Source organism: Fringilla coelebs, assembly GCF_963513975.1.
Source record: "Fringilla coelebs genome assembly, chromosome: 1".
NCBI lineage: Eukaryota > Metazoa > Chordata > Aves > Passeriformes > Fringillidae > Fringilla > Fringilla coelebs.
This window is the reverse complement of record NC_140028.1, coordinates 13,148,197-13,292,375: the sequence shown is the minus strand read 5'-3', so window position 1 is coordinate 13,292,375 and position 144,179 is coordinate 13,148,197. Positions and strand designations below refer to the sequence as shown.

Genomic DNA, 144,179 nt, shown 5'->3' with positions numbered 1-144,179 from the left:
AGTTAATCCTATGCTTTTTCCATTATGAGACCAAAAAACATCAGATACTGTCTTTTCCCCTTCAGCTTTTTTTTTTCCCTTTGCCTTTATTTCCAAAGGTCTGGGATAGAATATCCACATCCCCATCCCTCTGAGCATTTTTCTAATAGGTTGTAAACATTCAGTGAAGAGCAGTGATTTTTCATTCCCATCCCCTCAGTCAGCTGAATCAGAAACCATGTCCTGCTGTCATCTGGCAGAAAGGAGCAGTGTCAGGGAGCCACAGCAGAGGTCACTGATAGAATGCACCTGGAAAATGAAATATGCACTGCCCAGAAAAGGACATGCTCTGAGCAATGGCCAAGGTTTTTCTTTGGCTTGCAGCTACTTTAGCTATTATTTGTGAGATGTTCAAGCCTAAGAAACCGGTTCTGGAAGAGGATCCCAGGTGTTAGATGGAATTCTCTGGGCATTTCCAGCTTGCACACAAGGAATTGTTACTCAAGTCCTTAATACAAATACTAGCAAGGGGAAAATACTGCCTTTCATTCAACGCTGGTATCCTTGACTCCAGACACTTTTCCCCAGCTGATAAATTAGAGCTTTTATTTGCATTTGGGTCCCTCTAGTGGAAAAAGGAAGAAGCCCAAGGACAGCTGCAAAACTTGGACGGGGCGCGCTGCATTACAGAACCTCACGATCCACGACCAGCAGCGATTCTGCACCTTCGCTCCAGCCTTTAACACAAGGTCACACCGAGGTTTGGTCACATTAAACTGTTGTGGTGGCAGAAGCCAAATATCAGCCCTCCCTGCTCGGGCGGAGCGTTTCTCCTGCCAGCCTCCAGGATATTGATTCCATTCTCCTACAGCGTCCAGGTGTGCTGGCTTGGAGCAGCCGCACCCAGCTGTGCAGACTGGGGCACAGCTGGATGGGGAGCAGCTCTGCAGAAAGGGACCCAGGAGCTGTGAACCCCGAGTGACCCTGAGTCAGCAGCGCCCCTTCCCGGCTTCACTCAGAGCTGCTGCGAGGCTGGAGCCCGCAGGTTGAGGGAGATCCTTCCCCTCTCTTCAGCACCGCTGCAGCCACAGCTGGAAAACAGCGGCCAGCTTTGGGCTTCCAAAGACAATGCAGATGGTGACAGACCAGGTGAAGTCCCACAGTGGGTCACCGGGCCGGCTGGGGACTGTGGCACACTGCCCCTCCTCACAGGAGGAGAAACTGAGTGAGACAGCCCTGTTCAGGCAGAAGCAGCAGCTCAGGGAAGATGTTACTGCTGTCCACAGCTGCCTAATGAACAGAAGGTGAAGTCCATCTCTCCACAGAGGTGCACAGTGAAAAGACACAAGGCAAGAGACACGAGGCTTGAGCCAGAACAAGGGAAATTCTAAAGAGACACAAGGGAAAAATATTTCACTGTGAGCACAGTTCAGCAGAGGAGAAAGTACCTGGAGAGGGTGGGGAATCTCCAGCACAGGGGATATTCAGGACTTGGCTGGACAAGGCCCTGAGCAACATGCTCTAATTTCAAATTCAACTGCTTGGAAGAAGAGATTGGGCCAGGTGAAGTCTACAGGTTTCTCTCAGTCCAAATTATTCTGGTTTGTATTTCTCACCCATTGTATAACCCATCTTGACCCTGCCTCTGGTGGAGATGATTTTGAAAAGGAGTGGTGACTATAAGAGAAAATAGCCAAAAAGAGTAACCCAACACATGAGACTGTGGAACAGAAAGGGTATTGAAAAACATGTGTCAGTCTGCATCTGTCCTGCCTAGCTTCAGATACCTGCATCAGGACTATGGTCACCCTCTCTCAACCCACTCTGGATCAACCTTCTATCTCTCCATCACTGAAGAAAGGAGCTGAAGCACAGAAGAATTCAGTGCCACATTTCCATCAGCAATTCAGCAGCTCTGGAGAACAATTCTTACGTGCTTCAAATCAAAGCACACCACTCTTCAGATCCATAGAATGGATTTGGTATGAAGAAACTTTAAAGATCATCTAATTTGTGTTTTAAGCTAATTCTGCTCACTGAAAACTTGTCATGCATCTCTGATTCCTTCAGCTTCATGGTAAGGGGTGAAAGGCAGCATATGGACCTTGCTGATTTTTGGTTCCAATTTGGTTATTGGCTTCAAACATTGTTGTGAGCCTCAGTTAAGGAGAGAAGCACAATTAGATGATGTCCACCCCTGATTTCTCAGCAGCTGTTTGCCCTTGTGATAGTTCCCCACAGCTGGGTCCTCTCGGGTTTGTTGTTGTTGGAATGGCTCCCGAGGTATTAAAAGTCTTTTTTCCCAGCCCTGGGCTTGAAGAAGTCGGGATTCCTCAGCTCTGGTTTTCAAGGCTGTTTATTTTCTCTTATCTAATACATCGTTTTTCAGACCTGCTGAGATCTGTCTGGCAGGTTGGGTTGAGGCACCCTGACCACCCTCAGGGTAGTGATATCTTTTTACACTAAAAACTACATGTACTTTATTTACAATAATTTTCCAGTACCTATCACCTATGTTAGACAGTTTGTCTCGACTCTAAACCAATCCAAAAGTGCCAGCATCACAGCAGAAGATGGAGGACAAGAAAAAGAATGAGAAAGATAGGACATGACCAGATTCCTCCATCTTGCCTCCTGAACCCCCATTCTAAAAACCCCAAAATTGTACTTTTTCACCCTGTGATAAATTCACTATCATTCTACTCAAACCCTTGTGGCTCGTACCTCTTTGCACAAAGTTGGTAAATTGTTTCCATGGTTAAAGTCAAGGGCACAGGAGTTTTTGACTCCGTGCCAAGGTCTCTGAGCCCCCTGCCAGGGTCTCGAGTCCTCCAGGGCAGCCAGAGGAATGTCCTGGGTGCTGGCAGGGTCCCAGCACAGCTGCCCCACCGTGGCTGTCTTCTTGCTTACCCCCTGCCCACAGCTGGCATGCATCAGGTTCACAGTGCTCAGGACAACTTTGCATTCTCATCCTGGGTGCCTTCCTTGGCAGGATTCCCCAACCCAAGGCTTTGCTGTCTGGCAGATCCAGCCCATCCCTCACCTCTGCCACTGCCCATCCCTGTGGGATCTCCATGGTGGCACTGCTTTTTCCTGTGGTGGTGAGTGATCCAGAAAAGCTCAGCAGTCTCTGCTCCTTCGAGGCAATTACTAACCCACTCTTGCCTGTGTACAAGAGTCTGGCTGGGAGTGTCCCTGGCAGAAAACTCCTGGGCAAAGGAGACAACTGCCATGCTGGAGCTGTGCAATGAGTCCTTGTGGCCCAGGGATGGTATCTGACATGATATGGGAATAAAGTATATTCATATTTAACAGTGCCAAATTCTGCCAGAGGAACTCTCAGGCCAGGGTGCTGATGCTGTGCTAAGCACCTTGACCTGCTCTCAGCTACCCCTGACTGACCAAAACAGCCCTTCCCAGCCAGCAAAACCCAAAATGCCACACTGGGCAGCTGCAGAAATGCCTTAGCTTGGCTGGACTTCAGCCACATTAGCAGGAAACTGTTCCATGCAGAGCTGTCTGCTACAGTGGATTTTGGAAATAATTACCAACAGTAAGGGGTTCAGGACTGTCTTACACCAGGTTCTACAAAGGGTGTCCACAAGGTTATAAAATATAAATCACTCATTACTACAGGTCTGCTTTCAGTAAAAGCTGAAAGGCTGGGCTACATAACAACCTCAGAGGGCTGGTAAAGCAATAAATAATTAAATTAAGAAAAAAATTACCATTTCACCAAATTTGGCTATAATTTCTGAGAACAAATTAGGAAACTAATTATCCTAAAATTGCTTAATTGTGCTTTTGGGTGCTTGTTCCCAATGTTAGGAGTAGACAAGTTTGATGTGAATAAAGCAGTATTTAACCCCCAAATTTAGACTGCCACTGAATGAAATTTCCTTCCAAAAATCACATTCCACAGGAACAGGAGAATTGATGAATTTCAGCCAAAGGGTTTTAAGTTTCAAGGAGTTTCAATAAGAAAAACAGGCCCTAGGGTGGAAAACTGTTTGGCAATACAGGCATACAACTGCTACCAGCTCCACCTCTAACATGCTCAAATTAGTGTGTACTGTAGAGTCCCTAGTAAAAAGTAGATTAGTTAGCCCAAGAGTTTCCACTATTATTTGCATTGATACTTACCATGAGAATAGCAATGTTTCATCTGTGAATAAAAACATCAAGTCTAAGCCTTTCTGGCACTACATACAACACTTGCATTTTCTCCCACATGTTAACATGGAGATCCACAGGCAACGTGCCAAGAAGACTGAAGAAGCTAAATTCACTGTATAAATAATTCAGGATCAAAACCACTGGTAGTAAATCTGGAGAGTCACCATCTGACCTGCCATATGTGGTTACTATGGAAATCACTTTCTCCTTTAACTTAATATACTCAGCAGTGGGAACCATTTCCTCACGATTCACATGAATCTCGGGCATGTGCTCTGCTGCTAAGCACCAGTGAGAAGCTGTTCCTTGCACTGGTGTTGTAATACCTTGACAGGACCACAGGACTGGAAACTGCCACAAACTGGGCCTGAGCTAACCAGGGTGAAGCTGAATACGTGCTGGCACCCAGTATTGCTGTGTGGTCATGTCAAATGCCAGCAATATCAGTCCCAAGTCAATGATAAAACTGTGGCTCACAATAGGCACAGCTTGTTTCCAACACAGAGATGAGGTTCATGGCCACCTGTTTATAAAATTTGTTCTTGTTTGGATTAAAAAGAATGGGTTTGTCATATGAAGGATTAAGCACAGTGTAAAAATTCAAGAACTCAGGACTTCTTACTTGCCCCTGTTAGTTCTGCATTGTCTGCAGAAGTAATTGCACTTGTCTGTGCCTGAAAATTTGAAATACTTAATTTTGTCCCCTTGAATCCATCAAGGTGTTTTAACAGATGGGATATCCTGGTCATTCCAGCATCAGTCAGGAAGAAAAGCAGTTCCCAGGCTCCAGAAGAGAGGCCTTACCTCACCCAGATGTGGGGGCACATTTCTGCTCCTTCCAGCAGCTGGCTGTAGAAATCTGTGTTTTACACATTGCAAAGGGCTGGGAGGATTCACCCTGATATGAGCTGTGAATCTCCAGATGAGGTGGTGGGGGGGAACTGTAACTTTCAAGAACCACACTGCTCTTGAATGACAGCAGCTGTGATTCTTTTTACCTTTTAAAATAGTTAATTAGTTATTCTCTTTTAATAACTACTGTTTCTTATTATTTTATTTATTCAGATACCTCAGCTATAGCCAACATGGGGAGCAGTAGTGCCTTTTACATGGGAGGTTACTGGGAGGTTTCAGCGCTGTTCAAGATCCTTCATGTCTAGATATTATGAAGTGTAACACACTTTCTTCTACAATTCAAAATATTTTACCCCAACAGCCAGCCAGTTGTGTGTTGATAGAGATTAAGAAGCTATAAAATGGGTCACTTTCTTTAAAAGTTCTTTCCAGAGCCTGACCCAGCTCTGCAATACAGGGACCATCACCATCCATGATTTAGACCCACTACCTGCAGGGCCAGTGTGCACTCTTCAAACCCAGGCAAATGGGGGTGGATCACACCTGTTAAACCATTGTCAGCAACATGCATCAAGAACCAGCAAAAACCCCTCCACTGTGGATAGCAATGACAAAAAAAGGTTCTGATTTGGTTTCATCTTAGCACTGCCCTTTCCCAAAGTGCAACACTCAGCACACTGTGTTTTGGACTCAGTGTGCAGATTCCTGCACCTATCCTCAAAACACATTTATGAAGTGACAGAAAGCACACTGATTGCCACCAAAATGTAATGGGTACGAGCCTGATTGTAAGGGGCAATGCAGAGCTCAGCTGTCAAGCAGGAGAGCTCAGAACAGAGGACCCTGGGAAGGCACTTTGACCAAAACCTCCACTCCTGGAGTAGGCTGGCTGCTCTGCATGCCCAGAGCACACGGGTGAAGTCTGGTCCCAAAGTGCTGGAAGTCCCCTAAGAGGAAATGTGGCCCTTGCACCTTCAAACACGGGACAGCTGTACTGGGGACACAGCTGAGAGCTGCACCTCAGCAAGTGTCTCAGTCTGGCCAGATGTGTCACATGGCTCTTTTGCTAAATCAGTCATTATGAGGCTGTATGATTAATCAAGAGAAGAACAAACATCTGAAACAGACACTTCAACCTTTCAGCTATGTGTGTGTTGAGGTATAATAGTCATAGAAATTATTTTTTTTTCCTTTCAGGGCAGCCAAGTCACAGGCTCTGCCCCAAGGGCGTGGGGTGAGCTCAGCCTTGGACTGACCCCTCAGTCTGAGCAGAGGAGTACTCAATAAGTGAGCTGAACCTCTGCAAGCTGGGGCAGCCTGGCTGTCCCTGCACCTCAGCCCCACAATGGTGCTGGTGAGCCTGACCTGGTCCTGCCCCCTCCTCTGGCTGCACTGGGATGTGTGCAGAGCTACAGCCACGCTCCCAGGGCTCAGGAGCTCCATCTCTTCCAGGGGCACACAGCTGAAGCACTGCCCCGGCTGGCTCACACCTGCCAACCCCACCTCAGAGCCCTGCTCTTTGCATCAGTGAGCTCCCCCAGCCCAGCATTCCCGTGGGAATGGCACTGCACTCCCAGCAGACTGCTGGGCCATCTGTCTCAGCCCTTTGCATGGCAGATATCTCCTTCCAGGCAGGCAGATAAACCTCTGGTAATTAAGTAAGCCCCAGCACCTTTCATTATCTTGCAATCACATACTATTAAATCTGAGTCTCCTTCCCTTGCTTCACTTTCATGTGAGAACTGCTGGAATGCTTAATTCTGAAAATGATGGATGATCTCTAAATGGGCAAAGAATCTCAATTTCCTCCCATACAATTAATATTGCCTGGCTTAGGCAGACCAGAGATACCCAAGAATAAAATTCTCCTTTTCTTCAGCCCACTGAAACTCAAAAGCCATCTCAACCTGTCCAAAATGAAAAAGAGAGCTGAGAGGTTTTGCACCATGTTTTATGGTCTTTATGGCATCCAAGTCACATCCTGCAGTAAAGTAAAGGAATTTTTCTGATTAGCAATTAATGATGTCAGGCAAACTCTGAACTAACAGCTGTTGCTAGGTTATCTGTTTGCATGACCATGTCTACCCATTTCTGTAGAGAATGCATAAGAATTTACATTATCAAGAAATCCAAATAAGTGAACTCTCAAAAATAGTCCAGAGAAAGTTTTTTTTGTTGTTGTTTTACACAATATGATCCAGGTTTCATCCACTGAAGCAAGAGGAATCTTTGGCTCTCAACCCAATTTACAGACAAAAGCATTCAGGCCCACAGTTATCATAAACCAAAGATAAATAATTATTTGGCCTTTACATGGTTTTGTTTGTTTGTTTGACTAAAACCAGGAATTTTTCTCCTCAGTTTCTATTTTGAAAACGAGGTGATTTCTTTTCAAGCAGTATTTCCAAAGGAATATTCCAACTGGCTTCAGCAACTCACATATTTGTCCAATAAAGAAAAGGAGAAATATCACAGCAAGACACAAAAGCTCCAGAGTCAGACAAAGAGGACTGATCATGAAGAGTGCATTTTGCTTCACTTTTTCCAAAAATCTTTTCCTCAGTAAATAATTCTGATTCTTGTTCATCTACAGATCTCAAATACCATTTCTGAGAGAAGCCTTTACACTTAAAATAAAAATTCACTCTTTTCACATGCTTTTCAGAAAAGGGTTGTACATACACTTCACATGCAAAATTATTTCTAGCCACCCACACTAACTGCAGTAACCACATATTCCAATTTCCATAACCCATTTTCTTCCCCTCTCTTCTCTCTGAACTGTCAAATCTTTCATTGCACTGTAATCTCCTTTTCCATACAATTTCTTTTCAAGAACCTAATTTATTTTCAGGTGCTACAAAATAAATAATCATTTTCAAAATTGATTAGCAAAGCTAAGATCTGGGCTTGCTGCTGCTGACATTCTGCTTGTAGTTCACATATACACACATGCACAAACATTAAGAAAATAAGGAAAAGTTTGACACTAAAGTACAAAACTCATGGGATTTCAGAATTAAATGCTGTTGAATTTTACATACTCCTAAGGCTATGTTCATACTTGCAGTAGAGATCCAGTCTGTTCACAAAAAGAAGCAGTCAAGTTGCAGTTTCCATCCCACAACTTCAACCTACCCAAAGCACCAGATATGACAGTCCTGGCCATGTTTATCCAGCTGACTTAAACCCCATTTTCCAATCTCTCAGACTCACACTGGCTTCTGACAGGCAGACTGAGGCACCTGTACCAAAATCCCTGTAAGTTACACAGGGGACACAGAGGACATGTATCACATGCAACACCACAGTAACAGACACAGCACACTCCACTAGAAGTGGAATTATTCATTCTCTTACTTAAATTTTCCATCTCTGTTCTTCAATAAAAATGAAATTGTTATAGAATCCCTACTCTACTGCTGCCATGTAAGTTGGTTCAGGAAGTTAAAAGAGGGAACTGGAGAATAGCAGTCCCAAAAAAAAATTGAAAAGGAGGATCCAGCCTTCATACCAGCAGAAAACAGCTTTAAATTCTCCTTTAAAACAGTAAACAATTTTTTTTTCCAAAGTATCCCAGTCTGATATAACTCTGCTACTGTTTTCTTGCTTTGACTTCAGGATTAGGCTCTACAGGTGCATTTGGCCACCACATTCCAGAAGGTCTGCCAGGGTATTCAGCCCAGGGTACACTGACAGTACTAGCTGTAATTAAAAATTAAAGAACTTTGGGGGCCAAAAAAATCAGGGTTTGTCATAATTTATGCATTTTCAAAAATCTGTTTATTCTGATAGCTTTTGCCCTAGAAATTGAACACATTGTGAAGTTCATTATTCTATTTGGTCCTTTTGGAATGGCAGTTTTTATTTTCTTTCTCCTGAAATGGATTTTTGAACAGAATTCTGTTACAAAAGTTACAAAATACTTAAATTCAGACCAAACACTTTTGTCATTTATCTGCTTTCTTGGAATTTCACTTGGGAAGGGTAACTTTTCCTTTCCAGTTCAGAAAGGAGAATCAGATTTTCCTTGCAACAGAAGACCTAATACCCACCCATACTACTTGCCATCAAATGTGCTTATAAAAGCTGGGAAAGGACTTTCAAACTATAAAAACCAGCTTTAACTGCTCAGAAGTTGACTTGTGTTAGGCAGAGGAAGCAGTGTTGTGGTCACTGTGATGGCAGAGTCCCACAGAGGAGCTCATGGATGGATCCCTGTGCCAGGTCTCTCCTGGTGTCCTGGCCCATCAGAAGACTCCAAGGTAACCAACATGTCAGAAATGAACACCCAGCTTCCACAGAGGGAGGCATGCAAAGATTGATCACACCCAGCACTGGCAGAAGGGGGGAGCAGCTTCTGCAAACAGGGAGCTTTTATGTGATGAAACTTTAACTTCTCTCAGAAGGACACACTTCTGAAAGCCACTTTTACCATAGTCCTGGAAGTATATTCACTAGTGATATCACTTATAAAGGTAAATAGGATAGAAGGTTGAATTTGTTGCACAAACAAGCCAGTGAACTCACTGATACTGATAGCCTTCAGGTCACACAGTGCTAAAACTTGTGGTCTCAGTCTTCCCTAAGAGCTGCCCTACTAAATGACATAACTGGAATTTTTATTTTCCATCCCCAAATAATTACAAAGAAGATGGAAATTCTCCACTGGGAGAAAGTTAATGTGTGTAGCATACTGTGAGAGATGCAATCACATCCAAAACAAATGAATCACGGAACAACATTTTGAAGAATGTCACTTTTTATGACATGAGATTCCACATCATCCTGGAGCTTTTTTAGGACAACAAAAAGGTACCTGTTATGTCAGCAAACTTGTTGGGTATTTCCAATCTGGGCTTGGGCTGCCAAGTATTCCTGGAGTGGTGATTTAATTTTGGCTGTGTCACTACTGCTATGTCAGCTGTACTGCTGCAAATGCAGCTCTCATGTGTTCCCAGCTGGGCTGTTGCTGTCCTTCAAAATCCTTGTCATGTGTGACACTACAAATGGACAAGTCAGCAAGGTAACAGTTGCAATAATAAACTCTAACTGCATGTAGGGGGAAGATCAACAACGCATTACTGCAGACAGCCAAGTCTGGGACTAACAAAACTAAACAGCAGCCTGAATAAAAGGAGCTTTTTGCAGACTTATGCTAACCAGGTGAGGAAATGTTTGCCTGACCCTGGGAGAGTGGCTCAGTGAGGAAAGGCCTTTGGTGGGTCCTTTGCCTGGGAGAATGGGGCTTCTATCCAGCTGGGGATCCTCCTGGACCAGAGGGAAGCTTATTTCTACTCCAGCAATTAAAAATACAGACCAAACAGTACCACTTGTGACTTGATGTACACAGAAATACTGAAGTGTGCCAGCTTTTCACTGAAGCAGGAGCACAGTAATTCTCCCTTGGTAGTTCCAGTGAGATGGAAAAGTTTCTATTCCACAAGGACTTGAGGGGTCTCTGCAGCAACCATTTCCTTGGCTTGGGACTGTTTCTCCTCCAGAGCTTTACAAGCACACTGTGACTGTCCCTCAGGCCTCCAACTGCATTTTTGAAAGAAAAATGAGGAATAAAAAGATAGTGTTAATTCTGAAAGAACAATATATATTGAGGCAAGCATAAAATTATAAATGGAGAAGTAGAACTAGCACTGAAGAGAAAGCAGTTTGCCAACAAAACCAGAGAGAAGCAATGTAGATGGATACACAGACATCCCTTGAAAGAGTCTCCTTTCATTTACTTAATAGCTCTTTCCCTGCAGGGACGTGTGAAAACTTAACCACTGGCCATGCAGTAAGCTGACACTCATTTTTTAGCTCACACAAATCATCTGACATCCTGCAGCTCCCTGGTGGGTGAAATGGAGCTGGGCTGGGAATCCCTTGGAGACAAGACCTCAAGACCCCGTCCCAGCATCTCCTGTTGCACCTGTCATGGACAGACCATTGATCAGGGTCTAGCTGCCCAGACCATGCAGGCCAGCACTGCCCCAGGCCCTGCTGTCCCCCTGCCATGCCTTGATGCAGACACAACCTCCTGAGGTCCCTGGGGACAGATCTCCACCTTCCCCAGGCTCCAGAACCTGTCCCACCTGATGGCAGACTGTGTGTTGCCATGCCCAGCTGAGCTGTTCTGTTTCCACCTGCACAGCCCAGCTAGTGCTGCACACAGTTCAAATCTGCTTTGCCTTCGTTAATCTTTTCCAGCACAGATGAACTACCCAGCAGCAGAAAACTGCCATATCAAAGTTCTCTTCCAGTTTCTCTGGACACTGTCACTCAAAAAGGTGTCCAGAAAGAAGGAACCAGAAGCAGCAGCCTACAGCTCTCTCCTTTCCTGCAGTTCATGGGGACAGGAGGTGACACAAGACAGAAACCACCACAGGATAAGTCCAGAACAAGAAAATCAGTCATGCTACCCTGACGAGGGAAAGGTGAAAGATCTCTCCAGGATCTATCTATGCTATCACTGACTGCTGGATCCTCCCTCTGCAGTTGGTGATTTCTCTTATTAGACTGGAGGGACAGTGACTTTCTCTCAGGATAATTTCAAGCATAATTTCTCTATCCCAGAATTTTAATAGATTAAAATTAATGTACCTGGGAAGACCTGCAAAAGGTCTCTGGAACTACATGATGACCAATCCCCTCACTACTGCAGTCTGCTTTGGAACTAATCCTGGATGGTGGAACTTTCCTTTTGCTCACTGCAAGGGCTCAAGGAAGCCCTTTCACCAGCATAAATTAGGACAACTCACTGATTTCAGTTCCTGAGGAAAATTAGCTAGATCACCATTTTTAATCTGTCTAAGATTTCAGGGCAAAGAAAATTGTTTCAAATGAGTCAGAGCAAAACCATCATCCCTTCAGCACTATGAATATTTCTCTCTACTCTGTAATTTGGACTTTGGAAATTCTAGCAATATCAATCATAGCAAACTGAGAGTCCCAAGCAATAATGAAATAAAACAAAATATTCAGTTTTACATCCAGCACAAATTAGGAATTATGTAAAAAAATGAAGTGGAACCTCTAAAAAACCCCGAGAAACTTTTGTATTTTGTATTATCAGCAAAGCAGGAATAACCATCCTTCCCTCCACAGAAATTCACAAAGAGCTATGAACACCTACAATAAATCTAAGAATTGTGAGTCCTTTTTAAACTGAATGTGTTGAAGGGGTTTTGTTGCAAATTCCAAGATATTATCAGTATTATTATATTTTATTATACTACTTATATAAGCTTTAGAATGTATATGCTGTAATAGGTCTATTAGGTATATTAACTTCCATAAGAGCTGTAATCTGTAAAGAATTTACAAAAGGAAAAACTTGATAAATTTTTATATTGTTCTATATTTCAATAAAACAGCCAATATTGATTATTTTAACCTTGGTATTATGTGTTAGATGAAAAGTCTGTGAAAACAATTTCGTGATCTTCTAGGAGTTGTAAGAAAAAAAGATAGACTCCTCTATATGACAAGATAGCTGAAATGATAGCCACTGCCAGCCCAGCAAAAGCACATGATATCACCCAAAAGAGAAGCACATACAAAAGGCAAAAGAGTTTTACTTACTATTCTTCTGTAAACATGCATATTTAAGCAACAAAAAGAGAGATCAAAGAAAACAGAAATGCAATGGATGCAACTTGAAAAAACACCACCAGCATGACAAGGTAAAAGAGAAAGCAGAAGTGCCAGGGAAAGGGTACACAGCTTGCAGAAAAGCCACAGTGTCTTGTCATCGAATCACAGAATCATAAAATGGATCAGAATGAACCACAGAACGGCTTGGAAGGGACCTTAAAGATCATCTAGCTGCAACCCCCTTGCCACAAGCACACCAAGCTCAGACAAAAAGGATTTTGTATGTTACTTAGAAGCAGCCCTGTCTGAGAAGAGAATTACACTCCTTCCTCAGTTTCTCCTCTTCATGAGTGCCCACTGCCACTGCCCAGCCCTTGCCTGGAGATCCCCATGACCAGGCAGGTCCCCTGAACCCAGTGTGACCCTGAGGCTGTAGAACACTTAGGAAAAGCTCAGACCATGGGGTGAAAGTGTTTTCAGGCTCAGCATTAGATCCTGACAGCTTCCAGAGTACTTTATGTGAAAGAGCCCTGCTGCATTCCATTGCACTGCTCACATTTGTACTCTTGCTCACAGCTCCCCTGGATGTTGCACGCTTATATCCTAATTTGACTAATCAAAACCAATATCATCAGTGTGGTACTATGGTTACAGAAGTATAACATGGAGAAAGTGGTGTAAGAAAGGAGAACTGAAGTATACTGAAAGTATACAGGCATAAGAACTAAAGTATACTGAAGTATACAAGCAACTACTGGGAAAAAATGATGAAAACAGCATGCTACTGTAAATCTTCAAGTCTAATGGCAGCAAAATGAAAGAAAATTTAATGTTTAACTCAATTATTATTCATTAAATATCAAGACTGTGACAGGGCTTGGAAACCAACTGTGTTTGCCTTCACTGAGTTATCAGTCTGGGGGCTCCAGCACCACCAAATATCTCAATTCAAAGAAATACCACAACTCAAAAACTCTTGCAGATTGCAGAGAGAGACTTTCCCAGAGAGGCTTCAGGAACCCAGGAGACTCAACACTGAAGTAGAAGCAATCTTGCATAAGAAACCTCCCAGCTCATCTTTCTCTGACCTATTTGTGAAATTCCCTAATGAAGGAAGCTCCCCAGGCAGACAATTTCACTGCTCATGCAGGGGTGTTTCATCCAAACCAACTGATACTGCAGCTTTGCAGCACCCCACATCAGCTGCAGCGTGTCATGACTTGGTTAAACATGAATTTTGGCTAGAGATTTTATTATTAAGGTTATAAAAGTTAACATGAAAAACTTATCAGGTGAAACTGTGTCAATATTCCAATTGCATTAGTTTTGTTTTCCACGCCCTTTTACTGTAAATCAAAGACGACTCCGACAAAGGGGAGAGAGAATGATGCATCTGCCTCCATCAGCAGAAGGCTAATGAATTACTTTATTATACTACACTATGTACATTTCATCTAAACCGAATCTGCCATGCACTCACTCTTGCTCACAACTGCACAGAGCCGCACTCATCCCTGATTCTCCCGTGACTGTCCCGTGACAGTCCCACACACTCACACTCACTGGCCCTGACAGGCCAAGGGAACAGAACATCCTCACTGGGGGTAAACAATCTCCATATTGCATTCTACTTTAGCACCACACAGGCACAGCAAGTGAGATAAGAACTGTGTTTTCCTTCTTCTCTGCTTGTCTCACAGCTTCTCTCTGTTCAGAGGGCGTGTGAATACCACACCCTTTTATTTAAGAAGTCATTGTTTATCTGTGTATTAGTACTGGTACCTGTTAATTTGGAAGGTTTGTCTGGAGAGCATTAATTTATCAATTTATCAGAATTAATCTATTAACTTGCTTTGTTACTTCTATGTCAGCAGTGTCTGCTTCATTGGAGTCTCTCCACTAAACTACACCTTACTTCCAGGGTTCCAGACTGTGTTAGATCCCAGGCAATCTGCTGTGGATCAAGTGCAGGTTATATTGGTCTTTTCTGTCTGCTGTGTGCAAGCCAAAGTGACAAACAGACTACAGGGCCACATACAAATCCCATTTCTATATTAAGCTATAATTGTATATACAAAGGATCTCAGTAATCTGGTCAAAAATTGTCCTAGGGCTGCTATCCTGGCTCAGAGCAGTGGTCCATTAGCTTACTGCGACATCCCACTTTTAAGGGGAAGGGAGCATGCAAGATTCAGAGATGCCTGTGGTCAAAAGGAGCAACAAAACTCAGAGGATCCACATAATTTTACAAAATTCCATTAGTAGATTACACACTTGGCATGGATATGTTAGTCTGTGATCTCCTATCTAAGCACACAGCAGTAGGTTTTGGGAAATGAGATAGGGTGAAAGGGAAGAGAGAGAGAGAGAAAGGGGGATTAAAAAGGGGGAGAGACAAAGAAAAGAAAGAGGGAGAAGGAGATCACCAGTTGTGGCTCCAGCTCAATCCAGCTGGGCATCCAGGGTCCTGGGGCACACACAATGAGCAAGTGCTCTGGGCTTTCTGGGAGTACCCTTGTAGAGACAAGTTTTCCCCACCCTGGAAATAAGTTTTTCCCTTTCTATGCAAAACAGTTACCATGTGCAGTCTGTTTTTCCAGACCTCTCTGGAAATGGGTTGGCAGGCTTTGGTGGTCTCCATCTCCCCTACAGTCCATGTCCTCTTCTCAACCTCATTCCTGCATTTGTGCTGTCCCACGTTGTGCTTATCTCCAGGAGCCAGATCAAGGACTTTTGTCCCAGAAAAGTGCTGCCCTATCTCCATCCACATCCTGCTCTTTCTCACAGTGTGGTATTACCTACACCCCCTGTTTGTTAATACCAACAGCCCTTGGTTGGGCCCACAGCCATCCAGCTATGAGTGTTTGAGACATGCACATTAGCTCCCTTATCTCCTAGGCTTCTACAGTCACTGTCCTGGCTTTTTTAGCACAGCAAGTCCCATGCACTTCAGAAGAAACCTTTTTAAATATCACACAATAGTCAGACATGGATTGCACTAAGCTCTGTGCTAAATCTCAGTTTTAAACCTAATTTTAATGACTGGATTATCCCAAAAGAGCAAGATTTAGTAATAAACCGCTAAAATCTGAGAGAGAAAAAAATGTAAAAACAGCTTTAATGTAGAAACTAATTTAGTACTGATGGATAAAAACAGTATTAGCAAAAGATAGGTAGGCTCCAGCTGTCATTTTTTCTGATCTCAGATCCAGATCCAAACAAGCATTTGCATTACTAACTGCTCTGTAGAGATGGAAGACTCAGTGAAATCAGCAGGATCTCAGTCCCCAGGTGGAAGCCAGCACAGTCTTGTTCCTTCTATACCAGTTCAGGGAAGCCTTATGTTCCACTTGGGCTTTTATGAATCCTGATTCAGAAACTATTCATGTGGGTATCCAATTTTAAACCTCAGCTGTACTGATCCCACTGCAGGCTGGCAGAGTCCAGTTCTGTATAACAACTGGATCCCAGAATCACAGGACAGCTGAGGTTGGAAGGGTCATCAGTCCAATACTCCTGCTCAACCAGGGCTACAAACAGTCCTTCTGTCTTCACTGAGAGCCCTTCCCAGGTATGAAGCTGACGAGTCATACATACCTTTCCATGTAAGAGCCTCCAGCAGATCCTAAGGGAGGATTTCTGTTCTTACTGTAAGATGTTTAATTTAGAACGGACAAATAGTCTCGACTGTGGGAGTTTTTCAGTGAGTCACCACCCAAGAATGACTGCAGGCATCTCTCCAGTGGAATGGATATGTCAGCACTGCTGCATTGCACTGAGCTCTACTAGCAGACACCTTCTGAAGCAAGACCAGCGTGAGGATGTCAATCCTACCTGACCCTAAATAAAAACCATCAGTGATAAAGATTGGAAATTAGAGGTAGCTGACTTTTGGAGTGGAATTCACCTCCAGATTCATTGGCAGAAGTTTAGCTGTCCACATGTGCACTAGTACTGCACTCACCTAGCAGGGGGCTCCAGGACTTGATTTTGTTGAGCAAATGCAACTGTGCCATGTTTGATGTGCTCCAGGGCACCCAGGAGATCTACACAGGGCTGGATGACCTGGCACTGCGCCCATGAGATGTCCGGTTCCTCCAGGAGCAGGGTCAGAGATCAAGCATGATCTCCAAAGCTGATATCCCAGAGCACCGTGCACCACACTGATGGATGCAGGCTGTGCTGATCCAATCCCCTAACACTGGTGCCTGTCTCCAGCTGCTGTTCCAAAAGTCTGCAGGTTTCCTTTGGGTCTTACACCACATCTGCCAGCCCCCTGCAGGTGCTGTGAAATGCAGCACAGCATATCAAATGGCACTTGGTGACTGTATGGGGACAAATGGATCCCTTTATGTCACTGGAGAGACAACAACAGTTCACACCAGCTACTTCAGACAGGTTCTTTGTGATGGCAAGAATTGCATCACGGACATGTCTGTTGCTATTTGTTGGGTATAAAGAGGGTCTGATGAGCTCAGATACAGATATTACTGCAATGCACATCTTCACCTGATCAGATGAGAAACACTTCAAGGAGCACAGTTCCTCATATTGCAGGGGTTTCCTGGGAGATTTTGTTCTTACTCTATAAAACAAAAAATGGCTATTTTTGCATGGCTGGTTCAAACTTTAATATTCTTAATCATAAAAAAGTTGTGAATACCTTTCAATCTGCAGAATGTTTTCTTACCAGTAAAAATAGAGCAGCTCATTTCAGGAGTGAAGGTCTTCAATTTTTTCAAAAAATACAGCATAAGAATTTACTAAATTAAGCTAGAATCATGGGTGAAAGAGAACTGAAATTATTAGATCCCTTAAAAGGCAAAAATAGTTTAAGGGATGAACATAAATAGAATTATGGGCCTCCTCTTAGCGTCTGCCAATGAGCATTCTATCCAATCAAAGTGAATACAAGCTTGATAGGATCAAGTAAAAATGTTATGAGTGGGGGGGCTAATTATTGAATGGAATGTTGGCAGTGGCTCAACTAATGACATCTCATTACTGAGTCATTAAAATGGGCATCTCAATGTTTAACTGAAATCTGTAAAGAAAAATTTTAAGACACTTTAACAAATTCTACATTCCAGGAAGTGAATTCAACATAAATACCTAACACCTATCGCAAAACCCACTTTGAATGTTTTTGCAAGTGAGAGGTGTTTTAAGAGGAAAAGTCTTGTGGTCATTAAGGAGATCACAAAAGCAGTTCATACTATGCTTCTCTTACTTACCTTGTAAATTTGGCAAGGGCCTTTATACATTGCAAATGTGTATTTTTCTGTACTATTAGGGTCATGACCAAAATTACCAACAAGAATGACAAGTTAACCTGTGTTTAAATTTAATTAATAACATTTACATTAATGAGCAGAAGAGCAACAAAAAAGAGAGGGATTCTTTATAAACTTCTAAACCAGAAAGATGAAGACTTATCATGGTAGAGAAAGCTCCAGGAAGAGATGAGCTTGTTCAGTTTGATAAAAGGAGTCTAAGGGACAATCTAACAGAGGTCAGCAGTACGTGACTGGGGAGTTACAAGAGGGACAGGCATGGGAGCCTCAGGCTGGACTGTGTGGGCAGAGTGGAGAATGATGCCCAGAAAGGTTTTGTACTTTGATTGTTTTCAACACTCAGGCAAAATCACAGCAGACCTGGACTAAATTGTCCTGCTTTGAGCAGGAGCTTGGGCTTCAGACTTCCAGAACTTCATGCCATCAGATTTGCTGGGACACCCTGCTTCAGTGGCTGCACAGCCAGGCCATTCTTCCAGTCTGATCCTCTGCCCAGCTCACAGGCTGACTGGGGCCCACAGGGATGGGAGCAGGGCTAGTAGGTATCTGAAAGAAAAATCTCCACGGATAGATCCAGGTTTCCCTCATTATTGGAAAAGATGGGAGCAACTTTTTGCATCAACAGCCTCCCTAAACTAGCATAAAGACATAAAAGCAATACCACTCCTCTTAAGGCATTTGTCTGAACAGTTGCAAGTAATATGAGCTTGTAATATTTGTGTTTCTCTGGAAGAAAAGGCAGGGGAATGACTGGCAATCAGAGGAACAGCTGCTCTGGCATTGGTGGGAATGCACCACATAGCTTCACTCTTTTCACCAAATTAGCCTTTCTAGGAAAGAGTACCTAGTGGCAGCTTGAAATTATGTCTTTGAAAAGGGAAAGTAACTGCAAGTATGTGGCATGAGAACAATTAAACACTGTTCTTGCCTCATTCACACCTGCAAAGTGCCCAGTGAAATACACTTCACTATTTCTCCTTCCTCATGTGAAATGTCTCCAGATGCACATTAAAGCACAACATTCTCATGTGCCTGCTGCAAGATGTGGAACAGAGAGCAAAGACAGTTTCCAGTATTCAGAAAATCTTACATTTTGGTACTTGGCCCTTTTGAGTCAGTGCTCCCTTCGCTGATGCTCACAAGTCATTGGGAAGGGAGATACTGTATATGCAGAGTACCATTCAAAACTGTTCACAGTCTGCCCTGGTTATTTTGCAGATGCACAGATTTGACACTTGAGATGATGATAAAAATCATCTGATCTGACTTGCAGCACTGCAGAAAATCAGGAATGTCCTTGCCATTCTTGTAGCCTACTGGCTAATCCATAGTGGGGCTTTGAGGGGGCCCCTGCTTCTTCTGTGGTGTAGAAAGGGAAGGCATCAGCCATGCACAAATGCTGGAGAGTAGTGAGTGCTCTGTTCTTAATCTCCCCCACACGTAGGAGAAAGTAAATGAAAGCCAAGTAAAGAAAATGGGACACAGAGGACCATATTTTCATAGTGCAGCTCTTAAGCTGTCACCCATTACAAGCCCCATGCTCATTAGACCCATTTATGTCACATTTGCACTTGCAGATTGAAGGCCTCTGGTGCAATAACCATTCATTTTATACCAGCAGAGCCTTGACACCTGAGGCCAGCATTGCCCTGCAAGGAGCAGAGACAGCTCTGGGAAAGCCAGGATTGCTCTCACAAGAATTAAACCAGAGCCCTCTGTTTATCAGACAGGATCCCTTTGTTGTATATGAGATGTTTGCCCACTCCTCAGGAAAATGATTCCTGCAGTTCTGGTGGGTCAGGGCTCTCTGTGCCAGTCAGCTTTTTCCCTCCTGCAGCTATGGCACGTGCAGGCAGCTGCACTGGGGAGGTGGGGAAGAAGCAGGACCACCTCTCCTGCTGGCAAACCACAGCCCAAATGTCAAACTCCAGCAGCTGCTTCACAAGCTGTTGAGCACGAATTACCATCATTTGCAACACAGGGTACTCGAGTAAAATGGCTTCAGTTTCAGGAATCTTTAGTATATCTGGCTATAATTCATGGCAGTTCAGCTGCTGCTGCATGGATGGCTGAGCCATCTCTGCAAAAAGTGTTGGGAGCCTTTCCAACTGTTTGAAAATAAGCTGGACACCAAAAGAGTCAATACTGCCCTATTCCAAAAAGCCAAGAGGGTACATCTTCCTGCACAAATTCAAACTTCAGACACAGAAGGTGATTGGGGGAAAAAAAAATCAGAGGTTTTTATTGGGAAACAAAGGAAAATAGGCAACAACCATAATCAGAGTTACCAGGTCTGTACATGTCCCAGATGGCAGAAGCCAAAGACTATCTGCGTTAAAGGAAAAAGAGCTTGGATTACAGATATTTTTAGTTGAAACTTAGACTATGGAAAGAATAATCTTGGCCACATTTTGCCCATTAAGCTCAGTGAAGTGCTCTGGGATAAGGAAGTGAGTGAGAGAATCCCTGGCCAGATTCCACCTTGGCTTCTATTTACTGCAACCAACTTTGCAGCTAATTCTTGTGCACCTCTTGCTCCATCAGAGCGTTTACTAAATAACTTTACATCCCACTCCCATTTAGGCATTAAACTAACACTCAAGTTATGCTGGCTCAGAGCCCATAGTGAGTAAGAATACTCGTGGATACAGCAGTAGTTGAAAGAACAACACCTTGTTCTTTGCAGCAGGGCCTCCAGCATGAAGGGCTCTTCTTCAGTGTGAGACGAGGCGCAGAATTTGCTCAGATCCCACCAGGTACAATGCTGGGATTCAGTTCACCCAATGGCAGATAGTTCCAAACAGGTGTTGACATCACCTCATCACCTTCAACTCCTTTTATAGGAAGTGGAGAGAAATAATAAGTTCTTGTTCTTCATCTGATCACTGTAGGATCTCTCCAGGGGATTCATCATTCCCATGTTGAGTAGCATATATAGAAGGGCCAGCTTCAGACAGATAAGCTCTCTTCAGAGAATGAATCCTTCCACCTATCTGCAAAAAGGCAGGGACTGTCCACCCCACCAGGTCCTTCAGAGGAGCCCAGTTGTGAGGGTCAAAAGGAAACCTGGCCCGGCCCAGTGAAGCTGGAGCTGCCACACCATTTTCTGGGGAGCAACCTTAGTGAAAAATCTCTGTCTCTCAAAAAAAGCCACTCTGAAACTCCTAAGAAGCCCGTGAGCCCTGTTCCAAATAGGAGCTAATCCTGACCCTGGCTGAGCGAGGCAGCTGCTCCACAAGAGGGCCCCAGGCACCAGCAGAGCCTGGGAAGCATCTCTGCCCCTGTACTGCCCCTGTACTGCCTGCCCAGGTCCGAGCTGGGGAACCCCCTCCTGCTTCCTTTCCCAGCCCCGGCCCCATGGCCATCCCAGAAACTGTCTCCACTAGTCCCATCTGACAGACACTTACTATTCAATGATGTCACCATGTGGCACAGAGCTGCATTTTGAGGTTCACATCCTGAGAAGGTGTTTGGCTAGCTTTGTATAACCAACTTCACAGTCAGAAGACAGAGAACGGACATCACGAGAGCACTGAGCGCAGTTTTATTGATGAAATTAGTGATTACTCCCAAGGACTCCCACACCTAAAACCAACTCCTGAGAGAGGTCAATGAACCCCCCTTCCTGCCAGCCCCATTCATTAGTGGAATGCAGTGCTGAATGCAATGAATGCCCTCAGAGAGGATGCAAAAAGCAGCCAGGAAATGAAGAGTTTAGCCATGGTCTTCCTACATCACAATGATTGCTTCTGTGATTGCCAGGGCTCCAGGCTGGAGACAAGTGAGCCACATGAGCCTCTTCACAGCTTGGGCAGCAGCTTGACCAACGGAGACACCCCAACAGGAATTGTTTGACAGCCCTAAACAGACATATCTTGAATGTTGGCAATGCTGTTGGGTTAGTCCCTCCAACCTCTAGGTGAGTTCCTGCTTTCAGGTGAATTTATTCTATTGTAATTCTTGTGTATTACCTTTCTGCATTGAAATTAGTTTTTTCTAGGATGACTTAACTTGCTAGCAGCTTCTGTTCCCAGAGTAAGTTTTGAATCTCCTCAGGTACAGTAACATGCCCATTGCAAAAGTCAAAGTGCAAGCAGCTAAGGCAGAGGACACTATTCCTCTCTCCTCTTACAGCTGGAGACCCAAGGCCCAAAGAGACTGGTTAGCCAGTGCCACGTGTGAAGTCTGTAACAGCAGGCACAACATATCCCCCCTGACCTGGCTCCTCTAGTATCCTAACCAGAGCAAGTACTGCCCCCCACTTGGTTTCTGCTTGGCTTGCAAGGTTTTGTGCTTCCTGGGGGAAAGAATGGAATCTCCTGGTTGGATCTGTGTTGCCTGCTTGGACTACATTGGAGTCATGATGGTGTTTTAACCAGATGTGCATGTGCCCATGCTGTGCCCACTAGAATCTGGTTGCTAGAGGGTCCACGCCTGGTTATAAGGTCCTTTGTCAAGTCATGCTGCACACCCTCAGTGCAGATTATTTAACAGCTGCTGGGGTTGGATGCAATCTAACTCAGAGGCTATGGAGATGTGAGAAGTTCATGAAGCTTGTGAAGGGAAGCAGATACTGTGTTTTACTCAGGTCAGCACAGAATTCACTGCTCATCCAAAGCAGCTGCAAACAGAGTTGGTGAAAGGCTTCTGGAGAGCAAGTGCTCCAGTGACAACTTCCAGATATCTTCCCAGTGAGCAGGGAGGCCCATATCAAGCATCAGTGGCACATGTGAAAGGCTGTAATGGGAGGAAAATGCTCAAGTTATGACGTTTGTTTTCAATTCCTTCCTCAAACTCAGCTCCATATGTTGTTACATTTTTCCAGCCTCTGCAAAGTGATTCATGTGGCATGTTGCCTAACACTGCACTGTGTGCCCGTATGACGTCTCACAAGTGCACAGGGAGAGCTCTGCACAAGGCAGATCCCACCTCACCCAGGGCCAGACCCACAGCACTGCCTGTACTGCTCCTGCCCTTCTCCAGCTGAATACTGGATAGGAGCTCCTGCATCTCCCAGCCTGCAGTGCCTCAGGGAAAACTGTGTTTGAAGTTCCTGTCCCTCCCACAGCTACGGTCCTGCTGTTCTCCTCCAGTTGAGAGGAGATGATGTAACTGGCAGCAAACTCTGTCCTCTTGGCCACAGGAGCTCTCTGGTGCCTCTGACCCAGCACCATGCCTGATGCTCCCACATAGATCTCTCTGTCCAATATTTACACAGCAACATGTAAACAGCATCTTCTCTCTGCAAGCGTAATTGGAAACTCCCAATTGATTTTGTGCCAAAAAGATATACCATAAAACTCAAAAGGGCTAATAATGAGAAGGATATTAGCAATAAAAACCCATATAAGCCTGCACATAAACATGAGTGAGCATTATGAGAGCGGGAGACCGACATGCAAACCCTGCATGCTGTTTTCCTGAGGTGGTTTTGCTAACATTTGGAGCTCTGGTGTAATAACCTTTCACATAAATATTGCAAGACTCCACTACGTAATTATTCCATCTTGAATGTCATCATCTGTATTTCTCCCAGAATACAAGTGGTTTGGATAATTGTAGGGAATGTCTCAGAATCAGTTGCTCAGTACCAGGTTCAATTACTTTTACAGCAGCATGAGGAGATGTTGGAGGGATGTCAGCTCCAGGGGAGGCAAGGAGATGGAACCACATCCTGGAAGGTGGAGGGAGTGTAGTGCAAAGCTGACTGAATTCAGGTATAAGCCAAACCATGCCTAAGCTAGTAGAGATCTGCTTTCTGTGATGAGGCAACCAGCAGTCTGGAGAAGAAGGAGAGGGCAGTGTTGTTGTACCCTTGAACTTTTGACACAGTCTCCCATTGTGTCTTCATCATCAGAGTGGTGGAATGTGGGTTGGATAAGAGAACAATAAGGTGGGTGGGAAATGGGCTGTGCCACCAGGCTGAGGGAGGTGTAAGCAGCACTGCAAAGTCCAGCTGTCAGCCAGGAACTGGACACATCCCTCAGACCAGTGCTGGGACCAGTATTGCTTCTTGTCTCCCTTAATGGGCTGACTGATGGGACTGGGGCATCCTCTGTAAGGATGCAGTCATCAAACCAGCACAGTGATACACTGGAGGGCAGGCTGCTGTTCAGAAGGGCCTGGAGAGGCTGGAAATTGGACTGAAATTTGGGCTTTGCAGGTTAGGGGCCTTTCCCCAATTTGCAAGTTTGCATGGGATCCCAAAGATCCTGCCCAAGTGTTTAAACACCTCTCACCCAAAGTTTTAACTGTCTTAAGTTAAAGTGCCAAAGCCCTTCCCTCCTAAGCACTGATAGGAAGGTGTCACTGATGGGGAGCTATCCTTCCTCTTGGGCATTGGGAACCCAAACAACTTTGAGGGTCTCAAGCTGAGATGCTTGGCCTGAGGCCCTTTGGTTTTAACTGAACCACAGGAGGCATGAGTGTTAGACCTGGGATAGCCCTCTCTGGGGAGGCTGGAAGGATTTGGCCCTGACTGAATAGTGACAGAAAGAAAGGAGAGAAAAAAAACACCACGGAGAAGGAAATCAAGAGACTGTTCTGCACCTACAAGAAACTGAAACTGGCTAGTTTTTCCCTCACCTTGGAAAGTCATTTTAGATACAGATTTGCAGGGAATGAGAGCTTCTAACCTACTTTTTTCTAACAGCAGTATTAGTAGCTAACATTCAGGTATTCCTGGCACTTATATTTTGCCTCAACTGTAACACTCAGCCCTTTAATAGTCCCAAAGCTCCATAGGGGATTTTCAGACCAGAAGTTGTCCACACTTTTTGTAATTTCAAGGTGTGTTTCAGCAAGAGACAAAACACCATATGCAAGCAGATGGAGGGCTTGGGGACATCCAGCTTCAGCAGGGAAACCAAGGCTGCCCTTGGACCCAAGGATCTGTGTCTGCCTTGGACATGTGCTTGGGCAGACAAGAATAAACAGGGAGCAGAGTCTTTGTGCCTTCAAAGAGCACCTTATGCATGCCAGAAAAAAGAGCTGAGCCTTTCCCCACTCACAACTTGGAACTACTAGAAGAAAGAGGCTTCACACAAGAACATGACTTGACACCTGGGCATTTCCCTCTGCCTCTCCCTCTACCTGCAAATCCCAGCCTGAGGCTCCCACTCCCATGTGAATTCCTGAGTGGGAGATCTGAGTTCACAGGACAGCAGGTCACCTAAACACAAGGCTCACAGGTACACAGTGATGCAGCACTAGAGTCATGGCATTGAAGCTTAAGGTTTCTGTCCTGATGCATACATCTGCAAAGTGAGGCTAAGGTATTCACACACCGCCATAAAGCTCCTGAGAGAACATGGGCTTGAGTGCAGGGAAAGCTGCCCACACCATCCCCCCACATGAGGCAGCAGGTCCTGCTAGGGGGAGTTTTAGGTGCTGAATCAAGATTAGGAGGAAGAAAAGCACAGTCTTAGCCTTTGCCCTTTCCATATCACACCATTTGGGTTTTTTAAATTTTTTTTTCAGTGATGAATTCTCAAAGAAACTACTTGTTTAAGGCAAGAAGCTGAGGCATTTAATTACAGTGATGCCATTCACAACATGACAGCTAAGCATCTGTTGGATTTTTTATAGTATAATCTTTATTCTAGACCTAAAAAAAATAACCTCTCTGGGCTAATCTGGATGAAGAGTCCCGGCCCCAGGCCCCAGGAACAGCTAATCTCTTTCTCCAGTAACTCAGATTTCTCTTCTCTGCAACACACACAGTTTGCATGACCATCCCCAGCTTTGAAAGTCTGTGAGGCAATTCAAACACCGAGGAAGCATTCATTCCACATCACTTGGTATTCCTCACATCCAGTGATTTAGGCCATATCCTTGTGATGGCCTAATCCAAAGTTTCTCAAACTTTCTGTACTACTGGACATCCAAGTGGGCTTCACTCAACCACACCCACTGCCTGCATCACCATGGGCTTTCTCACCTCTGCTCGTCTCAGCCTTTCAATGAGAAATGGCTAAAAGTGATGTGGTTCTGCAGATTAGCTGGATCCCTTACTGTGGGATTCACATTCTCTGAACCTGAAAGAAGCAGTGAGAGAAGCAGAGAAAAGAAGGATCAAAACAATTCTTATCTCATTTGCTGCTCCTGTGCTGTGCCAAAGTAGAATGCAGGATGGAGATTGTTTACCCAAAGTGATGGTGCTTTGTTTCCTTGGCCTACCAGGGCCAAGTGTGTGTCCAAACTGTCAGTCAGCAGACAGTCATGAGATTCTGGGCAGCTGAGTTGATTTGGGTGCTTGTGCAGATTCAGTTTAGATGTAATGTAATATAGTGTAATATAATACAGAATAATATAGTATAATAAAGTCATTAATTAGCCTGTGATATCCATGGGGTCCGATGCATCATTCCTCCCGGACGTCGGGCAAGGACATCACCGACACTTACAATGGTCATACAGAGCCATCCAGGCACGGGTTAGGGACATCAAATGGGTGCCAAGACCAAATCCTACAGACAACCACAGCTCTCACATGGCACTGCTTTTCCTCCATGCTCTTCTGTCCTTGTTGAATGCTTTCAGAGAAAAGTTCTGAGGGAATAATCATTACAATTGTGATCCAACATATTGCACTGTGACACTGCACTGTTAATGCTTTAATGAAGCATCAAAACCTGCTGAAATCAGCTGCTTCACTGTGCAGGTAAGATAAGTTGCAAAACAAGAGAGTTAGCAGAGACCTTGTCAGATACAGGACATAGCCCTGCCCACCAGACAAGGAGCTCAGCCTTAGAAACTGCCCGGGAGATGTTCAGAACCTGTCCCTCCTCCTGACAGGGAGCACCCAGGGCAGGGCGGCACAGCAGGTCCAGAAGCAGCAGTGGCAGTCAGGAGGGCACAGACCTCTCCCACTTCTGCCTGCAGTCCTCACTTTACAGACAAGGTTTTCATGTAGCAAGAGATTATGAGTGACTTACAAAACCAGTATGGAGCAGGGTTATTATTTTCAGAGTCCAATTCTCTGAGGTCCTGTCCCAACACTTTATCTTAAGTGTTAGACTGCAAATTGAGCAAAAAAGCCACTAACCTTTACCACATCCAAGCCTATCCCCACCACTGTGATACACCTGTAAAAAGAGTATTGTCCTTTAATAAGCAGTTTTTCCTTGACCAGCTAAAAATATATATTTTTTAAATGCATCTTCATTTATTTGGAATATTTTCACATGCTTTTTGAAGAGATGTGCTCAAGCTACAGTGTGATCTGGAAGTGTATAGAGGTGCAAACAAAAAAACCCATCTGCTCCTCAAAATGTAGAAGCAAAAGCCAGCTTGGGTTGGGCACTGTTTCCTGGGACTGGGCAAGGCTCACAGGAGTCAGATTTTCAGTCTCAGCAGCAGAACAGCTTAGTGAACACAAACTCTGGGAAACACGGACTGAAAATTCCAAGTCAAAGTTCAGTTATTTTGGAATTGTTAATGTGAAAAATAATACTTTATTACAGGAAAAATCCTCAGAGACTTCCTCACACATTCATCACTCAGAGTAGCTACAGGGAGGTTATTCAAACTTTCCATGCTCACATTAATGGCAGCAGCACCTTGCAGTCACTTCCTGCAAGAAGGAAAGCCAGGCTGCAGTGGGCCCTTTGCATGGATACAGAAAAGGAGACAGTCTGATCTCTTGGACTTTACAATAAAGTAGGTAACAGAAATAAACAGATGAGCATTGAAAGAGCAAGCAGCAGAGAAAGCATCGGGTGAAATGATAACACTTTGAGTAAGCTGTGAATACATGGAAATTGCTTTCTAATTGCCATTTTTCTGAAGCCAGCCATACTGTTTGTCTTCAAGTGGACAGAGCAGTGTTGCAAAAACCTTCAGTACATTCAGCTCAAGCTTGACAGCTACCAATTAATCCATCCATTAACTGAACAGCTGAGGAAAGAATAAACGGGCCAGAGCATCGTGATCTTCAGCGTTATTGTGCTGATTAAAATGTCAGCAAATTAGAGCTATGTCACCTGTAACAGTCTTCTTGCCTAGTGTTTGAACTTTCTTTGTTGTTTTTAGGTTCTAAGAGAATGATCTTCTAATGATATAAGAGTTCTAAGAAAAAAATCTTCCTTCCTCCTGTAGGCACAGGAGGCTTTTCAGCTCACACATAACAGCAAAACAAAGCCACTTTTTGGGGAACAGATCCCTGCTTTTATGTAATTTTCTCTACTGTGACAAGGCTGAAGTTTACATTTGACATCTGAGGCCAGTGAGAGTTCTCTAGAGAGTCTCCTGACACACAGCTTTATAAAGCAATGGTGTCTTCAGTCTGAGTCTTGAAAAATCAGTGTGTGCTGAGCCCTGGATTCGCTTGGACACACTGATTTCTAGATTTACATGCACTGGATCCATGCAAAGCCTTGCATGCAAGTTCTCCAGCTCATGAGGAGCAGTTATAAAGACTGTGTTTGCCCTTTCAGTGGGAGAACATATCATAAGAAAGAAGGTAGAAAAGATGAAGGAGGAATTTACATTCCTCTATTTTATTCTGTAGAACTACTGAAAACAAAGGAAGAGAAGAAACTTGGAAGGACAAGGATCAGTTTCAGAAGGAAAGGATATTTCTCTGAGAAAGAGTAGAGGTACGCAGAATGGCAGAAGGGAGTGGGAAGCAAACATGCAGCACAGAGGACCAGGGTACATCTCCTTGGAGAAATAACCATCTCACAATAGGTCTGCAAGGTGGCCCAAAATGCACTGCAGTTCATGTCCTGGGTGTTACCCATGGGAACTGACAGCTCCAAGAGCTTTCCAAAAAACCTAGTATAGGATTTTAATTTGCTTTGCCTGATTCAGAGCATGTGAAAGTCTCTCATCATTTCATGCATGGAGAAGATAGTGCAACTTTTCCAATGTTTTGGCAGAAAACCAGAAAACTAGGTTAAAATATATGAATTAAGACTTTATTAGAAAGTCTTCAGTACAAAAACCCCCAGAACTGTATCATTTTAGAGATGTTGGTCTCAAAGAAAGGGCATTGTTTTCTTTCTTTTTTTAAGCACATTAAAAATGGATGAAAATAAGCACACAGCCCTCCAGCAGCTCTCAGCCTGCCCACCCTCTGGGGTTCAGCTGGAAAACTGTGCTTGGAAAACATCTACAAAAATGTTGGCAAATGTATATCAGCTTTTTCCCAAAAGACCTAACAGGCTTTTATTATCCAAACATATCAGATGGCTCGGAAAATCCACATCTGTACTGAGCTGCCGAATGGGAAATGAGATCAAAATGTGAAACTAAGAACTTCCGATACTTTCTTCGTAAATGTCATTAAAACCAGAGGAGAAGGAGGTTTAGCTTCTCCAGTCCTCCTCATTCCATCAGGTCCTGAAGCCCCAGCAGAAGGAGGCTGTCAGTGAGGAGCTCCCTGTGCAGCCAAGGAGCCCCTTTCCAGCTAAATACAGAGGAGAGAAATGAAGAGCTGTTATTTCAGGGGGCCAGCCCTGGTGATTGTCTCAGGACCAGCCTTTTACTTGAACAGATTAATCAATCCTTGCAACCCAGAGAAAAAAGAAAAAATGAGCAAAGAACTTTCTGCTAGTGTTTCTTAAACCAGAGCAAATAGTTTCAATATGACTTTAATACTTTTAATATAAGGCCCGTTTTTATCAATTAAGATTAACTTTTTTAATACAACATCAGTGCTTATTAGAAGGAATGTTAAGATTAAACTCAGCACACAAGTTTATGCTCATGGTTTTTCCCTCTCCAGACGTTACAAAAAAAAGTTGCACACTTCCCTTTTTGCTCTGGCAGTGACTGCTGTAGTTATTATTTTCCTCCCTCTCTGCTGCTGATGCCAGTTGAGCATGGAAAGACACACAAATGGAGAAAAGTCATAGGAGAAAACTGACAGGAGAAAAGGCTTTTGGACTGAAAGTTGCCTTACATCATTTGAAGTTGCTAGGATTAGCTCATTTGAACTCCTATGGAGTTGGGCGATGTGGTGTTTGGAGGCAAATCCAGCTTTTCTTCAGTGATACAGTTCATCCACTATAATAAAGTTTCCACCAGGATGAATTTGAGTTTAGCTTTAGGCTTCCTAGCTCCTGCTGTTGCATGCCAGCACAGAGTGCTGCTCTGTGCAAGCCTCTGTGTTTCCTGAGCACTCAAGAAGGCAGGTCAGCACTCAAGCTGAATCCTCACAAAATGCTGGAGAGAGCATTTCTGGGATACAGGAAAAATTAGACACACGCAGCCTAGGGCAATAAAAAATAATATGAAGAGGGAGTTTTTCTGTGCAAACTGACTATTGAGATGGAAAAGCCTCATTAAAGGAATATAAAACTTACAACCAATTGGATACACATAATTATCAAAATCTGAAAAAGTCAGACAGTCCTGAGTTAAGTTTTCTGTATAGTTCCCTTCTGATGTGGAGCTGTGATAAAGCACTTGGAGTGAATCATCACCTTATTCCCAGAGCCAGATAATGGGACATACACAAGTATCTATCTTCACCCAGCCATCAGCTGCCAAGCCAACAAATGCTTGATGCATTCCTCATCCCCTCTCCCTGAGTCTGGGTCTTTCAGGGATTGGGCAGGTTTGCAGGCTACAGAAACAGCACAAATGTCACACTTGTACCTCACCCAGTGCTGGCAGATGGGGGGGTGGCAAAGAGGAAACATCTTGTAGGTGTAAAACTTGTCCACTAAAACCTACACAGACACATCTGCTCTGTGTTGTAGAGACACAGGACAGCATTTAATCAGGCTGGACTTGAACTTGTTCTGGGCTGAGGCTCCCAAGCCTTACTCTTCCTGTCAGTGATCTAAAGATTAACTGAGTCAGCCTACAGATTGTTCTTTATATCAAAAATGAGGATTTCCTGTGAGCTCAGTGTGTCTTTATGTGACTTCTGGATGTGTAGGTTCCGAGTTTAGCCAGTGAAGAGGGCTAGTGTGTCACTGTAGCTGAGAAATAGCCCCTGTCCCAGTGGAGCCAGTGGGATATTTGCCATTTTGCCTCACTGGGTTCAGGATTTTAGGCAAAGTGCTTAAGAAAGCAGGCAGTAAGTTGGAAGAGAAGAAAAGTGTGATCTGGACAGCCCAGGCTTTACGTGTCTATTGGCAAAAAAGGAAAGCTGTAACTCCTGTTTTACAGCTGCAGCTAAAACTGTTAAGCTCTGTGGGCTCTGCTGTCCTTTATCTCATGAAACCCCAAGGTCTTCCCCTTTCTCCCAACATCTATGCAGGTCCTGCAGTTTTCATGTGGTGAAAGAAGTCCATGCTACACTTTGATGCTGTGGTCACCAGATGTACCACATTTGCAGTGGTCCTCAGATGAAAATATCACTGCAGATTCTAGTAAGACTCAGTCAGCTGTCACTACAGTGGTGACACTCCACACCCATCCATGAGTGCTTCCAGCACCCAGCACGCTCAGATCCACTTCCCCCAAATCCCCAGGGTGAAAACCTATCAGCAGTAAGCAAGTCAGAGCCTGGCAGGAGTAGTGCCAGGGACCTTCTCAAACATCTCCCACAGATCCACATCCAGAAAACATTTCTTCTAACCATGGCACACATCACCAGCTAAGCCAACAGGGAATTCCCTCCTGACCATCCTGTTGTTTCTTACTTCCAGCATCAACTCCATTATCTTCTCCTATTAACTTCTTTCAGCAATTAATTCAGAAAAATACATTTTGGCACCAGCTTTGATGTTTTAATTGTCCAAAGTTCAGATGAAATTCAGGAGCACCTTCTCAGCCTGCAAGATCCCCTGCGGTGCTCCTGGCATTTTCCCTGTCCATATTGTGTCAGGTGAAAGAAACCAAGAGTCTCACCACTGCCTGCACTTCTGATCAGTTTGTTCACTTTTTTTTTCCTGTAGGCTGAGCTTTTCATTGTGGTTTGCCACCTCCACTGCAGTCTTACACTCACATGGTCACTCAGTTTTCCAGTGATGGCGAAGCCAGGCATGGCCAGCTTGGTGCCCAGGCAGTGAAATCCTGTATCCATCCACACCCTGCTGAGTCAGCATTGCTGCATCCCAAAGAAGCCCCCCACCAAACTCAACTCTGATGTCAACTGGGGCCTCTGGGTCTTCTCATAAGACAAATATTTTCCCATGTAAGATCTGCTGGGACCACAGATGAAGGTGGACTGCATTAGGCATCTGTTTTCCATTGCAACCAAGCTGTTTTGAAATCACTTACATTTTTTGCAGAAGCATTAGCGTGTTACCACCAGCTTCAATGGGAATTTCTATGCCAGAGTAGCAGATGAGGCAGTCCACCACTCTGCCCCTCCCTTTTTTTTTTTTTAATTTTACAGAACACACAAATATTAACATATCATCCTGATAAAGCTTTGTTTACTGGCATGGGGCCAGCCCCTCTGCAGTGCCTCCTGCTTGGCAGCCTAATCTCCTGAAGTTCGAGGGATGCAGTCCAAATCTCTTAGCAACACTAAATCTCATTCAATTAACTTTGTTGGGGGACAAAATCATTTTGTTACCACTGCTTGCCAGTCTGCCATGTACAATATGCCATCCAGCAGCCAGGCCATGCAGCCTTTAGACATGGCAAGGAGGCACAGCACACTCCAGCACAGCAGCTCTGGCTACATTGGCCATCCTGATCTGCAAAGCAACCCATTAGCCAAAAACTCCAGGTCCTCAGGAAGGTCCACAGTGGCAACAGATCCAAGCCACAGCTTGGGTTTTAATGGCTCCTTTTGATGCCACTTTTGGTCTGCTTCCAGCAGAGTCTCCTACTCCAAGCACCACTGCTCCCTCTCAGGATTCACATGCCATCTCTGGCTGGAGAGATGCTGGGGCAGCAGCCACCAAAGAGGTGTCCCAACCCAGCATGGTCCTGCACTGGCTCCAGCAAGTGCCACACACTAAATGTATGAATATAAATCTCCTTCTGGCACTGTTCTGTGAATAACAGCCCAAGACTTGGCCTCCAAGTCCTGTAAAAAAGCAGGGAAATGTATGGGGATGTCTTGCAAGTCTGCAGAGAAGAAGAAAATGAAGCTACTACTAATAGCAGCTAGAAGATGCTGGGTGCTGCATCCTCTGGGGAATGGTGGGTTAACATCATAGCACTCTCCTGTGTGTGATTTTGCACACTATTTATGCTTAACTGCAACACGTGAATCTTTAATTACAAATCTAAGACATTAAAGGGAAATTAGCTTAGTTCAAATTAATTTTCTTTCCAGAACTAGTCAAAAACAACCAAAAAACAGTAATTTGATTCCACCACACAGCAGGTGGCATTATATCCTTCATTAAATCATACAGATATGACTAATATTAATCTTCATTTGTACCACTACGCATCAAATTTGGTATCCATCACGCCATCCTTAGCATGCTAATTATTTTTAAATGTATTTCATTAATGTGTTAAGACATAAGTAAAAGCAGTGAATAGGACCTGGACAGGAATTAATCCCTCTCCCACCTCTCTTCCCCCAGACAATAGACCCCAGCATTTCTCTGAAATGTCTGTACCAATACTAGAGCATTAAGGAAAACATATAGGAAAATCTACATTTATTTTTCCTTCTATTACTGAATTACAAAAACTCTTGCAAATAGATTCACTGTATTGGGACAAAGGGTTCTCTTGTCTTTGTCTCTAAATATTGGAAAGAGTCTTTCTGAAACCAGATGGAAATTTACAGTTCATAGAAAGAAAAATGCATGTCCATGCCTTCAGAAAGGTATAAACCTTTATCTCTTACTCTGTGAGTGTGTCCCCCCACTTTTTCCAAGCTTCCCCCTAAAATGCCACCCTTTTATTGAAAAGCTAAATCCTGTCCTGTCCGCTCAGTCCTGGATAAAACACAGTTGTTGGCAGCATCATGTTAAATTTAATTTATGTCTTTTAATGTAAATGCACCCAGAGACTGAAGCCATAGGCACATTGTTTTTATAAATCAGGTTTTACATACAGTATCTTTTTTCCTCCAGACACTCTCTAAGTGCAGAAAAATCAGTATTTTATAGGGAGCACATGACTTCACCATCTCTTTTGAAAAATGTCACCATAAATTTGTCACTGGTCTAGGGTGACATTTAAGGTGGCTACTGTGACAAAATATTCTTCACTGAGAAAGCTGTCTTTTTGGGATTTTCAAGATCAGAAAAAAATATTTCCCTTTAGTTGCAGTAAATACACATAGCCTAACCTGTAATTTACCATGTTATCCAGGAGCTAGCTTTGCAAATCCAGCTTTCCAAAACTTTGAGAAGCTTTTACTAGCATGGCCCTGCAGCAAAACAAAATCCTGGAGCTAACCCAGCATGCAGGGAAAATCTGTGTGCTGAGGACCTAAGGGCAGGTGTTTTACTAAGAAAATGATACAAACTCTTGGCTGAGCCCTAGTAGGATAAAGACTCCAAATTGTTTCTGTAGCACTGTGATACTGCTTTTCATTTCTGAGAGTGGTATAGACGCACTTTTCTGTGAAAGCAGGAAAATTCCTACTGTCACTGCTGGGATCCAGGTCAATCTCATAAATATTTACCTCAACCTGCAGCAAGCCCAGCTAAGCCTTCCTCCTGGTGTCAGCAGTGGGGTGAACAATGTGCAGCACAGCCAAGCCAGTGGGTTTAGACTCCAGGGATCTGGCTGTGCCATGAGTCCCTATCATGGGGTTGCCAAAAGTCCCAGGAGCCCCAAAGTTGGCGCTGATTTTTATGAATGCTTGACCATAGCCAAAGCTGCTGGAGACCTCGTCTCCAGTTTTCTCAAGCTCTGGTTTCCCACCAATAAATTGGGATAACCATAGGGGCTGATACTATGAGTGTGCTGTGAAGCTGATGAAGTTAAATATTTTAAGTACCTTAAGGCTCTGGTTTACACAGAGTTACAGAAGGATTGTTATTTTTGAGCCTGCAGAGCCCAACACCAGTAAACTGATGACATTCACCTTCAGAAAATACTTTTTTATCTTCTCACATTAAACCTGACCAGGGTAAAACTTGCTTCTGTCCTCCTGCTGTTGAAATATGTTGCCATAAGTGTTTAGTGTAACATCTGACCTGTTTCTCTTGAATCTTCCTAGATTACGGTCAAGTCATTTGCACTTCAATAGTTCAGGGGCTGTACCACAATTTCTGGGGCTGGAAAGTAGCTCAGCTGTAAAAACTTGCTGGAGGCTGTAAAATGGCATAAAGAGGCTAAAACAGGGAGTATTTTTAAAGACAGTTTTGGACAGAGACAATTATTACACTTGAGTACTTCCCCCTCTGTTCCCCTTTTGGTTGTGAGCCTAAAAATTATGGAGATCTTCAAGGCTGTCTTTCCAAAATGGCTTAAAGACAAAACTACAGCAACCATTTGTCAGCTCTCTGACTCAACAGGTAAAGCAGAGTCATCAGTAAAAAGTTAAAAGGCCTGATCAATAATGCACTGGGGATATATTGATTGCATATGTTCAGAAAGGGACAGGGGAGGAACAGATGTGAGGACTGTAAGCCTTATGCACCAGCTCTGCTATAAGGGACAGGGGAACCTACAGCAACCAAGGGCTCTGTGCTCTTCCATCACCACACAGACCTTGGCATGGCAGACCCACTGAGGTCCCCTAGCTAATACCATCATATAAATTGCCCACAAAATCTTAACACTTGGAAGTCTAATACTGTGAAATGCTTCTCTGCAGAGTGTGCCACTTGGAGCTACATCGTTTTCCCCAGACTCCCTCCCCCCCTTCCCTCAGCTAATACATGTAATTTAATAGCCATGTATTGCTTAAATCCGCATAAACAGCATGAAATAAAATAGAGAAACTAGGCTGCCTGCAAAGCATCCAGGTCTCCAGAGGTGGCAAATTGTATCACCAGTCCCTCTACAACTGCCAAAGGACTCCATCAGTTCTGTTTGCACCATTGGTCTAAAGATGCAGTATTCTATATAACGGACAGATAAAGACACATTCTGAAACACATTCTACAGTAGAGATAAATATACAAGCTGTCTTGGTGAATTAGTTACATGTGTAAATAGCTTCCTGAAGAGCAGGCTCAGTTTGACAGTTAAAATCTGATCCAAAATCAGCAGGAGTCACACAAGAAAAAAAAAAATTTAAAATAATCCCCTACTTTGAACCAGGGGCTCTGAACCAGGTCTTTGGTTAATTGGAAATGGATAACACTGGATATGACACCTGCTGGGCAGTCTTTGGTCACTAATCCACTCCAGTTGTCCACAAAGGCTTGCAGCCTTGTCACCCTTCACGCCAGGCTCAGCAGGGAGGTGAGACGTGAATGCCTCAGAAAGTCAAACTATTCACCCCAGCCCTGTTATCTTCTGGATGGGGTCAGGACAAAGCCACGGGGGAGCACAGGTGAAGTATGCATTGCCACTGGCCATGGCAACACCTGCCTCCAAACAGGAAAAAGAGAGCTTCGTCTCCAGCACTGTGGATAAACAGGGAGGCAAAAAAGATATTAAAAAGTCTTAAAAATTCAAAGAATTTCTACTGAAATAGTGCCATAAACTGGTGGGGAAGACTTCTCAAAGAAAGTAACTTTCTCTATGGAAACAAACAGATGATTTCTCAAGTGGATGCCCCTGCCAAGCCCTAGCACTGAAGTCCTGTAAAAAGCTCCAGAAAGGAATTTAGCCTGGCTTTTAGTCCAGGACAAATCCCACCAGTCTGCAGCTGAGATACCACTTTTGTTAATACAGAAGTTGGTTTTTATTCCTTCTGCCAAAGCAACCTGGCCTGCCTGGTCCCGCAGTGAGGTCATAACTCAGGGCTGATCACATCACAGCACGTTGCCATGGCAATGCTTGAACTGTCACAAAGGATGTGCGCTGTGATTTCACAGCAGATGGGCTGTGAGGGAGGAAGCCCTCATTTAAATTTTAAAAATTGCTTTAGTAATTAGCAAGAGCAATAGAAAAAAAATTAAAAACATTGAAAAGAGAAGAAAAATCCCCAAACCGTCACTCTCAGCAAAGGTTATAGCATTCACGTGAGATCTGCAGGCCATCCACAAGAAAGGCCAAGCTGCTGCTCCAAGTTCACTGAGCTTGTCAGGTCACTGATAAGTCCAAAAAAGTCTGGAGCCTGCTTGGCTACAGGAGGCCCAGAGCAGCAGTAGGTGAGCAAAGCCCCCCTGGTGCATCAGTGCATATCAAAGCCAGCCACCCTTCACAGGGACCTGACAGGAATGGCAGAGGGCAGGCAGAGGCTGCCAAAGGCTCTGTTAAAACACTAACTGCTCGACACAAGTCAGTGCAGTGACAGCCTGACTTCAGAAGTTTTCAGCAAGGAGCTGCCTCTGTTATTTCTATGGTCCTTCTTAATGAAGCACGAAGAGCACACAGATGTGCTTGCATCCTTTCAGGGACAAGGTAAGAGTGAAACACCTTGGCTTCCTAAGTTTCACAGCCCAGCAGCACTGACCCACAGCAGCCTGGTCCTGCACCCTCAGCAACTGTCCCAGAGCAATAACCCATTCCCACTCTTGCCTTGGCACTTGGGAACTGAGATCAACAGTGAACACTGGAGGCAGAGCAGACGGTGTCAAGCTTTCCAGACAGCCATGGTGCAGCCCTGCTCCCTCCCTCCAGGGTTTCTCCATCCCTGGCAGAGGTGACCTTGAGGCAGCAAAGCCTCAGGTCCCCATCCCCAGGGCTACCCCAGCTCACTGCAGAGATGCCGACGTCCCCAGCTCGCCACAGAAGCTCTCTTCCACATGACAGCAGCTCAGCAACCTCAAGGCAAAATTAAATCTCTCTCCCTTCTGCCTGCAGCAGGCAAAGCACGTGGTGCTTCAGAGACCTTGGGCTGAGTCCTCATATTTAATGGGGAGAGCAGACTTCAATGCAGCTTGTTCCTTCTTCATTCAGTGACTAACTGTTGATCTCTGTAAGAATAAGCCAGATGGTTCCCGTGATAAGTGATCAGCTCTCCTGGAGTTTTTGAAACAGAAAAAGACAGATGCCTGCGTGCCTCTTGCCAGGACCCATCTTAAGCTCAGGCGATGAGTGCAAATGCTTAGGGAGGTTGTGTTCAGGGGATTCTCTCCATCCAGGCTTAGCAACTAATCTTCCCCATCAGCCCTTCTTCCAGGAGGGGAGGCATCTTGCCTTCTGACAGCTTCCCCCAGCTTAAGGGCACTACAAATCATAAGATCAGCCCTTATAGTTGGATCAGACCTTGATATTGTTTTCCTTTTCTGTGCATTCATATTAACATCTCATTTTGCAGACAGCACATCTGATCGGTGCTTACTACTTCAGCTTGCATTTGCACACGCCGGTGATTGAGAACACTGATAGGAGCACAAAGCACTTTAGCAAAGGAGAGAGCTTGCTTTGGGAAGCTGTTTTGCTGGGATGGGAGAAAAACCCCACCAGGCTAAAGAGCTTTGTTTCTCAGCCATTGATGTGCACACCACCAGTCAAGCGCCACTTCCTGCCCTCAGCGCAGAGATCAAGGTCTCCACAAGAGAGGGAAAAACAGCAGCAGTGCTTGTCTGCTGACTCCTTTTTTATTTGTTTTTACCTTAATTTCTCCTTCTGATTGTATAAGCAGTCTGATTCCACTACTGAGCTAGCATTAAAAACAGAGAGACAGCAAATGGCTATGCCCATGCAAGGTTAGAAGAACGGGGTGGAAGAGGAGAGGGGAGCAAGGTGTAAAATTAGCAACAGAAGCTGAGCTTGGTTCTTCTCAAAACCAGTTCCAAGGCAGCAGCTTGGCCCACCAGCCAAGGGCTGGTTCACCTGCCCTGGGAGAAGCAAACACATCCATTCCAAAGCTCACAGCCTACCTGTTTGCTGCTATGTCTTGTAGGCAAAACTCCACTTGATCTCACAGAGTTAGGCCAGCATAAAAATGAGAAACATGTAGCCATGCACTCAAGAGAAAAGACTTCTTTTATTTGCATGCCTCTGTTGTGACTCTTAGAGGATGTACATTCCCTTTTAGGATATTTATGCAGTACCTTCAGAGCAAAAGTCAGAGCTGCACCTCCAAGACAGGGAATTAGATCTGTAATGCTGACTCAGCCTGCAATTTCACAGGATTAAACAGTCAGAAAAAAACATTAAACTGAAAAAGACTGAAATGTATGTGACAATACATACATCAGACACTCATATCCACACTAAGAAAACTACATCAGAACACGGATCATTTTGTCTGACCAAGGCATTATTTCACAGACGAGACTGCAACTTCATCTGAGGGCTTTGTGGAGCAGATGTGACTTTAAACCCAGAGACGGTGAACAGAAGGAACAGAGAGGGCACTAGATTTAAAGCAAGCAAGTACTCTGCCCTCACTTTTCTGGGAAATTGTGCATGCATCTTCACTGTGCTTTGTAATCAGTGTGGCTTTCATTGTGCTATTAATTAAAAAGAGAGGCCTTATGCAAAAGAAATTTAAAATTGCAAATTTCCTTTTGCATATTCTGCAAAAGCAATTTCCATTTTGCTATGTTACCCCACGTGATGTTAATGTTAGGTTTTTATAAATGTACACTGAGACTTTGTAAGAGTATTCCAATTGCATTCATCACTTATACTTTTTTAATTGCATGACTTCCCAAGGAATCAAGGCTTTTGTAATTATAAACTCTCATCTTAAACACCATTCTGCCATCTCTCAGTAAATCTTCGATCATTTCACTTAACTTCAAATAAATGTGACAGAATCAGAGCTAACCAACCAACTACAAGTCTGCTAAACGACAGCATCCAGGCAGAGATGCCACACAGCCTGTCTGTCCCACTGCTCAAGATTCAGAGGAGGAATGTGATGACCAAGTCAAAAAACGTTCACAAAACCAATCTCTGTGCACCATATTTTGTGCCTCCGTGTGGGAAATGCCAAGTCAGACACAAGCAGGTATTCTGAGTTAGATGACACAGTGTGAGCAGCTTCTCTAGCAGGAACATTGAACACACACCTGCTCAAACAGTTGTCCTTATTCATACAGGATAGTAATAACAACTGCTCCAATTTTAAACCCACATCCTCCTCATCTTAAATACAGTAAATTATGCCTCATTTTAATGACCTTCCAGATCCTAATTTGTGTGGTACCATCCACGATTTTGGGGAAAGTGGCTAAGCCTCACCGCGGGCCTTACTTGGTGCAGGGATCTCTTTGGCCACAGGTTAAAATTGCCTTTGTTACAACCCGGGCTTAAGGTCTGAATTCCCACACCTGGCCCCCACCACAGCCCTTTTTTGCACTTGAAAGGCAGCGTTAGCTGCCATATCACCTAATCAGTCAAAGAGCCTTCTGCATTTGGAAATGCAGGAAAAGCTAAACAGGCCTTAAAGTAAGTGTCAATTAAGACCACAGCAAGCAGACGATTTTTCACCTGCTTTTCCATTGATCTACTCTTTCAAGAACATTTTATACTCAGAAGTATAGTAGTCTTACTAAAACACGTAGGTTTGTCTCTTTTCTAGATCGTAGAAAAGGAATTTAAGACAGTAAAAAAACTGTGTGCCCTGGAAGAAAATCTTTGTGCCCTAAAATAACTTTTTTTTTTGCATCCGAGTATTCAAAAATCAAAAACCATGACCACCGTTTTCAGGGGTGGACAGCTACTGAAGAGTTAAACACAATATATTCAGAAATATTTAAAAGAGAAAGAAATTTCCATTAAAAATATCGAAACCACCAACAGCTTTCAGGATGAACACCAGAGTTTGATGAACATCACCAAGCTTTAAGGGGCATCTTCCGTGCCCCCAACAAGTGCAGAGAGTATGCCCAAGCTTGTCCCTGCCTCACAGCCTCCATCTGGGAAGTGAAGTTAGCAGGAATCTCGGGGCTGGTGGCAGCAAGGAAGGAATCCATCCTGTTATCAAATACTTACAGAGAGTGACTATACTCAGTCAGGCAGTCAAAAACACGCCTACTCAGATAAGGGTATCCCTGCAAAGAAATCTCTTGACACTGCTTTGACATATTTACGTTCCTCTGCGATTATTCAGTTGCAATAACTTAGAGCTCCTCGTCTGACACTCGAACACGAGCCAGTCCCCAGTCCCAGCCCTACACGGGGAAGGGAAAGAAAACCATGCCCAGCGAAGTCACTCAGCTGGGCTAAGGGCTGCAGCCTGGCCAACCTGCTGGTGACATGGGGCAGGGTGAGAGCAAGGCGAGATTTAAAGCCTGTAGAGTACAAAGAATAGAATTAAAAGATTAATCTAATGCAATCTAATCAAAGATACCACGTCTAGATAGCAATCCCTGGAGTTACAGTGAGATTATGCTACTCTTAAGTCTTATTAGCCAGGACTTGTTGGAAGATCTGCTATCTAGTAGCAAGATACAATCGGTAAATTATTTCTTTTAATTAATTCATTGAAATAAACAGAAAATAGCCTGGGTCCTATCTGTCTGCATCTCTTTGGAAGAAAGGGAAAGAGTTCAACGGCAGTTTTATACTGGGGAAAGGATTCCTGCGTTGCAGCAGAGGAGCAGAGATTGCGGTAGCATCCCTTGGAAATACACACCACCTTCTTCAAAGCAACACAAAAAAAAACCACCGCCTGAAGCCCACCCAAAAGACTGTGGCTTGGAAAACCTGTATCGCAAGCCGAAGATGAAGAAGTGCCTCCCACCTCCCCAGGTAACCTGCCCCGCTTCCCAGGGGCAGTCCCACGGCAATGGCACAGCCTCATCCAGACCCTGGGGATGCCGTCGTCGTGCGCACAGCGCGGGGCAGCCCCCGCCGTCTTTACAGCAGGGATGCGATGCAGAGATGCTGGTCCCGTCCCCACGTCCTAGAACGAGGGTCCAGCCGCTGCCATCCCCACACGGGGAGGTCCAGCCCACGGGATACTGATCCGAGGCTCCTCATTCCCAGCCCCTCTACCAAGGGTCCATATCCCCCTCGGCGTCGCCACCGCTCGAACCGCCCGGGGCCGGGGCGGGGAGGGGGGTCCCCCGCTGCGACCCCGGCTCCACCTGGACGATCGGGAGGGTCCGCGTGGTTCCGTCCGTGGTGCGGGAAGGGGAGCGCGGCGGGGACCGGCGATGCCACCGGCCGGGCCGGGCACGGGCCGGCGGTGTCACCGCAGGGACAGCGGAGCGCCCGGCGGAGCCCACGCTCGGGGCAGGGGGTGCGTGGAGGGCTGGTGGGGCTGAGCCGCGGGAGGCGCGGCCGGGCCGGGCGGGCGATGGGGGGGGCGCGGCCCCGCGCGCAACTTTCCGCCGCGCCGAGGGACCCCGGCGGCCGCGCCGGCGGTGGTATCGTATGCAAATACGCAGGCTGACGTCAGAGATCATGTGGGGTTTGGCGTAGATCCCCGCCGATCGAGGGCTCTTTTTTTTTTTCTCCTTTTTTTTTTTCCCTTTTTTTTTTTCTCCCTTTTTTTTTTTTTTTTTTTTTCCGCGGCGGGGCAGGGCCGGTGCGTGCGCGCGTGGCGGGGCGCGCGTGTTCCCCGCGGGCCGGCGCGGCGGGGGCGGGGGGCGCGGGGTCCCGCGGCCGCGGGCGGCGCACGGAGCGGAGCGGCGCGGAGCGGAGCCCCGGTGCCGCTCCGCCCGGGACAGTCGGTGCCGCCGCCCTGGGCGCAGGTAGGAAACTTCCCAGGCGGGGCCCCCTCCCCCGGTGCGCGGCGCTCCCCAGCCGCCCCCTCCCTGCGCACGGACGCTCGCCGGCGCTCCCGCCCCGACCGCTCGCACCCAACTTTTCCTCCTGCAAGAAACTGTCCGGTTCCCTGGACTTCGGCGGGGGCCGGGAGGTGGGGGGGAGGGCGGGGGAGACCGCCGGGGGTGGGAGCCGGGAGGGTTGTTCGGGGTGGGCTCTTAATTATTTTAGCTACATTTTTCATTTTTGGCCGTTCTGCCTCCCTCCCCTCGCCCTTTTTCTGCTCCCCGTCGCCTCCCGATCGCAAGTTTGGGCGAAGGGGGAAAAGCAGGAGGGGGGGGGAAACATGTCTACGTTTGTCTATGTCGACATCAGCAACACAAAATATGGCGTCCGCTTTCGACAGGGCGTTACGTAGAGGCGAGCAGGGGATTTTGTCAGCGCGGTCCCTGACGAGGAGCCGCGGGCTCCCGGGCCGGGGGGGCAGAGCCGCCCCGGGGCGCGGTAGGGGCCCGGCGCCGCCGCCGCGCGTGGCTCCGCGCCCGCGGCCGCACTTGGCAGCGGTTTCTTCTGGTTTAATTTTTGATGTTTTTTTCTTCCTCCTGCCCTCCCTCCCCTCTTTGGCAGCCCCCCTCCCACCCGTGACGCCGTGGTCGTGGCGCGGGTCTCGCTGCGGGGAGCGGCGAGGCGGAGCGGCGGCACCGAGCCGGGACCGCGGCGGGGCAGAGCCGGGCGCCCCGCTCCATCCCTCCTCCACCCCCGGCGAAAGGCTCTGCCTTCCCGTGGCATTTTATTTTCTCCGGAATGGGGAGATTTGGGGAAATGCAGGCTTTGGCACGTTATATCCACTTTTTTTTTTCTTCTTTTTTTTTAAACGAGAGGTGACTTTCCCGTTTGTTTCAGCCGGTTTCCAAAGACATCACAGAACCGTCTTCTTTTTTTTTCCCCCCCTTCTCTGTCTCCCTCTGCGATGAAGGCGACAGGGAAGGATGCTGGTTCCCCCTCCCCCTCTTTACCAGGACTATAACTTGGAAATGATACAGGGAAGTACCTGTCTGACTTAGGGGGATCTGTATACCCAGTTCTTTCCTGAGCAGTTCGGTTAGTTCAGAGCCTGGGAATCCCTCTTGAGGGAGACGGCCGCGGAGGCGGGCTCTGATTTCCTCCCCCTTGGCTGCCCAAGCACCTCGCCGCTGGCGGCTCCCCATCCTTTCTTGGGGCAGGTGCTCCTTGGAAACCCTGTGAACTTGCGAGCGTCCTGCCGCGCAGAGGAACACAGCAAAAGTTTTGGATTGGAAGGTGGAGAGCGCAAGGGGAGAAAACATCCGCAGAAGTAGGAACGGGAGGGAAGAGTAGGACTCCTGGCTGGGTGGGAAGGGGACCTGGTGATCAGGATTGCTGGGCATCAGCCGCTCCTGCCTGCCGGGTCCCGCAGCAGCAGCGCGGGGAGCAGCGGCGACAGTGCCGGAGTGTACATTGCCTTGAGAAGCTGCACGTCTGACGGCACAGGGTCACGGCACAAGGCTGTCAGTGAGGTGCCTTTTATTTTTAAACTACAGATGAAACTTTGTGCGCGGCTTTTCCCTCCCGGCCGGGGCTGGGTCGTGGAGGCACAGATGTAACCAGAGGACGTCTGATGTCTCTAGCAGAAACCTCATTCATGCAGCCTTACTGGGAAATGGCATGTGTATTAGGAGTAGTGTGTGCTGCCGTGGTTTTATTAGACCAGTAGATGAGCAATAGTATTGTTTAAGAGGTATCTGTGACCAGAGTGCTTTGCCAGGGTAGTGTATTTCTGTAGCGGTGAACCCTTTCTAATGTAGATGTGCCTTTAGTATGTTGTATGAACTCAGCTGCTCTTTGAAACAGAATTCTAGATTGATTTCTGCATCAGGAAAAGCAAGGTACTGGCCAGCAATTGGGAAGAATATAAATGCTAAGAACTGGCTGGTCCTTATTTTACTTTGCCCCCATATACATGTTTATCTTATCCTCTCAGGTTTCTACAGAAAGCAATGGCCAAGAGCTCTCCCCTGTTTGTCCTCTCTTCTTGTACCTGTAATAAATTCAGTGCCAAAAAATGTGGATAGGTGTTTATAGCTCAGTCATCAGCCCAAAGACCTTGTGATTGCTCACCTTTGTAAAATGACATTTTTCCTGCCTGTCCAGCCCAAGAGTTCAGCTGTCAGAGTTTCGTCACACAGGACATTTCCTGTGTTTCGCCACACAGGACATTTCGGTGTTTGAAAGTAGCACACTCCTTCCAATCTCTTTCTCTCAAAATTCCACTCACTTTTTTCCTTTTTACTCTAGTTACAATCAGCAATTTCTAGTCAATATGAATAATCCATTATATGAAACAGCCCAAGTTTGTAGTGTTTTTTCTTGTAGGGAGGGGAAAGTTTTATATTGTGTTTTTATTAAAAGTCAAAAAAAGCCAACATTAAATACAGTAAAGTTACTGGCTTATTTTTGCATTCTCAAACCAGTTTCAGACTGCTCCAGGCTGGAATGAGAACACAGCAAGTTTTGCTGATCCTCGTAAAAGACAAAGATTTTAATGCCAGACGTGACATCACTGTATTTGCATGTGTGACATCTTCAGGTTTTATTTCTTTTTGTTTTTCCCTAACTTGCATGGTTCTCAGAAATGCTATTTGGAGTGTCTTCTGGTTGGGATGTTTTGATCCAAGTCTAAAATTATTTTTCTTTGTGTCCACTTTAGGAATGGAAACATCCACAGAAAATAAATAGAAAAAGTATTTTAATTAGAATTTGTTCAGAAACATGCTGTGTCACAGCTGAATCTCTGAGATTTCAGCATGCCTGTCAGGTAAAGCTGCATTTACATTTCACATGGAGTGTAATTGTAGTTTGACTTTCTTTCAGGTGTGAGGGTAATTCAGCAAGTGAGTTCTTTCCCTAAAGGTTACTGCACATCTACATGTTGCTATTTGTTCATACTGAAAGTAAGTAATAAACAAAAGTTGGCACTAAAATAATCTATAAAGGCTTTAACTTAAAGCCATTATGATTGTTGCTGGTCTTCTATCAGGGTGTGTTTACATGTGTCACATCAGCTAGAACTAATATTTGTGGTTAGTTTATTTTATCAATCCAACAAAAATAGATCTGAAGTTTACGGGATGTAATGATACAGTTCAGTCCCAGGGTAGCAGTAAGCTGGGTTTTTTTCTGAAAAGCTGAAAGAACTGTGGATTTCCAGAATTATTCAAATACTTTTCATATGGGGTAATATTTGAGAGTTTGGTTTGTGAAGGTGTAGCAAAATGGAAATGAAATGAGTTGGGGGCTTGGAAGAGGAAGGGAACAGTGTTCAATTGCAGCCTTGCTTTCCAGAGACAGGTCAGAAATCACCAAGCCAGCCCTCTCCCCAAAACCATCATGCCTTTGCAAGGCAGAGGGGTTGTTTGGTTGGTTGTTTTGATTTTAAAAATTGGCACTTGGGGTTGTTGTAAAAATGTTGGGAGTTTGAAAATAAGGCAGTGCATTTGGCGAGCTCTTTTCAGGACCGTGGAACCCCAAACCAGATCCTAGGGTGAAAACTGAATTTCCATAATCTGAGTTTATGTAGAATGACCAGTATTGTGAGTCTGCTGGTGAAACTGAAGGAGAGGTGTGAAATGATTTTATGTATTTAGCACTGCAGAAGGCTCAGATGGCTTGGTTTTGTTATTGAGCAGAGAGAGTGACACAGGCAAGGAGGGAAGGTTTAGGTGTTGGCAGCTAGGAGGGGACTTGAAAAAAGTAATCCTGGGAGATTCTGATAGCTGAGGAGGTGGATTGTGGTGCAGCATCTCCTTGAATCCATGGATGAGACTGCAGGTGGCCTGCAGTGGGCAGTGCCCCCAGTGGGGCTCTGGTGGGAAGGCTCATGTCAGTGTTGGACAGAGGGGAGCATTTGCCATCTGGAGGGGAGACAGGGGAGGAAGGGTTGGGAAGCAAATGGGGAAGAAGGTGATCTGGAACACCTGCACGGGTTAGAAATCACACATCAGGAGTGGGGGGGGTGAGCTTGCAGTGCATTTTGACAACCTTTTGCAAATTGGCTGGGGGCAAGGGCACATGCTGGGTGCTGAAAGCAGGACAGGGAATTCAGCTGTGCTCTGAGAACAAGCCTCCCCTGCACCATCTGCCCTTTGTGTCTTCTCCACACTGTTGTCCAGCAGGGACCTGATCTAGCAAACTGGAGCCTGCACACCCTTGCATGCCTCTCAAACTATTACAGGCTTATTGGGAAGAATTTGCAGATCTCCACAGCTCCCACCCACACAGACTACAGGGGAGACAGTACCATGGTCCAGGCTCAGCCTTGGATGCCATTCCCTTCTGCATGGTTCAAAAGCTCTGAAGTCCTGTAGGCCTCTGCCTCGTGCTGCCAGGCTGGGATTGCCCAGCCTGAGGGTTGACAAGGATCTTTAAATTGTTTCTTGCTGTCCAATCTAAGCCTACACTCCTTCAGTTTAAAACCATTGCTCCTTGTCCCATCTCTAGAGGCCTTGGTACAAAGTGAGGCTGTGTATGTTTAATATCTCATTAGGCAGGCTACCAGGTGCCTTGGTCTGGTCAGCGTCCCACAAGCACCGACACAAATCAAGAACTTTCTCCTTGGGTGAATGTGCTGACAGTGCATTTATCTTCCCAGCCCTGTCTCCGTAGGTGACATTGGCAGTAATGTCCCTTTGCTGGTGTAGCAGCCCTTTCACTCCAGGGTTTGCCAGCACAGCTGCTTCAGTGGCACATCCTGCCCTGGGCTGGTACAACACATGGCAAGTGTTGGTGGTACAGAGCTGATGTGAGATGTGCCCATGCAGACATGCCTGCTGTCATGGGCTCGTTCAGCTCGTGGTGTCTGCACATCCACCCTCTGCTCTGGGAAGCCCTTGTACTGCTGGAGCGAAGCCCCAGTTAGGTGCAGCCCCTCCTCCAGGCATGGGCAGTGGAGGCTCTGGATCACAGGGATGGGCACATCCTGGCAACTGCAAATAGCTCTGTGCAAGTCACAGAGTTTCCTCAAGAGCAGTATTACCTGCCCACCATGGCTTTCAGTTCACTTGGTAAGCTCTTCCACAGCCTGAAATTCAGATTTTTTTCCTGGAAAAGATGTTAAAATGTTCCAAGATGAAAAACAAAGCTACTTGCCTTGTGTTACTCTACTTAGAAAACTCATAGCTTTGGCTTTGCAGGGAAAGAGCCCTCTGCTTCTCTCCCTCCTTTATTAAGTGACATGTAGAGATACAAATCTTTAGTGTTAGCTTTTAATCTGTAGCATTTTGATGCTGTGATTTGCAGTGTGGTCTCAGTTGGCACTGGTGGAGGGGACGATTAATTTCATGTGAGCAGTGGGTTGGGTAGGATGGGAATGTCTTGCACTGCTTTTCATTTATTTATTGAGCCTATGAGAGGCCTGAAATCTTGGATTTCCCTTCTCTTTTTTCCCCCCCATTCTTCCTGTCCTGACCTTATTTCCCCTCTTAAATACTAAATATTTTTACTTGCAATCTCAAATTACGTGTTTATTTTGGCTTCTCTTTTTGTAGTTGATTGTATGTTGCTCCCACAATTTTTAATAAGTGTTAAAACTGCATATTTCATTCACTGGAGCTTAAAACAAACAAAAAACCCTCCACCAACAAACAAATAGAGATTTTCTTGCTTCTTCTGAGTCAGTGACCATAACTAAGGAAGGCTCAGATTCGGTGTTACTTAACCTCTTGTCCAGGTTGATGCAGGAAGTGGAGGAAGAAGTCCTGTGAGCAAAATTGTATAGGGAAGAATGTGGTTCCTTCTTTTTTTAAGCAGAATCTTATTATTTGTGGTTTGTTTGGTTGGGGTTTTTTTTACTACCATCCCAAAAAAAAAAAAAAAATCAGGTTCTGAGCTGCTGCTGAAGGCATTCTCAGAGAGATTTAATAAAATACCAGTATGTCTCAAGGTCTCTGTACCCCTCCTGCTGCCTTTCTTGTGTGTGTTCACTCTTCTCACTCTAAGTTTTGAACATTTATTTTTTACATTTCTCAACCTAATTTCATGTTTATTAGTTTCAGTTACTTTATGTTGCACTTCGCTTAGATAGCTGAAGTGGGAAAATACTTGTTCTTTTTCTTAAATCCTACCAGCAAGACAAAAATCCAAGAGGAGACCAGTTGGAAGCAGTTAAGTTTTGTAGGGTTTCAAAGTGTGCCGGGGGGTGGCCTGGGAATTGGTGCAGGGAGGTTTTAGCCTCCTCTCATGCCAGTGAAAGCCAGTATGAAGCAGACAGCAGCAGCATCTCCAGGCTTTGCTGCTGGGCTGGCAGAGCACTGCTGATTCACTTTCACACAAAATGAAGGAGAGTCCTGATGGTTTTGGCCTCAAGTGTTTCTGGGGATATTCCTTCCCCTCCCCTCCTCCTACCACCCACCTCAAAAGCAAATATGTCTTGTTGTGTGATTTTTTTTTCAGCATCCTCTTGAGCACAAACTGTCAGGCACCACAGGGAGTTTTTCCTTGTCTTTTGTCTCTCCAGAAACTGATTTATTTAAATGATATGCTGGGAGCACACTGCTGGTAAAGGCTTTGGTGCTTGTTGTCTTCCAGGCTTTGGTACAGCTTTCTTGAAAATTGTGGAAGATGGGGTTATCCCAAAGAATCCTGGTTTCCCCTGAAGCTGTTTTTTTTTGCATTTTTCCAAAGAGATTCCTCTTCCTGGCCTTCTGTGAAGAGTGTTGTTCATTTCCATGTAATTGAAAGGCGAGGAAGTTGTTTGAGTGCTCAGCTCCCTCCCAGGGAGAGCACTTGGCTGCCTGGCTGGGAGTCCACATGACTGTCACTGCTCCCACCCATGGGACCAGTACACCAGTGCCCTCCTTTTGCTCAGCCAAAGGTACTTACAGAGTCCTTTATCACTCATGCATTTACTATCTGGCATCCCCATGTCCTCTCTTGCAGCCTGTCACCATTATGATGCTGCTTTTCATTACCATCAAGTGATATTCAGTACCAGGAGTCATGACCGTGCAGTTGCAGATTTTTGGCATCTGTTTCTCATGTCTCAGGGCTTTGCATCCTTTTTTTTTTCCTTTTACCTGGGCTCAGTAAAGTATCTTGCCAGGAAGCTACCAGCTCCAGTATGGGACCTTTTTTTGAGGGCTAGGTTTAGTTTTCTCTGAGAAACCAGCTGAAAAAGCTGGCTGATGATGCTGAAAATCTTCACGTGGGGTTTTCAAACCAGATAAGGTGCCAGGGGTTGCTGCATGGAAGAGTTGGCAGATGCATTGTGCCCATGCCAGGCTGCCAAGAACAGGGGCTGCTGGCCACTGAGGACCTGCAGGATTTTGCCCAACTACAGCAGGTAGGAAGCTTCCAGGTGTAAATGGTGATTAATAAATTCAGAGTATAAATGGTGATGAGTAAAGTGCTTCCTAAAGAAGCCTCTACTTCTCTCTGCCTGTCTTGGATTCTTCAGCATGAGAGAGGAGTTGGCTCTACGTGTGTTTTAAAACAATTGGAGTGACAAAAAAGAATGATGTGTTTGGAGTGAACTGTTTCCTTTACTACTTTTAAATTGGCATCTCTTGAGAGCATCCTCATAATTTCACTATTGCTAAAATAGTTTTCACAGGATATCCATCCTCTGTGTATCTGTTGGCATCTTGTCTGTGTGTCTTGGTGATGTCAAGGGGGTGATGTGGTTTGGGAAGTACTGCTCAAGGCAAACACAAGTTTCAAGATCCACACTTAATCAGATAAAGGAAAAAAATCTTAGCTGTCTGAAGGATTTTGCTTTCAACCATAAATACACTTGAGTGCCTTAGATTCTGTTTGTTTGTCCTGTTATCCTGGACCTTAGCCTTATCAACCTTATTTTTGTGTGTTTACCCTCTGTGTGATGGTCCAGGAGAGCGTGCGAACACTCGGTACATGTCCAAGTCAGGAGAGGAGTGTCACAATATATTATTTATGCTGAAAAGAGCTTGTACATCAGAGTGATCTTAGCTCCAGCCCCATCTCTTCTCCAGCAGCAAATCAGAGCACTGAGGTGGTGGATTTAAAATTAATCTCCTGAAACCTGAACTGCTTTTTCCTTGCTCTGTTCTTGCCTCTTGGTGAGCAGTGAATGGTCTTGTTTTCACCACAAAGTGCTCAAGAGTGAGTGCTTTCAACTTCAGGGTCTACTGCCCTAGGGTGCAAGGGGTGAGCAGGCACCAGACACCCTTTGCCAGCTGGCTCCAATTCTGTGCTGAGCCCTCTGCCACTCTCCCACAAAAATTCTGAGGGGCTTAAATATAAGGTTGTTCTAAATTAAAAAAAAAATGTACACAAATCCCTGTCTGCACCCCATGCTCAGTTCAGGAGGAAGACCATTGTTGAGCACATGGTTTGCATTTTTAATTTCTTTGTGGTATCCTCTTCCTTCACCTCTTACCCTACTAGTCTGTTCCCACCCTGACATTTTTTTGGAGGGCTCCATTCGCATCCCAACAAGGAGCTTGCTGGGGCAAGGTGCTCACAGGACAAGGAGACCACCTTTCCATCGGTGGGCTGTTGTGGTGCTTGATGGAGACAGGGATCTGCTTTGAACTGTGCTCTTGAATGGGAAAAAGTGTGCGAGGTATTTTGCAAGGAGATTCTGGGTATTTAACACAAACTGCATCTTAAAATTGGTGGTGGTGTAAATGATATGCAGTACTGTGTGGCAAAGGATTTGTGGCTGTTTGCAGGCTGCTTTACTTGCAGATGGTAGTAGACAGCAAGAGGGATGGGAATTATCACCTGGGCTCTGCCACGCTTTTAGTTTTGAGATGTGTTGTGTGGAGTGGTGTGAGCTGTAGCTTGATGCATTTTGAATGGTGTATTTGCACAGGAAACCTGAATTCATACCCGAGTTTCCTCTCTGTATCGATTTCTGCAGCTGAGGTAGGAATTTGACTGTGTTTTTCAGTTATCTGCCTTGCACTCAAGCATCCTTTCCTATTTGCCTCTCACTGGCACAAGCAATAGGACCACTTACTCTGGTTCATGTTTTCATCTAACATGCTTTAGTTATTTTATTTTTTTTATCTCCCTGTATTTTGTTCGTCCCTGTGTAAGTAGGGGTTTTATTTGTTCCTTCTCTCTTGTCCTGATCTGAGTCTCAGGGTGGAGGGTACTACTGTGTGTTGTGAGGTCACTGCCTGGCTTGTGTACCTAGGGTACCTAGGCCCTGCTGCAGCATCTCCCAGATGTGTTCCATGCTGAGCTTCTGGCAGGGATTGGCTGAGACACCCTTCTCCTGCTCAAATTCATGGTTCCTGCTCTGTACAGCAGTGGGAAAGGACTGTGATTTGCAACCCTTTAGGATTGGCCTTTGCAGCTGACAGATACTCATTTTGGAACATTCTTCAGCTTCTGCTGTGGCCATTTGGCTTGTTTGGGGTTGCAGCTTGATAAATTTTTGGCTAGTGCATGAATGGCCCGTGTTCCTTTGTTGTCTTGTAAAATCAATAAAAAAATAAGTTCTCAGAGGGTTGGAAACAAAAAATGTAACACACACTTTGCATCAGAGTTTTGCTGGAGGAGAAGGTAAAATGTCAACTTTTTTTTTCCTTCTTTTTTGAATGAAACAGGCAGCTAATAGGAAGTTGATTAAGAAACGTGTGAGGTTGGGTAGGATTTTCTGGTCATTAAAGATTCTTTTTACCTTGTCTGCCTTTTTTACTTGTCTTGTTTTTAAATTATGGAAAATAGATGGTGTGAGTGACGAACAGCCCAACACACATCTGAATCTGGCATGGTTCTTCCAATGTAACGTTTCATCCTGAACGTGATTTAAATTAGTTTAAGGTATTAAAGTCTTTAAATCAATGTTTATGATCACTTTAAGACACTCCCCACTCAAAGTATGAAGGAGCACTACATGCTATGGATTTTAAAAAGAGGCAGTATACATTCATTGCTAATTATGTACTTTGTTATTAAGTCTGAGTAGTAATTATTTTCAGAGCATGTTTGGCAAATGATAGTTTTTAATAAAATTACAGAATAACATAATTACTTGAAATTTAACTTAATAAATTCGTGTCTTAGCACAGTAAGGATCTACTAAGGTCGCCTTTGATCTGCATTGAGAGCAGCAGGCAGAATCATGTTTGAAGGTGAGAAAAGTCAAGGACCAGTTTTGTTAAAAACTAGAGGATTATCCCAGGAGGTGCTGTAGGAAGCTCATTGCTTAGGTGAGAGTGGGGTGTTGATGGGGATGTTTTTGTCTCTTCAGTGAGAACCTGGGATGGATGGATTAGGCAAATTGTAGTTAATTATTTAACAAAAGGCCCAGTGCTGCAGTTGCCTTTGACTCCTGCACTACTAAAACATCTCTGGTTTGGAGGGTGGAATTAAGACTGTAACTTTGAGATTAAGCTTTTCTTTTCCTTTTTCTCTTCCCTTTGAATGCAAAGCTCTTGACTGCCAGTCCTGAACGGCTGGAACAGATGAACTTTTGCACTCTGTGCTAAGGACACTTACATAAAAGGGAGATACTCAGATTGCATCCAAACCCAGCTCAGTTTGCTGTTGAAGGAGGTGGATCTGGCTGTCCCTGTCCATCTGGGGGTCTTCAGGGAGCCTCTCTGTTACCAATCCTTGCTTTTTGTGCAGACCCCTATTAGAAAACCACAGAAAAGGCTTAATCTGTGACGAGCCAGATGTGATGTGAGCTGAAATCCAGGAGACTGATTATTCCTGAGGCCAGCACGACTGACGCAAACCGCTTTTAGTGTGTTTGATTTGCAGTGCTGAATTTCTGTGTGCACTGGGTCACACTGGCCACTCTCTAGAGCACAAGTGATGGGGGGGGGGGTCCTCTCCACAACTTCCCTATTTTCATTAGATCAGTAGGAAGTTACTGTGCTGGGATTGACATACACATGAATGTGGAGGAAGACAAAAACAAACCTCAAAAATCCTTTAAAAATCAGTGATACTGGCAGGGATAAAACAAAGGAAATTTGAGTTTAGCAGTGTCCAAACTTTTACCCAATTCTGCTCAAAACAAAGGGGCTGCGGGACTGCTGTTGCACCAACAGCCTGGCCAGCCTGGTGCTTCCTTGGTAAAGCCTTACTTCCTTGGTAAAGCTCCTGGCAAGTAGAGTTGCCAAAAGGTGACTTCTTGCCTGCAAGGAGTTTCCTGTCTGCAGAGATACAGCCAGGGGATGTCAGTTCAGATATACAACCGTAAGTACAGCAAGAATACCTTTTCACCAAAGTCCTCGCTGCATCTGAGGCTGAAATTACAGAAATTGATCTTTGAAACTGGCTGCCCAGTTGTATTGTGAATTTGGTTTTCAAAGTGCAGCTTTGAACAAACAGCTGAGACTTTTAAAAGGCCTCAACACCCACTCTTTTTGTTGGCATTTTTACATATGTGTGGCTATGGGGTGCGCACACACACCTGCAGGTAGGCATTGCATGGTCCTACCTGATTGTTTGGAACATTAGTCTTGTATTTAAGACACAGCACTGAAGCCTTTGCAATCCCTCAGATGTGCACAGAGCATCAGGACACTTGGTTCAGACCACTTCCAGCAGCCTCCATCCGTGCTGGGTGACAGCAGTGGGGCAAGGGGTTGTGTGTGGTTCTGCTGGAAGTCCTGTGATCAGCTTCTGGGTCTTGCTGTGATGGGGAGAATTTGATAGAAGGATCAAGCCATTCCTTCACATTATCACATTGTAGTGAATGGGCAAACGCTCCTGTTCTCTTCTTGCCTTTACCTCTGAGATCACCAGCAGCTGCTTCATTAACTATTAATGGTCTGCTCATTAATGCTGTAAAAGGCTAGGACCAGTCTTGCAAATTTTCTGGACTCTTCCCCTGAAATATTTATGACTTGCTCGCTGTGCAAAAGGGCAAGAGCAACAGCAGAGAACATGCCTCCAAGTTTTGTTGAGCTTTATTAAAAAAGCTCATGAATATGAAGAACCTGGCAGCTTCTTCCTGTTTTTTGCTTTCTGAGCTAGTGCTGCACATCTGGCTCTAGGGGTCGAATGGACTGGTGGTTTGCTGAAGCATCAGTGGCAGTCTTGGATGCTTTATTGATGATCTCTGGTTCTTGTAGTGCTTTCCTTTGCATCCTCCTATACAAGCATCAATTGATACCTTCACGGGAGGTTTTATTACTCTTGTTTAAGTGGTGGGGAAACTGAGGCACAAAAGTTGAACATTTTGCCTGGAACCAAGCAATAGAAAGCCAGCAGAGGATGGGAATGTTTTGCCCAAAACTGTAATGATACTTCTAATTGAAGTCTGGTTAGTGTGAAAGAGGGGGACACTCACTCAGCCTCATCTGAAGCCATTGCTACAAGTCATTCCTGTCCCTTCCAAACAGCTCCTGCATGATCACAGAGATGAGCAGTGAGTAGTGAATTCCCTGGGAAGGAGCCAGTTGTTTTAGTTCTCTCTGGTACCATGAAACAGCAGGGAAGCTATTTTACCCCTCCATCCAGATTTTGGAGATAAAACTGTGTTCATCTCATCATGTAAGTCTACCAGCAATAAAGAGTCTGTCCACTGAATCCCAACTGCAGCTCAGCTGGTGGTACACCAGACAGATTAAAATCTCTATTTCTTTCCACAGCCATCTGCAGAGTGAACACTGGTGTAAATACATGTGGGAGGCATTTTTTGGTAAAGTATGGTTTAAAGAGAACAGGTATGACTCCAGGAATGTGGACCAGTTTGTACAGTGTTTAAGATCTTTCCCACATGCAGCTGGCCTTCAGAGTAAAAAAGGTCCTTTGTGTCTGGAAGATGGAAGGTGTGTCAGGAATGACCAGCCTTTAATACTCTTTGAGCTTCTGGGGTTGCAGGTAGTGCTGAAGTGGAACCAGGTGGCAAAATAAATCCATATGAGAAGCATTCTCTGGTACAACTTTCTTGTTATTTCTTACAGAGTGTGAATATTTCATCCCACATCATATCAAGTTGCAACAGATGCTTGGTTTCTCTCCTGGAGCCATTCCTTTCAATTGCTGGAGCAAAGTTAGGGCAGACCCAGGGCAGAAATTCAAAGCTCTTCACTGAAACAATGTTTATTTGTTTAAGTTAATGTTTATTTCACCCTGCTATGGCAAGGTGAATGTGGTGGACACAATTTGGTGTCCAATGCTGTGCCCTGTATGATTTCAGTAGATGATGGCAGGACTCCCTCGTCACACTGATCTCCAGGAATATTCCAGCAGCATACTGAATGCCATCTGCTTTTGCCCTCAAAAGTAGCCTAAGTGTCTTTGGGGAAGACTTCTGGGATTGTACTGCTGCAATAAAAACACCCAGATCTTAAGCTTCTTTTGTGACTCTTCATTGAGGCAATTCCTCCAAAAGCTGGAAAATGGGTAGATGCAAGATTTGGCTTTTCTAGAGAAAGCTGCAGTGGAGACTGCAGAGCAGATCATTGTTGGTTTTTAGTTACCAGTGGGTGCCATTACCTCTCCTTTTGTAGAGCTGCTCCCTTCCTCAACAAAGAAATGCCTCTCAGCCTAGGCACAAAGCTCCACCTGAGTTTTGGGAGCCTTTTCCTCACCTTAATAGTTAGGAGGAGTCTGCCATCCCTAACAGACATGATTCCTCCCACTCTTGAGTTTGAGGCTGAATCACAGGTGAGAGATGTAAAATCTCTTTTCCTGAGGAGAGGAAAGATCAGTGTAATTCAAAGTGTTGGGGGCAATGTCTTACCACTGCCACAGGCATCAGTTATCAAGTGTCAATTATGTGGGAAAACATAGTGATAATTAACACTTCCATTAACGTAGAAACTCACTCTATCCTATGAAACAACTGGAAGAAGGGGGGGTTCTCAGTAGAAACAACTTGCAGTTCTTGGTATCATAACATGAACTAAAACAGTGACTGGTAGCAGAGGAATTCCAGATGCATCTTCTGCCTGTGAGCTACGTTTCCAAGGAGAAAGCATGTATTTGCAGTCTTGTGCAAATTCCTGATTTCAGCACTTTTAGACTGAGAACTGGACTCTGCTTTAGAAGATGCTACAAATCATAATTTTTTTCTGTTTCTGGCAATGTAGTCATGTCAAGATAAAAATGATTTTACAGATTTATGAAAACTAGTTTCCAAAGTCTAGCCTTTGAAGTGATATCTTGGCATCTAAGTGGTCCATGGGGTACTGGGAGTTCATTGGGACCTGCAGGTCTAGCATTTTTAGCAGAAACCAGCTGTTGATTAGCTATAACTGTGTTTGCCTGTGTCCTCAGGGGTGATACACAGGGTTGAAGTTTTCATGTGTGTTTATATTGGTGGCTTCTCCAGCCAGTAGCTGCTTTGGCTCATAGTAAATTCTGACACAGGAAAAGGTTATATAGGCCTAAAATAAAGAGTTGAAATGGCAAAACCAGTTCATGGGCAGAAACAGGGGAACAGGTCAGCCAGCCAAATAAAATGGCTGCTGGTTGAGTCTGTGATAAGGCTGTCCTAGGACACCTGTTAAACCTGGCCTTTTCAGAAGAGTTTAATCTCCTTTGACATGTGTTAGTTCTACATTTTTTTCCAGTGATGCGGTTTATGCATCGTGCTTGCCTGGGCTTAAGGACTGCAAATTGGCCTTTTGACTGCCTTGCTTGTACAGGTGGGTCCTTCTGCCTGACCTGATGTGATGGGGCCCAAAACAGTGCTCATCTAGAGTTTGTGTGTCAGTGAAAACTGTCCTGTTGGGGGATTTATAAAACCATTTCATGGCATCAGCATCTTGGCTCTTACTTGACAGCATCTGATGGTCCCCACCTGCAGTGCTCTGAGCAGCTCCGTGTGGCAAGGCACAGAGGCTGGATTTGGTATTACGACTCAGGCTGTACTGTATGCTGGGAAGTTAGCTCGCATCCCATCCCGCTTTCTGCTGAAAATAGCTCGGGGTTAAGCCATGCCTACACTACAGACTCCTGCCAGCAGAGCTGTCCTGGCCAAGCGAGGAGAGGTGTGATTCCCGAGCGAGGCACGGCGTGCCTGTGCTGGGGAAGCCGCCCTTTCTGCAGCCCGCCAGGGACTCGCTGGGCTCCTGCACAGCCGGGCTCTGCACCATAGCCCTGCCCACTGCACAGCCTTTGGGGTCACACAGGAGCTCCTCTGCTGCTGGAGCACTTCTGGGAAATCGGTTCCTGTAAATTCCTAAAGGTGTGTTTTCAAATCCTCCTAAGTATAACAGAGGTGAGAGATGCATTTCAACCTTCCGTGTTCTCCCTTACCTTCCTTCTTTGCAGGGAGGTTCCAGGGTTGCTGCTGTGCCCCGGAGCAGAGCACGGTGGCTGTTATTCTAGCTATGTGCCATCTAGTGCTGGATAATGTTGCGAGATCCAAAAATAAAAGGTGGAAAAATATGCAGACAGAGGAAACAAGGCACAACTTTACCTCTTGGGCAGAGCAACTCCCTTCCCTCTTCCTAGCACCCTCTTTCAAGACCCCTTGAGTTTTGAAAGATGGATACTGTTGTATTTTTACAACAACCAACTTTTCCACACCAACTTTTAATCTTTGGCTCCCTTCAAGAGATTATGTTGTTAGACTGCTACTGTTAGTACAGGTCCTTGGATGAAATACTGCTCTTCTCTTCCTCCCCAGCATTTTAGAGCTACACATTTCTTTGCTCAAGAAGAACAGGGTTATTCAGGCCTTTAGGGTTATTCCAAGCTTCACTGGAGAAGCAGATGAGAGAGTGGTTTATTGGTGCTTATTTGATCTCATATTTTTAAAATATAAGCACCTTGTATCCTCTTGGGTATTTACCATACCAGTATTTGTGATACGGAAAAGTTTTGTTGCAAGAATTAAGTGAAGAAACTCTGGAGAGTAAAAATGGTTTGCACAAGGTCAGGCAGGGAATTAAAATCTCTCCCACAGCCTGGCTGGAGCCATACCCTGCTGCCCTCTCCTTTTCCTCTGGTGCACCCATGTCCCTGGGTAATGAGGTGCTGCCTGAGAGACTCAGCTTCTCAGTACAGTATAGGATCACTGATTTCCAAACAATTCCCTAATGATGTGCCAGCTGGGGCAGACCTGTAGGGATCAGACCTACAAGTCTTTTATTTATCTGTTTGCCTGTATGTTGCAAGTCACTTACTGCTTTTGGCAAAACTTTTTGGCAATCATTCAATCTGTTGAAATTGCCTGATTAAGTCATCAGATGAGAAAAAAAGTCTACTGAGATGAATTCAACAAGAATTCATCAAGATGTCAAACTTGGCCTCTTTTAGGTATTTAGGCTCTGACTTGGAACCAGTACATGCTAAGGCTGTGAGTTTGGCTTGGTTTTCTCCCAGAATAAGTATGAGTTGTTTCATCCTTTGTAACAGTCTTGACCCCTCTTCCCCCTTCAGTTAAACATGCCACTTCTTGAAAAGGGGACCCAGAAAATGATTTTGCTGGAGCAGGTACTCCATTTAAGAATCAGATGTGCTATAGGGAAGCAGAGCTTGCAATGTTAACTGCTCTCCAGCAAATTTCATGCACACACACACATATATATATATATGCACCAGTTCTCTTAATAGCCATGGAAAGCAGGGATGTCCAATTTCCAGGAGCATAAAGCTCTCACATTTAGCCTGTTCCAGCAGATAACAGGAGGTGTGACCTCAGTATCATTTCCTTAATTACATCAGCATTTCTTGTTCCCCTCTTCCACACGCTCCCTGCAGCCACGAAATCACAGTTACTGTAGGAATTCACACTGGTGTCCCTATGTTCAAAACCAACACTTGCTATTTCTGTATGTTTCTTGGAGGTTTTTTGGGTTTTTTGGAAGCAAGATACTAAAGGCAAATAAACACGTCTATAAACAAAGCATTTGAATGACTTTGCAGTCATTATAACTGATATCATGGCAAAGGAATGCAAACTGGCCAGTCTGTGGCTTCATACCTTTAGCTCCTGTCCCTCTGTTTTGTTTTTCATTTTGAGCACAGGAAGGGGCCAGTATATGACCATATGCTTACAAAATGCTGGTTACACATCTTCCAAACACTGTTGTCATAGTAATGATATGACATATATATGTCACATTTGGTCACGCTGTGAATGTACCTGTGTAACTCCAAACCTTACTGTGTTTCCTTCTCCTTCTTCATCACCAGTAATAACAATTGTTTCCAAGGAACTTAATGCATCTGTTCGGAATAAATTGGAAATGTGATTTCATTTCTGTCAGTGCCAGTGGGAATTTCATACCCTGGGAAATGTGTGAGGGTATTGCGGGCAAAATGTTAAGCATGTACTTAAACATCATTGATGTTGATCAAGTTAAGTCTGCTTTAAAACCTTAGGAGCTATTGCCTCTTTGCAAGCATTGTCTTACTTGGTGGTTCTGAATGAAGGAGGATTGCTCTTCCCTTGCAAGGCCCTAAAGATGAAATTGAACATGGAGGGAAGAAATAGCAGAAGTTGCTGCTGATACTGCTGGGAAGATTACCTTGGTCATACCTTTTCATTTTCCAAAGATAAGATTCTTTCAGTATGATCTAAAGATCCCTTCAATTTTCAGATGTTGGGAATGGGTGTTTTTTCCTCTTGTGATTTGTTTTCCTTTCTTTTTCTTGTCTTGTAATCATCTTTGCAAGTTAAACAAGGTTTTGAAGTTGACAGTACTTTGAGGCAGTGATATCTAGGCCAAAGAGGTTCACACCTCTGTGGTGTGAGTGAGTTCTTGTGATTTTTGTGAAGGGGAAGTCTTGTGATGAGAACGTGGAGAAGCATAGCCAAGGTCCAGATTTGATCTCTGTGGCTTTTCCCCTGCGAGCCTTTGGCAAGTGAGAGGTGAATATAACTCCATATAACCATCTTTAAAATAGATATCCCTTGGGGAGAGTATGGATTAATTAACATTTCAGAGATGCTTTGCGTTTCTTTGGTAGGTGTTGTAGAAATGCAAAAAGGGTTTTTTTTCTTGCTAGACACAGGCTGTCTAAAGGATAAATTATAAGGATGTTGGTTTACCTACTCAGTGCTCTTTTTTCAAATTGAAGACTATTTAACTTCTTTCATATGCATCAGTATGGTGTTTTACTACCAATTTAAGCCAAATAAAATATACAGTATCTGGACCAAGATTGGATTCATATCATGAGAGCTCATGCTGATAATTTGCCAATAGCCTCAGGTCTTTGATAGTAATTTGTCAGATGCTATACTGAACCTGATTCGCATCTGTATTTACATAAATGCTTTAATTAAAGCTATATGCACCAACCTGAGATAGATGAACAGCACTGCCTGTTACTTATTTACATTCTCTGACAATAAAACCCTGCCCTGGCTGCTTCTTGCTGATTGTATGGCTTGACAAGGCTATTTGAGGTGGGGACTAGAACCTTGACAGGTCTCTAGTTAAACTCCGCTGCAAACTGAGGAGCCACAGGAATCTTTCAGGACAAAATTCTGCCTTTATTTTAGCAGCAGAGAAGATCTGAGCAATTTGATTCAAGGGGGCAAATTCAGTCCCTATCCAGTCCTGAAGTTCTAGCTTTAGGGCAGTTTTGTGCAGTCAGAATTTATATTTCCTTGCACATGATGTCTGCTTTGTCACACGTCCAAAATGTGAAACTCCAATGAGGACACTAGAAGATCTTTTTACATACACCCTCCACTAAGAATAAAATTGTTGAGCACTGTTCATCTTTCAACAGAGCACTACAGAGCTTCCTGAGGGGCAGAGTGCTGTAAGGGATTTTGGGGTACCAGGTGGAGCCTTGGTTGTTGAAGTGGGACATGTGAGAGCATGTGGCTGAGTTTGGATGAAGGCAGTGAAGACTCTGCAAGTTTTTTTTGCTTAGACCACACATTTCATCTGGAAAACACAGCCATATAAATAGAAATTAAATCCAAATGGTGCAGTTTGCCTTGGGACAGTGGAGGATGTTCCAGTTGAGGAAGCTCTGCTGCTTCACAGTTATTCAGAAGTTGTCATAATGTTGCAAAGGACAAATGGGAAAGTTATGACTGATTCCACAGACTGCTGTGAAGATCCATGAAGTCCAGGCTAAAGAGAGCTGTAACTACCCTGCCTGGATTTGGAGGGTTGCTGAGCTTTGTTTAAAGGTGTTTACTTAATTTGCTTTATAGGAGATCCTTTACGCCAATGTTTCCTTCACTTAGAGGTTGTGTATATGCAGAGGATTGGACTAAAATCCATTTTAATTGTAATTAATACATAATTAAAGGTCCTTTTCAACCCAAACTATTCTATGATTATGTATAAATTTGAGCATTACCAGTAGGTTTCTCTGGTGACCTCTGATTGTATTTTCTGTAGTTATTTCTGAGTCTCATTTGAGAGAGTCCGTTTAGGTTCAGCATATTTGTACATTAACATTCATCCATTAACCTGTGTGCCTGATAGCTCTGTTCAAGATGCTAAACTGTCCCCTGTGGGACAGGTGGCCAAAAGCTCTTTATTGAAGTCCACATGAAAGTGCAGAGGAACAAAATCATCTGCATTTGTGGCAAAGTGCCCTAAATATTTAAATGAGGAGGTGTTGGTGAACTGGGCTGGCTGGATGGCACGGTTGAGGCTGTGGGGTGAGTGTCAGAGCAGGGTGATGGTGTGGAGGGAAGCTGGAGCCCACCCCCTCCCGTGGGCATTGGAGTGCCACAGCCTGAGCCCGGCACAGAAGGGGCAGCGGCGGTGGTGGCCAGGGTGACACTGCCTGGGCACCATCTGCCACAGCTGGGGGCTGCACTTGGCACTGCTGGGGTGTGGTGGGCTCAGTCAAAGCCAGATTTGCAACCTTGCCTGAATTCAAGTTGATGTAAGTAAATCCAGACTATTAGTATTGCTTTGCTTCGCCCATAGTAACAGGATGAAAACACCATATTAAATTCATGTTGGCATGGGGGTGCTCTGATACTTGGGAGGAAGGTGGGGAAGGCGGTGGAAGGGAGCAGCCCCTGTTGTCCCTGTTGAGGGAGGGATGTGGCTGTTGCTCAGTCTGGTTTTTGTCCAGCCCTGAGGGGAGCGCAGGGCCCGGCAGCGCTCGGCCCTCTCCGCTCATGGTGCTGGTGCAGCGTGAGGCAAGCAGGTGAGTGAGAGGGCCTGGGGTGTGACACACAGGGGAGAACCTTTCCCCCCGGGAAAGTGGCCCGTTGGGAAGGGATATTTGTTTTAAAGTCTGCTCTGCAGCTGCCTCCTCTGACATTTTGGAGATCCATTGGCCAGCTGTCCTCCTCAGCCCTCCACTTTCCCCTCAGACATCAGCACTGCGTCTCCCAGCAAGGGATGAAGCAGGATGGAGGCTGGTTGTCAGGACCCCTGGAAAATTGTGGATTACAACCCGACTTTAACACTGAAGCAGCTGCTGGTTTGAATCTGGACTGACATCCAAGGCGTGGGTATCTCTGCTCATGCCCACTTCGGTACCTCAGGCTTTCCCAAGGGGAGCTTTAGGTGTGTTGTGAGGTGGGAGAGCAAGGAGGGGGTCCAGCAAGCAGTCCTGCATTTGGAGAAGGTTTCTTTCATGAATTGTCCTGTCTGTCTGATTTTAAAAGTCTGCACTAATGCTGCAGGTCTGGTGAGTGCTGCAAGCCGGCCTTTAATCAGCCTGTGCGTATTTTAGGAATTGTGCCGACTGTTGCTGCCTCAGAGATACCTGGAGATTTGGTGGAGAGAAGCCTGTCCTAGTTTCTCAGGGTAGCCAGCAAGGCGTGCTCATTTCCCAATTTAACGTGAGCCTCCTCGGTCTTATTTTTCAAAGCATTTTCTTTGAAGGTTTGCAAAGCTCCAAGCAACCAGTTAATGCATGGGGGAAGAGAGAAGACATAGTGTAACGGAGCAATAATTCCTGCAATTAGAAGTATATTAATAACTTGGGCCATGGATGGAGTACAGCAGGGTGGGGTTCTGGCAGCAGGGCCATCCTTGAGGAAAGGGACCTCCAGCCCTGCTGCACAGAGGGCAGCTCACTTGTCTGCAGCTCTTTGGTTATAGATGTGCAATGCTGGAGGCAGCATCCAGCAGCCTCGTGCAGGACTGGCAAGGTTCCTCACGAGGACAAGGCTTAATGGCAAGAAAGTGTTGGGGTTTAATCATTTGTGTTGAGAAATCAGTTGGGCTGGGGGTTTTGTATGGGTCACACAGTGGGCGTGATGGAAATGATTACTCATCTTTCCATCCGAGCTCTCCAGACTGGGAAAAGTCACTATAAAAAGGTTGATGGATTTGTGCAGACAACCCTCTGGATCTTGAGTCTGCCAGACAAGTGTCCTAGAGCCCGGGAATAAATGCTTATGTTAGTCAGACCCCTCCTGAGCTCTGACTTGGAAGTGTACAGGCTCTCTTCCCATGTGCCCAGATCCCTGTGAAACAAGGTTTTGTCAAAGCTGGTGCCCAAATTCCAGCAGAAGCACATTTGATAATCAGGCTCTTGAACAATGTGATGGAGTTCCCAGCATCACACCACCATGAAAATATGCAAAAAGTATCTCAGAAGTTAAAGCATTCCATTCTGGAAAAGCACTTGAGAGACAGTTCATTAGCTCTTTATTTACACCAACCCCATTGAAATTCCCCACTACTTTATTTATTATATTCAGCTGTCATCTGAAGTTGTAAGCAAATTTTCTGAGTTGTCCATACTAGGAACTGTCACCTATTGGAAGGAGTCCTCTGAGAAGGGTCCTTCCTCCATCTACCATGTGTGTGTACAGATGAAGTTGATACAGATCTTCAGGATGTCTGCAGTAAGTCATCTCCTCCTAATACAGAATATCACCTGAGGCCAGTTCTTTCTTATTATTTCTATTTCAGAGCACCTCAAGACACACATCACTTGATGAAACAACATAAAGCAAAGCTGGAGGCTGTGCCAAATAGTTCATAACCATGGACAAAAACTTGGCAGAGGAGGAGAGAAAGGAAGGGAGGAATTAATGCTAAAACATGTGTCTGAGTGGTTTTGATGTGTTTGTTTCATGTTAGCTTTCTTAGATATTGTCAGCTGTTGCTCAGTTTTGTACGCCTAACAGCAAAAATGGTATTAATGAAAATAGACCCAGTATGGGAAGAAGGCATTCACTGAATTTAGAAGTAGATCCAGATCCCTTTCATTGTTAGATGGATTTTATTATAAAAAAATCTACCTTTTTGATTTGGAGTCACCCAACAAAACCAGTCCTTGGCTGAGATGGATGTTTGACTTGAGTTCTGACGTTCTCTTTTTCTTCTTTTTAAACTAAAAAAACCCTTAACTTTAAAAAAATTATACAGTATTTGCAGAATCAATAGAAAAGCTGACCCAGATAAAAGTGTGCAAAAATTGGTTTCATGCCCTAGAACTTTTCCTGCATGCTTTTTGATGCAATGTATCTGATCCTTCAAAAAGGAGGTAACATACAGTGATCTCAGTAGCTTTGAAGAATTGTTCTGGAAGAATAACAAGGAGTACTGGAGAAAGGGGTGTGCACTCGTCTGGTTTTTTCCCCCTCATTAAATATATAATGAGACAGAAGAAGTTTAATGCCATGTTGCTGGTTATATGGAAGGATAAGATACATTTTGTATTACATCTGATTTTTAAAAGATGAAAGTGCATTTTTCCTGAACAGTCTTCACAGCACGATGTGAATTGCATTTTATCTCCTTGGTTCAAACCTGCTTGTGCTGGAGTGAGTGGGAAAGTTGTATCCAAGTAGTAACAGGGTTCTCTCTCAGAAATGTGAATATATCCTTGATCCTGAATGGGGTAGAAAGCTGTAAAAAGTATCTGGTGCTCCAGATGTATTCCAGTAGAATCATAGAGTGGTTTGGGTTGGAAGGGACTTGTCTCATTCCAACTCCCCTGCCATGGGCAGGGTCAGCTCCCACTCGGGCAGGCTGCTCAGAGCCCTGTGCAGCCTGACCTTGAACGCTTCCCAGGACGGGGCAACCACAGCTTCTCTGAGCAACCTGTGACAGTGTCTCACCACCCTCACAGTAAAGAATTTCTTCATAATATCTAACCTAAACCTATTCTCCTTCAATTTGAACCCATTATCCCTTGTCATAGCCCTGCATGCTTTTGTAAGTATTCTTGATCCATCTTTCCTCTAAGTTCTCTTCAGGTACTAGAAGGCTGCAGTTAGGTCACCCCGAAGCCTTCTCTTCTCCAGGCTGAGCAATCCCAATTCACTCATCTTTTCCTCATAGGGAAGGTGCTCCATCCTTCTAATCATCTTTGTGACATCCTCTCCAACAGGTTGATGTCCTTCCTGTGTTGAGGGCCCCGGAGCTGGACACAGCCCTGCAGGTGGGGTCTCACCAGAGCAGAGTAGAATGGCAGAATCACTCCCCTCAACCTGCTGCCCACAGGGCTTTTGATGCAGCCCAGTATGTTTGTCTTTCTGGGCTGCATGGCTGGGTCATGCCCAGCTCTCATCCACAGCCCCCCCAGGTCTCAGCACGGCTGCTCTTGGTCTGTTCCTCCCCAGCCTGGATTCCTGCCGGGGGTCACCCTGACCCAGGGGCAGCATCTTGCACTTGGTCTGGTTAAACCTCATGAGATTCCCATGGCCCCACTTCTCAAACTAAGGCAGATCCAAACCTTCATTTTATTCCAATGGAGCACAGATCTGGAGGAATCACGCATTCAGTGAACCTCTGTTGCTTTGGTTTCCAAAAGCATCCCAGGCTGTTCAGGGCCGTGTACCCAGACACATAACAAATTAATGTTCAATACAGACATCAGTGCAGTGAAGGTGATAAATTGATAGGATAAATTTGTGGGACAGCAAGACTGACAGGCTGTAGGAGACTTGCATTCTATCCCTTTGTATCCTTGGCCTTAAAAGTTAAAGTCTAGCTGGAGGGGAAGGATGGGCCCAGAGTTACTGATTCTTAACAGAATAAGCAGATGCATTGCCCAGGCTGTGTTGCCTATCCCCAGGATAGGGAGAAAAGGCCACAAAAGCAGCTGCTTTGTGGGGATTTCCACAACCCTTCCCAGTCCTTGGGATCAGTCACTTTTTTTAACTTGTCAGTGTGTGCAGACTTTCCCCTTGTGGCTCCATTTACTGGAGCATGGGGATACTGAAGAGACGGGGCTGGGGCTGTGCAGCTGGGAGAAGTGCAGCAGGCAGGAACATGCCCTGGGAGATGCTCCCATCAAACAGGACCTCCAGGAGTTTGCACTGAGGAGAGCAGCTGAAGCTCACAACCTAGCAGGAACTTACATTCCTAGAAGGAATATAAGGGACCCTGGGCAACCTTTCCTATGGTCAGTTTGTGGCTGTGATTACTTGTATCTGACCCAGGTACCTCTCGCTGAACTTTGCAGATATAGGAATATGGACAGTCTTACTGAAAACAAGAGACTCAATAACATCTAACAGTGCTGGTCTTCATGAGCAAATGAAGCACAAACACAATTATTTGAAAGGAGCAAAGTGATCTTTTGCTTTATGTTTATATCCTGTGCTCATTTCATTTCTTGCACCAATAGCTGCTGTGTTTGGCAGATACAAATGGGTGCTTTACAGCCGAAAGTAGGAATGGTCTAAATAGATGGAAAAGGGAAACCCCTTCCTCTTGCATTTATTTTTATGGCAACAAAATCTAGTCACTGTCTGGTCTTGATCAGTCTTGGTTTTTTCCCCTTTTTTTTCTTTTCAGCTTGAGGGTTGAGGGAAACAAAAGAGGGAATGAATAAAGAGCAAGGGAAAAGAGTGATTGCTGCTGGGCTCTGTCATGTGGTGAGGAAATCAGGCTGAAACTGGAGAGACCAGGCCAGACCTAACAGTCATACTGAGAGGCTTTGAATTGTGTCACTCTGACAGTGGATCTGAGCAGTGACAATAGCTGGTGATGTTTCTGGCTGCAGTCTAGCATTATCCATATGTGAAGTTGTGCTGATGGGTTGCTGCTCACAACACTTTCCTCACCTGCCTGCTCTTACAGCCTCAGATGATGACCCCTGTCCTTCCCAAATTCGTACATCCATTTAGATCATGGGGACTCATGTGGGGTAGCATGTTTTTCTGTTGTGTTTGCTTCAGTTCTCTCTTTGGTTTTTCCTACTCTGACCACTGCTGCTGTTATGAGCTTGGGTATTTGGTGGGTAGTGGAAGGAGTGTGTGATTTTTGGCTCTGTCCCCAGTGTACAACTTACACCATGTGTCTCCATCAAATGGAGATATCTCCATGTGTGGCACCTGGATGGATCTGAACACACGGACTGCAAAACTACAGGTGTGAGGAAGAGTGGCTGGAAGGTTGCCCAGAGGAAAAGGACCTGGGGGTGCAGACTGAGAGTGGCTGAACATGAGCCAGTGTGTGCCCAGGTGGCCAAAAAGACCAATGGCATCTTGGCCTGGATCAGAAAGTGTGGCCAGCAGGACCAGGGCAGGGATTGGGCCCCTCACTACAAGAAGGACATTGAGGGGCTGGAGTGTGTCCAGAGAAGGGCAAAAGAGCTGGGGATGGGTCTGGAGCACAAGTCTGGTGAGGAGCAGCTGAGGGAGCTGAGGGTGTTTAGCCTGGAGAAAAGGAGGCTCAGGGGAGACCTTGTCACTCTCTACAGCTCCCTGAGAGGAGGCTGCAGCCAGGTGGGGTTGGTCTCTTCTCCCAGGTAACAGTGACAGGATGAGAGGAAGCGGCCTCAAGTTGCACTAGGGGAGGTTTAGATTGGATATTAGCAAACAGTTTTTCACAGAAAGGGTGGCCAGGCACTGAAACAGGCTATCCAGGGAAGTCACCACGCCTGGAGGCATTTAAAAGCCATTGTAGATGTGGTACTTAGGGAAGTGGTTTAGTGGTTGATTTGGCATAAAGGTTCTTTCCAACATAAATAATTCTGTGACTATATAAGGGGACATCCCATGGTGTTGAAAATTAATTAGCAGGTTAACAGTCACAGATTGGTTGTCTAAAAATAAAAAGTTACTGCTGTACATATGTTGGGCAGAAAAAGTGGCCAACAACAGTGCAGCAACCACTGTGTTAGAAAACAGTTCTCAGTCATGGCCCTGGCAGAGGAGGGGTCTGACAACTGTTTTCCAACACCTTCATTGCTACGGGCATGCAGGTAACTAACCAGAGGGTGACAGTCTGAAAGGCAGGGGTTAAGAGGAATAATGTGAAATAGTTTAGCCTTACCAAAAACCAAATAAACTAATAATGAACTTTTTCATAGCCAGAACCCCACAGGACATCACTTTCTCTCTCTGGCTGAATTTTCTTATGCAATCAAACATTCTTCTCCTTGCTCTAAACCCCTTGCTGCCATTTTAAAATAGTATGAGACTGAGATTTCTCACCCTTCAAGAAAACACTTTGATTCGTTGAAGGAAGTTAGGAACAGTTAAGGAGATGGGAAAGAAAGCCTTTCTTTCTACCTTTCTCTGTGCTGACATCTGCAACTGGGGGATGTGTTGAAAAGCAAATATAATCTGCTTTGAGCAGTGCTTTCCCATTCTCTTTCATTCTGGTTCAGGGCTATGGTTCCCCATGAATTAGACTGTTGGAAAATGAGGTGCAGAAAGCCTGTAGGACCTCAGGGAGGAAGTGGGTGGTCACCTCCCCGTGCTGGGGCTGTGGGGTTAATGTTGTTCACATGCAAATTTTTCAAGAGAGCACTGAGATGAGAAGTGGCAGGATGACTGTCTGTCTGTCTGTGCCAGGGAAGCCAGGCCAGCACCCTCACCAGCCCCTGCCTCACCTTGTAGCCCAAGCCAACTGCAGCTGCTGCCAGCAGCCACGCCACTTCTCAGCAGCTGCAGTGGAACTGTGGATGGGCACAGCCTGGCCCTGAGCAGCCTGTGCCCCAGGGACTGGAGCAGTCCCCTGGGCTGGCACTCAGGCAAAGGGGGCCTCCAAGGCTGCCCAGGCTGCCTGGCTCAGCCATCTGCTTCTCCCTAGAGGAATCTGAGATCAGTTTCAACCTGGCAGAGAAGAACATGTTTTCTGAAATCTACTAAATCTCTCAGAGGGGAGGAATAGTTTCTGGGACAGTGCTGCGCAGTGAAAATGTGCATTTGGTTTTTTGATCTTTATTTTGCTGTTGTTTTCTCTTTGCTTATTTTTTATGCTTTGTAATATTTTCAAAAGCAGCTGGTAATATCAGAAGGCATTGCAAAGAGGGGTTTAGTCTATTCCTGTAGTTTATAGAAATTTTCCTGGAGGAACCTAAGGCTGGAGAGCTGCAGCATGGTGCAGCCTTGGATTGACTGTCTGGGACAGCTTCTGCTCACAGATCTCTGAAAATTGTGCAGCGTGGATAAGGACCTTGTGTGAGTGGTCATCACACTAATGAGGGGGAGAAGATGACTCTTGAGAGGGGCCTCTTGCTCTGTGTTTCCCAGGTCAGCACTGGTGGTTTTCCAGGGGAGCTCAGGGGCTGCCAGCAGCAGCTGGTGTGGAGTAGAAATACTCCTCTCTTCTTAAGCTTGGTTCAAAAGGCTGGAGAAGGACGGCTGAGTGCCAGGTGGGACAGAACAAGATCTCTGGGGATGGAGTGCTGTGGGAGATACCTCGTGGTCTGTCCAAGCATCACTGTCTGCACAGAGTGTGTGCACTTATTCAGAGACCTCAGAGCACTTTGGGGTTTTTTTAGTGGCTTTTTCACTGCATATTTAGGGTTTTGATGTAGACTTTCAGTTGTATTTTTTCAGTTGTAGAGATGGGGGCAGGGATGGGTTAATTTTAATAGCTTTAGGAAGAGGAGTTGAAGGCAAAGAGGATGATGAGCATGTTAGTCCATGGTGCTGTGTTCTGCCAGGTTTGGTGAATGCTTAATGAGGCCTGGACCAGCAGCCAGGAGCTGTTGGGGCTCTTGGGATCTGTTGGGATAACTGTGATTTTCAGTGTGTGAAGAGAGATGACTTTCAAGAACATTTGTATCTGCTAATCATGCTGTAATGACAGTCTGCAGTCGAGAGGCTGCAAACCCCCCATTTCCAGCCCAGCTGTGCATGTTTAATTCCATAGAAGGCATTGCTAGTCTGCTGTTAGAAGTAATTCAGATTGCTAAGGTGGTAATTTTGATCATGGTGTTTTTTAAGGAAATATAGGTGTAAGCTACACTGAAAAGTTAATAAATGCCTATGATACAAACACCAGGGAGTGAGGAGCAGGGACATGGTGGGTGGCTCTGCCCGTGCCCCACCCTGCATCCTGGGCTTGCTGTATTCCTGCCTGGCTGAGCCAGCAGCAAAGGAAAGCAACATCCTGGGCACATTAGCTTAGAGAAGGAGGTTTTTCCTGACCTACTGCCTGTACCACCACTCTGGGGCTTTGGGGCAGTCAGGCTATTTGATGGATCAGCAGTGCTGTGGGGGGAACAGCAGAGCTGGTGGAGCTGTGGAGAGCTGGCACGACCTGCTCCATGGGGCTGCTTTGGGCTGAGCCCAGGATTTAAACCACCCAACTGCATCTTCAGGAAGAGAAGTCGAGAGGAGTGTGGGGTTTATTTTCCTTCATTTCAGGCACATCTTGGGAAAGCAAGTGCTTTCAGGGCTTCCAATTCAGTTTCTCTCTGTAAAATATGCTTTTGCAAAATTGATAATTTCTGTAGGTTGAGAGAGTCTCAAAGGAACTTTTCTGTCAAGCATGTAAAAAGTACCATTATTTCTCTTCCCTGTCGTAACAGCAGCTCAAGATTTGCCTTTTAGCTCTCCGAAGATATCTCTACAATCTCTCTTTTTTGTAAAAAAACTCCATGGTGAATAAAGCAAAATAATCCCATTTTCAGGTGGTTTGTGCTGTAGTGTTTGGGTTGCAGAAACCATGTGGAGTGCTGCTGTTTATAAAGTATGTAAAAGCTGTTTTGTTTATTTTGTTTTGTTTTGCCATGAGATGTTGTTTTGGAAAGAATCTAGAATGATGAAGCAGCTGGTGGCTGAGTCTCCTGCTCAGTGTGCAGAGAATGAAGATTGGCTGGGATAGCTGGAGTTACTCAACTGCATGCTGTGGGCCACGTAAACACACAAACAGGCAGTTCCTGTCAACCAGGAGGTGTGTGGTAACTCAGAAAGCACCATTTACTGTTCTGTACATGTACTCACCATGACAGCACATGGGAGCCAGCAGATAGAGATCTCCCCAGCTCTTGTCCATTACTCTGGGGGTGTTGGTGTGGCACAGCTCATGTGGGTGAAATGGTGATGGCTGTATGAATGCCTCCTGTGCAGAGGGGAGGTCTGGTCTGAATTTGCCTGATCCCAGCACTGTGATGCATTCCAGGAAAGTGGTGTTTTCATGGCAAGGAAAGCTGCTTCTCCTGCTTTGTGCTGCCTTGGAGTAAGCATGTCCCCATGGGAGGCTGCTCAAGAGCTGCCTACAGCAGGGATGCTCAAGACAAACAAACTCAGGTGAGAGTTTTCAACAGTAATTACCTACCTGTTGAAAAAGTTGGTGTTTCTATATGAAACGTGTTTGTGACTCCTTCATTTCACTCTTGTCTAACTCCAAGCATTCAAAAGCAGTAGCAGATCTCCCAGAAGTGTGAAATAGTTTGAAAGATCTGAAATATATATGTGTGTGTATATATATACACACACACATATATTACCAACTTGTTTCTGAGCTGTTATATTAAACCCAAATCATATTCTCATAGCCACGAGCGGCAGAAACTTTTTTGTATACTTTCTGAAGAGGATTGTGCAGAATGATTACAACAGCAAGGGATTGGATGGAATAACTCTGAAGATTTTTTTTCTGCTTTATGTTTCCAAAAGTGGAGAAGATCCTTGCACAAGCTTCACCAGCTGGGTCTTTAGGAGAAGTACCAAAAATTGTGAGGTTCAATATACAATCCCAACAAGCAACAGCACCATACACATGCATATTTATTTTACTTAATACTCTAAGCAGAGGTTTGAGATTGGGGAAGGACGGGGCTGTGTTGGACTGTAGTTGATTTCCTTATTCTTTAGAAGTGCTTTATTCATAGGTTTGGATTTAGTTCTCTTGGCAAGCTGTAGGATCACTTTTGTGTGTTGGACACAGCACTGAAAAAGCAGGATTTCACATAGCAGTTTTAGTAAAATATGACTGGACTAAACCCATGAAATGCAGAAACAGCTTCATCCTAAGCCTACCATGTGAGAATGGAGAATTTGACCCAAAAGAGGGAGGAAGAGCAGCAGAAGGTGGCCTGCTGGGTCCCAAAGTGTTGGAGGTATAAATAGCACAAAATCTGCAGCTATCCCATGTGTTTTATTTCTCTTTTACAATTTCAGTGAAACTAGCATTTTTTTGCCTTACTCTTAGCTGGAGCGAAGCAGGAAGCAGTTTCCCTTTTATCTGTGAATAAACATGCAGCTTTTTCTAGCCGAAGCTCTTAAAATATGGCTATGGTTGTGTAATAGCTTCTGGCTTCCCAGCTCCTCCAGTAGCCAGCGTGCTCTTTCAGGAAATCAAGTCATATCTTCCTTTGAAAAGATCCAAAAAAATACCAAACTAACCTGCTGGGAAGCAGCAAGGGAGTCCAAGTTAAAATAAATAGGGCAGGAGATCTTTCTTCTTTTTTAATGCCTTTGTTAAAATCACTTTGGGTGGAGAGAACCGACAGGTCATGCTCACACCACCGCTGCTCCCAGGAGCGGCAAGGAGGAGGAGGAGGAGGAAGAGTGCAGCTGTGTCTGCTGGTCTGCAGGCAGAGCTGGGGCTTCCATCCTCACAGGAACACCAGGAGAGTCCAATTTGTCAGTTTGACATTTGGGGTCCTCTTTCTAGCTGACAGGTTAGGGTGAAAGGTAAAAAGGACCTTAGCAGACACTGGATTCCGTTCCTCACCTCTAGACATCCCTTAGATCTCTTAATTCCATGCTGGTGCTTGTTTTAGGGGTTTTTCCTGCTAGATTTGGTGAGGGGTTTCCTCATTTCCATACCAGCCCTGATGTCACCTCCTCCTCACAGTCCAGGGTGCCATTTCCCAGGAAGCAGCAGGGTGACACTCCACAAAGAGGAAATTTCTAACCATCAGCAGCAGGTAATTAAAGAAAAACTATTAACATCAAGTGATTACAACATGAAATTATTAAAAACAAATAGTTAAAACTCCAACTTAGCTGCAATTGGTTTAACCAGTTACCTCTGCAACTTTTTTAAAAAATGGACAACTTTTCTTCTCATAACCAGGTGGTGTCTTTGGGGTTTGTCAGCCAACCTTCCTCGGCTGATAACAGGAGTCTGTTCAAACCCAAATCCTTCAGCCTGAGCTGAAAGTGCAGCTTGTGCTCACAGTCCTTCTGAGGCAATCAATAAACTTCTGCCTCTTTTCCAGGGGGGCTTGTGGGGTGGGTTTCTGTTTGTATTTCTTTTACTCAGAGCAGTCCCTTGGCTGTTTATTATCTCTTTAGCCATTCTTGCAGACCTGCAGGCACTGTGTTTCTTAGGTGTGCATACAGTCACTGCCAAAGGGGAATATTTTTCTATTCAGTTCTGCTCTTGCAGCTGCTGAAGCAAAACCTTCCTCTCCTGTTTTTTTAGGGGAAAAAAAAAAAAACCAAAAATGAGGAAAGCCTGCTTTAGCTTTGGGAGACAGAAGGTGAATCCCTTTAAGGAGGAGAAGGACAATTTTGATGGCATTTTGTAGAATAGCCAAAGAGTTTGTTCTGGAACATGGCAGCTGCAGCAGATGTTTTGTGGGTATTTCCAGTGCAAACCACAGTGGTGGTATCTCAGGATATCAGTGTGAGTGCTCTCCACTGTCTGCTTGGCCTAAGAAATGTGGATTTTTTTACTCCTGAGAGGCTCCCAAGGTTCATTATGTTACTGTAAAAGGGCTGGAGAACCAAATCTTTCAAATTGCTTGTCAGTGGTGGTCAGTGGAAAAGGGAATTGCTGGAATTCCTGTTGGCATTCCTGGTGCTGGTGAAAAAACTAAATTACCAGTTGTAAAGGAGAAGAGATGGCTGCTATTCTCTTTTCTTTTTCTCCCTGACTTACATGATTTTTTCCACTTTGTAGGTATCAGAAATACTGTTCATCTTCAGAGAGATTCCCAGGATGTAAGAAATCAAGTGTTGTGGGTGAGCAGCTTTTTCTTTCCATTTTCCTTTACATGAGAAATCCAAGTTTGCCCAAACAGAATGAAAATCTTCTAATTTTTTTTCTTTTAAAGACATTTCAAGAAATGTTTACAGCAAGCAAATCCAGTCTTTTGGAAGCAGTTGAGTGCCTTTGGCACCTCTTTTCAGCCCACAAAATAAAGTCAGTGTTGTATTACCACATAGGCTGAATAATTATCTCACTGCAGATATAAACCACATGAATACATTTAACTCAGAATATGGTTAGCAGAATGGACCATTAGCACCATCTGAAGCTTGTTTGTTGTTTCCAAGCTTTACCAGCTATGGAAGGACAGAATTTTGCTGAAGAGTTGAAGCATTCCTTGGGAAGTGAGCTTGCATCTTTTGCAATGGAAAAAGAGCCCAGATTGGCTGTGATGTTGTTTTTGTGTGTATGGACAGCCCCACAGCCTTGTCATCACAATAGGAAACTGTCCAATATTTGGGTCTTCCCTGAAGTGATAAAATAGCTTTGAAGGAAGTTTTATATCACAGGAGACACTTGCACACTTGCTTCAAAGCACCTTAGCCAGGAGCTTCTATATATATTAAAAAATAAATAAATAAAAACAACTGAAAATGTGTATTTGAAGAACAGCTGCCCTACAACTTTTCCCTACGCATTGCTGGAGGGTGTGGGCTGGGATTTCCCAGCAGCTGTGGCTGCTCTGCAGCTCTCCAGGTGGGCCAGCCAGTGCTGTTCTAAAGGAACCTCAGGAAATCCTGGTTGGAGCCTTTGGCTGTGTGCCTGGCACAGTGTGGGCTCCTGAGGCAGCTGCTCTGAGGTTTGATAGCAGAGCTGAAATTTGGATACTGTTGTTCTGGGCTTCATTGCTTTCTGTAAGTAAATTTTATTAGCAGAGGGGTAGAATAAGGGGTTTTTTTGAGGCTTTTATAATCAGCTCAACTCCTGTTTTTACCCTGTTCTGTGGTGATGGCAATCTGTGGTTACTTGGACATCAGCAGAGTTTTGTTTCTATTTTCATTTCAGTGGCTTAAGCCTGTTTTCTGTTACAACAACAAAAATCTATTTGGGCTAGAGCAGAATAAAACCCCAAATTGAAATCAGCCTGAAAAAGAAAGGGCTAGTTTTGTTAAAAGAAAAAACTGGGTCCACCCATGTTTGGTAAAGGTGTGGTGAAAATTCCCTAATAAACACCTATCAAGCATTTAGAAACTGCTAAGCAAAATAATTGAATCCTTCTTTCAGCCCTTTATGAAGGTCACTGGCAATGAGTGCAGTAACTGGAGAAAAAAAGGATGTGAAATGATGACAGTGTTTTGTATTGATCTCCCTCAGTAAGGTCCACGGTTCATATTCTTCCTTTGAATCACAAATGTTTTCTCCTAACTCCTTGGTGTTTAGACTGCCACACAGGACCTGCTAAGTGAGCTGTGGGGCTTATTTTTTGTGAGTCACTTACAAAGCATTGCACAGGGTGGGCTCTGGCCTCTGTTTTTTTACAGCTGTGTTGGTTTCAGAGGGATGAATAGATGCCAATTTAACTGAAAAAAATTCAGCAGACGTGTGCCTTGTATATATATTGTGTCTCTCAAAGTATATCCACATCCTAGAAAAGCTCTTTGCTCATCTCAGAACCAAAACTTGATTGTTTTTCTTAGGCAGGCAGTGTTGAAATCTGGGAATCATTTTCTCAGTTCCTAATGAATCTACATCCCAATGCACCCCTGTGGTGGTTGGTTCCACAAAGGGGTTGAACATGGGGACCTGCTCCTGCTCCTCAGAGAAGGACTTGCTGGTCCTACACAGATGTTGTCTGTGTCATTAAATCAAAGTAAAACAGCAGTGCTGATACAGGCATGTAATCCACAGGTGTCCCTGATATAATATAGCTGTATTAAGGGCATGAGAGATAAAGCCAAGAGTGGCCTCCTTGGAAGCTCCTCAGGCAACTTGTGTAGGGTCTCAGATGGCTGTGAAATTGCTGCAGCAAGATACAGTCACAGCTCAGCAATGAAAGGAGGCTGGAAGTTCCCATTTGCCTGTCTTCTCTTCTGGCTGCATGACAGGACCTGGGGCGCACGAGGTGGCTGCAGTGGGACAGTGCTGACTGAGAAACTTCTCTCCTGCTCAGAAGCTCAGGAAAACCCAGAGCTGGAAGAATTTGGCTCTTGTGTGAATGCTCTCTCTGTCCTCTTGCAGTATTGCACTGCAAAATGTTTTAGTTGTTCTAGAAGAGAACTGAAGGAAAAACAGGCTTTCTTGTCATTTCCCTTCCTCTGTTTGACTGCCAGCAGCTGGAGGGGAATCTTGGCAGTGGCTGCTCCCAGAGGTGCCTGTCCCCTGTGAGGGGTAGCAGTGTGGGTGTCAGCAGGGGCTTGGGGTGGCTCTCACTGACATCCTTGAGAGGGGCCTTGACCAAGGGCTGTGTTATGAGCTGTTAGGGAAGGTGTTGGTTTGGGAAGCTTCCACCACTTCCAGTGGGCCTGGGGACAGTTGTGAGCAAGCTGTGAGTGGAGGCTGCTTCACCCATTAGGCTTTAATTCACCATCCCTTTGTAAGGCAGGATCTCTGTCCTGCTGTTTAAAAGCAATACCCACTTCATTTTTTTTGTTCTCTGCAAGGCAGAGCCATCTCTTGGTGGGGAACCAAGCCCTGGGAGGATGCAGGGGAGGAGTTCCTCCAGGTTGTAGGTGCTTGGGGAGAAGCATCCTCAGGTGGTTGTGTGGCTGCTCTCCCACCCCAGGATGCCCTGTGTCAGGACAGGTTGGTGAGATCCTGCAGATCACAGCATGCCCAGGGCAGGCTGCAGTGTTGGACTACAGAGGCACAGCAGGTCTGGTGGGGGAGCAGGAGGGACAGAGAAAGGGTCCTTTGGGCAGTAGAAGCTTGGAAAAATTAACTTGCTTCTGTTGAAACTTCTGGCTGTATAACTTCAAAAAAAGACATACTTGTTGCAGTAAACTGTTCTCTTATCAAATGAGATTTAGATGAATTTGGGGTTATTTTTGTTTCTTGGAGCTTGAGCAGTGAATTTGCAAGCATTTTCTGCAGAGAAAATGACAACAGTGTGTTAGGGATGCCAGAACAACATACAGAAACTGCTTTGCTAAATGCAACAGTGCTGCTACCTCCCTGCTCGTACATGGGGCAAGAGATGGGGCTGGAGCTGTGGCAGCCCTGAAATTGTCACTTGTACTTGTCACCAGCAAAGCCACCTCTCCAAACAGTGCACTCCTCACAAAACCAATGCTTGTTCTGCCAGTGCTCAATCAGGCAACTGTCTGGAAATTTTGGACAGGCTGTTTTATTTTTTAAAAGGAAGGGAATACTATTGTAACTGAAAGATAAAGATATGGAGGAGAAGTTGGTTGGAGAGCAGGAGAAATTTAGTTGGGGAGATGAGGCTCAGCCAAAAGTCTGTATTACAGCTCCAAGATGAGAAGGGGGAGAGGATTTCATTCATGTAACAGCAAATCTGCAGTTCATATCACAGCCCAGGGCAGGTTTTCCCCAGAGATGAGTGCTGCCTGGGCTTTGGTAAGGATGGCACTGCTTCTCCCTGGCTCTCCAGCAGTCCCAGTGTGGTGGTCCTTTGGGATCTTGCTCCATTCTTCTTATTTTTGATACTGTCTCCTCTTCCTTTTCTTTTCCATTAAGTATGATGTCACAAATGACATCAGTCCAATAACTGCTTGTGGTTGTCATAGCCACAGTCTGTGACACCCAAACAAAGCAGCAGGAAACCAAAGCTGGCATACAGATGCTGTAATGTTCATTACATTCCTTTTGGTTAATAACTGTGTGGTTAGGTATTTCTTTTCCATTGGAAAAAAAAAAGAGGAAGGGGCCTTAAAAGCAAAAAATTGAGTCACTGAGGAGGGGTAAGGTGACTTCCAACTGCATCTGACCTGTGTAGCTGCACTTCTCCATCCTAGTACTCCTCCCCTGAGGTAATATTGCTCTGGCCTCAACTGCTCAACTCCCTTCTGCAGTTGCTCCCATCACTTCAGACCATGTGGTGATGCTCCTCATGGACAAGGCAGTGGGAGACATTGCACTGCCTCTGACACAAGCTGTGTCCTGGGGCAATGCCTCCCAAAGGTTGGCGGGCAGCGAGGGCCAGCAGCAGCCACACGTCAGGCAGCTTTACCTGCTGGATGGCTGAGGCTGCCATTGTTGTGCTGCATGGATAGAGTATAGGAGGGTTTTGTCATCTTTTGGGGGCATTAGATGTGATGGGGGAGTGGCTGTTTTGCTATTCTTTGTTTTGTTTTGTTTCTTGAATCTGTGAAATAAGCTTTTGTGGTTGAGCAGCAGAGCTTGTTTGTCCCTGCAAGATTTAATCACTCCTTCAGTTTTGCACAGTTGGCCTAATAGTAGGAAGGTGCTTGCTACAAAAAATAATTCCAATAATGTAAAAAAAAATTAAATAAATTACAGAAATAGATGTGGTATGAGCACTGCATTTGCAAGACAAGCCCTGGAGGCAGGTGGCTGGGGCTTGCTGGGGAGGAGCCACCTCAGCCCCTCACTGCTGCAGGCATGTGGGGAGCCACTGTCCGTGTGGCCCTGGCCAGAACTTCCCCTTGCCCAGTGCCACCCCCTCTGTGCCCCCACAGGGACATACTGACCCTGGGGACTCCAGCAGGGCTTCCCCAAAATGTTTGGGCATGTGATTCCTGGGCTGAGCCCAGGTAACTCCCCAGCCTGCCTGTGCTGGGGGCAGGCAGCAAACACAGAGCAGAGTCCGGCTCTGCATTCAGGCACTCGGTGCCGTGGCTCCTGCTGGTGCTTGCAGGGAGGTGCTCATTATATAATAGCTGCTGGTTGATTAATATGCTGTGAGTCAGAAGCACCAGGGTATTTTAGCTTTCTCTAGTTGCTATGGAAACGTTATTTTAACAAATAGCTTTTTAATATTTAATTAAAACAGCTTTTGGCAAGCTGGAGTAAGAACTATTACAATTACTACTACAAAGGGTTAGCAGTGAAGTGTATTCCAGAGCCACGGTTTTTTTTTTGGTTGAGCCTGTGTCATGTGTCCCCCACCCTGATCTGTCAGCTTCAAAAAATTAAAAAAAAAAAGTAAAAAATCACTAATTTATTGGTTGTGAGAGATGTATTCTTGTTCCTAAGACACAAAGCAAATGTAATGCAAATCTGCAGTTACTCTTCACAATTGAAGGTTGTCACTTCTTTCAGTGTACAGTGCCGAGGCAGCCCTGTAAGGACGAAGCAGTGTGATAGCATTTATTAATCACTGCTGTATCACTGGTGTTCCTTCTTCTACCTCTGCCTCCCGAATGAGATCATTCCTGTTTTGTTTGCTTCGTGTTCCCTCTGTGTCAGGTTGGATGCTTTTCCTTGCCAGCTTGTGGAGGAGGCTGGTGCTGTGTCCGGATCAGGCTCTGGACAGATTCCTAGTCTTTTTTTAGGTGAGCTCCTCTGCTCCCTGATACCAAATGATTCTGCAGCAGAGACAAATGAACAGAGAACTCAGTCTCCAGAGAAAAATAAATATTTAACAGCTCTTTGTAAATAACCTTTATTTATAGAACAGTTGCAGGTTCTATCATACTTGGTAAATGGAGATGCTTTTTTTTGCAAGAATTCTGCCTTGAGGGACTCAGTGGATGCTTAATGTCGTCTGTGATATAATAATGAAATAAATGTGTCACTCTCATGGGATTCCCTTCCAGCCCCTATTTCCTGTGATTAACTTCGGTATTGCACACTTTGTCTCTATTCACATCACATTCCTTAATATTGTACTGAAACCTTCTTTGGAAGGTAACACCTTTATTTCCTGAGGGCAGGGGAAGGGTGTTGAAGGTTTTCACTTGTGCAGGCGGGTCCGAGGCTGCATGTATCACCATCCTGTATCAGTGTGCTGGCTGGCCCAGAGCCGGGGATTCGTGAGCTCAGCCTCTCACTCTCAGAGTCTGGGATGGTGCTGTTACCCCATTTTATAGATGAGGGAAAGTAAACCTGGAGAGATGGATCAGGATGTGTTTCACCCCAGCTGCCTATAAGTTGTTATTCTGTCGTAGCTGTCTAACCACTTCCAGCATCAGGGAAAGACTGCACTATTTGCAGAGATGCTTCACCCTGCTTTAGGACAGATGTTTGAGGCAGGTCGCAGGCATAGCCCTCAGAATTGTCTATCTCTCCCCATTTAACTCTGAGCCATAAACTAGATGGGGAAAAAGTGGACAAGAGGAATGCCACCCCTTACAAAGATGGCCTATACAGTTTCTGCAGGTGGTCCATAACAGCGTTCCAGGCTGCAGGATGACCATGCTCGTCCCACTGCTCTGGTCACACAGTGTCAGGTGGCCCTTCCAAAGCAGCACAGCTAATCTCTGCTACACATTGCTCACAGCTGGGCATCTGGGATTTAACAACTCAGAAGGATATGCAAAACCAGTCCCCAGGCATGTAAACTAAGGTGCTAAAGATTTGTCTGAACTGTTCCAGCAAGTCAGGAAGAGAATTAAGGCTTTTCTTCCTGTTTACACTGAAGGTGTGTTGTCATGACCAAAACTAGAGTGATAATATTATTGCTGCGGTAATACAGCAAGTAGTTTGGGTGTGTTAGGCAGTTCTTAAAAAAAATCCTTCTGAGTTGAATCCCATACTTCTTGCTAAGTTCTTTGATTTTTTTTTAAATCCCTCTGCTAGCTGATGGCAACCTCATCTAATCCAAAGGTGATCCCAGGATGTGGCAGGAGCTGTGATGGAAGCAGGATCTCTGGGTGCATGGTGACAGCCACAGAGCAGCACATGCTTGCAGCCACCTGTTTCAGCTGCTACTTCCTGAGAGGTCTGGGAAGGAATAATTTTTTCTACCGCCAAGACCTGATACACTGCAAAAACCAAATTTTCATGTTTTCATAGCAAATGTGAATCTCCATTGGGCTTGCAAGGCAGCAGCCAGGACAGGCTTTGCAGTGGGATGGTGGGAGGTCCTGCCATGCTGGAGGGGCAGCATGGGGTGGGGACAGGCAGTGGCTGTTGTGGGGGAAGCTGACAAGCAGATGGATGAAGCTGGCATTAGCAGAGGAGTGGAGGAGGTGAGTATTGCTCTGTTAGCAGATGTGATCAGGCTACCTCAGAGGGACAAGGGGGGCTGAGAGCTTTGAACCAAATGCCCTGACCAAAGGGAACTTGTGGAAGTGTTCCTTGGGAGGAGGTGGGAAGGGTTTGGTTGATGGTGACTGGCAAGGGTAGAGGTCTGAGCAGTGATGCTTTTGTATATCAAAAGGCAGTGGATTAAGGAGCTGAAATAGGAGTTGTTGCAAGAAGGTACAGAAATAACATTTCTACCTGAAATTTTCATCAAGCAGTCCAAGTGCTGCAGAATAGCAGTCCTGCTTGGGCTACATGCTACAAGAAATGCCCCCAGGTTATGGGTGGCTGATAGTGAAAGTACTGACAGGGCAGCAGATGGGGGAGCCAGGAAGGTCAGGCCAGCTCTGCTGTCCCTGTGCCTGAGCAGAGTGAGCAGTGGGCTCTTGGGGAGGGATGGCTGTGCCAGGAGAGTGTGTGGTGGAGCAGGCCTGGTGCTGAGAGATTTGGGGGAGTTCTTGATGGACAGTGCTCCTGAGTGCCGGGATGGATGGCAGGTCTGGAAGGCTGTTCCCCAGGAGGGAAATCAGGATCATCAGGAAGGGGAAAAAGTAGAAGATGGGAGCCTGAATTTCTATTTGGGTAGATGTGCATGAGAGTTGTATTGGAAAAACTGAAATGTGATTTATGAGGGGAAATAAAAGCTCTACAGTGAACTCAGACTGCTGTGAGAGAGTTTACCTGTCAGGTCCTCAGCTCAGCATCAGCTACTCAGCCTCCCTGTATGGGTGCAATGTGCTATACAGATTTTCAATTTACAATCATTTGGGACTTGCATGTAGTCTGGAGAGGTGTGACATGCGCTCAGGCAGGTCTGACTTTGCCACCCCTGAGGATAAGGGTGGATCCAAGGTGGCAGAAAGCCCTGTGTGGGAGCAAAGGGCACATCTTGCCAAGTGAGTGCCCAAAGATACTGCAGTAACAAGGACTCCACCAAAATTAAGCCCAAGGCTTGTGGGATTGTGGGGTTTTGTTTGGGCCTTTTTTATGTGCTTTGGGATCCATGTACACACCTTGCATTGCAAGTCTGTGGTCTGTCACAAATCCCCATGTAACCAAGCATGGGATCCTCTCCCCTCACTTCAACCCTCCTCCCCTCCCTTTAAAGCTAAACCAGGCTTTGCTAGCTTTCCTCTTCACTGGTCCCACTGGATTTAAAAGGTACACTGCTGCTTCCATGTCTGCCTGATAAGCAAGAACATCAAGGGATGGAATAGAGTTCAGTGAATTGGAAGGAGAGAGGTGCCAAAAGTTGCAATGAACTTTCCTGGAGCTTTCCATCTCCACCTGTTCCAGACGTTTCCCTTTTTTTGCTACCATCAGTAGTTTTTGGTGGTGTTGTTTTCTCAGTGCCTGCTCGCTCATGGAGATGTGTGTTGGAAATCAGAGCCCAAAGTCTTGATAGCAAGAGAACTTGGACCTGTGAGTCTGCTTGTGTTCTGAAGAATGTGCTCCTGTCTCCCAAGGCAGCAAATACAGTGGGGGTATCACATCACCAACGGTTTCACAGAAACAACTGTGATGTTTGTGTGGGTCATTTGTGCTTACTCCCAATTTCCCTGTTAGTGGCATTAGACTGGAGCATCCCACAGGCACTGAGCACAGTGGTGGTCTCTGAGTTGACTCAGTTTTCATTGTCAGCATTAGTTATGACTCAGGTATAAACAATCTGGCACGTTTCCTGTCTGCAGGTCTCCAAGTCCACTCTTCCCTGCCTGCCTCAAACCAGACTATCCTGTGTTTGCCAGCTCTGAAACCCAGCCAGGCTTGCAACAGATGAATCAAGCCCTGCTGTGCTTGGGGCAGCTGCATTTCAGATGCTGCTGTGAGTGTGTGTAGGGAAGGGCAAGGAAGGTGCAGTGCTTGGAAAGAGCACCTACTACAGGAGGAGACCAGACCTAGTTGGACAGGGAATGGCCTTGCATTTATTGTCTTTGTTATTAATGTGGTTTATGTTACTTACATTATATATGTAATTTTATCTAGTGAGTGTGTATTAACTATTATATAATATGTGAATGCAAAGAGCAACTGGTTGGGGGTTTTTTAGCTCTTCCATAAAGCATTCAGTGGATTCCCAAATTGATGTGACCTTGCTCCCCTGTTCAGGAAGTTTTCCTGTCTGACCATGCAGGATTTGCTTTGGCAGTTGCACCCACAGCACCTGAGCCAGGACTGAAGCCCTTTCACTACAGGTGGTTCCAGTGGCCATAGTTTGCCCCACCTGCCTCCCTACACTCAGACAGTCTCACCAGGCTTTCCCACAGCAGAGTCTCAGATGTCTGGATTGTTAAAATAATCTTGGTTTTGTTGGGTTGTTAAAATAACAGACTGACAGCTTGAACTGCTTCCTCCAGAGGTGGGACATCAAACAAAGGATCCTTGGGCTTTTACATCCCCACAATCTATGTGCATGAAAGTCTGGGCTCTTCCTGCTGAGTTTTTGGCTCCTGCACACGGGTCCTCTGTGCCTTTTGTTGTGCAAAGGGTCACTGCCAGCTCTTGCCTCGGGCTCCTTCCAGCCGGAACTCAAATCTGCAGCTCCACTGAATGTATTCCTCACCATCTCCAATGGTTTTACCTTCAGAAAGAGAGCCCTCTGAATGGCCATGGACAGGCCATCCCTCTCATACTGGAGGAGTGCAGAGAAGAAGCAGCTTTCTTCTTTGATCCTGCTACTGCTGGTGTCAGTAACAAAATTTCAGAGGACTTCAATGAGCCAGGATCAGCCCTCTAAAAATACTCCCAAGACACTGGGGAAAGCACTTGTGAGGAGATGAGAAGCAGTCCTTACGTGGCTATAGGGTGGAAGGGAGCACATCCTTATTAATAAGTGTTGCTTTTTTATGAATATGTTTCATAAAAAAGAAATCTCTGCAGTGGTAGTGTAACATGTAGGGCTGTCTGTGGCAGCAGTAAGTTTTGATCTGTCACTGTAGAAATTCTGCCACTTTTTTGTAAGAGAAGATCCAAAAGCACCCTCCTTTGCTGTGTGTGAAAATCTGAAGGGTGCATTTTGTGCATGTCATGAGGATCTCTGAGCATCTCTTTCCAGCTAAGTCTGAATGAGTAATTGAGTCATTTGGACAAACTCCTGCTGCATGCATTAGGCTCGTGCTAGCCCTGACTGCCAGAGGTGGCAGTGAAATCAGAGGTACACCCTGTGTGTTAAAAGCAATGTAAAGCTTCCAGAGCCTGCCATAACTTTCATCACCTTTGAGGATTCCTAAGAGTGGTTTCAAGCATAGGAGGGATATAGGGTTGGCTGGGGGTCAGGTTTGCATCCCCTGGCATATTATATGATATGCCACCCTGGTGGTGGCATTGGCAAGCACAAGGGGATGATGGTGCTCATCTCCTTTCCCAGCAGAGCACAGCTTCAGTATGTCCTTTAAGCCTGAAGCTAACCAGGGGAAAAAAACCAAACAAAACAAAAAAAGAACCTGCTCAGCCCCTGAGATGGCCCCAGCAGCACTGTGCAGTTGTGATATATCTGGTACACACAAAGCTGTGCACTCAGGGACAGGATAAATGGAGAGAAGGGAGATGGTGACCTCCAAAAAGCTGCAGTGGTGGCAGAGGGGAAGGAAGCAGGGATTTAGCTCCTCTTGGTAGAGGGGTAAGTGACTCCAGAGAGCATTTAACTAGCAAAACAAGTAGAAGGTATTTTGAGGGTTTCATAAGCTGGTTGCAAAAGTAATAAACTTGAAAAAATCTCATTTATAAGGGCGGAGAGTTTCAAGGCTGCATCTCTCAGCAGCATCCCAGGGTTAGGAGAGCCATGTGATCATTCCAGTATCTTAGTTTGCTTCAGGCTCATGCAGGCTTGGTTTCATACCTGTCTAGCACCTCCCTCTTCTTGTGCATCCATGCTCCCCTTGCTCAAAGTGCTGGGTCTGTGAGAGGAGCTTATTGTGCCAGTGACTGGGGCTTCCCACTTAGCAAGCGTATTTTAAAAAGCCAAAATAAAGCCACAACAAAGCAACTGGCAGGTATAGCTGGTGAATTACCCCTGCAAATCTCAGTCCCTGCTTCTGACACCAGGCTTCTGCAACACGTCACTGCCAGCAAACACAGAGCTATGCCCATCAAGTGTCTGAGCCTAGTCCTGGATAGATACCTGTTAACTCTGGCTTCTCCTCCTCAGTCTGTGTACTGTGCTCTGGGATGTGTCAGGGGAATGGAGCACTGGGCTCAGGTGTTTTGTGCTCTTCCCTGGCTGCTGAAACACACCAGTAAATTTAGTGGTGGCAGCATCATCATAATGAGCATCATCAGCACAACTCTGCAATTTTCCAGAAGTTTTTCCTTACAGTTTTTCCTTCTGGAAAAAACTTTTCCAGAAGTTTTTTCCTTCTCAACACCCTGAGCACCAAGGTGATGTTACACAGACTGGCTGCTGACTGAACCTCTCCTTTAACATGTGCTGCTTTTGTATTGCTTTCAAATGCTAGGAATTATGCAAGAAATGAAATTTCAAATGCATCAGCTCTTGCCCTGTGCAGGTTTGTGGCCTCAGCTGGTCCTGGTGTAGTGTCTGCTCAGGTGGAGGCTCCTGGGCTGTTTATTGAGTGTGCTCACATTTTGTGTCATCTCCGTGACTGTGGAGCACCAGGTCTTTTTCCAGGAGAAACCACCCTCTCCTGTGCAGCCTCCTTGGTTGCTGTTGGTTTGTTTTCCAGAGAACTCTAGCAGGATTAACCTTGGCAGCACTCTGTGCCTTTGCTCTTCCTCAAACACTCAGCCTTGAGAGCTCTGAAGGGCAGGACAACCCTGGGTCACCTCACAGGAAACCCAGATGTTCAAAGAGCTCATGTCATTAGCTGCACTTTTCTTCTTAGTTATTCCCAGATCTGCTTGAGGCAGGGAGCCAGCTGTCCTGTTTGCTGGCCAGGGCATTCTGTAAAGATCTCATTGTGTGTCCTGGGGCTTTCCCTGGTTCTTCCTGCTGGTGGGAGCCTCAGCTGGGATGGCAACACAGACCCAGATAATGTTGGGAGATTTGAGTAGGGAAGACAAAGGAAAATTAGGTTGTGTCTGCTTTACAAGGGCTGGATTTTATTCCAGACAATTGGAAGCTGGGGTGGGAGGGCTTTGTATTCCTGTGGGTGAATTTGGTGGCTTGGTTTCTTTGTTTATTTGTTGTTTTTTTATACTTGATCAAAAAGGATCCATGCATGCTGCCAGTCTGTGCATCCTTCCCTGGGTGGGTTACCTGTGTGGGAGGTGCCTGGTGTTCCTCTGCTGCTCCTTATCCCCTTCTCCAAGACCCTCCTCATCAGAGGCTGGGTGCCACATTGCTCTGGGCACCTTCAGCACAGCAGCAATTGACCCCAAGTGAGCCATGTTTCACTGGAGGTCCAGGAGGGTGGTCCTCCCTTTGCAAGGTTGATGTCATTCTGGTGGATCCCACTTGCTCCTTGCCCTCTGCAGGGTACAAGCACAGTCAGCTCATTGCCTGAAGGGTTTGAGCAAAATCTGTCTGGCTGCATGAGTTGAACTGTGTTCAGTTTATCCCTAAAACAGATTTGCCTGCATGGGGCTATTGTCAGAGACAGTAAGGCTTGGTGCTGCTTGTTGCTCCTGAGCTACCAATTGTAGAACATGTAGCTTTTTTGCTCAAAATTGCTATTTTTACCATAGTGTTAGCAGAGAGTTTTGAAGTATATGGACTGGTGAAGACAGCAATATTTGACACTCTTTTTATTTTACCTTCAAAACAATTTACATCTCATAGTCCTTCTGACTCTCATATTAGCAGGGACACAGTGTGTTAACTCTTCATGACAAGGAGTGGGGTTGTTTGGGTTTGTAGCAGTGACATTGTGATTGGAGAAAAACTGTTGATCTGGGTAAACCTTTTTGCCATAGAAATCCTGCGTAGGAATCATACAGAGAAATGACTTTACATGAATAACTCAAAAATGCTGGAGAAGGTATTAGGATTGAGATGATTTAGTGCAGTCAAAGTCTATCTTGTTTTTCTCTAATTTATGTAAAGCAGTTTTATCTGTCTTGGGGGGTGTGTGTGCGCGTGTGTGTATTCTTTTCTTGTTTAAAGTTCCAGGAATCTACATGGAAGATCTTAAAATTGGATGAGTATTGTGGGAAGGCATTTCTGAGTTAAGCTGTAACCTGAAACATAAGAAAAAGGTTTTCTTAACTTGCTGTAGTAAATTATATTTGAACCAGTGTTGCATGCTATTAAATATATGGTGAATCCTGTCTGACAGATGTGCCAAAAAGGAGTCTGAGATAATGTGACCAAAATGTCGTGCAGTAACCATAGTCACATTAGAGAGTAATTTCCTGGAATATAATCCTCAGGGATTGTAAAATTAAATTTGAAAATGTATCCCTATTTCTATCTTGCCCCTTGTAAAGTAAAACCACTGGAAATTGTTAACTCCTTGGTGGTTCTTACAGCAGCTTGTGAATACTAAGCTTCTTGTTGGCTCTTTTTTTCCTACTCCAATTTCACATGCCAAGGAGAAAGTGAATCCCTGCACCATCCATGGTAGCACACACTTGTACTGCACGTGATGGAGGTTCCCCATAGAGATGTGGATGTTTTCTGCTTTGTTCCTCAGGTCTTACAGATGTTTTTCAAGTCTTCAGGTTTCCTGAAACAGTGACCATTTTGGGTAATACCACTGCTGCCTATCAATGGGCAGAAAAAGAGTCTGGGCTTGTTTTGGGTTTATTTAGGATATGTGCAACTAGAAGGCATTGCATGCAGTTAAGTGTGTAAGGAACTGGTGCTCACTAATGGTGGTGTTCTCCAGAGATCTTTTACACCTTTAGAGAATGTGTCATCTAATTATGGCAGCGTATCCTAAAACTGTGGTAATTAAACTTAGGAGATTGCTGAGGTTGTAGGGTACGGTTTTCTGAGTTAACTTCCAAACCTGTCTCTAATCTGTATTTTAAACATTGGCTTCAGCTTCTAACTAATCTTCCTTAGCTTCCACTGTGTTAGTCAAGCAGGTGACTGGGAACTCTTGTAGGCTCCAGTTAGTTTGCACAGTCGTTATTGAATTCGATTGGAAAAGCACTGTGGAATTGGAAAGAAAAGCAGAATGAGGAATCGTGATCTTTCCTTTTTATGTCGACTTTTTGAAGGAGGAAGGCTGCGATCTCTATCTCTGTGAATCATCAGATGACTAACAAAAACACAGGAAAAAATGTCTTATCATTGCTGCCTTGACCAGGATTCTGAGTTGAGATGGGCAGCCCTGGAGGTTGGCTGGGCAGGAGTGAGGGTCATGGCAGTTCCTGTGCATTTGGCACGGGAGAAGAGCCTGGAGTCCTGACCAGGGCCCTGGTGGTGAAAGGGAGCTGCCCCTGCCCAGTGGGATCCCAGAGCAGCAGGGCTGCCCTTTGGCCATTTGAGCAAAACACAGAAGGACTGCAGGAGGCTGAGGGCAAAGCTGTTTTTTCTTCATTCTCCTCTTCCCTTCCTCTCCAAGTCCTTACAGCCCTTTGTTGCTGATGATTTCTTTCTCTCTCCCTTCTAAGCAAACCCAAAATCAGTACAAGTGCAGCCCAACATCTGTTGTTTTCATCATCTGTTTACAAATTACCCTTCCCCTCAGGAAAACCCATCAAAATACCCATGTGCACACACACACAGAACAAACTTACAGTCCCACCAGGATAAATGTTGTATTAAAATCACATATGTAACATCATCAGAGCTCTGGTTTAAGCAGGGCAGATGGAAAATGCCCTGCTGACCTAATGCCCATTAAAAAAAAATCTGTACCTAGTGTCAATGGGCTGCTTTCTTCTTTCCCTTTCTTTCCTTTTCTTATCATTACTGTGCTTTCTCTTCAGAAGAAGTTCAGTGCTGCATTAAAGGGATTGCAGGTTCTTTTCATCTTACCTCTTTTTTCCCCCCAATTTTACTTCTTCCCAGCAAGCCTCAGGGGTTTTTTGGTTTGGGGGATTTTTTTTGCCCTTTTTTTTTTTTCTTTTAAAGCAATTGATTTATAGCTCTTCTACCTGCTGGGAAAGATTGACCTACTACTGAGCATCTTCAGACAGCCCTTCTTTCGAGTCACTTGGGACTGAAAGCAAGCAGAAGGACAGGTTGAAAGGTGTTTCTTTCCTGATGCTATTTACACTCTAAGGAAACAGAGATGGCATGTGCTGGTTTTATATAGCCAGATACACATTGTGTGAATGTGTACCTGCATCTTGAAATGGGGCTGTCCAACGAAAAAGACCTTTTATTTTTTTTTTCTCCACCAACACCCTCTTGATTTCTCCAAATCTGAATTAAATCTGAGTGCACTTTTTGTCTTCACTCTTTCTCTCATACTGTGCTTTTGGTGAGTTTTTGCTGTGCAGTTTTGTTTTCACAAGTTTCAGGCTATGCTTTTGTTTCCTGTGAAACATGAGGTGTGGATTCTATCTGGGAACGTTTCAGTGGGTGATATAATTTCTGCTTCTCTTCCTTTGCTGCCCTGGTCTCTGTGTGCATGTCTGTGGCAGGGGACATGAGGAGGGCAGCAGTGCTCAGCCACCATGCAAGAAGTGAGGAAGGATGCCCTTCACCTCACTTCTGTTCAGTGCAAACTTGATGGACCATGGAGGCTCTTTTATTGTTCAGCATCTAAAGCCTGAAAAGATATTTCAGGGCAGTCTGGACAGGGTTGCCTTTTTTTTCGCCTCCAGTTCCTGCCATCTTGATACCAACACTAAATTGTTTTGCCTTCAAAGGAGCAAACCTGATGTGCCAGGATGGTTGTTCTTCATCCTTTCTAAAGGATGAATCAGCCAGCACTGAATTTCCTCAGACACATCTTCTGCTTTCATGTGTTGGTCTGAAAACACTGACCTCAGCAGCTGGGCTGATTTATTCCACAAAAGGAGGAAAATCTATCTATTCTTGTTTGAAAGAATAGACAAATTTAAAAGAATAAGATCTAGTATTAAAAGCAAATTATGAGAAAAAAACAGGCCCTTTTAAAATTTGCTTTCTTATACCTAATATTAAGGCTATTTTCTCACTTGCTCATGCAACAGCTAAGCCAAGTTCCATGGACATTGCCCTTGAAGTCTGTTAGTTAGTGTCACCTTTCATCATTAGGGACCAGCCAGAGATGCCACGTTTGAACCTTGGCAAGTGACAAAAGAGACCAATAAAGATTTACACACTGGCCCTGCTCTGAAGATGAATCAAATGTGGGGTTGACCCATCCTGTCTCATTTCTCCTGTCCCTTCTTGGCTGGGGTGGTTTGGATGGAATTAACTGATGTGAACTGCCAGTATTGGGAGAGGAGGGGTTCCAGAGCTGATTTCAGCAGTGGGATCCAATTTCTCAGCAGTCTTGTGTACAACTGGCCTGTGTTTCATCATATTCACTTTATTAAAATAAGTGTTACAAGAGGACTGCTCAGTGACAGAGTGAGGATTTTCCATTGCAGGCTCTGCAGCCTTTTCCTGCTTCCTGGCTCTCTTTCCTCCTCTTGCAGTACCACACATGGGATAACTTTGCTTTAGAAATTATGTTTTTTTCAAAAAGGCAGCAGAGGCCTACATGAGCAGGGTGGGATTTTAAGGATTTCTTGTTTGTTCCCTTTCTCTCCCCTCTAATTTTAGCCTTTAATTTAGTGTTGTGAGTCCACAGGACATACCGGGGAAACAGAATGAATTGGATCACATACAGCCCAATTCCCCTCCAAGCCCAAAGCAGCCCTGCTCTGCAGGAACTGCCTCTCTGGAGCATTTCTAGAGACCACACAAGCCAGGAAATGTGTGAACAGTTTGTCTGGTTTCTTCTGCCTAAGCTTGCTTCACTCTGTGAATGTTTTGGTGAGGGTAGAGAAGACAAAAGGTGTTGGAGGAGAAGCAGATCTCTTCCACAAGGCAAAGAAATCATGAAGAGAAGAGGAACTTTGGGGAGAAAAGACAAAAGTAATTCAGTAATTTTTTTTTCTTAGGCTCCTCTTGCAGGTGAGAAGCCTGCAGTAAGTCTTGACCTAGTTCCCTGAATATCACAGAAGTCTTGAGGTAGGAATTGCTTCAGGAAATGTTCATGGGTGAGTGTTTTCCTGCCAGAAGGCAGCTGATCTGCTAGAAATGAGCTCTCCACATAAGAGTGTTTTGTCAATGTTTTTGTTGGGAAAGATGTCTAAAATCCAGGCTAGATATGAGAGGTCATGGCTGATAAATGCTCCTCTGAGATCTGGTTTCAAGTCTCTGCCATCTCCAGCCTTACTGCTGGCACTATTGTTTGTCCCCTTCCCTGCTTCTTATTTGGATTTTGGGGTCAGGTCACTTCAAGTAATAACATCAGCTCTTGCTGTGGAACATGGTTTTTCCTAAACTTCAGAAGCTGCTGTGTAATTAAATCTTCACATAAAGCTTCAGGAAAAATAACCCAGGACACTCCAGTGTGGGTTGTCGCAGTGCTTGAGGCATCCTTGCAGGTGATGGGACGGCAGGGAGTGCTTCTGAGAGCAGGAGGAGGGCAGGAAGTCTGGGGAGCTGCCTTGTGGCTCAGTTTGGGTTGCCTGTGGTGACACAAGAGGTTTGGCTGCATGGCTAACTTGAGGACTAGCCAAAGACAAGATCCCAGCTCCCACGTGTGTGGAGGTGCCGAATTCTGAAGTTCTCATCAAAGAGCATGGGCAGGGGCTGTGTTTAGAAGGAAAATGTGTAGCTGCAGAGACAAGCTTGGGAGCCTCGCTGTTTTCCAGTTGGTCCTAGCAGAACATCAGGGAGCTCTTGGGCCGTCCACACTGGCCAGGCTGCCCAGAGCAGTGGCAGGTCTGTCTGTCCTCCAGAAGGAGATGCCCTTAGTGAGCATCCTGCTGTTGCACGTGGAGACCATCTGAGAGCATGGCCTAGTTGCCTTAATTCCACAGAGAGTGGCTGGGAACTACCAAGGTAATATTTCATGCTGTTTGGGAAACAAAATAGATTGACTGGGCTTTACAAAGCAAGCAAACCAACCTGCAAATGGCCCAGCAGCTGGTTAGCAGCTGGGGCTAAGCCACATTTCAGCAGTGAGGCTGTGGAAGTGCTGCCTTTCCCCAAAGTTGTGGTTCCCAGGGGTGACAGGATTGCCAGGATGGCAGCAACAGCCAGAGCTCTGCAGCAGCTCTTTCCCTGCCCTCCTTTTCTGTGCAGCAGTCTGTGGAGAAAAGCAAGCTTGGTGCTGGTGGGTTGCCATGGAAAGAGCTGCCACGTTGCACAGAGTTCATACTGGAGTGTTTGGTGCTGTTTCTTTCTGAGAGAAAATTTTTCACAAACATTATAAAGCCAGGTGACCATCTAAATTAACACAAGCTGGTCACAGAATCAGTGTCTTTTGAAATTATATCATTAAGGGGGTTTGTTTGTTTTTGTTCCTTCCCTTGGAAGGAGCACATACGTGTTTTGGCCAACAAACACTGAATATTAGTGTCACACTGGATTTTGATGACTGGATGGTTGGAGCCTGTTTTGCAGCTCCGAGGAGAGAGCAGGAAGGAGGAGGGTTCGCTAGAGATGATGGGGGTGAGCATAAGCCCTGGGCACGCTGCTGCAAGCCTGGTCCTGGCATCCCAGAAACAGGAGGAGAAGAAACCAAGTTTTAAAAAATTCTTAATAAAAAGTTTAAACAAACACCCTTCAGTGAGAAACTGTTTTATGGAGCAGTTCTCCTCCTTTTCTGCATTTCTCAAGTATTGCTCAAGCATCATTGTTACAGTTTCTTCATCTGGAGGAGCTATGAAGCAGCCCTCGGGGAAATCCAAGCACCAGGGAGACAGAGAGGCGATGCCTGCTCCGGCTGGGAGCCAGGGCTGGGGACAGTGAGCTAGCTGGGATTAAAACCTATGGGAGGAGGCAACTGCCAAGTACTTGGTCACGCTTAGGTGTTCTGATGGCAAACCCTTCCACTGGTTAGAAATAAATGAATGGGGGATTTAGCCAGTTCTTCTCTTGTTTTCCTTGGCATTTTATTCCTCAATATAGTAATAATTTCTCCATGTGAAACACGGCTCCTTTTGTGGCTCGAGATTATAAGGGGTGTTTTGTGCCGAAGCACCTAGGCTATGGATGGTCCCGATCAAACTCAGTTATGGAAGTAGGAACTGGTTTGATCAGTATCCCTTGATGCTTCAAGTGAGAAGTAGAAGAAACTAAACATGTCCTGCATTGCTGTGGAAAAAGTCTCCAAAGGCTTGGATTGTTCTAATCTCATTGTATCTACAACTGTGTCAATTCCTACTATTTTTTTAATACATGTCAGGTCTTACTTCCAAGGATCCTTTTTGCTCTCTTCCACTGTATATTTCCAGAAGAATCCCTGGTTCTTTTGAATTGAGATGTTAAATAGTTTGTGAATGATTCAGTAATCATTTCCTCTTTGTATTTCTGGAGCGAAATGAAAATGCAGAGACATTTACATCCTGCTAAATCCCACTTTTTTCCAGCAGCATAGTGTGGGGGTGTGCTCATCCTCTGTCCCCCACATCCCACGTTGGCATCCCTTCCTAGAGCTCCAAGGTTCTGGCAGCTCCTGTCCCGGCCTAGGGACCCTCATTTCAAGGGCCAGTTGAGGGAAAGGTGGGACAGGCTGAATTTAGAGCTGCTGCACTGAAAAAAAGTTATATATACATGCACACACAGACTGGCAGATCAAACACAAAGAGGGAAATGTTGCACAAAGGAATCACATACTGTTAGATGAGATCAGATCAGTCTGCAAAGTTTCTGGCCTCTTGAAGACAAGAATATACCTAGAAATTGGAGACCCTTATATTCAGGTGGCCTTGTACTATCTAGGTGGAAAAAGTTGTGTAGAGAGACTGAGGGCAGAGCTCTGGCACTCGCTCAGACTCATCCTTGCAGCAGGTCTGGTAGAATTCCCCAGAATCAAAGGCTCCCAAAAGCAGTGACTGCTCTCCACTGGCCTGTAGCCCTGGATAGGGGAAGAAGGATCCCATGCTGGGGAGGGGACAGTGTTTGGGTTTGTGGGCTGCACTGGCTGGGGGAGCGTTTCCAGCCCAGCTAGGGAGACCCAGCTCTGTGTGACAAGGGGGAAAGATTGCGCCGCGCGCTCCGCTTCTGGCACGGACAAAGGTCCTTTGTGGCCCTGCCAAATTCTCCCGGCAGCAAAACTCTTACTGTGCACAGAGGGCAGTGGCTCTGCCCTGTGACAAACTGCAGCAGCCACGGGGGCTGCAGGGAGGAAGAGGAAGCTCATCTGGTCCCGTGATCTCCGGGGAAAATGGCGTTGGTGTGCCTGCCCGCCTGATAGGTGCCTGTAGGGACACTTAAATGTTCATAGACCCGAAACATCAGCGTCCTGTGGGGCAAGACAGGCCTTTCCCCACAAGTAAGCACAGTTTTGAAAGGCTTTCTAACTCTGGGGGTTTTGTTTGGCTTTTGGGGGGGGGTTGATTAAAAGTTATATTTATAATCAGTGATTTTCCCAAGGAAAATAAATATTTGATTGGGAGCGTATTTGGACGACTGAAGAAATTAGAATAGTGTCACTTGGTGAATAACTTCAAACAGCTTTTGATTTCACCTCTCATAGGGTGTAGAACGTCTGGAACATCAGCGATGCTTCTGGTTCCTGATGGCAGGCGGGAGTTTGTGTCTTGGTCTTGTACTGGACACCTCAAATGCCCAGTAAGCTGAGGAAAGTGTTATGTAATCTGCAGGGAAGGGAAAGCATACGAATGTTTCAGAAGGATCTTGCTGGACTCCTTATTTCTTGTCTCTCAGCCTCTTCTGTGGAACATGTGGCAGGTTCTCTGTCACACAGTTACACAAGGTTACACTAAAACAAAGTGTTTTGTGTGTGTATGAGGACTCCTCCTTACTAAGAGGAGGAGAAATCATGAAATACACTTTGAAAACAAAGTGCTGAGATAAAACTTGAAGGTAATGAGGGGGAAATTATGTGTAGGGGTGATCTGAGTGGGAATTGCAAGAGATGAAGCACAGCCGATGTAGTAAAACAACTTCACAAAGCACAGGCCCAGCATGTGATTCAAATGACAGAAAGCAGTGTAACTAAGCATCTTTTAGATGGTCGCTTTTTCAGCATTTGACCTCAGAGCTGACTGAGGAACTGACCAAGGAATAATGTGATTCATGCTAGGAATGCTCAGCTTGTATCACCAACAAGCAGAAAAAAAATGTGTGCTCTTGTCTGAAAATAGTGTGGGTCAGCTCATCCAGGGCCTCCAGAGGGAAGAGAACAAGTGTATTGATGGTGCCCACAGACTCTGTGTGAGATGGGAGTGTCACAAGAAGATCTCTGTTACATGGGAACCCTCTCTAAAATACTTTGTTTTTCCAGAATTTTGGCAAAAAGTGTAAAGAGTTATTGAACTGTATGATTCAAGCAGAGGAAGAGCAGGAGGAGTTGGTGTGGTTTGCTAATGATCTGCTTTGCAGCAGCTGCAGAGGGAGGTGGCTTTTCTTTTGTGTAAGGACAGGGGGAGGTTTAGCAACTTCAGTAGAGGAGCTTCTCTCTTGTATATGTGCACCTGGCCCAATGAGTGATTTCTGAGAGAATGCAGAAGAGTTCAGACCTTTTATCTTTAGACTTTTGCTTCCTCCCATGAGCCTCCTGGTGACAGTTGTGGTGGTTTTGTGACTTAGGTCCCAGTGAAAAAGCACCAAATCTGAGTACCAGCTGCTTTTGCAGGGGCTGTTAAATGTTTTCCACTTGAGAGCTGGGAGAGTAACCTGAATTTACTGGAGATTGGAGCAGTAACCAAAACCCTTGATGCAGTTTCCAGCCCTGCTGAAGACCTTGGGTAAGGCATGATTTTTGCACTCTGATACCCAGTTTTGGTGGCAGCAAGCTGTAAATTGACTTGGCCATTTAGCAAAGCCTCTGCCATGTTCTCTTCATGCCTTAATTGGCCATTTGAGCAATGGGAATAATAGCAGTGCCTTAACTCACAAGCCTGCTGTGAGGATAAGCATCTTAACAGCTGTAAAGCCTCCAAATATTGGACCAGTGGGATCCTCTGATCACCACGGGTCATTAACTATCTAAGGCAGACTCCTGCATGAGGGGAAAGGCCCTAAAAAAATACTTGTTTTACATGGTGGATAGAAGTCATGTCACTGCTTTTAGAGAAGAAAAGCCTCTAAATGTGGAACTTATATTTTTCACCAGCCTTTTAAAACAGCCTTTTCTTTAAGCAAGCAGAGCACAACAAAAGGTGATGTAAAATGCAACAAGATGAGTGAGTGAAAATTATTTAAACCAAATATTTGCAGTGCCCCTGATTTGAACCAAATCTGCTCATCACCAGGAAGCTGAGGAGATCAGACAGATGCAAAGCACTGCCTATGGAATTCTCCCAAGCATCTCACTCCTTTTTACCAGCAGCAGCCAACTTTCCCATGTGCTGCTTTTTGTCTCTGTCTTGGCTAGGAGCTTGGGGTCTGGCTATAGTCGCGGCAAAACTGAGCCAGGTTTGAGAAAGGAAATGTCTTCCTAGAAATATTGGGGTTCATCTGTGCCACGGGAGTCTTCTAATAGAGCAGGTCACTGAACTGTGTGAGTTAGGCCAGCAGCCGACTCTGTGTGCTTAAAATTGGAGCTGCCCTGAAGTGCCTTGGACATCAGATTTGTTTGGCATCCCCTGGCTGAGTTTGGAGGTCACTGGGTGCACAGGTCCTGTGAAAATTCGTGTGGCAGTTTCCAGGAGTGGTGTTGTTTTGAAAGAGGTGACTCCTGCTTATGGGAGCGTTGAGGTGAAACATTTCCATTTCATTGCTGTGCAGGTATTCAGTGTGGTGGGCTTCAGGACACATCTTTGTACCCCAAACCCAGCTTTTGGGCTTCTTCCTTTGATTGCATCTGGTACTGTGGCTCAAGAGTTTCCATTCAGGAAATGAATATTTTTGTTGTTACAGTTTATAAGCCAGACTTGATGTTTTAAAAGGCAAAATGACCCCGTACTGAAGCTTTTCCCAGTAGTGTAGAGGTTCAGACTGTGTAAGCAGTGTCAGTGAAGACAACTTGAAGCAATAGCTGTTGAATTCACCAATGTGTAGGTGAGTGGGTAGGGAAATGGGACAGGAGAGAACAGCAGTGCTTGTGAGCCACAGGTACAACCATCCTGTGGCAGGAGACACTATGCTGCTCTGCTTGTAGTGATTTATCCTCCAATCTGTAGGTCTCACTGGGGAATGTGAAGATACACAGAGAAGCCATTGGGGAGGGAGGAAAGAGGTGCAGTGATTCATCAGCTGTACAAATCACAAACCATCTGCCTTTTTCTAATACATCGTGAGTGAGTCAAACAGGGAGCTGTGCAGCCATAGACACACAGGTTACTGATGTTTTCTGTTAATTATTGAGCTCCTTCCTCTCTCCTGGCAGTTCCATAGACTCTTTCAGTGCTGCACTTATGGTGAATGAGGCTGATGGAAAGGCTGCTTCCCATATTGGATAAATAGAGTTGGCCCAAACCTCCCATAGGTGCATGTACTGCTTGTCTTGCTGATACATGATGTGCTGGTGGCAGAAGTTTCTTCTCTTTTACCCTCAAATCTAAACACTTCTTAGAAGTGGTCACCAAAACAATCTTGTGGCCTTAGCTTTCTCTCTTTCCCTCTCCATCAGGTCCTGCGGGGGCTTTTTCCCATTTTCTGCTGTGGTGTATGCCATGTATGTGTCAGAGCCAGGACATGCAGGGCTCTAGGGGCCACTTCTTGAGAAGTGAGAGCTCTTGGGGTTTTTTTTGAGAAATTTAGAGCTCATTTCTACCTTGCAGCCTTGCAAGAGGGCCATGTGTGTGATTTTTGTTTTCCCCTTTGCAATTCACCTGCAAAAGTGTTTGAGTGCCTTGATAATTTTATTTAGAAGTTGACACTCAACTGACTAAAGGCAGGGTGCTGTGGTTCCCAGCACAGAAGAATTTGAGGAGGAAGCCAAGTAGTGTAAGAAGTACTAAAGCAGGAAAACTTCTGCACTGTTGCTTAAGTTTTGTAAAAAAAATTGAATGTCTTAATTCTGTCACAGCTCATGTTCTTTGTGCTTTGGAAGAATTTAACTTAGAGTGTCTCTATAGTAACAATAAAATCTGAGGAGAAAAAACGTGATAATACCTAAAATGTATAGTTACATTGGAAATGTGTACAGCTGTTCCTTGTCTAGGTGGCAGTGTTATGGAATGACAGATGACATGAAGGAGAAAGTGGACCAGATGTTGCTGTTAAGATATTCGAGATAAACAAATAAGAAATTATTACTAAAACTGTTCTAAGCAAAGAATACTTATTTTAACATCTCCACCATTTCCTAGAAAAAATGCTGCTCTTTAAAGTGTATCTGAAAAGAACTTAAGCTGAACATTCTAACAGGATAAACTATTTTTTTCTGCATAAAATAAAAGATGCATCCAGATACATTGACCCACTAAGCAGAACAGATAATTTTTACTTTGTGTCTGCGAGTCTCTTGTCATCCTACCACATCATGCTGGATGAAAACTCAATATGAAAAATTATTTATATCCAGTGACTTTAATTTAGTCCAATGATGAGAACTCAATGAGTTGCACAGACAAGTAATTAAACTTATTAGAATGAATGTTTTTATAGCTTTTCTGTTTCTCTTGTAAGAGAAGTCTGTTGATCTTTATTTCTCTCTTCTGAACATGCCAGTACCCACCCTAGGAGTAAACACTGAACACACCACTGATTAAAGGAGATCATTTTGACAGGGTACATGACTGCTATTTTGGAGCTTGCTGTGCCTGGAAGCCACCAGTGGAGCGTGTTGGACAGAGGATCAGCCCCTCTGTGGGTGTTGAGAACATTTGCTGATGTGTCTGACTGTAGCTTGCATGGGCTGTTTGTGCATCATCTTGCCTGGAAGAGCTCAGTTTGTATTCCTCCCTCCCAAAGCAGAGAGCAAGGCCTCAGCAGGGCATCCACCATCACCCTCTGGGTTTGAGTGCACAGTCAGGTGCCACTGGGATTTGGGGTCCTTTTGTGTCCCTGAGCATCTGTGACTCCAGAGCAGGGCAGCAGCCAGGTCAGGTGTCCAGCAGGACATGGGTGCCTCTGGCAGGAGCACCCACTGCAAAGAGAAAAAGCTTTTCCCAGACTGCACCAACCTCACAAACCAGTGGGAGCTGCTGCAACCACATTACCCAATGTCCCATTCTGTGTGCAAGCTGTGGGTCACCAGCCCTTTCTCTGGAGGGGAAAGCAGTGGCTGGGAAGAAGGGAAACTTGGATTTTGTCCCCACCTTGGCACCCCAGTGCTCTCCCTCCTGCTCTGGAGGGAGCCCTCCTGGAGAAGGACCATCTATCTCCTGCCTTCACCAAGATTATGACCACTGTCTTAGGTGGAATAAGTGACTGTTGCTACAATATAAGTATTTTTTCAGGGCATGAACCAGTTTGTAAAGTGCAGTTTCGAATCATGAGTCAATTTTTTTCAGAAAGCAAAAAAGCTAGTCAGGCCTAATCTAGTTTTTAGCAACTGAATTAAGCCTGCATTTTAAAAAAAAGGGCAAAAAAGTGAAAGCCACTGATTGCAGATTGGTACTTATAATAGAAAATTCACAGCATGCAATATTCAACTTCAATAAACCTGTTGCATGGTGCTGCCACAGAACCTATTCTGGTGAAGCCTACAAAGGAGGTTTTTTCCCCCAAAAATCCTGTGTTTTTCAGAGTAAGTTTTTCTGTCTCTTCACTGTGGTCACATCACAGCTGAGCTGTTAATGTTAAGAGACAGCTTTCATGTGATTAATTTCATCATGCAGTTCTCTGGGATTTTCTACAGCTGTTTCCTTTTAAAACCATTTTTATTCTACCCTCAGCCCACCAAAACTATTGATTCTTGCTTTATCTTTATGTTTTTACAGAGTCTCTCAGTGACTGTCCTGTAGGGGTGTGCAGGGCAGAGGTGGGATGTGCACTGGGTTTTCTTCTGCTCCCATTCATGTGTTGACATCCAGTTTCACAGGATTTGTGGCTGGGGAAGTCAGGAGTCCCAGAGGCACTTTGGTTTGCTGATCACCTTTGAAAGGTGTGAGTCTCTGATCCCTTAAAGAAAGAAAAATTATCAATTTCTGATTTCCTGTAGAAAAATATTCATGGTCACAGCATCCTGTTACAGACATCTATGTGGGATTTATTTTATAATTAGAAATGTCTACACCAGTATATGCAAACTTTCAATTTTATTTTTTCACGTCTGCAAAAATGATTACTATAGCAATCTGTATACCTCCCCTTTAATTTGGATTTATTCAGCTTACAAAAAACTGTAGAGGTGTTGCAGCTCTATGCTGGTCTGACTTAAATGCTGTTTTAAAAGCTCTGCCCTAATTCACAAAACCTGCCTTTCTTTCTGTCTGGGTTTGTTGGTTTTTTTTGTAAATCGTTACAGTCGCAATCATGCAGGAATTATTTGCCCTGGTTTGCTTCCACTTACTCTTCTGTATGTAATTAAGCAATGTTCTTAAGTGTTTTATCACAGAGGAGAGCAACAGCGTGTTTTTTGCTGTGCTTGCTGATGTGCTTTTTGATATTACTGTAGCAGCTGCATGCTGAAAGCAGTTGTAAGGAAGGAGGAACATCACCCTAGGCATGTTTCTTTTTTTGCACTGTGAAATGTGAATCTCCCCTCTCATCCTTGTGCTTGTAGGAGAAAAATGTTCCCACAATTTTAATGAACGTGAGTTTAGTGTCTCTGGGGGGGGGGAGCAGGATGAGAGCTCTGCCCTTTGCTGCTTCTGTTTTCATTGCTGCAGCCTTCCTGCCAAAGAGTAGATGGTCAAGGAGGGTTATGATGCTGTCAGGTAATATCAGTTAGTTTCTACTCTGCTCTGAACTTGAGCATGACTTCTGGGCAGCCACACAGTGTTAAAATCTGAGACACACAGAGGGACCCATCCAGGGACCCCCAGGTTTGGAAGGTTGTGAGAGGAGATGGCTGAAGATATCCAGGAATGAACAGAGTCACTGAGGTCCCTCACAGTGAGGTTGGTCACACGTCCTGGAAGGGGTGGCAAATTCTTCAGCTCAGGAAAAAGGATGCAGGTGGTGCCTCTGCCTTAGAAGCAGCCTGCAGTGTTTGCAAGGTGGTGATCAGCAGGTGGACGCTGGCTGCTGTCCAAGGGCAAAGCTTGGCATCTGTGTTGGGCTTTGCTGAGATCCACTTACTGTGAAATAAAGTGGGATGGCATTCCAAAAGAAGCCAGGGACTGAGCAGTTTGTGCCCAGCAAGTCCTTGCTGGTGAGCTCTGTGCTGTGTTCCTCCTCTCTTACTGCTGCTGTGTCCTCAGGCTGGGGAAGGGGCGTGGGAAAGCTCTAAGGAGGAGTTTTTACCTTTGTGATATTAAATGTCATGTTCAGACAAGGGGGGTGTGGGTGTTAAATTACAAGGGTGTAATTTGCTGTTGCTTGTCCTGTGTAGCAGAGAGGATGCTGATTGTGGAGACTGAGCTCCTAAGCAGTAAAAGAAAATGTTTCCACCCTCTTCAAACATCAGCCAGCCTTTGCAAATGAACACTGTTATATATTTGTGTGCTTATTTGCAGTTATCCTCATGCTGGTGGTTTCCCCACTGTTCATTTTCAAATGAGGCCAGGTGCTGGGAATTCTCTGCCAGCACAGGGCAGAGCAAACTATGCAGCAAGATGAAAAAATAGAGATTTTATTGGCAAATTACACAAGTGTCCCTAAAGTGTTTGGGTTTTTTCTGTTTGTTTGTTCTTAAAAGTGAGGTTTATCTGGGAAAAGTAAAGATCCATTTGCACTGCCTGGGAGGTTCAACCTCTTTCTTTACTCCAGCCCTTGGCTGAAAGCAAGGTGCAGCAGTGATAATTCTGATGCGCTTTCTCCTTTCTGCTAAAATTGAAGTTTTCCATGCTTTTGAATTAGACATTGCTTCAAGTTGGGTTGTCTTTAGACAGCCTTTTCCAGACTCATTCATGTTTTGTGGTATAAAGGAAAACAAGCAGCATCTCTCCCTATCTCCCCCCTGCCCTACCACTTCCCCAGTCACAGCTCACAGGGTTTTGAATGATGCTTTGTGCAGCTGAGCTGTGTCCAGGTCCCATGGAAAATTCCTGCTCTGCCACCACCTTGGAGGAGCCTGTGGGAACAGCAGTGCAGAAAAACTGTTCAGTTTCTACCCAAATATTTGCCTTTTGTTGTGGTGGAAGTAGGGTGTAAAATTTAGCAATTGCACAAGGTAAAGATGCAAGAGAGTGAAAAGATTTCAATATTCAGCAAGAGAAACCTTTTCGACTTGTTTTTATCATCCCTTAGCTTGCACTGTACAGTTACCTTATGCTGGATGGCATTGCTACACAGGCAAGCGTTTATCGGTGCCAGCAGGCCTAAAATCACTGTTTATTTTTCCTGTGTGATTCTCTGTAGTTTCCCCAGTCTGGGGCCAGGATAGGAAATCTGGCATTTCCTCAGCCATGCACAGAATTGCCATTAAGATCCCACTTCATTCTCTTGTCAGATGCTCTGTAGCTGTTTTAACAGGAGTTCCATTGATCAGAGGACTCTGGCTGGATTATTTCATTATTTAAACAAATTTCAGAAATTAAACGAAGACAGCTTAGCCCTCACTCATAAGTGCTGTGACACACTTGTGGGGAGATAAGTTTAAAAGAAGGCATTACTTCTGACTTGTGTGCTTCTGTCCTGGATGACTTTGCTGAAGCAAAGCAGCTTGAAAGTTTTTGTTCCTGCACACAGGGTTCTCTGTGATTTGGTTTAAACCTCGTTCACAATGACAGATTCTGCTTGGAGCCAAGCACTTTTGTTTTTCACCTGGTTGCCTTTTGCTGCTTTGTGCATTTGTTCATTTAAAGAGAAAATTCAAAAAATGATACTTTTTTTTTTCTTTTAACCCCCTGCAGTATGGGGAGACAAGAGATGTGGCAGGTGAGCTGGAGGGATGAGGAGTCTCTTCCCTCTCCGTACACAGTGAGCTCACAAGGCAGCTGCTGACTGCACCCCTGCACCTCACTCCTGTGGGCTCTCCACAGCGGCAGCAGCCCAAAAATACAGGTTATTTGTCCACAGTCCTGTCCATAACAAAATATAAGGAGAACAGGGCCAGCTTTAGGCTTGGAGGTTGACCTGACCATGGTGCAGCCCTGCATTGAACATCAGATGTGGGTTTGGCCCCTGAAGGAATGCATGTCCTGTGTACAGGGCTCAGGTGACAAGGTGCAGCTCAGGTTGCCATCAGGATGTGCCAGTTGCTGAGCCTTGCATTGGAGGAGCTGAAGTGGCATCCTTTATCAGTTTTGTCAGGGGCAACACTGCATATTTAAAGCTGTCTGCTGGGTCTTTGATTTTCTGGCAAGTGGCTCATGTTTGAAAGCTGTGAGATGCTCTTGGTGCTTTCTCTAATGTTCTGGGATGAGCTGTGGCAGTCCCTGCAAAGGTACATGATGCACCTCCCAAAAGGTGGATGTGTTTTTGGATAGGGGGGTCCAATCCTCTTTTGGAACTTTCTCTTGCTTTATCCCAAATGACATCCTTACCGAGGTCCTGCAGGAGCTACTGCTTGAAGATCCCAATAAACTCTCCTTGCTCAGGAAAGTGTTGAGCTTCTCCTCTTCCCTGTCATTCAGGGTGTGGGTTGAAGGGACAAAGACAGTCTGTAGCTAGTTATGAGTGCTCAAGACTACACATCATAGACTAAAAGTCATTTGTTTCTTTTATTGACCTCTAAAAAGAAGCATTTGCCTTGTGCTTGATTTCTGTGGCACATCATGATTCTCATGTGGCAGAGAAAACCACTCGAAGTGTAGGGTTAGAAAGCCAGCAATCAGACATGCAGAAAACCACTCTGTGGAAAGGAGGAAAGAAGAGAAGAAACAATCTGTACAATTTTCTGGACAAACTGTAGCAGATAGATTTTTTTCATCTTTCCATACACTTAGATATGTTTTGAAGGGACCTTGGCCCTTCCTCTGTGTCAGAGCATCCTTGTTTGAGGCCAGTCCTCCTGTCCTCATAAGAGTTGGGAGTTTGGTGCAGCAGAGAGCTTGCTGAGCTTCCAGAGACTGGGGAATTCAAAACATTTAGTCTGACTTTTAAGAAACCTTTGATTGATTCAAAGCTGTAACCTAGATGTTTCTCCTTCTCCACTCTTTCTCTTCCATCACATTCCTTTATGTTCCCAGCTTTTTCCTCCTGTGGAGGCAGGGGCAAGTTCAGTGAAATATAAATAAGCCTTGCTCTGTCTTTGATGTCCTTTGAATTTTCTTCCTTTTGCTGATGTTGCCACATGAATTTTGCACGAGGTCGTACATTAAAACAGGAGCAGACCATTAGGTGCAGCTGTGGCCTGGGAGGGAGAGCAAGACTCAGAGGAGCATCTCAGGAGCCATGGCTCCATCTTCATTACCCTGGCCAGGACACTGCCTTGCACCTCCCTTCCCTCATCTAAGAAAGTCAGTATCACAAATGTTGTGGGATCTACAGGGGAGAGTGAGATGACCTGATCACCTTCACCCTGTTCACAGCACCAGCTGGGCTTGCAGAGCCCATTCTGCCCCTCTCTTTTGCCCTGTTTCAACCAGATTGGGATAAGGGAAGAAGCCTCAAAGCAAATTAATTTTCTGCAAGCACAGTTGAAAGTGGGTGATCAGGAAGATGGGCACTGGGACAGTTGTGTGTTTGTCTCTAGTTTCAGATCCCACCCACAGTGGGTTGCAGCAAGTCCCAGATCACAGCCAAAATATCTGTGGCAGTACAGTTGTGAGGTGAAGTAGAAGGGGAATTTTGAAGGAATATGTGGAAATAATAGAGAAAGTTCAGTGTGATCTAGTTCAACGGTAAATAGCCACAAATGTTCAGAAAACCAGGCATCATTGCTTTCACTGCTCTTGTTTGTTTATCATTAAAAGGCAGAAGGATAAATAAAGGAAACAGAAAAGGAAATGTTGAGGAATGGTGGTGACAATGTTGGTGGCCCTAGGTTAGGGGAAATAGCACTGGGTCACTGTGACCAAGGCAGAGCCATAGGCCCATCCCTGTTTCACAGAGCTCAGCAGATGTGCTCTGTTTCCCAGGGAAGCACCTGGAGCTCAGATGCACCCTCGAAAGTCAGCCGTATGCTCTGACACCTCACCGAGCGTGCCTGGGCTGTGTCAGGGCGGGGAGGTGCAGCGCTGGCTGTGAGCCCCAAGCACCGTGCAGTTATGCTGAGGCACCTGCACCATAGTAAATATGCGTGGGATCTTCTCCATGGGGTGTTTGGTGTTTCACACTGAGTGTCACCAGAGCCTTACCCGCCAGGGCGCTGCATGACCAATCTGCACACGGAGCGTTCCGTGGATGGGGAATTGCTTCCTGCTGGGTTTTGAGTGTAGAGCTGGGAGCTGCCATCCCTGCTCTTATCCCCTGCTGGGGCTGCTTCCTCTGGCAGTGTATGGTTTGAGTTTCCATGTGTACAGGAATGGAATGATCCGTGACAGGCAGAGCAGCGGCACTGTGCTCCGGAGACCTGCAGTGTTCCTCAGCTGCAAACACAAGCGAGAAGCTGGCGGCTGCTTTCACAGGTTCTCGCGTGCCAAGGCTGCAGCGAGAGGAGCAGATACAGGGACAGCACTCAGGTGGTTGTAAAGTCTCTGCTGATGTTGGATGTGTCCAGATGTGACTTCAGTGATAGTTTATTTTGTTAGATCTTCAGTCTCTGGTTCCGGATGCAGCTTATCATTTACCATCTTCACAATAAGCAGATGTGCATTTGGTTAGACATGAGATCATGGTTTGGCTTGGAAATGATATTTAAAGATCATCCAGTCTGCAAGGGGTCGGGCTACTTCCATTGGATCCCTAGTTCAAATTCTCCATTTAGAACGCTTCTGCAGAACTCAGTGCAGGCCTGACCCGATCTGCAAATCTCCACTTTCCATCCTCCTCCGGTTTGTGAACACCAGGGTGCCTCCCACTCAATTCCAAGAACTTCTTGATTGTTAAATCTGAGTTTTCTGTCAAGACTGTAGAAGTATTATGAAATCAGAGACCTTCTGACCAGGAAGAATAACAAATTTGAGTCGGTGATAAATTTTAAAAAGCATCTTGTCAAATAGGGAAGTGACCTTTTTTAATCTTTTTTTTCTTTTAATTAATTAAGCTCTTTTGACAACTAAATTGTTCTTTTTCCCTCCATCCAGTCCTAATGAGTGAGTGTAGATCCTCAAAAAGCTGGTGTAATTTTTCTTTGTGCTTGTTTTCACTGATGTTTGCCTCCTGTCCTTCAGAAAATACATGTTACAGAATTATTGCATTTGGGAACTTTCAAAAGTGCTTCAGCATTAAAAATAAAGCTTTAAAATGTTTTGGTTTGGCTTTTTTAAATTCTTTAGGAAGGGACATGCACAAGTTGGGACATTACGAGTGTGGTCACAGAAGAGGACCCTGTTTAAAAGGAATCTGAAGGCTTCTATGGCCTTTGGTAGCTGTTTCTGTCAATGTTGAGTGAGAAGTGGTGTTTTAAGGAAATTTCTTGTCTGGAAAAGACTTGATAGGCCTCCACAAATCTGCTATGGTTTCCTGCTGCAGTGTCTTTGAGCCCACCTTTTCTCAAAACACAGACCTTTGCAAGTGTTGATTTACATTAACTCTTCTTTCTGCCATTACTTTTACAACCAAGGCAGATCCTATAGCTTTATTTAGAAATCACCCATCATTAGTAACCACAATCATTTAGTAGTCATATTTACAAGGTAAGTGACAGTGGGAAGTAATTAAGTTTAATATAAATCACACTCAATTTCAAATCTGCAGACTTCAAAATAGTAATTAATAGAATTGCAGCTTCTATAAAAAGATGCAGTATTTATAGTACTATATCTTCTTTTCCTAACTAAACATATTGAGTCTAGTGGAAATTAAAATTCCCTGTCTGTTCATCTTATTTGTTCCAGTCATTTTCTTCCTGTGGTGCACTTCATTGCAAATTACCCATGACTTTTTTCTTTTTGGGGAGATTTTTGACTCTTAAAATTATGACATGGAGGAAGAAAAGTTCGGCAATATCCAGAATATGCACGTGCCTTGTAAATGCACACACCTTGAGCTGTGGCTTTCTACTAAATCTGTTTTATTGATCAGTGGCTAACAACGTGTGCTTTGTTTCACAGGTGTCATGCAGCTGACAGGTCTGCTGGCGAAGCTGAGGGTCACAGCCAGGGCAGAAATTCTTTAAACAAAACAGAGTCAAATAATCAGGGAAGTTTGGAGCTGTTTGCAAGATCTACTGAGTTGGTTGCTCATCCTGTCAAAAGAAGCCACCATCTGGGACAGCAGCACCCTGCCAGCAGCTGCCATGGCCAGCAAAAGAAAGTCCACAACTCCCTGTATGGTGCGAACTTCTGAGGTCGTGGAGCAGGAAGGTGCTGAGGGCGCAGAGACTCCTAAGGACAAGGGTGCATCACAGCAGGACTCCAAAAAAACCTGGCCTTCAGAAAACTCAGTCAAGGACTGTGAGGTGGTGGAGGCGAAGCCGCCGGGTGAAAATCAGTCTAAGAAACCCCAGGGTGGTTATGAGTGTAAGTACTGCCCTTACTCGACACAAAACCTAAATGAATTCACAGAGCACGTTGACACTCAGCATCCAAACGTCATCCTCAACCCCCTGTATGTCTGTGCTGAATGCAACTTCACAACCAAAAAATACGATTCTTTATCTGACCACAACGCAAAATACCACCCGGGAGAGACTAACTTTAAACTGAAATTAATTAAACGCAATAATCAGACTGTTCTGGAGCAGTCTATTGAGGCTGCCACTAACGATGTCACTGTCACAAGCAGTGGGCTGGAAAATGCAGAGTGTGACGATTCACTTCATGGGGGAAGCGGCGCAAATAAAGTGCCCGTGATGAAACTGGGAAAGCCTAAAGGGGAAGCCAAGAAGGGATCCAAAAAGCCAGAAGAGGGAGTGACGGAAAACCACGTGGATGGTGCTCTGCCCCGCATCATAACTGAAGCCACTGAAGCTATTGCCTGTATAAATGGAGACCTTCTCCATGATGTGTTAGCCCATGTCATGCCCTCTGTACAGCTGCCACCAAATATCAACCTTGTCCCCAAGGTCCCGGTCCCTCTGAACAGTACCAAATACAACTCTGCACTGGACACTAATGCGACCATGATCAACTCCTTTAATAAGTTTCCTTACCCCACACAAGCAGAGCTGTCCTGGTTGACAGCAGCATCAAAACATCCCGAAGAACAAATCCGAATCTGGTTTGCTACGCAACGTTTGAAGCACGGTATAAGTTGGTCTCCTGAAGAAGTGGAGGAAGCAAGGAAGAAGATGTTCAATGGTACTATCCAGGCAGTTCCCCAGACCATCACCGTCCTGCCAGCTCCATTGGCAACTGCAAAAATGCCACAGCCCATCATCCAGACAGCTTTGCCTTGTCAGATACTGGGCCAGACTGGCCTGGTTTTGACTCCTGTGTCAAATGGTTCAACTGTTTCCTGTTCACCAATTACACTTGCTGTTGCCCCAAACCAGGGCCAAAAGAGGACAATACAGACCTTATCAAGTGCCCCAGAGGCCAAACGTCCTCACGTAGTTCAGGTGCCTGAGATTCCTGCCAAGGTGACTGCTGTTCCAGTGACCCCGGCCAGTGAGCGCAAAAAGACCAAGGAGCAGATAGCAGAGCTGAAGGCCAGTTTCATGGCAAGCCAGTTTCCTGATGATGCAGAAGTCTACCGGCTTATAGAGGCAACAGGTCTTTCCAGGAGTGAGATCAAAAAGTGGTTCAGTGACCACAGGTACAGAAGTCAGAGGGGCATCGTGCAAATTCCTGGTGATGCTTTAGGGAAAGATCAAATAGCACCTTCGGCTGGTCGACACGGCCGGTCATTTCACCCATACACAGATTTTACTCCCCAGAGATTCAAAGAGAAAACTCAAGAGCAGCTTAGGGCCCTTGAGGAGAGTTTCTTAAAATGTTCTTTTCCTACCCAGGGAGAATTGGACAGGCTTCGAATGGAGACTAAGCTGAGTAGGAGGGAGATAGATTCATGGTTCTCTGAGAGGAGAAAGATAAGGGACAGCATGGAGCAAGCTGTCTTGGACTCGATGGGGTCATACAGAAAAATTAAGGATCAAGGAACTCCCAATGGTGCAATAAGCCAGGCAGAACTTCTGACTAGCTCTCAGCTCCCTGGTGCTTTATCTGGGTCCTCTACCACATTGAAGAAAACACAAGAGCAGATTCATCTATTGAAAAGCACGTTTGCAAGGACCCAGTGGCCATCACCCCAGGAGTATGACCAGCTGGCATCTCAGACTGGGCTCACGAGAACTGAAATAGTTCGCTGGTTCAAGGAAAACCGGTCTTCACTAAGAACAGGGTCACTTAAATGGATTGACCAGTACCAGCAGCAGTATGCTGGTGATGGTCATAACAAGCAAAGCCAGAAAAAGAGCTCAAAACACATTGAGAGTCCAAAGAATGGTAATGAGGTGTCTCGGCAGCATTACCAGGAGCATAAAAAACTGAATGAAGAGAATGGGGGGAAACCAGTGGTGAGAGCAAAAAGAGACTGTGAACCACTGAAGGACTCTTTGTTAGGGAATCAAGCAGAGGGTGTGGACAGGCTGGAGTGCAGCAACAGCCACGATGGCCACGGCAGTGAGGAGAATGAGGAGCCAGCAGAGGCCAGCTGGGTGGAGGTGACGGTGGGCGAGGACGACGCTGCCTCGGACTGTACGGACAGCTGGAGCCAAACGGCCCCCGAGGGCCACACAGAGCTGCCAGACTTGGACTCTGAAAGTATATCTGGAGACAATTCCCACGTATAGACAGGTAATGCTGAGGGTGCCCTTTTCTCTGAGCCTGCCTTTGGCAGGCTGTGCTTCCAGCATTCCGTAGCCCCACTTCAGTGTAAATCCCTGGAGCCCATCCCTGCCGGGTGCTTTGTGCCTGCTGGATGCCTGAACAAAAGGGAGACCCATTCTGCTTGTAAATTAAAGCCAACTGCATGATAGAGGAGGGGTTAGTGCCATTTGCCTTGTTTTTTGTCTCCTTGTGAGTCAAGTCCTGAGTAAGGGAAGTTTTCCTAATTTTTTTTTTTTTTTTTTTTTGCAATAAGTGATTAAACCTTAAAACTTTCTGTCTTTAAACAACCTATATGTACTTTACATAAAACATGCTAGCTGAGCCACACCAAGAAATAGTAACACTAGCTGCTAATACCCCCTTGCTGAGAGATCACTGAATAGAGGCTGTGCCTGTTTCTGCATCTCAGGTCCTTCCTTTGCAGCATCCTGCCATGTTGAAAACAAAAGGTCACTGGGGGAAGGGCCTAGGACACAGATGCCTCTTTATGCAGAAGCGAGCAAAAAAAAAAAAAAAAAAAAAAAAGAAAAAAGTGGGACTGAAGTGGCTCATGCAAATGTGTTTTCTTCCTCTTGCAAGTGAGAACTCTCTTCAGTCTAGCTTTGTTCTGCTTGCTCTCACTAGAGGCTTAGGAAATGCCCCAGACTAAGTTGTGTGGGTGTTTAGCAGCTCTTCTTCACAGGATCTTGAATTTAAAAGCAAGCTGCAGGGCCTGGCTTTAAAGGAAGGGGGGTTATATGATCTTTCCCAATGCAAAAGGACTTGTTATTTGGAGAGCTGAAACCTGTTTCTGATCACAATTGCGCAGTGAAAATCTGGAACAAGTACTGTCAGTAATTCTTGCATGTTGAATTGAGTTCACTGGAACCTGTAACATTTTGTGCTCAGTAAACCTGAATCTGGAGTTTCCTTAAACCACAGCTTTAGAGTTTATCCTACAGAAAACTCAGCATCCTGTATCAAAAACCATAATGAGAGAAACCTGTTTGAGAAAATTGGTAATTTTCTGGCATCCAATAGGTAAAATATACTTTTGCATTTCTTTAAAAATTAAAGATTAAAAAAAAAAACAAAAGCCAGTTCTGGTAGAAATGCCTGCACACTTGTATTTAAGACTTCTGCTATGATAGCTACCAGTACTTGGATTGAACTACCTGTTGCAGAGGTGCAGTTTTTGGCAGCAAGCCCTGCTGGCTAGCACACCAGTTTCTCCATGTCCAGTACCTGTCCCAAAGTCTCCTGGACATTCTCTGAGTTGAGAAAAAAACAACTCTGAAGGTTGGTATTATTTTTAACTGTGAATTCTGTTAGCTAATCTTGAAAAATGTTATGACAGCGCCTTTATAACAAAATCTTCAGATTCAGACTGCATTGCAAGGCACTGTCCTGCATTATTCTTGAAAAAGTTGGTAATTAGGGATGTGAGGAGCAGGTGTTAGCTGTGTATCAAAGGCAGGGATTAAAGGAAGAAGGATGTGGGAACATCAGCCAGAGGCACGCTGGGGTGCCACTGTTGTGCAGCCACATAAGAGGGGAGAGCCAGGATCTGATCTGCCTTTTAAAGTCAAATGTGTGAGGAATAAATGCATTGTGGAATTCTTTTTCTCCGGGTTGTTATTCCAGAACATTTCCCCCTTCCAGCTACAAATACTGATTCTGAGGAGAGGGAGCAGATCAGGGGCTCAGAGGGACAGTGGAGAGGAAGGCAGGAGCAGGGGGAGTTGCCTGAAACCCCTGTTTCTTACAAACCTCTTGTACTCTGAAACCAAGATCTGCAACAGCTCCTTCCAGCAGCCGAGGTTTGGTGCCTGGGTTTTTGTGCTTGTGAGCAGCGTCAGGCATGGAGTGAACCCCCTGGTGCAGATGTTGACCATAAAGCTTCAGGGCTCTGGAGGTGCTCAAGTGTTACCAGAGAGGAATTTTTATAAGAACTTTGATCTCAGTTAAATTGTTGCTGAGTGATCATTTTCATGAGGAGCTTTCTGGTGTTTGTGTGTTAAATACACCTGCTGAGAAAAGGTGCACTGGAGCAGGGCTTCTGCTGCAAAGAGTGTGCAGTAATGGTCAGAGGGCCCTTTTGTCCTCTGCTCCTTGCCATTTTCTCAGTGTGCTGGTCTGGGGACTTTAAAAAGTTTTTTTTTATTTTCCTCTATTCTGCCTGTAAGCTGAGGAATGCGAGTGCCTGCTCTGTGGGACATACATGGAGGCATTTTCACAGTTGTTGTGACACAAAATTTGGAATCTTTATATCCCACACTGATGGGACTCAGGGAATTATCTCAGCTACTTTTTCTAAGCTTTCATTGGGCAGCCAATCTTAGAAATTTTCAGCTAAAATTTTGGTGTTAAATTAACAAGGTGTTATCCCAAGTGATGTCCAGGGTATGACTAAAAAGCAGAGACTTTTCTGTGACCTGACAGGGAACTTGTTTCTGTCAGTTGTCATAAAAGATTGATTTTTCCTAACATGCTCCTCAGGTACCACATGTAAGAGGTGGACTGAAGAGCTGACAAGGGGTTCCTCTTGTCTCTCACACAGCCACACTTACAGTGTGAGTCTCTCACTGCTGAGCCATACACCAGGCAGAAGCATACTCCTTTCATATTCCTGGTGTTGCTGTTTTGCCAGCTTGATCTACATAGTGTAAAATGAATGGGTTTTGGTGCTTGACCTCCATACCCTTCTTGACTGAATTTGTGTGTGGCTTTTGTAAAACCTCAGTTCTTCCAGACCATCTTAGTCACCCTCTGCTCTCACTCTCTCAATATTTAGCTTTAGGAGATTTTGGAACTATTAGAGAGCATTTGTGTCATAGCCTACACAGACTTTATGCCTTAAAAAAATGAGTTTTTCCCAGACTGATCCATGTTTGGCAAATTCTGCTGCTGCTGCAGCTAGAGGGAATTTCACAAGGGCTGGGCCTCTGTGAGAGCAGGATTCATGCCAGGCTCTGCAATGCCATCCCAGCACTAAGAAGAGGCTCTGTTACTAAGCCTGTATCTGAAGCTCTTGGCAAAATTGGATTTATTCCATGGAGCAGGTCAGCTTCCTTGAACAGTGAGGCTGGGAGACCTGTCCCCATAGGGTACCAGCCTTCCAGATGCTGGGTGGCTGCTGTAGGGTGCACTAAAGCATCTCTGGAAGTGTTCCTGAGACTCTCACGAAGCTTTGTGTCCCTCTTGTAGCGAGGCCCTGCTCTGTCAAGAGGGTGCTGTAGCTCCCTTTCCATCAGTAGAGAGGCTCCTGCCTTCCTACAGGACAGGTCAGAATTGGGTCCTTGTCCTCCTGTGCACAAACTGACAAACAGAAACTGTTCTGAATTAAACACAGCAAGCTACAGCTCAGACAGGGGAGCAGGACCAGAGCATGCCAGAGTGTTTGGCAGCTTCTGCTGGCTTTCTTTAGTGTTGTCTTCCTGTGGGGTTTTCCCAAGAGCAGAGCTTTTGTTTTTTCTCAGAATGATCTGGTTTTTTCCCCCATCACCACCTTTCCACAGTAAACTGTCTTTTTTGGAGTTATTTCCTGACCTCCTTTTTTAAGCAAGAACCCTGCAGGATGTAGGCACCAGAGCCTGTGGTGGGAACGAGGCAGCTGAACACTCCAGATCTTGATTGCTGTGACCACTGCTCTGTGGAGATTTGCCAAAGTCAAACCATGTGTGAAGGTTGCACAGTAGGAAAAAAAAAAAGCCTGAAGGCAGTCATTCATTGCATCTGCTGAATGTGTGGTACCGAGCATCAGAGGTAGTCTGGGTCCTCCTGCCATCTCCAGCCCCTTCTGCACTCTTGCAGGAGCTCAGATTACTTGCTTGCCAGTGACCCAGTGCATTCCTCCGTGTCCAAAACCACCACTAGTGAACATCACTGGGTTTCTCACTTTCTGCCCAAGTTCTCACTTTTCTTGAGGCTTAGGTTTCATTTAGAAAGCTCACAGTAGTGTCTGCTACTGGTGCTGGGCTCCAAGTCAGCATCCCTAAGTAACTCAGCAAGGGAATGACCAGTGCAGTATTCAGGTCATCCTAAAACTTTTGAGGGAAAGAGGCTGAAGTAGGGAGGACATGCTTTTTCCCTGAAATGAGTGAGGTGCATTAGAGACTCAAGCTCTAACATAATGAAGGATTTCAGAGGAAGAAGCAAAACCCAGTGCAGCAATTAAAATTTTCCAGCCAGTCAGGATGAACAAGGGCCTGTGTGTGGGAAGGTCTCAAGGGTGGGGGGAGGACTTTTCCCCTTGATGTTGGTGCAAGCCTATGGCCTGTGCCTGGGCTTGGCTGCATTGCAGATACCAGGCAGAGCGCTGCTTTCGTGGGAAATAGCAGAGCAGACAGCAACATCCATGAGAGGTGTGAAATAACGAGTCAGCTCAGGTTTCAGTGAGCAATGCTGCAGGGTGGGTGAAGAGGATGTTTGCACTTCTTGCACATTCACACCTCAGTGTGGAAAAACTGAGCATAATCCCTGCCACAGAGCCCTTGCTTTTTGCTGGGAACTGGGGATATGTGTGAATGGGTGCCTGTTTGAAGGTTGGGTTTTGAGGGGTCATCTTTTAATCTTTGGTCCAATTGTGCAGCCTTAATGATGGTGCAGGAGTGATAGCAGAACCAGGAAGCTGCTCTGCAGAGCACAGGCACATCCAACTTCTTCCACTGTCTTTTAGTTTGTATCATTTTCTAAAATCACATAAAACAGGAAGCATTATGAGGGGATTTACTGGGGGAGAAAGACCTGAAGTCTTCTTGGTTTTAGCACTGTCTGTCCTGTGGTTGCAAAGTAGTTGCCCCAAACATGTGCAGGCATCATTTAGAGTCAGTGTGAGAATCTGCCTGAGCCATGGCTGGACCGTATATCCCTGTTGGAAGTCTCTAGGGGGTTATTAGTTGGGTGTTACATGCAGCAAAAATGCAGCACCCTACCAGATGAGGCTGTGATAAGGACAGGCCTCAGGGCACAGCTAACACAAAACAGTGTTAGCACACGTGCAGGGATGTCAACCAGGTCTCCTCATAGTTAACAGCTCAAACAGTGCCTTAAAAAATAATATGCTGCTGTTGTAATTTTTGCAGGGGTACTCCTCAGCTGCACTGTCCTGATGTTGAAGGGGAAATGCTCTCTGAAAATAGAAGACAACTCTATTTTCCTGCCTGGGTGAGAGAGTGTGTTGTGACTCCAAGTCTCAAACTGCGCTTGTGGAGACACAGTGGGAAGGAATACTCTCATGGAGCATCACTATGGAATTGTTGATAGTGCCAAAGTCCTACTACTGCATTACAAAAGAGAAGAAAGAAAGAGGAAAGGGTCCTTGTACACAGTTTTCTCTTAGTTTCTCTCCTACCCACTTTCCTGCCCTCTTCCTCTACTGGAACAGATTTGTACAACATAAAAATTTTGTTAATTTTTTTAATAGGTGCAAGTTATTCTTGCATATAATGCAATTGAGAAATTTTGGGGTTGGTTGGGGGGAGGGAAGTGTCTTTTGTGGAGGAGGGAGATTTTTTTTTTTTCCTAAAGTGTTCTAAGAAAGATTTGCTATCTCTTGTAGTTGTCTTGGTGCAGATCAACACCTGAGCCCAGATCCCCACTCCAGTTTACATTTCAGACCAGTTAAACGTGTTCTGGAGCAGTGGGGTTTGTTTTTTTGGTTTTTTTCTCTTGTTGTTTTGACTTTTTTGTTTTGTTCTACAGCCACCTGCTACTGATTGAAATATTTAAATCTTTGCTTTTCCATGCTCCTACAAGGCAAGTCTTCTCCAGCTCCTGTACTTCACTTTTCACCAGCTAGCCCCAGCTGTGGGTCTCTGAAGATTTGGCTAAATGCCTTTTTTGATTGTTGGTTTGATTTTGGGGGTTTTTTTAGCACTTTTTGTTTAAACATATATTACAACTCCCAGAGGGGTTGGAATGAGGAAATGAAGATGCTTCATAATCCAAATTTCTTTGTGTTTCTTTGGCTGGTACAGTGATGGACGCCATAACCAGCAGCTGCCCTCCAGCTTTAGACGTTGTAGCGCACAACAGAACTTTCTTATTAACCCTTGCCACTAAATTTTTGCATCACTCTTAGGTTCCTGAGTGCACTTTTTTCAAGTACTGCTAATTTGGATTTGTGTGGGGATGTCTGTCTGTGCATGTGTGAGGAGGGAGCAGAGGGGAGCAGGAGCTTGGGTGCAAGAGCTGTCCAGCGCATTTCTCTGACGAGCTGGGGTTGGAGAACTTGCCCACCTTTCAGTATGCTGCACAAACAGGATGCTAGGGAGTTTGAATAAATCCAACTTTTCTAACTTGTTGCTCATTTGTTGTAACTCAATAAAACAAAGGCTAAAAATTTTGGTAACTTTTTTCTCAGCGCTTTTGTTTTACTCTAAAATAAATAAATAAAATCCAAGAAAACCAAACCCCACCCAACCTCAGCTCAGACTTTGTGCACAGGAGTTTGATGTCTTTAGAGCTGCAATGAGGTTTTACTGGTTTTGCAGTATTTGGCAAATACCAACTGTATTAAAGTGAACTCCCTGAATACTAATGCTTATTCCCCCCTGTCAGTGAGCTGTTTCCTGCAGGAAGGATGCAGACAGTGCCTGGGAATGAGCCTTTGGGGAACACCTTTTATTTTGATTGCAGATTCCCAAACTGAACAAATGAATGAAACCACCCCTGTGATTCACCCATATGGAGTTACTTTTATTAATCATCAACACAACATATAACTGTAGAAAGGTTTGCAGTGGGTGGCAACAAGTGAATTCCCTTGCAGCAAAGTCGTCTGGTTCCTTGCTGAAGAGGAGTGACTGGATGGGGCAGCACTTTGTTTGCTGCATTTGTGTGCAAAAGGTGGGGAAGTGCCATCAGCTGGTCCCTGGGCACAGGCTGCCAGACAGGGAGCATGCACATGTCCCATCACAAACAGCTCAGGTGTTCATCTGCAGGGTGGAGGCAGATGCCTGTGCAGGCACAGATGCACAGATCAGGTGACCAAAAAGAAAATGCATCTGAAGATGCTTGTCCAGAACTCCAAAGCTGTAACTGAAACTAAGTGCCACCTCTCTTTCCACTGCTTGTCTGAAAGGATGGTAATAGTTTAATTGCCCTTATAAAGTTTTTAACAGCTACTTCATGGCTTAGTGTTGCAGTTTGCATCTCTGCTGTCTGACATGTGTAGTACAGCTGTGTGTGTGGAGCACTGACCTACTTAACTAGCAGTGCTCCTAGGGAGCTTAGGAAGAACAAGACCCACCTGGGTTTTTCTGTACTTGTACATCCCAGATAACAGTGGATTAGGGCACAGGGCTGGGGCTCTTTGAGATTTCTGCAATTCAGATAAAACAATAGCAGTGGCCCTGCAGTCTGTCATCACACAGATAATACATCTGAGGCTGTCCCCCAGCAAGCAGGCTGGCACAGCCGTGGCCAGCGTGGCAGCCTGGTGGCACTGAGGGACTTTGAGGGACCAAACCTTTAGAGCCCAGCCCAGGACCCCTGGCTGGGTTTGAAGCAGCCCAGGTGCCCCCAGAGGCTGCTTCAGTGTGGCTGTCAGAGCTGGGCAGTGGAAGCAGGCTTTGTGTTTAATTAACACAGCCACAGCGACTGCGTTTCCAGGAGAGCGCCAGCAGCAAGGGACAATGGGGACATTGTTTGTGCGCGGCAGCCACTAGGGACAGGGCCCTGGGCTTTCCTTGCACGCCATGAAAACGCTGCTGATACCGAGCTTCCCCCAGAGCCCTGCAGCCAGAGCTGCTGCAGGAACACCGCCAGCAGGGCTGTCCTGGCAGAGCCCTGCAGCGAGGGGACAGCTCGGGACAGCCTTCCCTGGGCAGGGTCCCCCAGCAGCAGCAGCCCCTGGTGCTCAGGTGTTGATTGATGCCTTCCTCAATGCATTTTAGCCTAAGTGTTGAAGTTTCTAATCAGAAGGAATCTAGTTAAACACAAAATAAAAATAAATCAGTTTTTTAAACTTGTACAAGATTAAAATATGGCTTGTTGAAAAATCCGTCACTGGGAAGTCTAACACCTTGAATTAGGTGGCCTCTGCTTTTTTAATTTTGTCTGATTTTTCCTGACAAGGATTTTCATTATTCTTTTGCTTGGTCCCTAAGATGCTGGGAAGCTCTATACTGGTGTTAGAAATCTGGGGGCTCCAAGTACATCATAACACACAATTTAGACATGTCAGAAGCATTATTAAATGTGAATAGTGAGAGACCACTCAGACAATACAGAACAGCATCACAGAATGGTCTGGATCACAAGGAACATTTAAAGATCATCTCATTCATCACCACTGCACTGGGCAGGGACATCTTTCAATAGATTAGGTGGCTCAAAGCCCCATTTAACCAAGCCTTGGGAACTTCTGGGGCAACAACTTCAGCAACTATAAACTCAGTTCAGTTTTCTCAAATACTATTTTTTTAAGGAAGAAAAAAATTTAGCTCTTTTAAATCACAATTGTGCAGCAGCATAATTTCTTACCTCAAATCTCCAATTCTGACCTTTGGGAATTTCATTTAAAGTGTCACTCTGAAATTCAGCCAGTGCTTGGGGCAAGAAACATGCACCTGCAGGGTGAAGTCAGCAGTTGCAGGGATCCCTAGGAAGAAGGAGTGTCCCAGCACCATGTGGACCAGCACAAACTGGAAGGAAAGTGCTGGATTATACAAGAAATCCAAGTGATTATGAGCATAATGATAATTATGTGATGATAACCTAGAGAAATGAGTAAAATGGCAACCAAGATAAGTAATATTTATGCATTATATTTGCCACCAGCAGAAATTTAACCACTTAAACATTCTGCATCTTGTAGCCCTCAGATATTCTTAGGTAGCAAAAAGATGCATCCTGAAATCTTACCAGTTTACAGAAGGAGGGAAAGAATAAATTTCAGAAGCACATAAGACAACATTGTAGGAAGTCCATTTGGTATCTTGTTAGCAAGGAGAGAGCACACCAGCAATGGAAAGGAATTTTTTTACTGTCTGCTGGGTAAAAAGAGAAACCTGAGCAGGAAATCTTCTGCTAGACTAATGGAAAGCAGCTATGAATGGGGCCTGTGGCTCTTGAGCATAACTCCTAAAATATTTGTAATACAGCAGAAAAGTGCATTCAAGAGAATGTGAGATCCCAGTGAAGGAATGGAAAAGCAGCATAAAAGCACCAGGCATGGTTTCTGGGGTGTTATGCAGTTGAATTATGCCAATCAGATTATTGCAAGCTCTGGCTAGGACAGAGGTGAGAGCTGAGTGACCGGGTAATTGTCAGAGCAAATCACACAGCACGCCTTGAGCACAGCAAGCAAAAGCAGGGGGGAGCTGTGGTTTTCTTATTTCCCTCCAACTGATGCACCAAAATGGTAGTTACAATTATATTAAAATGCTCATAATTTACATGTACCTAACACATCCAGCAAGCTGGCTCAGGCACAGTAAATGGGACATCTTTGTAGTTTCCTCAGTACACAAACTCACCATTACCTTCCTCTTTTTTTAAAATCTTTCTTAAATGTCTGGATCATCCCAGTGCAATATATTGTGTAAAATTTAGTGTGCTGCAATTTTAATCTAAAAAATAATTAGTTTTGCAAACTTCTATAAGACAGCTAAAGGAATAAAAGCATTAACCCAAGTTTAGGGACAGAGAAACCGAGATGTATGCAGGTATTCATAAGACTGCTGAATAAATGTGTTAAAGGTAAGAGCTGAGTTCAGCTTGGCCTAGTCTTGACTTCCAACAAGGAAGCTTCATTTTGTATTGGTATCAAATCCTTGCTCTGTCATTGGCATTTCTAAGCCTTTCACTCCACAAGGGGCAAAGGCAGAAGGGCAGAAATGAGCAGCCTGGGACTGGGGAGTCTCAGAGACCCTCATCCCACACAATCCTGATAGGACATGTGTCTTCTCCTGCCCAGGTCTCCAGGTAAACTTTCACCTTCCTGCCTTAATCCCTTCCACCTTTAAGTCTCTTCCTGAACATCCTCCATCCATCTTCCTTTCCCAGAAACCTGTTTTGGGCAGTGTTGTGGTTTGACCCCATCTGGCACCTCTGCCCTACACAGCTGCTCACTGACTGCCCTCAGCTGGATGGGGAGGAGAATTAGGAGGGTAGAAGTGGGAAAACTCGTGGGTTGATAAAGCCAGTTTAATAGGTCAAGATAAAGCCATGTACACGAGCAATGCAAACAAGGAATTCATTAACATCCCATGGGCAGGCAGGTGTTCAGCCATCTCCAGAGAACAGGGCCCCACCACATGTAACAGTGACTTGGGAAAACAAACACCATCACTCCAAACATCCCGCTCCTCCTTCCTTCCTCAGCTGTTATTGCTGAGATGACCAATGGTTTGGGATATTACAGAATCACAGAGCAGTTTGAGCTGGAAGGGACCTTGCCATATTCAACTCAATAAAGCACAAATCCCAAACATACTCCCAAACCAGCTACTGTAAAGAAAATTAACTCTACCACAACAAAACCAGCACAGGGGACCCCAGGGGGAGGTGCCAGGTGCTCCCCCCAGCCTGGGTAGCATACCTGGCCATTGCTGCAGCTGCTGTTTTATTCCCACCCAGAGGGAATTGCCTTTTCCATTACAGCAGGAGGTCACAGTGTGCCAAGGGGTGCTTTATAAACACATCAGCACCTGCAATTGAACCCCTCATGGTTTAAGGAGTGTTGTTATCTCCTCAGACCATGGAACCATTCAGCCTTTGGCCTCCCTGAACCCCTCACCAAATCCTTAATACCAGAATACCACAGTGGCATGTAACATATATCTGTACCTAAATGTTCCAATTTGACTTACTTTGCTTTTTACGTCCTCCCATAACCCCAGCAGTCCCTGTCATCTCAGTGCCAGGGCAGGAATTTAAATCAGCACTATTTTTGATTGATTTGCATAGTTATTAATTATTGTTTGTGACACATTTGGAGATGGCCACTGCAGGTGCTAAGAGCAAGGGGACACAACTGGAGCATCTGCAACAGAAACAGGATGGCAGAGGTTTTGGCACTGTCAGCCCCATTATAGAGAGGGTGAGTAGACATACCCCAGGCTGAGAAGCACAGCTCCAAATCCCTTCTCCAGCCCAGACTCAGCTATCACCATACTTTACCCACAACTGAGCCAGCAGCAGGCAAGGAGCACTTGGGTTGGGGTGAGGGTCCAGAGGTTTGACCCAGCATGGCCCAGGTGAAGAGTCCAGAGCCAGGAGTGCAAGCCAAGACCTATCCCTGCATCTGATGGCTGGCATGCTCTAAGGCTCCCTTATTAGGGATTTAAACAAAAGGAATTTTAATCTTTTTTTTTTCTTTTTAATGCCAGCATTTGAATAGGGAGGGGGAATGGAAATTTTAACACAAAGCACGAACACTGAAGGTCATGGAAAGGCAAGGAAGACATTGTCTCCATTAATATTAAAGGGAAGACCAACCCTACTGTATCAGAGTAAAAAAACTGAATACTTCTTTTGATTGGGAAGAAAGTTTCTCCATGCCTGGTTGCAGTGCAGCATTGCACATCGGAGACTGCTGAGGCTGAGAGCAAGGAGAATTAATTACTTTGCTTTTTGAAGCATGGACTGCTCTGCTCTGCTGTGCCAGCTTCAAGAACGATAAGCACTTATCCAAAGAGTGCAGTTTTGTCCTCCAGCGTGGGAGTTTTGCCCATCTAAATCACAGGAGGCTGCTGAAGCTTTGTTTTGTTTTCTTCATACTTGGCCTGCACTTGAACCTGGACATCACCACCCTCTTTTCAGACTCACACTGAGCAATTTTGTGCCATCCTAGGGAGGGACACTGGACTGAGCACTGTGCTGGCCACAAAGTGCCCTGGTGTCACTGTGCTCAGCACTGTCCCAAAGTGGGGCTGCTGCCACCATGGCACAGCACAGCCCCACAGCCCAGACAAGGCTTTGCCAAACATGAATTTATCTCCAAATCACCTCCTCTCAGAGGATTTCGCTTCTGTAGAACCACAGCATATGCCGAGTTGGAAGGGACCCATCAGGACCATTGAGTCCCATTCCTGGCCCTGCATGGGATACCCAAGAATCCCACCCTGTGCCTGAGTTTCAAGGGCATTTCAACATCTCAACAAAAGTGAAATACACCTCTCTCTGAGAGAGCAGGTGGTGGCACTGAACAATGTCTTCAGCACTTTGTCCTCAACTAGGCAGCAGCAGAATAGGCTTATTGATAATGTGCACGGCCTTTTGGCCTATTTTGTGGAGTCTCTTATACCTCCCACTCCTACTTATTCATTTAGAAGGTGATTTTTTTTTTTTAATACAAGTGACTTGGGAATTGAAGTCATACAGGTTGATGAAACTTTCCCTCTTTACTTACAAATAACTTCCAGGTGGCCTTTAGCAGGAGAGAAATGTTTTTGCTCAGTAAAAGCACAACCCACTAATCCAGGGCATCTGCAGATGCTGCTGCACTGACCTTCATCAGGCAAAATTACAGTGTTTAAATTTTCACTGTAGTGTTGACACCCCTTCTGATAAAGAACAGTTCCCACCTCTCCCAAATCCACTGCTTGTGGCCATCTGCAACTTCAGCTTGCCAGTCATAACTCCTAGTGCTCCTCCTCATCCCAGCTTTTTGGCAAAAGCTGTTGATTTACCTAAGCAGTTGCAAAAGAACCTAAGGACACAGGCATGGGGCAGCTTTTAAATGAGGGGCTCCTGCTGGCCTGTTTTAAACACATACTCAGCAATACTCAGTAAACCTCATCCCAGATGTCTGTAGAGCCAAAACTGGTGTCTCTTCTGCATCCTGCACACGAAGTTCTTAACTCATCTTCACAGCCACAGCATTAATAATTTTTAAAAAGAATCCAACATGCCAAACATAAGACTACATATAAAAGCTGCTTGGAGCTTATCAGGTTTTATCATTAATTTCTTGATGCCGGCTAGAACTGCCTTATTTCCATGCCTTGCATAACTTGTATTAATTTGATACTACTGAAACACAGTCACCAGCACCTAAGCAAGTCAAGGATCAAGCTGACAGACAAGAAAAATCAGCACTTCTTTTCAGTCATGTTCTCCCTGAATTATCTTATGCAGGTAACCATTTCTTAATTGACACTCATGCTTGTTCAACATTAGATCAGTCCTTCAAGTATGACCCCAGGCTAAGAGCTTCTTAAACCCATCACCATTCAGGTTGCAAGACAGTTGTAAAATAGTGGGGGGGAAAACAGTTATGCCCAAATGGTCTCTGTTGTAACTGCTATTCAAAAAGAGGGACTGCAGGTCTGAGGCACCAATGTAATTTTTCTTTGAAGTCCCTCCCCATCCTTATTCCCCAGCTCTTTACCAGGGCTGCAGTGCCAGTCAGTGCCTGTTTTTCTGGCAAACACATAGCAAAGCTGAAGCCTGACACACAGTGGCATACTCAGAAAAAATGCAAGTCTACAAAATTGCCCTTGTTTATTTGCTTTACAATTGCTCCCTGCCCAGAAGCAACTAAGAGCAAGCTCACCTGTTGGCATATACTTAACAAAGCTTGAAATTTTAAGATACTACTCTGAAAGGGAAAAAGATTAAATTTTCATTGGTCAGAGAGTGAGTGATTTGGCCCACAGATTAATTTCCACCTCAGGTCAAAAAAAAGCAAAGCAGTGATCCAGCAAGGTACATATCCAGTGTAAATGATCTTGGCAGTGACAACAGTGCTGAGTTACAGAACACCAAATGTGAGGGAGATGCCATGTGCTGTCCTGCCCCTGCCCTGGCTGACAGGGACACGCAGCCCTGCCCCACTGTCCCACACCCTGCTGCCCAAGTGGCACTTCCAGGGCAGGGTGTTCCACCAAAGTCCCCAGATAGAGAGCAGGAACGAGCCCTTCCCCAGGCATTAAAAACCAGATCAGCCCATGGAGTGTGAGTGAATTCTCTCTGGCTTTGCAGCCATGAGGGCATTAGGACTAAAGTACTCTTCAACAGCCCTCCCCAGGGTCAGAGTGCTGCCTTCATGGTCACAGAGGAACAATCAATCACTTTCCTGCTTCCTACTCTTTTCCCTGGATTCCTCCTGCTTTCCCTCCCTTTCAGCACCATGCCCATGCATCCTCTTCAGCAGGGCTTTTCCTCTCAGCAATGCAGCCAGGGGTCATGATTAATCACAGAATTTTCTGTACTCCATTTCCCTGCTCATTGTCCCACCACTTGTTGGGAACCTTATCTTTATTAGCTGGTCTTATCTTGATTATGCATTAACAGAAACTCCTTACTCAGCAGGATTTCCTTGTGGCTTCAGAGGGCAGCTCCGTGGAGTGAGCCACCCCACTAGGGCCAGCCTTGGAAGTCATTGATTGCATTCAAGATGCACGAGGGGACACAGAAAGGTCCAGGAGAACTTTGAGGAACTGGCAGGAGCAGATTTAGAAGACAAAGACTTTCTATAGGGGAGCAGACACATTATCTTATGTTGGTTGTATTAAATTATACAGTAAATATTTGGGCCCAATGAGCCGTGCTCTAATAGCAGCTACAGAGCTGTCTGAGATCCTTCAGCACAGAAACTGCATCCAGCTAAAACATCCCCCTGCCCACTTAGCTACTTAACCAGATAATACTGCCCTAGGGCCTGTTGCTGTCTGTCTGCTTTCAAGAAATTAGACTGAGACAGTTCCTAGAGATTTACCAGACCTTCAAGGGGCAGTATCACCACACCTACACCTCCAATACAGGATTTTCTCCTCTAATTCTACTACCAACTTGCCCAGGAAAGGTTAAATGATATCAGCTTATATCAATGGCTCTTACTATTCCTTCTTTTCTTGAAAGATACATTACACAGAGGAATCTGCTATTTGAAAATGACAGAATAATGGGTGCAAGGTGGGGGGAAATGATTTGTTAGAGATGAGAAAAGTAATTTCTTAATAGGTGGATCTGTGAACCCCACAAATCCATCTCTTGTGAAGGCAATGGTTCATCCAAGAACCTACAGCCTGGTGAGACCTCCCAGTGTCAGGTGAGAAGCAAGCAGAGCTCACCATTTGAGTAATCACAGCTTCCCTTCTGTTTGGGAAGAGTGAACATGTCTGCAGTGACAGCAATGACTGCACACTCCCCTCTGCTCCCAAAACAGTCCATGCACATCCCCATGGGGTGGTTCTGAAGTACAGAAACAAAGAGAAGGTTTGGAGAAAGCATTAGATGCTCAGTTACAACAGCTAGAAAAAGATTGGGTAAGACAGGACAAAAACTCTTCTTCTGAAGTAGCAACTCCAAAAGCTCGAGTGGCATTTAAGGACAGGAATTCTTGAGTTAATATAGTTACATTCACCAGATCATCTGAGAGAACAAGCAGCTGATATCTGGAAAACAGAGATGGAGGTAAGCAAAGGAAGAGGTATTATACTGGTTATCACCTAAAGGGGTGGAAAAAAATAGAGATTGGTGATTTCCTGCCGGCATGACAGACAGCAGAAGAGGCCAGAAAGATTACAAATTGCTATAAAAACAGTATTGCTACTGGGCACATGATTTTAAGTAGCAAGGCTCAACTTCTGAAAATGGTTTGGAGTTCTTTATGTATGATGGCAGCCACAGCAGACAATGGGTGAAGATCCCTGTTACAGGCTGCCCAGGCTCTCTAAACTAATGGGGATTTACATTCTGCAGGTGCATCTGGTGCCCCTTTAAGTCTTGTCTGCCTCTGCAAAATGCAGGCAGCGTGTGTGGGTCCAGTGCAGTAGAGCTGAGAATATCCCTCCCCTTCCTCCTGTGCTATTGTGAAACATTAAAATTGGCCCTAATGCTTTGAGTGCAGTTTCAGATGAAAAAGAAGGAATGTGGATTTAAATGAAATAATACTGCTCTAACTGAAACATACAGGAAAACAAAAAATCAGGTTGTAACTACCCCCATGGGAGCAACAGACAGGCTAGGAAGCTTTCACCAGAAACTGCCCAGAAGCTTCAGGTTCTTAAACCCCTTCAGGTACTCCCTGCTCAGAGAGCAAAAGAGATAGAAACCCACTGACCCAATGGTTCAAGTGAGGCCTTTTTTCCAACGTACAAGTCTCATCTCAGACAAGGGCCATTTTTTTTTTAATTTTATTGCAATGAAAAGCCACCACCACCATAACAGTTCTGGAAACAAAGGCTGCAGAAATGTTTTGTCCCAATCAAAAAATAGGTTCTGATTTCAGCTTTTAAGGGTTGCCTTGAACTTTAAAAGGAAAACAGAAGACCCATTATACCTCCTAAAATAACCGAAATGTCATTTTAGAAATAAAAACCTGAAGCATTTCATCCTCATCAGTAGCACCCAAATAAAATACTCTCATGTTGCAACCCCACCTCCCGCCCCACAATTTCTTTGCAATTTTGTTCCAGTGAAGCCTGTCCACGTTGCAGGGGCACACAGGTCTGACCTCCAGCTAGGAACCTCCTTCTGCACACACCAAGGCTTTGCCCCTTTATTTTCACAGGAGCCTTCCCTTCTACAGCCTTCATGAACAGCAGTTTTCATCTCAAGAGGCTTTCCTGACATACCCTGGGAAAAGCTGCACCCAAGAGGTGCCAGACCAGGACCTCCTCAAAATGATATGGCCATTTCCTCATCCTTGTCTGTCCTATTCCCTCCTGGGTTGCACAGCCCCACCAGTTTAACCCAGCCAACTAAGGAAAGTCAAATAAATCAAGCTTACTGTCAGGTCACACCTCCCACTCTTCCCCTTCCCCTTGGCCCCTTGGATTTTTTTGGCATGCTGAGGAGTGCTGGTCTCCCTGGGGAGCCCCTGCCCTGGCTATGGTCATCTTGGACTACCAAAGCCAAAGCAGATGTTGATACAGCTAGAGAGGAATGTTTGCCCCTGTGAACGAGCAAGGGCTGCACTTCAGTTTGAATATTGCTAAGACAGAGCTGTAGAGCAGGAAAAAGCCCAAATATTGCTGTGCTGGATGAATCAGAGCACTTCTATAAAAGTTCAAACTTCTGCTGTAATTAGAACTTTTGCACTCCTGCTTGTAGACCCCGACCAGGTTCTTAGAAGAACATCAATCCCTAAAGATGTGTTGTGTAAATTCAGAAACCAGACTACAAGGGCCAAAGGAACAATAAAAACTCTTTATGCCATAAGTTGCATAAAGCTTTGGGGTCTTCAAGCTTCTTGAAGCTGCCTCAGAATCTTTGCCTTCCTTTTCCAACATTAATTGGATTTTGATCTTACATACCTTGGGGAAGAAAAGCGAGACAGAACAGAAAACATGACAAGATTAACTTTCCTAGACGTTTATATATTCAAAACCCCAAACCCTCTAGCAGCTGAGCTTTGAATCAGATTTTAAGAAAATTATTCTGTATGTAAAAGCTCCAGAGTGAAAATACCAAAGCATTAACATTAGTTAAAGTTAACTCCTTAGCTTAAACCCCTAAAACAAGTAAGGCCAATGCCCAAGGCACACACATTCCATTGTTTGTTTGGTTTTTTTTTTTTTTTTTTTGCAGTTGCTTAAATTCTTAACAGCAGTAAGCACAGGCAGCTCAGAGCCAATGGACAACTGCTTAAAAAGACAGGTAAGGGGTGTAACAGGCACACGATCAAGGCTTCCTTCCAGCCAAAGGCACATCCCTGAGACCAGCTGGGGATAAAATAAATACTGAGCAGTGTCTCCCTTTGGCCCTCCTCCCTCTGTGGGGTTAAGGATTCAGCAGAGGAGGACAGAGACAGGCGCTGCTTCTCTTTGCAGTCTGAATGGAGACTGCCACTTTTTGAGCCCATACTGCAGATAAAAAAGCACTTTGAAAAACATTCTTTGATCAGTGAATACAATCCCTAATTAATGTTTTTCTTTCCCATTTTCAAGTCCAGTTTAAAACACAACTTCTCAGCAACTTTAGATCCTTTCCTGACTGATTAAAAATATTTTTTCACCAGAAAAACAGTGCTTCAGGCTCCTCTACCTCATTTATTCACCACCACCCACTACTACCCCAAAAAATAAAAAGAAGCCACCATGTAACCCAAATTGCATTTCTCCATCACAGTACCTATCCCCTGCAGGCTGGGGCTATGAGCACACCTGCAGAAGCACCAGAACTGAAGCAGTTGGATTGCACTGATCCTAGATCCTCTGTTCTACAGGAACCACACTGTGCAGGAGGGGCGCTCTATGGACTGCAGAAGGAGGCAGCAGCCCTGCAGCCTAACCCTTCATGTGCCCTCTGTGAACTCCACACCCCACGGTCCAGGGGAGCTCTCACAGCACCAACACTGAGCAGTGCCAGGCCAGTCAGTCTTAAGGAAGACAAGTGCTTAAAAAAGCCTTTCCAGTTGGAGTAGGTGAGGGAGCTCTGATTTTAGAAGAGACTGAAGTGTCTGTTAGGATTAACTACAAACTAGCCTGGGTTCAGTAGGGAGGGCTAACTGATACACTAACTTGAAGCCAAAGGGAAACAAACTGCAAAGAAACTTCCTCCATTTAACTAAATGCCACAAGGGGACCTGAACTCTGTAGAGTGAAGAGGCCAAGCAGCTTGACAAGCCCAAGGGTTGGCACAGGCATCCTCCCCCCTCCAGGGGCAAAGACAAATCAAAGAAACCAGTAAAAGACAGATCCACCTGCTGTCCTGTAATCCACACCCAGTCCAAGGACTAAATACACACATCCTCTTAGGAAATACTTGTAAATATTCAGATGCAAGAGGACTATTTCCAGCGGTTTTGATGTTGAACATTACCTCCAGTGGCCACGATCCTCATCACAAAGGGCTAGGATTGGTCTGGCAGTCAGAGAAACGTGGCCTTAAAATCTGATTTGATTCTAATGGCATTTTAGAAGTGCTTTGCCTTTTAGGGAAGGAGAAAAATTTAAAAAAACGAAGCTCCAGAATTAAGGTTTCATCATCACATTCCCCCTCCCACCCCGTCCAACATCACCAAGACTCTGCACAGGCCTTGCCAGCATGCCACAGCTACAGCTCCTTCATGCACTTGTGCTCCCAAGTAGTGTAATCGCTCCTAGATCCTGTTCCAGATGATGAAAGGGTGAGCCATGGCTGCAAATGGAATTCCTTTCATCACCTGAACAGTGTGCTTGAAAAACAAGCAGCTGAAGTGTTCTCATCTTTTCAATTCCAGAGAACAGCACATCATCACCTTTTAGATGTAAGTACTTCTGCTTAATATGCACATATTACAGTATTTAGCTTAATTAATCAAATCATGACAACACACTCAATTCTGAACTTCCCACTGTTACTATCATCCATTGCAAAATAAGTATCTAGGGATGCTTAGAACAAGAAAATCCATTTACTAGTGCAGGCAACAGCAATGCTAAGAACATCTTCACCAAAATTAGTGCTCTATGTACTATCTGTACTATGGCAAGTACAGATGGATCCATCATCCTAAGTCTAGCACAGAACAAGGGAGAGTATGAATCATCTTAATTTATAGATTAAGAACAGGATAACAAAGCCATTACAAAGTGACTTCTTGTATCAGAAGCTTCAAACTAAACTGGAGTGTATCTCTCCAGCTCACAACCTGAACCACCAAGGCAAAGCAATCTTCCTCCCTGGTAAGGTACACAGGGATACATAAACACAGAAAGAATCTTATGTTGCAGTGCAAACAATATGCTCCCCTGAAAATGAATGACTCTCAGTTTTCCTAGTGCAACCATTGGATGACAACAGATAATTTCTTATTAAGTCACTGGAACACCACATCACTGAGCTGGGCTGAGAGAGGAGCTGTTGCCAAGATGAAGTGACAGATGAAGCATTTGATTTCATATTCTTGGCTCTTCTGCTGACTCTTTATGCAGCTGGAGCAAAATCAAAAGGCACACACTTGTCATGCTCTTCTACTTAGTATGGACCCAGCCTGTCCAGTACAAGGAGCACAACTAATTCATACAGTCCTTTATGTACCAAGTCCATGATTTTCTTTGATGCCACTATGGTAACAAACAGGAGAAGTGCAGTCAGATGAATGCTGAGGGCTGCAAGAGTCAGAGGATGCCCAATGTGTCCATCACCAAATCAGCCACAGTAAGAGCCTCAAAAGGAGTTCTGGCAGCTGTGCACATCAGTCTGGACAGAGAGGGTATTGCAGAATTCCAAGCTTACCTCTGGAAAAGTAAGTGATCTGTATCAATCCCACAAAGTTTGAGGGTAGGTAGAAGGATGCTTTCTCCCAGATGACAAAGAACTGATAATCAAGTATATAAAAAACAGCTGTAAAATGGTAATAGCCCAGAAGGACACAGTCTGTCAAAACTCATGGTGTAAACAGAGACAAAGAAAATGCCTTTATGATTTTGCAACAGATCAGAGAAGACAAGACTCCCACCTAAAAGCAGGTCCTTTTTGTGAGTACTTTTATCAACAGCAGGAGATGGTGTCACAGTGCAGCTCTCAGACAATACCCACGGACCTGCAGATCACAAGGCTTGTCTTAAAATGAAATATGATTTAGCAAAACAAAGACAGTAACAGAGATTAAAATTTTAATTTAAAACTTTGCCAACAAAAATTGATTACAAAAAGGGAAATTATCTGTACAAAATAAGAAAGGAGGTACTAATTTTAGCAAGAGACTGCCATTATTAATGTATGTGGGAGGACAAACAGCAGTTCAGGTCAAGTGACAAACTGAGAAATAAACAAACTGAGCTTGTAATATGGAATTCTGAAGTGAACTTTCCATAAACAAAGTAAATTGACCTGAAGCAGCTCAGAAGCTAATCAAGGTTTATAAGAAGTCTATTTTCCTTGCAAACCTTTTCCTCTTAATTTAGAGAAGGAGGACATACTTTTAGAAAGCAAGACCCCATGCAGTGCAGGGGGCCAGTACAATGCCTTTTGCCATGCTTTCTCTCACTGAAGCCTTCCTTTGGGCCCTCTGTACAGAGATATTCTGCAGTTTGAGTGTGCCAGGGGTTTAACTGAGTCACAAACTATTGCATCTTCACTTAAAAGTTGGGTCCTGACTCAAAATGAAGACAAATGCTTTGGAGACTGTGAAATTCCTATGACTAAAAAGACTCCTATCAAAATGATGATTCTCAGACCATTCAAGTCTACATCAAATAACAGCTGTTGGTCAAGGATAAATCTGTATTTACAACACTGCACTCCTCTTTTCTACCTACCATTTTACACAAAGAAAGACACAAGAGCATCTTTAAAACTCATCACCAAACAGACAAAAATGGCAAGTGATTTCTGAACTCCAAGTTCCTGTAAAACTTAAGCACACAGTATAATCCTTACCAGTTTTCTACATTTCTCCATGAGCCAACTCAACATAACTGAGTTGCAGACATGGAACATTTTAATTTCCAGTCTAACTGCTTATTTTCCACTCAGCTTTGCATCACTTAGTATTTACAAGTTTTTATACCTCCAGAACCCAAGTTTAGTGAAGAAACAAAGTAGTAATAAAAATGTATCAGCCCAGATTCACTTCACCTACTTACAGTTACCTGAGATACCCAAGTTGGGGCAGAACAGCTTTCTGTGCCCCAGCTACCCAGTAAAAAAAGAGACAAATGCTAAAGAACAATTCATCAAACTTGAAATTTATCCTAGTGACAACGCTCTTCCTCCTCTGACTACAAAACAAAAAGTGAGCAACTACATTCTGACTTAGTCTTGGTTAAGCTTAGAGTAATTGTGTTCCTAGCTGAAGTGTTGGATTTATGTAAACCTAAGCCTTACTTGCTCACTAGCAGCTCCCAGCTAGGGAGTCAGGGACAGCTGTCTTGTAAGAATGCTGTGAGACATGCATAAGTCCTCCTTACAGCTGGGAAAACTGAGATAAGTAAAAAGTTTGCTCAAGAGCATGCAGTGAGTCAGTAACAAGCTGGCACGACGGCTTCCTGGATCTTAGCCACATGCTCTGCCCATGGGAACCCAGTGCAAGGAAAACTACTGTACAGAGTCATTCCCTTTTCCAAGTCAAAAATTTTTACCAAAAATAGTACAGATGCTAATAAACAGTGTATGCAATTTCTTATTTGACAATGAGTGTCCTGCAGTAACCTGTTATATTGTATCTTCACCCTGCAAAAGATTATTTCCACATCTGATTCTTAGACGTCTTAAAGCTTTGAAGATAAAGCTGAAGATTCAGTTAAACAATGCTGCAGTCAGTACCCTTAACCACAACAACGTTACATTTTCTAGTTTAAGCAGTATTTATGCTACCCAATTTGGCAATCAAAAGAGAAACCTTGAAGCCAAGAATTCACAGACCTGGGGAGGGGGGGGAACATACCAGACTTCAGTTTCACCAGAACAAGCTTTGTAACATGCCATGAAGAGTTTAGAGATTTCAATTCTGTGAGTACCTGTCATTGCCATTTCAAACAAAAGCCCTCTAATCCTTAGACTTGCCTAGCCCATGATGTAGCAGGTAGGACAAATGCTGCATGGCAAGAAACAGCTCTGCTCAAGACACAGCTTAATAACAGAAATGAAACATTTGCAATTTGCTTTATGAATGCATCAGAGAGATATCACTTAAATAATGTTTCCAAAGATCCTGGGACTTAAGTACAGCTATGGAAAAGGTCAACTTCCTAACTTTGGGGACTTGTTTGAGACATCTGCCTCACACCAAATTCTTACTTTCCTGTGGTCAACAAAGCTTTTAACATACCAGGAAAGACAGAATACCACGAGCGTGTTCCATCACATCATGGAACAGGATAGCCAATGGATCCTGTTGTGACAGACAATACTGTATAAAGAAGGCTTATTTTTAATGGCAGAATCACACTGGACACTACTGGCTAACCTGGAGCAAGATCTACATTTTTTTCCTTCTGGAGTTTTTAATTTGCTCTTGAACCAGAAACATTCTTTCCAATCAGTTAAATCCAAGAGTACTGCAGAGAGCTCAGTTCTTAAGCATGCTCTGCACGAGGAACGGTCGGTTCTACGTCCAATTGACACCGAAGAGTTGCTGCTTTCCAAGGGCAGGAATTCTTCACTGGTCCCCTAGCCGGAAACCTTGGCCCCAGTTGTGTCTTCCACCACCCTGCTGATCTTCTGCAGCCCTTCTCATGCTGGCAGGAGGGACACCAAAGCCCGACACTCCTCCCCTCCTGTTTGGCAGCCAGCGGTAACTAGGACAAACCAGAGGAGGAGGAGTTAGAGAAACAGCTGGACCTTGCAGGTAAATGCCAAGGCTGTGCTTTCTACTTTTCCACGTACTTCCTCTTAGCTGATACACTTTGTAATAAAACTGGCTTTTCTCAGTAGAATTTCAGATAATTCTTTCCAAATCTAAGCTCTCAGCACACTGACAAATGGAAATATTGGGAAACTTCCATCTCTGGGATGTGTATGGTAACAAGAGAATTGCACAGAACCAACAATATTGAGGGCAGTTTCAGAGCTGTTACCACCTTTAAAGACATTTTTAAAAACAACCTTGTCTTCTAATCCTTTTGGAAAATTAGGCTTACCAGATGGGCTTGCAAGCACAGAATGAGAATATAAAGCTTCCCTATTCATTGAAACTTGTACAGAAAGTATAACTGTACTTTATGTTACAAAAAGGGTTAACTGAGTTGCTAACTAAAGGTTGATAGAGGAGGAGTATTTGCAGCCCAAAACTATGTGGACAAGGGCAACTGAACTACAAACTTTGGCTTCTGATCATAGTATTTCAATGCCAAAACAATGAACATATCTCAAGAAAAAGCACTTCAAAAACCAAGACTTGCAGTCCCAGTGAGGGTGACTGATACAAACTGCAAAGCAGAATCATTTATCTACAAGTGACTATTATGGTTAAACATTGCTGAACTGGTAGCTACTATAACAATACATGGGGAAACAGAAACAGATCATTTACGGGATACAATTTCTTTTATATACCATCTGATAATTGTTAGGGAGTTCTCTTTACTGCAGCTCAATTCAACAGCAGAACTATGACATTTATTCTCACTCTTAAGAGTAGGTAAAGGCATAAGCCATCCCAAGGGGCAACAAAGAACTCTTACATGGGCCATTTACAAGAAACTCAACATTTTTTATGACTCACCAGCTCAGTCAGTATGAGAGTCTGTAGAAGGTTGACTTGGCAAAGTATTTTACACTTTACGATCCCACCATATATATGTCTGATGAACCATACAAAAAATTGGACTAAACAAACAGTGATGTAAAGAATCAAGTCAGCTTACAGGAACTGAGGTGTGGACAGAAAATTCCTTCCTCCCAAATCCATTGGATATTTAAACATTAAGAAGAAATACAGGTGTCCAACCAGATTTCCTATCAGCTCATTGATGACTCTGTAAAGCAAAAGAAAGAATGGTTTCATATGTTGTCTTCTCTCAAAATAAATGAGTGACAATCTTCTGTTCACCTGCCACCAGGCTTTGCCAGGGTCGTGACACACAGAAAACTTCCCCTCCCTCAGCATTTTGCAGCCTCTTCTTTAGAAGGGCCAACCTCCTGTGCAACACATCAATAGTCTGTTCCACCCTCCCTTCCCAGCCTTCTCTACATTCTGTATTGAAAACACAATTAAATACTCGTTTACATTGGGGAATTAGACCGTAGAGTGATTAGTGCCCAAAATAATCATCTGCAGAGCTAGAGAAGTTACTGCTGTTTTCACTGGACAACCTGTCTCCTGCTGAACTGAACTGTTTTGTTCCCAGTTTTCTAAAAGCACTGCTGACTGGAGGCCCTTGAGTATCTTCTGTCGTGCATAGAAACAGCAGGTATCTAGGAGCAGGCAGTTTTCACAAGTGACAGATGAGTCAGTAGGAGGCACAGCCAGAAAAGAGAATTTAGTTTTGCTGTACTATCTCCTCCTTTTATAACTTAACCACAAACTTCTTGTTGTCACTAATTATGTTACAGCGGCACCAAGAGGACCCATCAATGCAGGGCCCCAGTGAGGGGGCCCACCCTGTGCACAGAGGGGATTTCTGCATCAACAGGTTTAGTCAAAAAAAACCAAACAAGAGGGACCAAAAAATTCAACAATTGCTAATATGGCATGCTGTGGGCTCACTGCCTTTTTCCCTTTTTAACAAACAGGAAAAAAAAAAGATCAGGTTGGATAAGTCTGTGAGGGAAAAAAGTAACAGCACTATCAGATACAAGCTAAACTTTTTTTCTAAAACCAGTAATAATGGCTGGTTCCAGGGGATGACATCTTCTTTAGTGTGTGTTACCTTCTTAGTATGGAGAAGGCCTAATGCATGGAGTTACTAGAAAATACACCAAACTCTCATTGCTCTTCCCTCACCTACATTCTATTCTCTAGTTCTCACATGCACATCTCCTCTTTGCTTTTATGTTAAATGACCACCATGTGACACTGAGCATTATCAGTCAGATTATACAGTTTTGACCTTATTTTAATATTACTCCTAAATTCAGCAGCAAGTTAAATAGCTGTAAAAGCTTTTATAACTTCAAATTGGCCATAGAAGTAAATACATACGATCCACCAATGATGTAGTTGAATCCCAGAATAACCCATGGAAGGTAACAGGCCTGGAAAAGAATGCAGTGGAGAGAGTAAGTACAAGTTAAGGATGCAAACCTGCTCTCAACTTCCCACTGCACTAATAAGCATGATCATAATCTCAATGCTTTAGGCATTACACAGGTCCTGATCTCAAGCAGATTCAACCTAAAAAGGCTAGTCCAAACTGAGCAAGCACTAACATTTTTAGACAAAACATACTCATTCAAATGTTATAAGCAAATGTGCTTTTTGAACCCTATGTTCCACAGCAAGTTTGCATCTGGAACAAAGTCCTAAAGTTTTTGGTTTTGAAAAGGTCTAGAAATTACCAAAAGAGTCTTCTTTACAAGATCTGAAAGAAACAGCCAAGGGCACACAGAAATAAACCAATTTAAAATACCAACATTTTGTCACTACTTCCAGGCTAAAGTTTATCAGGAATTTTTTCCTTTTTTTCAGAACAATGAATTGTTCTGGACATCTTTTCAGTAGAGACACACTGAGTGATACCACATGGAAGACTATGAACTTTGCTGCACCTCAAGGAGTATTCTCTGTGAGAGTACAAGACACCTTTTATAAGAGAAAATATTTCTATTTTGACCCTCGCCCACTACACACGCACCTTACGGGCAGAAATCTTTCCAACACACTGTCTTGACATACCTTAAATCTTGTTCCAAACCAAAATGATACAATCATGTCTCTGTTCAGCTGGGCCCACACATAAAGTACTGACATGATGAGTGGAATCATCAGCAACTGCAATGTTTAAAAATGACAAAGTTACCATTACTTTCACAGAAGCACAAGAAACTCAAACAGGCAGGAGGAGCTATGTTTCAAAAGTGATTTGTAAGCATGGTGCATCACTAAAGTCCTTTCAGATTGCCCCAGAATCTTTTCCAATAGGTGCCCTGGATCTGTTCAAAAACTATTGAGAAAGTTAAGGGGGAGAACCTACTTGGTCATTCTCCTTTGCAGGACCATGCCAAAGCAAAGGGCTCCAACCTGTCCCAAGTGAAAGAGCAGGTGCAGGGAACTCTGCTCATACCCACACCTCCAGCAGTGAGCCCTGTGCCACAATCATTTCAGGGCACTAACCCAAACACCCTCCTCTGGGGCCAGGCTAATATGCCAGATGAAGTGTTATCCATCCAGCTGCCACCCCTGTGCCCATCCTCCTGAGAGCACCACGGGGGAAGGTGCTCCACTCAATGCCACTGCAGGGTATCACAGCAGCCTTGGGAGAGCTGCGAGTGGAGCTGTGCTCCACACCAGGAGCTGAGGGGGTTTCAAACACTTCTTTACAGTGACTCTGCATTAGCTGATTGGACTGTTTCTAGTAAAAGCAACAAAAAGCACTGCTTCAGCCATCTGCTGATTTCTGAACTGAGGGCAGGCTGCACCAGCAACATTCCCGTGAATTGCCTGAATGCTGTAAACCAGCTCCTGGGTTTGGAAAAGAGGTCAAAACTCATCCCTTCAGGAGTGCTGCTATTTAACAGATTTCACTTTAAAGCTGGCATCCTAACATCAATCCAGCCTTTCACAAGCCCTATGGTGCACTCTGACTGCCCACACAAGAACCTTATTTAAAGGTTTTATTAAAACCCTCTTTATTTGCCTTAAAAGAAAACAACATCTAATATCTGAACACATTTCACTTAGGAATAGAGGCCTAGCTATCCTACTCTATCTCCTGAATTTCAACAACAGCCACTCAAAACAAGTAAAAACCCTCTTATTTTTAAGAAAAAACCACACTTTTATATCAAAAAACTGATTCTTCTTTAATCAATACTTTGTATGCAGATAAAAAAAATTAGGTACCTTTTTAAAAAGATACAAATCAACCCAATCAGTATAAAATTTGTATAATGTGTGCGTAACTCCAGCATGCTTTTCAAAAATTTGTGGTTATCCTCCCCACAGAAAAGTGTAAGTATAATGTTATGGACAGCCCTTGACACAATTCACTCGAGACCAGAGATACATGATCACTGGTTCTGTCTACCAGGGAGCCAGAGAAGTGATCTAATATATGCTAATAGTAATTCTGTATGGAATACTGCACCAATATCTGCAGTCTTTAGGTGCTGGAGACAGATGAAGGTGAGAACAGCAGAGGCAGACTGAAGACATGCAGTTATCTGATACTCTGTTGTGTCCAAAACACACTTCCCAATTTTCAACCTTAGTATTTGGGGAGATAAGAATTATTTCACTGAAACCAGTTCTTAAGACCACTATCTTAATCATTTCTGTGAGGATTTTGTATTTTATAGTTCTGGTCTCAAATTGAAGCTGTATTTTTCACCAAAAAAATCTTCTGTTTGCAAGTAAAAGGCATACTGAACTAAATTTGAGAAGATTAACAAATCCAAGAATAATTTTTAAATAGAAAAATAAGAAAGCCGATCCACATTCATTAAAAGAAATAGTGCATAGGTGACATCTTGTGTCCATTTTAGTAGAAGTCTAAGCACTTCCTGACTGCACAAAGACACAATTTTTACTTCTTGGCTCCCTAACTAGGTTAGATCCAAGCTTGTGCCTTTAGCTGAGGCTAACCCAATCTGAAAAATTAACAATACACACACAGCAGTCCATTCTGATATAATCTGAACAGCCTAGCTTAACTACGTTCTGCAGTTAAGTCAATAATGCTCTCTATAAAGTCATCAAGTAGTCATAAAGTTATGTAAAATTATTATCTCAGAAACTGCACCACACTTACCTGCATGTCCATTACCAAGCCAGTTATCTGTCATTGCACCATGAAGGAAAATGCAGAAAAACCTGACAGACTGCAACAATAAAAAGCTGCAGGCACACAGAACACACGTGCAAAGATCTTTAATATTCAGAATTAATACTACACTGTTTTAGGTTAAAATTTCCAGTGATCTAGAGATGTACAAACTTAGTTTCAATAACTACTTTTTGGCAGCCTTTCAGGTGCCCACCTCAAGTCATTACCCCAAGGTCTGATGGGTGCACTGGCTTTTCCTCCCTGATGAAACTGTCTAGCTACAGACTCAATCAGTCCTTGCATAAAGGCACATCAAAGTTTAACAACCGGATTCTTTCATTAGTTTAACCCTGACATTTGGTTTTCTAACTAAAGAAATACCAGATCATTAAAAAAAAACAATATATTGCCAATGAGTCATAGAAAAGAAGCAAATTCTTAAACTGCATCAATGCAGGTTTTTAATACTCCTCTCCCACCTTGGAGCTTAAAGAAACTATTGTAGTAACTGCTGAGTAGAAATAACCACTGAATGATTTTAATACAATCAGGATGCTTTTAACACATCATAAATACATATAAAATGACACCCAGCATTTTCCCAGATCATGCATCCAGGCTGATCCTTACATCACACAGGGAGCAAGCAACTAGAAGCTTTTAAATGATCAGTTTGAAAGTCAGGTTACAATTACATTAATTAAATGCTCACAGCCAAGAGCCTGCACTCATAAAGGCAACCTTCATCTTCCTAACAATGTAACTAAATGCACCTTGGTACAGCTGTGGCTGGACAGGACTAGCAGGAACAGCAATTCCCTCCACATGGTGGAATGCAGCTAGAGATAATGGATTGATAAAGCATTTCTACACACCAGCTCCCCTGGTATCTGGTTCACACTGATGTCACCCCTCCCTTTTTTCCACCTGCTGTGCCACTGCAAATTGCTACAAGGAGGCAGCAAGAGCGCAGACAGAAAGGGAGCATCTCCAAGGACGGAGGTTCCACACCCTCTCCTGCCAATCATGCCAGTGCTTCCCTGCTTGTACAGTGTGTTTTTTTCATATTTAAATGGAATTTCCTGGGCTTCATTTTGTGGAATTGGGTGTTCAGCTCCAGACCCCTAAGCACAGAAAGGACATGGACCTGTTGGAGTGGGACCAGAGGAAGCCCACACAAGTTACTGGAGGAATGGAACACCTCTCTTTTAGGGAAAGGCTGAGAGAGCTGGGGGACAAAAATGTTTAGGAAGGCCTTTTGCAATAGGACAAGTGGTAATGGTTTAAACTAAAAAAAGGGCTGATTCAGACTAGGTGTAACAAAGATATTTTTTACTATGAGGTGGTGAAACACTGGCACAGGTTACCTGGAGAGATGGTGGATGCTCCACCTCTAGAAACATTCAAGGTCAGGTTGAATGGGGCTCTGAGCAACCTGATTTAGTTGAAGGTGAACCTGCTCATTGCAGGGGGCTTGATAACTTTTCAAGGCCCCTTCCAATTCAAACTGCTGTATGATTCTATGACAACACCCTAGGCTGCACAATCCCAGCTCTCCCAGCTTCTCATGTGACAGATGCTTCAACCCTTTAACCATCTTTGTGACCCTTCACTGGGCTCTCTCCAGTATGTCCATGTGTCCCTGGCACGTGGGAGCCCAGAGCTGGGTGCAGCCCCCATACATCTCTCAAAGGCTGGGCAGGGAGGAGCAATCACCTGCCTCAACCTGCAGGCAATCCTCTGCCTAGGGCAGCCCAGGGGGCTGGTGGCCACTTTGGCCCTAAAGGCACATTGCTGGTTAGTGGTCAACTTTGTGTCTAGCAGGACACCCACGGCCTTTTTTGGAAGACGCTTTGCTTTGTCTGTTCCTGGTCTGTCCTGGTGCCTGAGGCTGCTCCTTGCCAAGGGCAGGACTCTTCACTACCCTTTGCTGAGCTTCATTCCTGGTCAGCCCATTTATCCAGCCTCAAAAGATCCCTCTGAATGGTGGCACAACCCCCTGGTTCATCAACAACTCCTCCCGGTTTTGTATTCAAGATCTAAAATAAAATTCAGGTGGTACAGGTCAGCCCAGAAAAATGTTTCCCAAACCAACAAGCCCAGCTTCTTCAGGAAGCTGTCTCAGTGAAGATATCACAACACTGCTTTCACAGACTCAGATGACTTGTACCCAGCAGGTAAAGGATCTCTCCCTTTCAGGGAGAGAATTTCAGGGAATGGCAGTGATCAGTCCTTTTTGCACATGGCAGCTTGAACACACTAAATTCAGTGCTAGCCCTCCCAAGAGCAGCTCAGCAAAGCAACCCAGCCAGCACCAGGGACACTCACCCAGCACATGCTCAGCTCTGTGTAGGCAGAGCTCAAGTCCCCACACTGCACACTCGTGTGAGCACATCATTAAGTGTTCTCCCTGCAAGCCACTCACTACCTTTGCAGGAAGGTTACACACTTACAAACTCTACAAACCTCCCTGGGAACATCTGCTACATTTTAAAACTGTTCCTTGATAAAACCTGGTCTTTGAACATACTTCAGGTGGAAACAGGAGAACTAAAATATTTCTCAAAGTTTGATGATGAGAAGGATACAACAATGCAGATCCAGTTAAACAGGAGCATGAACATGTAATCTGCTGGCCTTCCATCAAAAGCCCCTGAAAATAAAAAGAATAATTTTGAATCATCAAAGGCACTATAATTTTCATTAAAAATTAGGACAACTTTTATTTTTCAGAGTCTAAGAAAGCTCAGTTAATAACAGTTGCTTTGCACGTACTCTGTGGTTTATGAGTATTTTTTAAATTTTAAAAAGCCTTAAAATAGAACAACCTACAGGCTGGAAAATAAGGCCTTCAGCCTACTTCATTAGAGCACAAGCAGAGTCTATACTTAAAAAAGAACACACTGACTCTGGAGATAAGCAGTTTTAACTACATAAGACTTCAAAAATGGACTTGCACCCCATAGTTCATATGAAACTGTGGGTTAAAAGCACAGAATTAGGAAATACACATGCACAGCAAAAGCAGAAATATCAAATTTAATGACTGAGTCATGTGAAAACCAGCCCTTACTTAGGCAAATTGCATCCTCTTTCATCATCTCATCAGACTCAAGAGATGCACTGGTTTTTATACTCCAGAAAAAATTAGCACACATGACAAGGAGGGTACACATGTGCAGCACTTTCTGTTCCTTCTAAGCTGTACTTGCTTGTCTAATTCACCATTTCAAATATGTGTCAATTTTTTCAGGACACTGGTAACAAAAATAATAGAGTAACATTCCCTGCAGGTCGTATAAAATGAAATGATCTTTAGATGCTCAGTTGAGTTTAAGACCTGACAGAGACAAGTGCTAAAAAATAACCCTGCAGCAATTCCTTGCAAACATGGAAAGCTGAGGCTCTCACTCCCACTAAGTGTGGTTGACAGAGACCTCAGCATCTATGCAAGAATTCCATCAACTTTCATATAAGCCCAGGCAAGAAAGGAAAGCCTGAGAAGATTGCTGAAAAAGACCCAGACCACTGGAGGTGAAACACAGTGACAGTGGGAATGACAGCGACACACACAGCATATCACAGACAACCTGAATCACATGCTCCTAATCAAACATCAAAATGCCTAGAAAGAATACCACTGCTTAATGTGAGCACTGCTCAGCTTCATAGAAGTATTCTTAAATTAAGAAAATCCACTTTTGATCATTAGCTTTTCAGAATAGCCTATGTAAAACAAAATTACTAAAATACCATTTTTATTAAGTTCAGGCATGCAAAATGCATGGCAGGAAAAAAACATATTTTGAAAAATATATCAGAAAGTTGTAATGTTGTAAAACTACACAAACTGAGGGTTTTTTCCTCACTGTTGCCATACAACAAATAAAAACAAATAAAAAGAAGCTGACTAAGGCTGTAGAAAGGCCAGCTCAGGAATCTTTCCAAAACTGGAAGAAATCAGAGCTATTATTATTATTATTATTACAAATTTTTTCACTTCTCATTATCTATGAGAATGCTAATGAGAGTATTAGACAAACCATTTAAGTTGACTTTTCCATGAACATCTAAGGAAATTGCTCTACAAGCTGCCAGAGAGCTCAGCAAGGTATGGGGTGAGCTCTACCCCATGGGTCCCTCCATGAGGCCCAGGGTATAATCCAATCATCTGGGAAGAACTGCAGACCCATCATCTCATCATTCACACGGCTGGGGAGTGAACTCTGCATATTCTGCTTACTCTGTTGTTATTTGCCATGTTCTTTTCCAACCAAAGCAAAACAAAAACACACCAATCTCCCTTTCCTTTGGAAGTCATAGGCCAGCCTGTTAGGAAAGCACAGCACAAAACCATATAGGTATTTCTGACAGCTAAATTTGAAGCTGGCAGGCAGCAGCAGTGTATGCTCAAAAACCATGCACAATGCTGAAAACAGAAGTTTCACTTTCTCAGTTTCACAGACAAAAGGAGGCACAGACCAATGCAGACTTCCACCTGTAAACACTATCAGCAACTTATATACCTTCCAACTACAGAAAGATTCAGGCCTTTTTCAGAGAAAGGGCCAACCTAACCAAGGATTTCATTTATACCCGGAAAAATGACTGCAATATGAAAGAAATACACTGGTTCAAACAACACAGATGACTTCCCAGATCTGTTGTACAGCAGAAATTTACTCCCTTTCATGAGATTTATGCCACAGCACAAACAACCAGAGCATTTTGTAAGTATATCTATAAGCAGTGATGTCTTTTAATTTGCATAATTAACCAGGAACTCTTACTACATCTACCTTTGCCCAGTCAGAACTGTGAGGACTCTCATGCGCTCATAAACTACTGCAGACAGGCTCAAAAGGAAGCAGGAACCATTTCTACTATTAAACCAGTACTTAACTTTCAATAAGAAAAAAACCCAAATACAATCTGGCACCATTCCTGCCTTTCCCTACACTCTTCTTAAGACTTAAATGTGATTCCACAATAGTCACTGGAGGGCAGGCCTACCAGGGATCTCCTCTCTCGTGGGACTTCCCAACATCACCTTCCAATGCATTCCCCTTTACACCATCAGTTCTAGACTCCATTAGAATGACACTGAAATTCTTGTTCACAAAAGCTTTCAGGAGGAGTCTGGCTTTGCAAATATTTTAATTATTTATGTCAATTTAACCAATTTTTGTCTAGGTTTAAGAACTGGGCAGTGCAAAAGGAAACCAGTTTTGAAGCTACCTTGTACCATCAAGCTCTTTGTTTGAGAGAAATGATCTATTATCTGATCTTATTTTTTTTCACTTAATTTTTCCCCTTAACTGAAAATCCTTCTAGTGTCTTAACTTTTCCATGTATCTGGCAGAGGGGCAGACTTCCTTTGAAGGAGGTATCTCTCAATTCAACACAGACAACAGAATAACACAAATAACCATCCCTATTAAAACAAGTAAAAAACTCATGTTATTTTCTCCCAATGGATAAGCCCATTATTACATTATGCTCTATCATCCTTCTCTGATATAAAAAATCAGGTACAAAAAAAACCAGAGGTAAACATC

At 44.6% G+C, this 144,179-nt stretch overlaps 2 protein-coding genes across 4 annotated transcripts in view; one reads left to right on the top strand and one right to left on the bottom strand.

The window, feature by feature from the left end:
• Positions 1-41,887: 41,887 nt before the first annotated feature.
• On the top strand, positions 41,888-116,699 carry ZHX2 (zinc fingers and homeoboxes 2). Of its 2 annotated transcripts, XM_084226223.1 has the most exons (4): positions 41,888-42,436; positions 74,363-74,424; positions 107,678-110,362; positions 115,459-116,699. In XM_084226223.1, exon 3 carries the CDS (start codon positions 107,863-107,865, stop codon positions 110,356-110,358), a length of 2,496 nt encoding a protein of 831 aa, XP_084082349.1. In that variant the 5' UTR covers positions 41,888-42,436; positions 74,363-74,424; positions 107,678-107,862; the 3' UTR covers positions 110,359-110,362; positions 115,459-116,699. The 2 variants fall into 2 exon arrangements, with proteins under 2 accessions (XP_084082349.1, XP_084082350.1); XM_084226224.1 differs by lacking the exon at positions 74,363-74,424.
• A 14,148-nt stretch (positions 116,700-130,847) lies between these two features.
• The window catches only part of DERL1 (derlin 1), a 16,019-nt gene continuing 2,687 nt past the window's right edge, over positions 130,848-144,179 (bottom strand). For both annotated transcript variants that reach the window (XM_084209698.1, XM_084209699.1), the window contains exons 3-8: positions 141,210-141,274; positions 138,607-138,633; positions 136,533-136,628; positions 135,840-135,892; positions 134,563-134,673; positions 130,848-133,494 (exon numbers count right to left, since the gene is read on the bottom strand). In XM_084209698.1, the coding sequence (XP_084065824.1) occupies positions 133,356-133,494; positions 134,563-134,673; positions 135,840-135,892; positions 136,533-136,628; positions 138,607-138,633; positions 141,210-141,274 (491 nt within the window). In that variant the 3' untranslated portion in view covers positions 130,848-133,355. The remainder of the gene's footprint in view (positions 133,495-134,562; positions 134,674-135,839; positions 135,893-136,532; positions 136,629-138,606; positions 138,634-141,209; positions 141,275-144,179) is intronic.

Coding starts and splice junctions, on each gene's coding strand:
- ZHX2 (XM_084226224.1), top strand. CDS start 107,863: ATGGCCAGCAAAAGAAAGTCCACAACTCCCTGTATGGTGCGAACTTCT.